Source organism: Eubalaena glacialis, chromosome 6, assembly GCF_028564815.1.
Source record: "Eubalaena glacialis isolate mEubGla1 chromosome 6, mEubGla1.1.hap2.+ XY, whole genome shotgun sequence".
Classification (NCBI taxonomy): Eukaryota; Metazoa; Chordata; class Mammalia; order Artiodactyla; family Balaenidae; genus Eubalaena; species Eubalaena glacialis.
Window position 1 is genome coordinate 10,612,412 of NC_083721.1, and position 127,054 is coordinate 10,739,465.

General features: G+C 45.3%; 1 protein-coding gene across 3 annotated transcripts; it reads left to right on the forward strand.

Annotated features, from left to right (window-relative positions):
• Window positions 1–24,831: 24,831 nt before the first annotated feature.
• RCAN1 (regulator of calcineurin 1) lies at window positions 24,832–119,262 on the forward strand. Of its 3 annotated transcripts, none has more exons than XM_061193957.1 (4): window positions 24,832–25,180; window positions 113,360–113,533; window positions 115,110–115,269; window positions 117,486–119,262. In XM_061193957.1, the coding sequence occupies exons 1-4, from the start codon at window positions 24,947–24,949 to the stop codon at window positions 117,656–117,658; spliced, it is 741 nt and encodes a 246-aa protein (XP_061049940.1). In that variant the 5' UTR covers window positions 24,832–24,946; the 3' UTR covers window positions 117,659–119,262. The 3 variants fall into 3 exon arrangements, with proteins under 3 accessions (XP_061049940.1, XP_061049942.1, XP_061049941.1); XM_061193959.1 differs by lacking the exon at window positions 24,832–25,180 and adding an exon at window positions 110,324–110,624; XM_061193958.1 differs by lacking the exon at window positions 24,832–25,180 and adding an exon at window positions 111,778–112,244.
• The last annotated feature ends 7,792 nt before the right edge of the window (window positions 119,263–127,054 follow it).

Sequence of the window (127,054 nt, forward strand, 5' to 3'; positions counted from 1 at the left end):
GGTGCCAGCCACCGTCCAGTGCATGCATGCCCTAAGACCTGCTGGTGTGCCTGTCACTGTGCCGGGCACGGGGATACAGGGGTGACAAAGGCACATGGCCTTTGCCCTAAAGGAGCCACACTCCTGGGAGGCCTCAAACAATTAGCCAAGCAATTACAACACGGGGACAGCAAATGTTCTGTTAGGAGAGGGCCGCCTGCTAGGAACACATAGGAGCAGCGCCCTGCCCTGATATGGGGCTGGATAGATGTGGAGTGAGTCTTGGTCAGGTCTAAGGAACACCTGAAAAAAGAATAGAAGTTTGGCTGGCAAAAAGGAAAGGAAAGAAAAGGAGAGAAAAAAAAAAAGAAAAAAGGTGGGAGATAGCGTTCAGCAGAGGAAAGGGCATGGGAAGATCCCAGGGCAAGAACTATGTCAGGAAAAAATTGTCTCAGGGACGATGGAGCAAAGCGTGGACGGACACAGGGAGGCGGGCTGTAAAGGGGGATCGCCCTTAAGATGCAGGCAAAGACCAAGCGTAGAAGAACCCCATGAGCCAGTCAGAAAGTCTGGGCTGTCTGAAGAGCACTGGGGCTCCCCAAAGGGTTGTCCACTGAGGGGTGATAAGAACTGATATGCATCTGGAGCAAGCACTTGCAGGAGGTGAGTCAGGAGGACGTGGCTGTGGTCCAGGAGAGGGCACTGGCCACCACTCTCGCAGATCTCATGCAACTGCTTCCTGGAAAGTGGAGGCTCCAGCCTCGAAGGATAGGACGGTTGCACTGGGCTCCATAACAAAGGGTAGCGGGGTAGGGGTGTCTGGAAAGGAACAACCCAATTGTGGGGCTGACTTTCCACCAGTAGTTCTCAACTGAGGGGGACATTTGGTCAAATCTGGAGGCATTTTTGGTTGTCCCAGCTTGGGGGAGTACCACTGGCATCTAGTGGGTAGAGACCAGGGATGCTGCTAAACATCCTACAAGGAACAGGAGCCCCTACATCAAAGACTGATCCAGCCCCAAATGCCAGTACTGCTCACGATGAGAAACCATGTGCTAAACAGATGACCCAAACAAAGCAACTTGTGAACAATTCACAACAAGTGTGCCGTGGGACGAAGATGGAGGAATATTGCTCTCTGAAGTGGCTACGTTCAAAAAGCAAAAGAAATAAAACAATGCTTTAAAGAACTTCCAAGCAGAAAAATAAGCAATATAAAATAAGTTAGCATGTCCCTGTGCTGGACTCTAAGTCCTGGTTTCAGCTTCCTGACTCCCTGGAGTAGGTCTGCACGGGGGTCGCACCCTGGTCCAGCCTGTGGAGGCTGCATGACACAGCACCCACCTGGGAGCCTCGTCTGGTAAGTGAGACACTAATCCCTGGATCCAGGATTAAAATGAGTTGATAATGTGCTGACTCATGATAGACTGTCAATCAACATAAGCCCTCTCCCCCCTTCTTCCTCCTCCCTGTGAGTCTGGAACAGAGAGATGAAGGCGCGTCTCACCATCCCCCCACCTCCGGGGTCAAGGGGTCCCAAAGAGGGTGGGGTGTCCACACCCTAGAGGCGAAGGAAGTAAATACAAGCACGTATTGAGACTTTTTTTGGCTATTAACGCTCTTCCGGCTTGCAGGGATCTTAGTTCCCTGACCAGGGATTGAACCTGAGCCTTCCAAAATGAAAGCCCCAAGTCCTAACCACTGAACTGCCAGGGAATTCCCTTAATGCTCTTAATACCTGCTTTTTTGTGTATGTTTTATAATGTAACATTCTGTAACTAATATATAAAATCTATGAATAAAATAAATATGCAAATATGTGGTTAAAATTTTAAATTAATATATTTACATAAATTAGGGTATCCGGAGTACAGGCTCAAAAAATTCTTTTTGTGCTAATAGGGGCTGTTCCATCAAAAACCGTTGGCTTTGGTGATAGACCATTTGTTAGCCTGAGCTCTGAAACGGGATGATTTGGAAGGTTGCTTTTTTTTCTTCCGATGCATTACAATTTTTTTTAGACCAAAGGTTTCTACCCTCCCCAAATTGAACTTCTTCCCTTAGGAACTTTTTCAGCAAATGTGCACTTGAAGCAAGTGTACAAACGAGGTTGGTTTTCAACAGTTGGCCTGGGTCTGGCTCCACGGGGGTCCCAGGGCCTCCCTCTGCTCTGCCTGGAGGCTCTGCTCTGCACTTAATTAAGGGGAGCCCTCTGCCCCCTCAGCGGGAAAGGAGCCCAGATTAAAGGTGCCGCCTCCTGGCCAGAGATGCAAAGGATTGTCTGTTTATCAGGCCCTTCTCTTCTTTCCTTTCCCACATTCCCAGGGCTGGCTGTAGTCTCAAGGCAGGAAAAATAACAATATATAGTTACTAGGGGAGGGAGTGAGGGTGGGAGTGAGTCGTTTCTCTGAATACTTTCTTAGTATGGCTTTGACTATTGATTCCTCTGCATTCAATTTATTATGTTTAAAACTGATAATATTAAAAATTATTGTTGCCACTTCAAAACTAATATTTAATTAATTTTTTAAAAAAGAGGTTAGCAATTCAGATTTCCAAATTTCTATCCTTTCTGAACTTTATTTGCAAAGGCTGGATTTTTCTGATGACCTTTCTTCTTAATAAATCGGTGGCATCTTTCTCAAAACATCATACGGGCTGTTATTCCCTTCCTGTGAAATTTACACAGCAGATGCGCACCCTATTTCTTTGAAAAGGCTCAACCTTCCCTTTAATCTTTCCTGAAGCCAAACAGTGGTCTGGTTTCAGTGAATCTTGTTTTGTTCCAGAACTGACCTGCGTTTATTTCTACAGGGAAGCTTTTGAATGACTCGATCACCTGATCCCTCCCTGGTACCCACAGGCTCTGAGAGCTCAAGCTTCCTGTTTTCTTCCACTGCTGCCACCCCATCCCTTCACAAGCCTTTTTAGAGGCCACCGGCTCATGAAGAAGGTGGATCATGTATCTGAGGTGTGCAAGCCCTCCTTTCGGGACACGTTCACTTGTAAGGGGATTTTTGGCAGGTGATCAATCTCCAAAGGATTTGAAGCCTCGACTTGCTACCAAAAGCCCCAGATCATGGGGCCCAAGTTCCCCAAATTAGGGGGTCAGCCCATGAAATTTATGACGCAGCTGTCTGTTATCAGACAGGCTGGCATGCCTCCACCACGCCCCGATAAATGGAATCAAAACCCTTCCCACATTTCCAGGGGCTGGACCTCGGCTGGTTTTCTTTGGAGGTGTTGTGAGGCAAAGAGGATCCAGAGTCCTGGCTGGACCCATGGGAGTAAACAAAAAGTGGACTTGATGCAGAAGGAGATTCAACGTCCAGTGCAAGAGGGAGTTTCCCTTTTCTAGAAGACCTGAGGGACATGTAATGCCATCAGGGGATACTCTAACACCAGAATCCTTCCCCCTGCAGACAGCATGAACTTTTTTCATTGAAATAATTTCAAAGTGCGATAGTTTTAATGATGCTGAAATAGACAGCCATCAATACTGGAAATAGGGCATTAGGGTACCTTTGTAAGTGCCTAATCACTAAGTAGCCAAATTGGCTTGTTTTCATGCTTAATAAAGACACCAATTCACAGACACATTGAATAGAACCTGGAATGGGAACTAAAAGCTTAGTTCTGTCAATGTAATTTTTTTCTTAAGTGGGTGTGAGATAATAGGGAAAAAAATACCTGTATATATACATACTGGTCTCCTGGCTCAGAGCTCCTGAAACCCTTGTCATTTCCTGGGTGATAGGAATGTCTTGTTCTAAGGAAGCAACTATAGGTGGGCTCCTGGACAGCTCCTGGATGGGAGCTGGCCACCACAAAGAACAAGCCATGATGAGACGCTTGGAATTTTCAGCCCCACCTTCCATTCTCTTCAGAAGGGAGAAGGGCTGAAAATGGAGTTAATGCTTAATCATGCCCACATGATGAAGCCTCCATAAAATCCCAGCAGTGAGGGGTTCGGAGAGCTTCCAAGCTGGCGAGCGTGTGGAGGTGCTGGGGAGAGGAGTGGAAGCTCTGCGCCCCTCCCCCCGACACCTGGCCTTACACATCTCTTCCCTCTGGATGCTCATCTGTGTCCTTTATCATATCCTTTTATAATAAATCAGTAAACATAAGTAAACTGGTTTCCTGAGTTCTGCGAGCTGCTCTAACAAATTAATTGAACCCAAGGAGGTGGTCGTGGGAACCTCTGATTCATAGCCGATAGGTCAGTAGCGCAGGTGACAGCGTGGTCTTGCTATTGGCATCTGAAGTGGGTGGAGGGGAGTTTGTGGGACTGAGCCCCTAATCTGTGGGGTGTGACACTCTCTCCAGTAGTGTCAGGACTGAGTTCAATTGTAGGACACAGCTGGCATCGCAGAAATGCTTGGTGTGGGAGAAAAAACCCACATACTTGGTGACCAGAAGTGTCAGAAGTGATGTGTTCTGTGTGAAAGTAAAGGAGACACATTGGGGGGGAAGGGGGCAGGGCAGGGAGGAGATGGGTTGTTTTGTTTTTCTAACTCAGTGGGACACTTTGACAATAAGTTCAACATAGAGCTTCAACATGGTTTAACAGCACGAGAGAGAGAGATATAAAACCATGTGATTCAAATGGTCTAACTCTACAGAGGAGGATTTGGCATTACCTAGCAAATTTATATACGCAAATATATATATGCATATATATGCCCAGCAATCCCACTTCTAGGGATCTTTCCCAAAGGTATACTGACAAAATGCAACTGAGATACATGCACAGAGCCATTCACAGAAGCATTGCTTTTAAGAGCAAAAGGCTGGAAACAACCCGAATGTCCATCAATAGGGAAGTGGTTGAATAAGTTAGAAACTGGTTGAATAAACTGGGACCCAGGTACACGATGTGGAAATGAAAGAGGAATAGTTCCTATACCACTATGGAATGATTTCCAGAAGATCATATTAAATGAAAAAAGCAAGAGGGAGAAAATAATAAAATACACTCATATTTATTAATAGATGACACCTGTTCCTCACGCTGGGCGAGACCTGCAAGTGAGGAGAGGACTTCTAGGATTCCCCAAGAGATTCCTCTTTTCCTAGTCTATTTCTAGACCCCTGAATTTTTCAGTGGTAGTGTGCTTTGACCATTATCTCTGGATTCCAACCCCTTGGGCAACCATCTAGTTATTGATATCACGGTAACATGATGCTTTCATTTGAGTATTATTAAACTATCACAGGAAGAGCTCTTCAGAGGAAAGGGTATGAGAGGCTGATTTGTCCTATCAACCAGCTTTGTTTGCTTGGGACATTTTATAAGATCCTACACGGAAATGGTCTTCGAGGATAAATAAATGAATGTATGCACAATTCTTTTGTAGTAGCATTTGCAACCTAAAATGGACCTGAACCCCCTGTCTTGCATCTGAAGGGAAGTCCAGTGTGCTCACCAACATCTCAATAAATTCCCAGGGGTAACAGTCAGGCTATGGTTATGGTGGCCTCCAGTCCAAGGCAGAGTCTCATTCATCTAAGCTGGTCATGGTGGTCCCATCCCCCCATTAAAGTTGAATTCCGGAACTCAAGCACCAAAGATTAGTTCAGCGGTGGACCCATTAGACCCATTGAAAGAAGGTTTGCCGGGGGAGCGGGGGTGCCTCTGGGGAAATCCCTTTGCTCTTAGAGAAAAACCACGGGAGGAAACACTCTTCTGGTCCTCCGAATGCTGTTGTGCCTGGAGGTGAGACCTAGAACATGGCATCCATCTCACAGAAGGGCAGAACCAAGAGAACCATGGGACACGGAGGTCTGACTTGCAGTTAGGTGAGCCAGTAAATAAGCCACTTGTCTAAGCCAGTCTGAGTTGAGCTTTCTGTTATTTACGGCCAACAGCATCCTGACACAGGGCACTCTGCTTCCTATTCCTGTCCCCCCTGAAGTCTTGAAATCATCCATGTGTCACCATTGGTGGCTCTTCTTTTCCACTGACCCGTGCGGGGCAGGCACAGAACACACCTCCCACATCTGACACCCCGGACAAGTGAGCGCCCAGGGGCCGAAGGTTTGGGTGTGCCCGGCCAGGTATATGCTGGGACGATCAGCAAAAAGCCTAAAAGGGGACTTCCCTGGTGGCGCAGTGGTTGAGAATCTGCCTGCTAATGCAGGGGACAGGGGTTCGAGCCCTGGTCTGGGAGGATCCCACATGCCGCGGAGCAACTGGGCCCGTGAGCCACAACTACTGAGCCTGCGCGTCTGGAGCCCGTGCTCCACAACAAGAGAGGCCGCGATAGTGAGAGGCCCGTGCACCGCGATGAAGAGTGGCCCCCGCTTGCCGCAACTAGGGAAAGCCCTCGCACAGAAACGAAGACCCAACACAGCCAAAAAAAAAAAGCCTAAAAGGAAGTCATCCTTTTCCTAGGATGTCCTTCAGCTACACATGCCCCCACCTTCCTCCATGCTGTCCGGTCCCCACCCCTTGTCTATGCCTTGTGAATAGAGGTCACCTCTGGGGTAGGAGGTGGGTATACACAGAAGGGTGCCCTGGAGCTTCTAAGTTCCTGGTAGCTTGGGTGGTAGCTACATGGATATTTGTTTGATTACTCATGAATCCAGACATAGATATTTTATACTCTCTCATGTCTAAGATGCATCTCACAACAAAACAAATTCAAGAGGCAGCTGGGAGATGAGATGGGGAAGAAACAACCACAGCAGAGACCACGGTTCAGAGCTGGGGGAGCCACACTCAGCGCCGCCCCCTCAGAGACTTGCCCAGCTCCTCTCTGAGCCTGCAGAAGGAAATCCAAAGCCCTCAACCTCAGGCCTCCTCTTGTCCATCCACCTGCCTTTCCAGGCCTTCATCTTCCATTGCTGGAGTTTTTTCTGAAACTCCTCACTCACCATGGCCTTCAGCCTCCCCCGACTCCCCGCTGCCACTGCAGATCCCTGGCCAGAATGGGCCTGAGGGGTCTGGGCTCTCCGGACTACGGTTGGGGTGTCATTGCACCATTTGTGTTTCCTCATGCAGCCAGCCACGTCCATTTCCTGCAGCACAGGTGGTGGGCTCTACGCCAGGGCTCCCTCCCAGCTGGGGACCAACCAGGGGGTCGGTAAGTTTGAGGACCGCTCTGGGTTGCCCAGGAAACTGCACTCACAGGCAAGGTGAGCAGGCAGCCGCAGCTGAGGGAAGACGGGGGTAAGGGGGTGAGGGCAGGGAAAGACCCAAGGCCAGTGGCTCTAGTGACTGCCTCTTACTCCCAGGACTTGCAACAGAGACAGAAAGATCATTGATTCTGTGACTTTAATACCTAGTTCAGCTCTGTGGGTCTTTGGGTTCAATCCCAGTTCAGGCCGAGGCTTGGAGACCCTTGGACTTTGTGAGGAATCAGGACCAGATGCAGGGCAAGTGGGGACTCGAGTCATGCATCCAGGGAAATATCGCCATGTGGGTGATACTGTGGCTGAGCAGGCAGGTGGCTGATGGCTTTGGGGTCACATCAACGAGCTCTGCCCATCGTGGGTAGGGACCACGCCCTGCTGCAAGTCCCACATCTGCTCTCCAGCCCTCGGAGTGCCTTTTTATCTCGAATCATCATCTCAGCAATGGACTTTTGTAGCAGCATCCTGGGACACTCCAGGCTACCATCCAAGGCACCGCTTTTCTTCCATCCAGGTACTTGGGGTGCTGACTAGGAATCAGCAGGTTGCTTGGTGAACATGGACCAGAGCACAGACAGGCATTTATCACGGGTCGTGAGGGACTTCTGATGACATGGCATTGGCTGCACAGCCCTGGGTGCCGAGACGCTTGCACCTTCCAATTCCTGACCACCTCCCTTTTTTCCCCTAGACTCCTTACTGGTCACAGTCTCTTTCTATGGCCGTTTTAAATACTACACAGCTTTCTCTTAAATTCTGAAGCCCGAAGGTTTACACAGGTCTCAAGAGGGAAGTGATCCTGTCCCTGTAGAGGACCTACAGACAGCCCCCTCATCTGTTACGTGGTGAGTTTACAATGTAGACCCCCAAGAGTGCATTGTCACCCCCAGCATCCAGGCTACCTATGGTAACCACCTTACACAGACTTAAATAATGAGTGCTCTCAGTGGGAAGGAATCAGACAAAGGAAGGATTGGCAGGACAGAGCAATGGATTGGATGTGACAGTCAAGGATTTGGGATTAACAGGTACAGACTACTGTATATAAAATAGATAAACAACAAAGACCTACTGTATAGCACAGGGAACTATATTTAGTATCTTGTAATAACTGATCATGGAAAAGAATATATATGTATGTATATATAACTGAATCACTTTGCTGTACACCTGAAACATTGTAAATCAACTATACTTCAATAAAACAAATTTTTTTTAAGTGATGGAGAATTTGAGTCCTTGTGATGGTTAGTCTTATGTGTGGGTAGACTCGCCATGGGCTGCCCAGATTAAGTGTTATTTCTGGGTGTGTCTGTGAGGGGGTTTCCAGATGATTAGCGTTTGAATTGGTGGACCCGGTAAAGAAAATGGCTCTCCCCGGTGTGGGCGGATGTGTCCCAATCCACTGAGGGCCTGAACAGAACAGAAGGCGGAGGAAGAAGGAATCGTGCCTGGTTGCTTCAGCTGGAAATATTGTGTGATTCCACTTATATGAGGTGTCTAGAATAGTCAAGTTCACAGAGACAGGAAGGACAATAGCAGTTATCAGGGGCTGGGGGAAGAGGGAGAGAGAGATTTATTGTTTAATGGATACAGAGTTTACGTTGGGGATGAGGGAAAAGACTTAGGTGTAGACGATGGTGATGATTGTGCAAGCACTTACTGCCAGTGGACTGTATACTTACCCATGGTTAAAATGATAAATATTAGGTATATGTGGCTGCTGTTAAAAAAACACAGAAATTTATTCTCTCAGAATTCTGGAGCTAGAAATCCAAAATGAAGGTACTGGGAGAAAAAAGAAGGAAAGAAAAGTAAGTCAGAGATTTTATTCTTTTTAAATGAAGTTTATACAATCTACTGTGATAAACCCAACATCTTAAATCCCATTGGAATAAGGTGGGGTATAAGTACATGCATATGTACTTCCCCTAAGATCTCTGATAGCGTAAGATGTACTGTTGCTCGGGGACGGGTGTGTGGCTATAAGGACCCATGTGCTTCCTGTCCTACACAGCTGACCCACTGGAGACCCTGGAGGAAACAGTTAGTTAAGACTGCCCGGGCCCATTCCATCATTCCTCAGATCCCTTGGAAAACAGCTTGAGACAGGTATTAAAATATCTGGTCATTGTATTATTCTGATGACCGGAATGCCTAAGACTGGTGACTTCCAGATTTTAGTATGATTCAAATCATCTTAGATTCTTATAAATGTATATCCCCAGAAATTCCAACTCAGTAAGTCTGGTTAAGCCCAGGAGTCAGAGTGTATAGCATGTATGTCCAGTAAGTCAGGCATATGTGGTCACTGGATCCAATTCAATAAGTCCTGTCTTAGGTACTCATTTTCTGATGGGGAGAAATTGGGCTTTGTCAAAAGCTATTACTTCATTTTTTTCAAACTTGCATCACAACACCAGTTTCATCAACGTTAACGCTATGATCACCATAGTCTTGGAAATCTCATGGTGGCCCCAGTAACTCAATGGAGTGTTGTAGGAGGTTACCTTCACCAATCACTGATGTACCATAACCGGGGTCATCTCCCTTCTCACACTCAGGGTCATTTGAGTTCTGTTGCAGCTGCAACTGAGGTTTCTGGCCTAGGGCCATCAGAGGGTGACAAAACTCCTGAGCTTCCCCATCAAGGGAAGCGTCAAGTACACCTGCCCTCAGGTGTTGTGACCTATTACATCAGCTCCCAGTTGGTGCCGGTGGTTTGAATGTTCTGCTTCAGAATCCATTCTCTATGTCCTTGAACCTGCAGGTAGAGCACCGTGAATTCTTCCAAGGTCTGGGTAGGGGTCGGTGCTCTTCAGCCCACAACTGCAGGCCTCTGGGAATTTCCAAGCTGTGTGTCTCTGAAAGAGGGCTGCCAGGCCCCAGATTCCAGCAAGATCATACCACTCCCACCCACCAGCTCCTGGGGAAACTCAGAAACACAAAAAAACTTTGCATCAGTATTCCAACTGAAAGCCAGAGCAAATGTCACCAGGCCTCTCACCAAAACCCAAGGCCTCTGCCTGTCCCAGAGGGACGCTTCATTCCAAGCCCTGGTGCCTGTGACACTGCAAGCCCTCACGTTCCATCCCTACTAAGTCAGCTTGCTAACCTGAAAGGCCCTGTGGTCACTTATCCTCTGAAGGTTTCTCATCCCCATGCTGTTGTCTTCCCTTCACTGACTTATCCTCCCGTCTACTGTGTCTTCAGGGACCACAGCACTGTGTAAACATGCTCCCCTACACTGTCCTGCCTCTTCTTCACTGGGGTCATACCTGGGTTCAGACACCAGGGGAGGCCCTTACAACCTCTAAGCCTTGGATAGCTGTTCATCTTTCCAGATCTCACCTGTGCAAGGGGTGTGAGTGTTCCCATCTCTTTCAGCATCCCCTTGCAGCTGTAGGAACCAGTCTAGTTATTTTAAGCAGAAATAGATTTAATATCAGATTTATGTGCTTACAAAACCTTCAGAAGGGCCGGAGAAGCAGGCGGCAGGTGAGGCTCCCAGGAATGACTCAGAGAACTAAACCGCCAGGGGAGCTGCCTCTTCTACATCCAGCAGGAAGCTCTGGAATCAGGAGGCTGCACAGCCCGGGAACCTCTGCCTGCAGCGACAGAACACCTGAAGTGGTCCCTCCTCACCTATTAGATCTGCAAGGGCAAATAAATAGATAAATAAATAGATGCCCCCGACTGTGCTTCTCTGTGCATTTAATCCCATTCCAAATTCAAGTCTCTCCTGGCTGCAGCTCATCTGCAGCTCCTGAATCATGTCTGGAGCCTTGTTCGCAAGGCAGGCTGGCAAATTCAGTTTTAGCCTCTCCAGCCTCCGCAGAATAGGAAAACCCAGTGGAAGCAGGTTGGAATAGACAAATGAGATCTATCACAACAGCCACACAACCTCATAGAGGTGTTAGGAGGAATCTTGCCAGCATCTTCTGACATCCTCATCATTTCATTCACTCATTCACTCATTCATTCATTCATTCAGTAAGTAAGTACATCAGTCAGTATTTATTGTCATTTATTGTACCAGGAGCTCAGTGATGAATGAGGCACAGTCCCAGCCCTCAAAAAGCTTACAGTCTATGCTATGGACTGAACTGTGTCCCACCCCAAAATTCATATATTGAAGCCCTTACCCGTAAGTTGACTGCGTTTGAAGATAGGTCTTTTAGGAGATAATTAAAGTAAAACGAGGTCATAAGAGTAGAGTCGTAATCTTCTAGAGTCAGATAGGGTGACCCAGCCTTCTCTTTTTTCCCCAGACTGAGGGGGATAACCATTCTGGTTATCAATGATGTATCAGGAAAGCTATCGAACAGGCTGCAGACAAGCAGACTTCCAACAGCTGGCCCTTAATTGGGGCAGAAACAGCCGAGCAGAGATCCCCCTTAACTAAAAGGAGCCCAAAGTCACAGACACACCAAACCAAATGCAGCTCTGGCACAAAGGGAAAGGATGTCATTCCTGGCGGATTATTCCATAAAGCAACTCAGGCAGGGTGTTGTGGGTGACCCCCCCCCCACAAAAAAAAAGCATGTTGAAGTCCTAACTCTCAGTCCCTGTGAATGTGACCCTATTTGGAAACAGGGTCTTTGCAGATGTAATCAAGTTAAGGTGAGGGAGTATTGGATTAGGGGTCCCTAATCCAATGACTGGTGTTTTCGTAGGAGAGGGAGATTTAGAGACAGACACACACAGAAGAGAAGACCATGTAAAGATGGAGACGGAGATTGGAGTGATGCAGCCACAAGCCAAGGAATGCCTGGAGTCACCAGAAGCTGGAAGAGGCAAGGAAGAATGTTCCCCTAGAGCTTTCAGAAGGAGCGTGGCCCTGCTGACCCCTTGATTTCTGGCCTCCAGAACTGTGAGAAAGCACATCTGTGACTTGGTAAGCATACCAGTGTGTGGTATCTTATTTCAGCAGCCCTCGGAAGCTGATATACGGGATAATCTGGGAAAGAGCAACAGAGGCTGAAACACTGCTTGGAGTCCCTTCATAATAGGAAGTTTCCTCCATTACAGCCAAGCGGCCTAGAATGGGCCACCCATTCACCAGGGGCTGCTGACTCTGCTGTCACTGCAGCCTGAAGCAAAGTCAGGGCGTGGCTAACTCTTGTCCTCGCAGCCTCCCTGCTTCTTACCCTGCGGGTCTCTCCTGCACCTGGTAATTGGCGTCCCTCTACACTTTCTCTCAGCCAGGAGCCCTGGGGTCCCCTCCTCCAGCTCCAGAACCTCCCACCAAAGTCTCCATTCCTGCTCCCCTTTTAAAGTCAAAGGGAAACATCTCTTGGTACCCAGGAAGGAGGGCTAGAAGGCTGCCTATTTCCAGATGACATGGGAAGTCTCTGGGTATAACATACCCCCAAGCGCCCACAGGCGTGCCTGGCGCAGAATAGGTGCTCACTAGAGACCCACTGAATGAAGGGTAGCCGTGCCTTTTGGCTGTGCCTTTTGCATCCAGTGGGAATCAACATCAATAGGAGCATACGGGCAGTATTACGTGGCAGAGATGTTTTTAAGCAAACAGATTCTGCAGTGCCTTTGCAATCACTCTTCTCTGTGTAGGAGCCTTCTGGGTTCTCCAGATCTGATCCTTCTGCCAATGTCGGTCTGTTTGATGGAAAATGCTAGGGACCTGACCACGTGGGCATCCCAGCCCTCCTTCTCCTTCTCATTTTCTTTCACCCTTCTCTCATTTCTTCTCTCTCCCAGATTTTATAAAAGGATGTGGGCCCTTTCCCAGTGTTAGTGATAACATCACAGAGTCTGACCAGTGCAAAGCCATAATCCAAGTTTTTGAAAGTCTGTATTCTAGCACTAGGTGGCAGTGTTTCCACGGCTTGCTGCCCCTCCCTTATCCTGCAACTTGCTAGGAGCGGCCCCCGTAGACAGAGGAATTTGTTCTCTCACTGTTTAAGGAGGGAGAAACGCCCTCACCATTAGCTACTCTAAAACCGAATCATTCCTTTGACGTATGTTCTCCAATATTATCCCAGAGAGGTACAATTTGCAACTTGTGTTCTGTCAAGTTTACTTGGCTTTCTTGCTTTAAATCAGGTGTTTTGTGGCCATAGTATTAGGCATTTTTTTAATTAATATTTTATCAGATGAGTTTTAGGTTTACAGAAAAGTTGAGCGGAAACTACAGACAGTTCCCTTTTATCACTTCATCACCCCACCCCCTCCAACAGCACAGTTTCCCCTCTTGCTAACATCTTGTGCTGGTGAGGTACATTTGTTACTATTGATGAGTCAATATTGATACATTATTATTAACTAAAGTTAATATTACTTTAATCATATGGCATGACGATTCAGCAGAAGAGTGGACAGGACTTGGTGATTGGTGGTCTGGAGTGGGGGACGGGTCAGTTGGGGGTGTGTGTGTGTGTGTGTGTGTGTGTGTGTGTGTAAGGCAGAGGGAGCAGTCTGCGGGATTCCTGGTTTCTTCCCTGGTGACCGGGCAGACTGCAGGGTACAAATTAAAAGAGAGTAGGGTAGGATAAGCAGGTTCGTTGAGAAAGGTGAGGACTTCCATTTTGGCCTTTTGAATTTGAAGTGTTCTTTGGATACTAGCCTGTGTTTCTGACCCCAGTGATGAGCTGGGAGGGTGAAGGGGGCAGAACTCAGGAAAGCCCAGTAAGCCCCATGGTCAAAAGTCACAATCCTGGGTCAAAGAGAGAGAGTCCAGGTGGAGGGAGCTGTCCTTGGTGAGTCTTGTCCATTTCTGTTTATTTGCCCTACTGGTTCAAGGCACTCACTGGGGTGCGTGAAGAATATTAAGACTTCCGTTTTATTGGTTTCTATCAAGAAAGAAAGAGAGGAAGGAAGGAAGGAAGGAAAAGAGAAGGGAAGGGAAGGAAGGAAGGAAGGAAAAGAGAAGGGAAGGGAAGGAATGAAGGAAAGAAGGAAAAGAGAAGGGAAGGGAAGGAAGGAAGGAAAAGAGAAGGGAAGGGAAGGAAGGAAAAAGGAAGGAAGGAAGGAAAAGAGAAGGGAAGGAAGGAAGGAAATTATGGTCTGTCAATCTGCTATGTGGGTTGACCTAGGCGCTTGCTCTCACTGCAAGAGCCAGACTGGCAGGTGTCACGGGGGTGCACCAGGCACCCCGATGGGACATCTGGGGCTCCAGGTGGCATGGGTTGATGCCACTCCTCACACCTTCCTTGTTCCAGAATTTTGCTGTTATTGAAGATCCCAAATTCCCATTAAGAGAATTTGCAGATTATCTCATCTAGTTTTTAACTAAACGAATCCTCATGAAAATGGACAAAGATGCCCGCTACACAATGGCATGAAGATGTTTCTAAGGAAATAAGCAGAGGTGGACCAGATGGGTGTGGGCTGGCACTTCTGCACTCCAGGTATGAGCAACCACCAGCCGATTTATGAAGCCTGAGCCTTGGCGGGAGTTTTAAATAAATAAATCAACAAACTTAACCTGCACCTTCAAGGTCAAGGCAACAACTAACAATGAGTGAGAAAGTAACCACGGCCAGGGACGTGTGCTAGGGAGAGAACATTTTGAAAACAGAAGTTTGGAAAGGTTTCTATCATTAAGTGACTTTATTGCCAACAAATGATGTGTGAATCCATAAAAGCTCTCATGGCTCACATTTTAAAACTTGGAAACACCATTTTCTAACCCGTTAAAAATCTTCCAAGGGATTCTCTGGGGTTTAAAACCCATTTGTGAAACATATAAAAACAAATAACTTCCAATTAATTTGCAGGAACCACTCTCTGACATCAAGGAGCATGGAAATGTACTAACTGCACCTCAACAATAATAATAATAACTTATAATAAACTTTTGCATATTTGGCAGATGGGACTGAAAAATAAGTATTCTGATTTAATAAGCAGAGCACACAATACCCACTATGATTTTTCCAAAAGGATGAAACAAGTTCAATCACATCACTCTCACTAAGACATTGTTAAAAGTAATTGAGAGTAACAGAAGATTTTTGAGAAAACAGAATGTTTTTGATTGTTGATAAAGACTTTGCCTTCATTGATCTTCCAAGCTAGAGGAGATGAAGATAAAAACACAGTTGAATGGGGAAATTGGGATTGACATATAAACACTACTATGTATAAAACAGATAACTAAAGAGGACCTGCTGTATAGCGCAGGGAACTCTACATAGTGCTCTGGGGTGACCTAAATGGGAAGGAAATCCAAAAAAGAGGGGATATATGTATACACATGGCTGATTCACTTTGCTGTACAGTAGAAACTAACACAACATTGTAAGACAACTATACCCCAATAGAAAAATTAAAAAATAAAAAAAAATTTAAACACACAATAAACATTTAAATTTGTGTTTATTTCTCTTTCCTTACACTTTAAAATATTCTATTTCTGTGTATGTTTTATAATATGCATCACATGTATTCTGAATAGAGCTGGGGAGACAGATAACTCACAAATAAATGTTTTAATTGTACATAATATACACAGCTTACTAATGTGCTATTACCTACATTATCTGCATGTATTTCTTTTTTTTTTTTTTTTTTTTTTTTTTTTTTGCATGTATTTCTATATGCACATATGATGGATGAACATATATTCATATACCATATTAAATTCATATATATTAGATACTATTGATTATAATTATTTTGAAGTGTGTGTTATATTATACATATATATAAATATTGTATTTGTTTACACCTATTAATATATATGTATATATTATATTATAATTATATACATGCATTTACATATTGTGATTTACATATGTTATACTACATTTGTGTGTATATGTAATCCTACATTTTCCTAGTCCATTCACCATTCACTCTCCCGCATTCTTGGAGGACTTCTTCCCATTTTCTTAACATGCCTTAAACTCTCAATGCCCTGCTCCTCATCCTCACCCTCAGCTGACAGCGTTGTTTCCTATTTCACTGAGGAGATCGAAGCAGCCACAGGCAACTGTCACTATCCCCGCCCTGCTATCTCATCACCCAGCCACCAGCACCTGTGCTGAACTTGCTACCTTCTTTCCACGACAGTGAATGGATGCCAGTCTTCTACCTGGGGCCTGCCTCTCCACTCATGTACCAGGTGCCCTCCCCTCCTATCTGCAAAGAGATGGCTCCAGAAATCCCCCCCACCCCACCCAGTCATCAGGCTTTCCCTCTCTAACTGGGTCATCCTCATCAGCGTACAAACCTGGGGTTTCTTCTCCCGTCTGTAAACACCAAAAAAAAAAAAAAAAAACCCTACAAAACTCTTCCCTTCCTCCCACTTCTTCCAGCTACTGTCCCATTTCTCTGTGCCCCTGTACAGCACAACTTCTTCAGTCACTTCAAGTCATCGTCTCCAATTCTTCTTATCCCAGTGGCGCATTCACCTCCCACTATTTCTACAAAATTTCTCTTGCCGAGGTCAGTAATGACTTCCAAACTGTGAAATACAAAACTCACTTTCCAGTGGTCCTCAAAGCCAGCCTTTCAGCAGCATTGGACACAGAGGACCTTTCTCTCTTCCGTGAAGCCCTCTCTGGCTTGGTTTCTAGGACACCCCACCTGCGAGTGGTTCCCAGCCTCTCTGACCCACCTCCCCAGGCACCTGCTGACTCAGCTTACACGCCTCACCTCACTCCAAGCGAATCCCTCTCGACAGCCTCATGCCTTTAAATCCCACCTAGAGCTGCATCCCCCAATGCGTGATCCCAGCCTTCTTCCCTGAACTCCAGATTCACTATCCAATGGCCTCCTTGACAACTCCCCTTTCAGGTCTAAGTGGTCTCTCAAGGCTAAGTTGCCCCTCTGTGAGCTCCTGATAAATGCTCCCTCCCCACGTGCTCCTCTCCAAGGTTAGAGGCAGCTTCTTCCTGGCAGCTGCACAGATCACAAGCCTTGTAGTTAACCTTGACCCCCATCTTTCTCTTAGTGTGACATATATAATAACGGTCCCCCCAGAAGATTCCCACATGCAAAAACCCGGAACCTGTGACTATGCTACCTTTCAGGCAACAGGACTTTGTCGATGTGATTAAGGTAAGAATCTGGAGAATTGGGAGAGGATCTAGACCATCCAGGTGGACAGCACAATGTAATCACAAGGGTCCTTATCAGAGAGAGACAAAAGGGTCAAGGTCAGAGCAGGAGATGTGATGGTGGATTCAGAGGTTGGAGTGATACACAGGAGCACAGCTCCGCTGACCCATTTTAGACGTCTGACCTCCGGAACAATAAAATCATCTGGGGGTGTTGTTTTAACCACTAAATTTGTGGTGTTTTGTTGCAGCATCAATAGGAAAAGAATACACTAAGAAAATCCTGTTGGCTGACCTTCAAAATATAGGGAGACTCTTACCACTTTCTCACCACTTCAGGTCTTCCATCCTGATCTGAATCCCCATCACTTCTCACCTGGATTATTGCAGTAGCCTCCTGACTGGTCCCCAGCTTCCACCCTTGTCCCCATGCAGAGAACTGGGCACATAGCTCCTGAGCGAGCCCTCCTGATAGTCATAGAAAGTCAGAGCATGTTAGTTGTTTTCTGTTCAAACCTTCCATTGGCTCCCCGTCTCAATGGGGGTGAAAGCTAAAGTGTTCACTGCGCCCTACAAAGCCCTTTAAGATCAGATCCTACCAACTCTCTGACCTCAACGTTACTCATGCCCTGATCACTCACCCCAGCCATGCTGGCCTTCAAATGATCCCTTCAAGAGACTAAGCAGCTGCTGCCTCAGGGCCTTTGCACTTGCTCCTCTGCCTGGAATGCTCTTTCCTAGAAGGGGGCATGGTACCCTCTCCCTTCCTCAGGTCTTTACTCATGGTCTTCCCTGGCTGACCTAGCTGACATCCCTCTCCCACCCCACACACAATTTCCAATCACTCTTCCCTGCTTTATTTTTTGCTCCTCAGTACTTACTAATGTACATCTACATGTCATATTTATTTATAACCAACAACTACACGTTGTCTTTATTTATCTTCTTTATTGCCCCCCACCCGTCCACCCCCAGCAATCACCCAAGTACATTTCATGAGGGCAGGGGTTTTTGTCTGTTTTGTGTACCACCATATCCCTAGTATTCCAATGAGAATGGGAGTCCCCAGATTCAGAGTCAGGGTGGGTTTGGGCTTGAATGTGGCTGGCTTGGTGTTGTCACTTTAGCCCTACTCCTGGTGAGTTCTCCAGCACCAAGTCGCATTATGCAAAACACCAGGAGCTGTTAGGTGTCACAGGCAAATAACATGTGGCTCCTACACTATAGGGTAAAATCAAAGAAGGAACCCATCGCAGTGGTTAAAACCATCCCTGAGGAAGGGCAATGGGAGAGGCACCAATGATGTCCTACCCTGACCCCTAAAACGAATAATGATGACATCAGCTAGATCTCAGGACAGGCTCACCCAGCACACACAGGTGGCTTCCAAGGACAGACTGTCAATAGACTGGGTGTGAAGTAGGACAAATCATTAATGTACCATCCATCTCACAGTCTAAAGAAGAACTCATAACAATCACAATAACTAACTGGTCCCTAGACCCAGCCCCTGCCCTGGTTTCATTCCCTAGAAGCTGGCCAGAGGGGAAGATTGATTTACCTGTTATTCCTATGTTAAAAGACTTTAACATAGAGGAGAAGGGGGTCCAAGTGGAAGACCATGGGTATAATTCCAATCCTTCCATTCTGAGCCTCTCCTCTGTGCCAGGAAGCGGCTGGACAAGGTATCTAACCCCGGCAACACTTCTGAAAGGAAGCTATATTTCCATCACCTATCTGTACGAGAGCATCTGGAGACTCCGACAGGTCAAGTGTTCCCCAAGGCCACAGAGATAATAAATAAAGGACAGAACTGGAATTTAGACCAGATCTACCTGGCTTCTGGAGCTATACAGGAGATTGCGTGATACTATTACAGGAGTGATCATTTTATGTCAAAACAAAGGGAGACATTTTGAACCATAAGCGCTCACTGAAAATGCACGGGCTACGAACTTTCAGAAATGGACACCCATTTGCATATGCACCCATCCCCCATCTCCAATGGCCTCAAGATGCTCCAAATGACAGCCTGGCTTCTGGACAGCCATTGAGGTCTGGTTTCTAGGACCTTCCCAAGGCCTGGCTGCATTCCTGCCTTTGGCTACCATGAGATGCCCGACATCTTTAATTTAAACCAGCTCCAGGGGTTTTGGTTACTTGCAACCAGAAGACTCCTAACTCAAGTAAAAGCCACACAAGTGTCACCAATTTTGAAAGAGAACTTAGAGTAATGTAAAAGTCAGTGAATTTTCTTTCTAAACTTGGAAAGGCAAAGTAACCGAATTCCAATATTTCCCCCCAAACCTAATTTATAACTCTGGCTTTCTGATTTAAAAAGCACCAGAAGACCATTAAAAATAACAGGGATTTTTAGGGGATTGAGAGGTACAAACTCTTCTGTATAAAATAAGCTACAAGGATATATTGTACAACCCAAGGTATATAACCAATAATTTAAAAAATTACAGGGATTTTTTAAGAGGGGATTTTAAGAATGAACCTTGAGTAGGGAAAAACATTCCTTTCTCTAAAACAAACGAAAACAGCAACAACATAGGACATATTTTCATTCATTTGACAGGAGGTAATAAAATGGAAATTTTCAGTTGGGTTATTTAAAGGGTTTACTGGTTTGAGCAGTCTTTGGAAAAGTTTATTCTTTGTAAAAGCAAACACTCAAAGGCAGCTATTTGCCTTCTATCTTAAGTTTTTAAATGTCTATAATTTCCCGGAATGTGCAGAAATGCCTTTGGTTCATTTAATAAGCATTCAGCGGGTGCCTCCTGCACACAGCCCCCTTCCATTTCCAGAACAAAATAGGAAGAGATTGAAAGTGTCCTACAGTGAAACTTTCCCACCTGGCAAATGAATAGACTGGTTTATCTTCGCACAGGCATGTTTGCATAACTGGGCTGCGTTAGATGCAAGAGACAGGTGCTGAGAACAGAAATAACCAAATGTGGCTTTCTCAGCACCTCTTCGCCTTCTGCATTCTGTAATTGTGATGGCTGACGCGAAGGAAGTGTGAGGGGAGGAATGTGAATGGGAGGTGGTAGTAGGATACACTAATTGAAATGTGCATCCCTTCCCCCATTTCAAAAAAAAAAAAAAGAATCACTGAGAGCAGCTCTTTACCCATGTTGGGTTCCCTTCTTTTCTGGGTATCTAATGATGTGGATCAAATCTGCTCCTTCAAGCCAATGAGGAGGAAAGGCTCGCTGGTTAGAGGCCAAAGCAGGAAGCAAGGACAAATCTTAGATTCCACTGCCACCGTTAGAAGAAGAGGGACAGCTAAGAATTCCCAGAGGATGCTTCAGGAATTTTGTATCAGTGTTATGGTGAAATAGCTCTTAAAAGATTACCCTCTCAAGTTTAATTGATTTCATCTTTAAAAATGTCTGCACTTGGGAATTCCCTGGCGGACCAGTGGTTAAGACTCCGAGCTCCCATTGCAGGGGGCGCAGGTTTGATCCCTGGTTGGGGAACTAAGATCCCCGCACGCCAAGAGGTGTGGCCAAAAAGAAAAAACCTAAAAGAAAAAAAAGAAATGTCTACACTCATACTTAAGTAGCATGTTTTGCTTCGTTTCTGCCTGTGCTGTTGACAGCTCATATTTTCTGTTTTTTCCTCCTTGGGAGAGACCACTGATTGCTGATGTTAATTGTTAGAGTCAGTGGGTGAAGGCATAAGACACAGCGTCTGCCTTTCTTAAAGACAGAAGTTACTATACAATTTTATTTTCTAGATGGAAAGGAGAATCTGACATTTTATTACTAAAGATGTCTTCTGCGGTAGGGCAAGAACCTTGGGCACCCAGATGTGGAAGGCATCATGCTAATCCTATTTATTGAGAGTGTCAGCGGAAAAATGTTGCCTGTCTTATCAGTAAACAAAGAATGTTGCAGCCATCAAGCCATCCCATTACAGCCTCCCCAAAGGTGAGCCCTGAGGGAACGCATAATAGAAACAGGATGCCCACCATCAAGCCATCAGGCTGCAGCCACCCCCAACAGTGTCCCCTGAGGAGACTCAGGATGAGAAAGCACAGTATGCTGGCCCCAGATAGTTAAGGTGCATATCAAAGGAATGATTGCACTGAGCCCAGATTCTTGCATCTTCCCATACAGAGAAAAGTGATCAATTCTTTAACTTGACATGTCTGGTTTTCTTGATTTAAGAGTAATCTTTTGATGTTCCAACTACCTGGTCTTTTTTGCAAAGACTCCTTTATATCCTGGATCCTCCCTTACCTCTTTGGAACTGTCCCTCAGAGCAAATCCTTGGCTTAAGTCCTCAGTATGTCCACCGAATAAAACACAATTCTCAACTTTTAGGTTGTACATTATTTTTTCAGTAGACAAGAGCTTCCATCATTTCGCTCTGATATTTTGAGAGCTCTCTCTGTCTCAAACAGCCCACCCAGCACTGGCCCTGCATGCGTGAGGGTGGGCCCTGCCTGGCCGGCTCTTCCTGGCATCATCACTTTGAACTGCCTGCACCTCTTACTTTCTGCTCTCAATCCCCTTACCTCTCCCTTTCCCCTTCTTTGTCTCTGCTTCATTTTTCCCTCTCCTCCACCATTTTGCTTTGGTTCCTTCCCCTTTTCTGTTTCCTATACTCCCAAAGGGCGGAGGCAGTGCTGGGATGAGAGAAAGAAAGCTGGTGTCCTGCTTTGCCATTTGCTGTGTGTTTGCTTATGGGGAGGTCACTCCATTTCTTGGAGCCTCAGTTCTAAGAATCTGGAGTAATATTAACTGTTTGTGAGAATGAGGTGAGCTAGTTTAGGTGTACCCCCATTAACCATTTAAGAGCTACCCAGATAAAAGTGATGTTATTACTGCAGACATACAAACAACTACACAATGATACCCTCTTTACTTGGCTGCCTGCGGAGGGAGCGGAGAGAGAAAAGTGGGACTCCGAAGTCACTGAAGCAATGTGTGCACATTTTGTGTCTTAGTGATGACTCACAGCATTCCAAAGCCAATTACAGGTAACTTTGCCTTCGTCACTTGCCTGAAGTGGAACTTGCTCTTTCCTCTCTTAGCTCAGTTTCTTTCCTCTGTACTTTCTGTCCACCAGGCCCAGTCCGCTTGCATCCGTGGTCTAGGGAAAGCCGGGGTTGAAAGAGCTTGCTGTCCTAAGGGTGATGACAACACAGACCAACCCGGCCATGGCTTGGCTGGGTGTTACTTTTCAAAAGTGGTGCCTCATCCTCTTTGTTAGCTTTTTCAGAATGTCTGGCTGAGCTTTCAGAGAGTTTTATATTCTGTGATGTCACCCACTCTGCCACACTTCATCTAACTCCTGATGGCCTTTATTACATTCTCTTTTCCGTAAATATCAGTTTTATTGAGATACAGTTCACATACCATAAAATTCCGCCTTTAAAGTGCAATTCAGTGACAGGTAGTATATTCATGGAGTTGTACACACATCACCACAATCCAAGTTAAGTAATTTAGTGCTTTTCTATGTATGGGAAGATGCAAGAGTCTGGGCTCACTGAAATCTTTCCTTTGACATGCACCTCATCCTATCTGGGGCCAGTATCCTCTGTTTTCACATCCTGAGTTTCCTCAGGGCTCACCGTAGGGAGTGGCTGCACTCTGATGGCTGTCAGATGGCAGGTATTCTTTCCTTGCTGAGTTTCCTCAGGGTTTACCAGCTCACGTTGGAGATCTGCAATCGCTGATGACTGTGCCATCCTTTGTTTACTGATATGGCAGGAAATATCCCATTTCTCACTCCCCCTTCTTTATTCCCCCAGTCCCTGGCAACCACTACCTACTTCCTGTCTCTATGAATTTGCCTACTCTGGACATTTCATATTCATGGAAACATACAATAGGTGGCCTTTTGTGACTGGCTTCTTTCACTTACCATCATTTTCAGCATTCGTTCATGTTGTAGCATGTATCAGTACTTCATTCCTTTTTATGGTTGAATAATATTCCATTGTATGGATCTATATCTGGTTTATCCATTCATCAGTTGATGAACTTTTGGGTTATTTCTACTTTTTTGGCTACTGTGAATAATAGGGCTACGAACCTTCCTACATAGACTTTTGTGTGGACATATGCTTTCATTTCTCTTGGGTAGATACCCAGGAGAGGAATTGCTGGGCCATGCGACAACTCTCTATGTTTAACTTTTTGAGGAATGGCCAAACTGTTTTTCTGAAGTGGCTGCACAGTTTTACATTCTCACCAGCAACATGTGATGGTTCCAATTTCTCAAGATCCTCGTAGTACATTCTCTTTCGTGAGTTATCTCTGTATGCATACCACTACTCGCCTTGGATTTAAACTCCTGAAGTGCATGAACTGCACCGAGATTGTCAGAATAGCAATCACAGCACACGGCAGGTTCTGAGTAAATCTCAGCTGTTAGTTGGATAAACTTTTTATTATAATCACTACAGTTCCTAACTAGAGGCCTACTTCAGGAGAAAATACAGGTCTAATTTCACATCTTCCAAAGACACCTACACATAAACAGTACTGCCATTTATTGGGCCCTTACTGTATTCTTACCATATATGACCTCATTTTTCAGATGAGGAAACTGAGATTCAGCTTACTTGTCCAAGTAATTAACAGCAAAGCTGAAATTTAGACTCAGATTTTCACTGAACCACATTGCACTTCACAGTGAAGGAATTCTATTTTGCAGGAAAGGTGGGAGGAGGAGAGGGAGAGGGAGAGACACTTATTTGAGGACCGCCGTTTTCTATCTATAAACTCCCCAAAGGAAAGGACCAAGCTTTTACTTCTTTTGTTAGCTCATATTGTACACAGTACATAGTAGTAACTCAAAAAAAGTATTTCTGATTATATAAATTTTGAACAATGATATAATGACTAATAAGCTAAAATCTAAAAGTAAGGTATTGTCGCAGGGGGGTGGGATGAATTGGGAGATTGGGATTGACATATATACACTACTATATATAAAATAGATAACTAATGAGAACCTACTGTATAGCACAGGGAACTTTACTCAATACTCCGTAATGACCTACATGGGAAAAGAATCTAAAAAAGAGTGGATATATGTATACGTATAACTGATTCACTTTGCTATACAGCAGAAACGAACACAACATTGTAAAGCAACTATACTCCAATAAAAATTAATTAAAAAAATAAATTAAAAAAAGTAAGCTATTGTTAATCACGGTCTAGTTCAATTCCATATTGCGGCTATATCTGACAATATACGGTAAGAATCTAACCACTTGCCAAAGGCCATAGCCAGGACCATATCTCGTTTAAATCCCCCAAAGTTGGCCTATGTGCCTCAAAAACGTCACCCATGGGAACCACAGAAGCGCTGCCTCTCCAGCTATTAACCCTGCGCCCAAGACACTGCCTGGCGCCTTCAGCTGGCATCGGATGTCAGAAAAGCGGAACTGGCTAAAGACACCTTTGCCCCTAACCAACATGGCCGCTCTGAGGCTTCAGGCTGAGGGCGGCAGAATGAGGATCACGTGAGAAGAATCCCGATCCTCTATTCGCTTTCTCTCCCGGACGGCGGGGGAAAATGACCCACGTGGGCCGGCCTTAAAGGGCCCACGGCTAAATCCGTCGGAGCTCCGCCCTCGTTGCCGGGTGGGCCGGGCGCGGAGCGGAACGGCGGCGGGCGGGGCCGGCACTCCGAGGCCGCGTCTCCGGGAGCCGTGGTGACCGCAGCCCGCTGCGACGCAAGCCCGAGGAGGTTAACCGCCCGGTCGGCGGACGGGAGAGCGCGAGGATCCCGCGCGAGCCCGGCACAGCCGGCGGGGGCGCACGGCCGCGGGGATGGAGGACGGCTTGGCCGGGCCCCGGCTCGGGGCGGCGGCCGAGGCGCGAGCGCAGCCCGGGATGACGCTGAGGCCCTTCGCGCCGTTCTCGGGGGCTGCCGAGGCAGACGAGGGCGGCGGCGACTGGAGCTTCATCGACTGCGAGATGGAGGAGGTGGACCTGCAGGACCTGCCCAGCGCCACCATCGCCTGCCACCTGGACCCGCGCGTGTTCGTGGACGGCCTGTGCCGGGTGAGGGCCGGGCGGGGCGGCCGTCGGGCGGAGGGCGGACACTTGTTGCCGGGAGAAGGCTGCGCCGAGGTCCGGGCCGGCCCGGGGCAGCCTCTCCAGCCGGGCCGCCGGCGGGGCGGGAGGCCACCCTCGGGGACACGGCGACGTCCCCGGCCGCCCTGCCGCGGTCCCCTCTGTCCCGGCTGGGGTGGGGGCGCGCTCCCCGAGGTCCCGGGTCCCGAGCACCTGCCGGGCCGCGCGCTGCGCGCCCAGGGGCTAGCCTTTCACCTGGGCCGGTAATCTCCTCCTAGCGACGCTCCTGACCCCGGGTGTTAACTCGGGTGGGGAGGGGGGCGACGTAGTAGGAGACAATCGGAGGATGAATTAGCTCCCCGAGCGGCCGGGGAGCTTGAATCGTCACCTTGGGGCTTGGACCGTGCCGGGCACTTACTCCTTTGAGGAGGGGGTCGCCTCATTCATGGGGAGGAGAAAACAGACGTTGAGCGGCGACGTGACTCACTGTTACAAACAGGACGGCGTCTCGGCATTCTCAATCTGCACGCCTGGAAGGAAAGCCAATGTTTGGGTGAGGATCTGCGGTTGCTCATTATCCTGCGCTTGGCCAGTTTTGGTGGAATGGTGTTGGGGGGAAGGGGCCCATTTTCTAGGCCTTTAGGATATTTCGTCTGGAATCTTGCTCCCTGAAGGGGTGACAGGAGACACTCAGTACAGGGAGAGTTGGAATTTTTTTTTTTTTTTTTTCCTCCAAATCCCCAGGGTTTAGACACGTTGGAGGGTGAGGGGGCAGGTATGAGTAACCAAGGGTGGTGGGGAGGAGGCATTTGTTTGGAATCTGCAATTAGTGTGCAGAATAAAATTTGGACAACGTAGGCGTTGCAGAATAAAGCCTGTCTTTGAGAGAGATGCCCCATTAGGAGAGCAGCTGTCAAAGAAAGTGCTGCTTTCAGTGCTTGGCTCTGAGTCTGCATTTACTGTCAATGAACTGTAGTCAAGGCGGCTGCCAAGAGGAACACCACTGTGGAACGGAGAATGGTGTGCTTAAGACCCATTTATTTATAATGTATAGGCTCATCTACTCTCAGGATTTACAGGGGCTGTGTGCTTAGATAAGGTTCCATGCATGCTTTGTAAAGGAACTCTTGGCACAAATACAGGGTCTCACTCATTTTACTCTCCAACCTTTTCTCTTCTTGAGGCTAAGATCTACCAGCATATCAAGTCTCTTTCTTAAGGGTCCTAGGCTCTCATGCTAAAGGAACAAGATCAGATCATGTAAGATGCTGCTTGTTGGCCTAGCAATTCATAGTTTTACGGTCTTCCCAGTGTTGGGGACCATCCTGAAATTGCTTTGTTTGAAATGTTGCCCCATTTGGTAGCTCTTCATTTTAACAAATGTGTGTTGAGATTCTGATGTGAGCCGGGCACTGTTCTAGGCTCTGAGGGCACAGCAGTGAATAAAATAGCATTCCTGCTTTCAGGGCTGGCATTTTTGTTGGGGGAAACAGCCAGTAAACAAATACATATCAAATTTGTCAAGAGGTGTTGGTGCTATAGGAAAAAGTTGGCCTTGGAAGATGGGGGGGAGGGGAGGATTGCTGTTTTACATAAAATGATCAGGAAGAGGCTTACTCACAAGGTGCTGTTTTGAGCAGAGACAATGGGCTAGCGTTCATTCATTCACTCATTCATTTATTCTTTTGCTGTTTATCGAATGCTTACTATGTTCCAGGTACTGTTTTAGGCCCAGTGGATAGAGTGGTGAACACAGTGAGCTTCCTGCTTACGTACTAGCGGTTGAGGAAGAGATAGACAGTCAAAAAAAGTAAGTGAACAAGGTGATTTCAGATGGTGGTCAGTGCAATGCAGAACATACCCAGGATGATGTGATCGGGAGTGACCAAGGAGAGGAGAGGGACTGGGTAGTATCAGTCAGGGCCTAACAGGGACCCTATGGTGGTTCAAGAGGTTTTGATGAAGAACTGGTTAATTGGGGCAGGACTGAGGGAGTCAGAGGGAGTGTTGGGAGGAGGTCGTATTGCTGGAACCCTAGGAGAGGAGCCTCCTGGCAGGAGCTACAGACGTGCAGGGATGGAATTGAGATGCTGAAGCCGCGAGTTGCAGGTAAGAAATACCCCAGCTTGCCCCAGCTTTCTGATCTCGTTGGCAGAGCCCAGCTGGCAGCCAGGAGGCCAGGGAGTTCCAACCAATGCAGTCCATAGGTGGGGTCAGCCTTCCAGGGCCCAGAGAAGGGTGGAGAGAGTAGAGAATGGCTCTGGGATCAGTGCAGGTAAAGAGGACGTGCGGAGAGGGTCAGCGTGCGGCCGCTTTAGGCTGAGTGGCCCCAGAAGGCCACTCTGCACGGCTTGGACTTGGCTGGCAGGAAGAAGCTCCTCATGTAGGTTTTGTGTGGCTGGCGTCCAGGCAGAGGGAATAGTGAATGCAGAAGTTCCAGTGCAGGGTTGAACGAGTGTGTGCAGAGGGCCCAGTGAGGGCAGTGGTGGTGGCTGAGGTTGGCGCAGCCGGGGAACGGTTCCACGGGAGCCTGGAGGCCCTGGGAGGGATTCGGATCCTGTTCTAATTGCAAAGCTAGGTGGAGAATGTCTTTTGGGGCAGGAGGTTGGGTGGGCAGGAGAGGAAGCAAAGAGGCCCCTTAGGAGGCTCTTGACTTTGGTTGTCAGGGGAGCTGTGAAGGTGTCTGGACTAGGGTGGAGACGTGGGAGACAGTGCCTCTCCTCTCCATTCAGGGGTCAGGAGCCTCAGAATGCGGGCAGGGGGAGCTCTGTGCCTTGGTTGCCCATCTGCAGGGTCCTGCAGAGACCGTTGGTAAGCCTTCCAGTAGATAGATAAATTTCTCATTTAGCTAAAACCACTCCTCCAGGTGGGAAGATGTGGCTTCTGAGATTTCAGTCTGACGGCCTTATTATTTTGAAGGCCATTCTTATTAAAGCTGGAGTGTCCCCTTTGGGTGGTGTAATGAAAACATGATTCTACTTCAGGTCAGTGGTATCTGACCCTTGAGTAGGCGGACCATTGACTGCATTGCCAACAAAAGTCCGTGTGCTGGTGGTGTGGCCATACCCTCTCTTTAACCAGTCTGTTGGAGGATCATCTGGGTGAGTGATGGTGTCTTAACCTGTTAGGGCTACTGTAACAAAATGCCACAGATTGGGTGGCTTATAAACAATAGAAATTTATTTCTCACAGTTCTGGTGGCCAGCATGGCTGGGTGAGGGCCCTCTTCTGGGTTGCAGACTTCTCGCTGTGTCCTGCCGTGGTGGAAGGGATGAGAGAGCTCTGTGGGGTCTCTTTTATAAGTGCACTAATCCCATCATGAGGGCTTCATCCTTATGATCCCTAATCACCTCCCAACAGCTAATACCATCACCTTTGGGGGTGAGGACATCAATATATGAACTTGGGGGAAACACAAACATCCAGATGGTGGCAGATGGTGTGAAGGAAAAAGGCTACGTCAGTGTTCTTTTTGTGTGTTCATATCAGTCTCTAACCTTAATTTTAAAGTAAAGAAAGAAATTGACCTGAACTGCCAATTCATTCGGGAATTTATATTGCAAGCCCGTTTTCTAACTATAACAGTTGGATCTGATATGTAAAATTTGTTTTTGTTAACTGGATCATCAAATTATTATAAATAATTTATAATTAACATGTTCATTAAATGTTTATCCAAAAATAACTGAAACTGTATCGTCATTCATTTCAAGCAATATTATTAGAGAGGTTCACACCATTACAAATGAATGAAAACTTTTATTAAAATAAGATTATTTTTTGTTGTACAGATATTTGCTTAGCATATTCCATTACTGTCCTTTTTGGGAACCTTTTTTCTTTTTACTGAGAAAGCAAAGCAGTGCTTTGAACCGGTAATTACATGTGCTTTGGATTGTTGGCAGTGGTTCGTTGGTTCCCTAGAATAAAGGTTCATTCAGTTGTCACCAAGCTAACCAGAAATTTAGAGTTCTCAAATAATATTGTTAGTTTCCAGGCAGTAGATATAATTTCATAGAGTAATGGAAGCAAATGCCATTTTTCTGTTGTCTGAGACGTGAATGTATATTTGATTGACAGAGCTCTGCCTGTGACTAGCTCTGCTAGTGACTCACCTTTCTTAAAACAAATGCCCACATAAGATTTATGATACTGGCGTGACTTCTTTTCAAAACATGAAATATTCTGATAAGGCATGAAAGGTGGTTGAGGGGTGTCCTTAAATTCTTTGTATCAGTGAAGACCCCTGAGAAACTCCCATGCCCAGGCTTCTGCAGACCAATTCCAGTCTCAGGGGCTGGGAACCACCTGGAAAGCTCCCCAAGGTGATTTCTGATTGGGAGCCAAGGTTGCAGACCATCGTCTAGCCAGAAGGGGTCTAGCCTGACCAGAGTCATTGTTGTATCGTGAAAAGATTATTGAATAATTGATCATTGGTTCCACTTTCAGCCAGATCTGTGCCTTGATTTCCTCTAGTCCAAAATAGGAGTCAGGCCCCTAGTTGGGAGCCTCCCTTCTCCTAAGCGCCGTTTGACCTTGTGGCTGGAAAGCAGAATGACTGGCTGTCAGCCTGAGAGCCCAGCCTTTGGGCGGGTGACGCATGAGATAAGAACACCGACCTGAACGTGGGGTTGCCTCGTGGCCTTTGTACACATCCTCTCGTGCTGCCGCTTGCTCTCCACCAGACGTCAGATCCCGGACTCGTCCTCCCAAAGCTTGTATTTCGGTAGACAAGATATCACTCAGTAGTAATTTGATGACTGAAATGTTTGAAGCTCCAAGGTGGCACAGCTGAGATGCATAGTTTCCGCCCGTGTGGTTGTATATGCTTGGCCGTGTATCTGCTTGTTCCCATCACACTGTGTTGTAAAATGTGACATTCCAGCAGGATAGTAACAGTTGGGGGTTCTATTACGGTGTAACATCCCCGCCTTCCTAGGCCATTTTCACTTTTCATCCTAGTGTCACAGGCATGTGGTTTCTGAGACTTAAATTAAGCATAAAATGCCCCCTTAAACCTCCTCAAGTGTGGAGAGATATTAAACCCAATATGGTATGGTTTCATTTATTTGGGAAAGTTCAGAATGTTGTAAGTTTAAAAAAACAAAAACCTGCATATTATATATGTGCAAAGTTTACTTTAGAAGTTATCCACTATTTCCCTAATTTTAGAATTTCTGACTCTTAAATAAATCTATCTATCTATCTACATATGTATATATGTATTTTTAACGTCCGTGAGGGTCTTTTGATCTCTCCTCTCCACTTCCCTCCCTAACAAGGGTTTGGTCCCCTTTTCAGCACCATCCGTTGCTCAAAGCATTTCTTCTTTAGTAGCAAAAGCTTTCAACGTTACTGCCAGCAACTCCCAAGACAATTACATAAGGGAGCCAAAAAAAGAAAAAGAAAAAAAAAAATAGTCTTTGTGATAGAATAGCTAAAGCAGAGGCTGTTTGATTCCAGTGTTTATATTTCAGGCTCTATTCTTTCCTTCTTTCCTTTCTAAAAATGTCATCAGATGACACAGTCTACTCTTTTGCATACATGCCACTGAGGGGCCTGTTTGCCCTGTTCTGTGAATGCGTCACTCCCGTTACAGTGATGGCAGTTGTGCACGCATCAGTGTGTGTGCTGGGGGTAGGAGCGGGGAAGGGCCTCCTCCGTGTGCATTTTCTGTGCACAATTGTTAGGACCCATTTCAGGGGCCGAGGGGGAGTGCCAGTCGTTTGAAATACAATTCAGTTGTGACAGAATTTTTTCCTTTGTAAATATGAATCACTGTGCAAACATGGGGACGCTGACAGTTAATGAGACAGTAAGTGACTCTGCTCTGTTCTCTGAGCAGTGATGGGCTATACCATGGCCGTAGGAAGTAAAAATAGCTCTTCTACCCTTCTTGGGCAGAACAGAAACATTTTCAAAATTGAACATCAGGAAAATATTAACGCCCTTAATTCAAACTTTGATGTGGAAGAAAGGGTTGGCTTCATGTTATGTAGATTTCAGTCACTGTAGAAATCCTTTATTTGATTTAGTTGGTGTAGAGTGTTTTTGTTTATATTTTTAACCTCTGAAGATTTCATTGGGTTTAATATGCTCACATGCCCCTTTGAAGTGTGTCCGTGAGGAGGCAATGCAGCATGATAGTTAAGGGTATGAATCTGAAGCATACCTTTACCGCTAACACCAGTGTGACCCTGGGGAAGCTATTTACCCTACCATGCCTTCACTTCCCTACCTGTAAAATGGAGGTGCCAGTAGTACTAACACCTTATGATGTACATAAAATGCTTGTCCCAGGGACTAGGACATAGTAAACACATAATGTAAGTTGTGTATTATCTACTGCTGTGTAACAAACTAACTCAAGACTTAGTAGTTCAAAACAGTAAATATTTATTATCTCACAGTTTCTGTGGGTCACGAATCCAGGGATGGCTTATCTTGGTGCTTCTGCCTCAACATCTGCAATAAAGTACCAGCTGCAGTCTCATCTGACGGCTCAACTGAAGGAGCGTCTGCTCCTAGATTCACTCACGTGGTCTTTGGCAGGATTGCATTTCCGGTGGGTTGTTGGACTGAGAGCCCCAGTTCCTCAGGGGCTGTTGGCTAGAGACCCCCCTCAATTCATAGCCACACAGGCCTCTTTGTAAGGCAGCTTACAACGTGGCTACTGGCTTCCATCAGAGCAAGGGAGAAAGGGCATGCAAGATGGAATGCAATTCACAGTCTTCTTGTGACCTAATAATCTCAGAGTGATATCCCACCACTTTTACTGGATTCTCTTCATTAGAAGTGAGTCAGTAAGTGCAGCTCCCACTCAGCGGGGTGGGGGGCTTACACCAGGGCGTGAGTCCTGGTAAGTGGAGATTGCTGAGCCCATCTTACAGGCTGCTGACCACAGTTGCTATTTATTAGTACATTTTCTTCCTTGTAAACTTTTTTGACTTCTTGGAGCAGTTAATGTTCAGAAATGTTTAGGAAGGTATTTCCTCATCTGATTGTTTTAGCTTCAGCTCTATAAAGAATACAGTTTTAGACTCTACTACTTAACATAAAATACCTCATTGATAGGTTTATAGCTAGGTTCATAGCGAAAGCTGTCAGCCACTACACTTCTGAACCAAGAGCTCAGGAAACTAAAGCTTTTTTATGTTGAGAAGGTTCAGTACTTTTCCTTTCATTACTAATTTCAGCAGGTGCAATGTGAAGTTCCCACGTGTAATCATAATTAACACCATAGGAGGAGGTGTTTGAGGTTGGCCTGAATTCAGAATTAAAAGAAAAAATGTTATTTGATTCAGAAAGCTAATTTTGGATTTTTTTCATGCGACAACAATAGCTTGTTTTACTTTATTACCTTTATAATTCTTGTTAATTTTTCTGCTTTACTTTACAGATAATAAAATAGTTTCTATTCATTAATGTGAAGTGCTTTATGTGTAATATATATCATTTCATCTTTTTATAAGAACTCTATGAAATAGGTACTGTTATTCCCATTCTGTGGACATGGAAACTGAGGCCAGAGGAGGCCAAGTAACCTGTCCCAGATCACATAGCCAGTAAGTGCTGGCCTTATGATTCAAACCTGGTTTTAGCCAACTACAAAACCTGTGCTGGAATCATCTTGTATGCAGTAATGCACATGAATTTTTCATATTTTTCACATCTTATTTAAACCCTAGGATATCTCTATGAAGAAAGTTCTTTTATCCACAGGAAACTGAGGTTCATAAGAGTTATAACTCTCTTATTCTCTAAGCCATTTATTTATATTTAACAGATCTATTTGAGTGCTTTTTGTACATCAGTGGCAGCCCTGATGATATTCTTGTATTCAAGCGGAAGGCAGTGCCTGGGCACTGGAGTCAGGCAGACCCGGATTTGAATCCTAGCTCCATCACTTCACTCATTCATTCATTCATTCATTCAACAAGTATTTCTGAGGGCCTCCTGTGTTCTGAGCACTGTGCTGGTTGCAAGGCCAGCTGTGGGACCCCAGGTGAGTCAGTCAACCTCCCCAGGCTTGGTCTCCCCCGTCGCAGAAGGAGGGCAGTAACCCCTCCCCCACAGTCACGGTGAGGTCAGGGTGAGGGGGCCGCAGCCCTTGGTGAATGACAGACACCGTCTCTCCCTTTGTGAGGCTCACAGGCCAGCAGGGAGGACACACACTTTTTAAATTGTGTGTGTTATGTAAATATAACCAAAGAGCTTAAGAGATCCATAACAAACCACACGTCCTTGGGCAAGATATTCACCCAGACCTCAGTTGCTTCATCTATGAAGTGACCGGGTTGAGCTGGGTCATCTCAGTGAGGTCATTTCCAGCTCTTCTGTCAGGGGAGCGCTTGCTCCCCTACAGACCTTTCCCAGTAGGAATTGAATCAAGAAGAGAATTTCTCCTAGTGTGACTCTAGTTCTCTTCCATCCAGCTTCCCAGCCTTCTACCTGCAGGGGAGACAGAACTTTACCTCTGTCCATTCTAGGTTTTCAGCTGTGGCTCTTTAACAAGAGAAAAACAGAAGTCATTAATGCGTGCAGCATATGTCAGGTGGGAGAACCCTCATCGTGACGTGGAGGCTTAGAACTTGGCTTATGTAGCCTCTTCAGCAAAGAATAAATTGATAGAGAAATGGCAGGAGGGAGGAAAGCAGTTTCAGGCTTCCACGTGGCAGCACACTGCGGGGAAGTAAATACGTGGGAGGAAACTGATGGGTACGTTTGCAGATTCCTCTGTAAGAGTCTGGAGTCATCTCCATTAAAAGGGGCATTTATATCCCACCTATAAGCAGAAAAGAGGGACAAGATAGAGCTTTCTTGCATATGTGCCTCATAATTGCGTTCAGCTCCAAATACCTTTTATGTCAGAGAGGCATATTTGGGGGGTGACATTGTGGTTTCCTCCATCCCCACTCTCGTGCCTTATCCTGCACTGGTCCGTGGGAGGCCTGTCTGCTGGTTTGTGGGAGAGAGGAGGTAAATTCCAGTCACTTACACTTGTGTCTGCAATTGGTCTTGGAAATTTCACCGATCCGAGAGGAACCTGTGTCAGAGACGATCTAACTGACGCCAGCACCGATTCTGTCCAGTTGCCATTTGAGGGTTTGCCAAATATATGACCTCACAAAGCCAGAACAACTGAGTGAAATTTTTTTTTTTTTTTTAAGTTTTTCCGTTATTGGGAACTTTTCCCAATCGCCCGACAGCTATTTCTTATTGATACAGTGACAGTATGTCCCAGTTTGTGCATCTGGTTCATGCCTGTTGTCCCGGGAAGGTTACTAGTAGTCCCCTCCTTCACTCTTAAGTTTGGGTGATCAATTATATATGTAGTTAGTAAGTAAACAATTCAGGGACTTCCCTGGTGGCGCAGTGGTTAAGAATCCGCCTGCCAATGCAGGGGACATGGGTTCGAGCCCTGGTCAGGGAAGATCCCCACATGCCGTGGAGCAACTAAGCCCGTGCGCCACAACTACTGAGCCTGCACTCTAGAGCCCGGGAGGCACAACTACTGAGCCCGCGTGCCACCACTACTGAAGCCCGTGCGCCTAGAGCCCGTGCTCCGCAACAAGAGAAGCTATCGCAATGAGAAGCCCGTGCACCGCAAGGAAGAGTAGCCCCCACTCGCCACAACTAGAGAAAGCCCGCGCGCAGCAACGAAGACCCAAGGCAGCCAAAAATTAATTAATTAATTAATTAATTAAAAAAAAACAATTCATGAGAAGCACCCTGTTTACTTAGCACATACTGTTCGCCAAATATTTTATGTACATCGTTTCATTTCATCCTTCTTTCAACCTTCCAAGATAAATACTATATTTGCCCATTTTATAGATGTGGAAGGCTTCTGCTCCCTTTGCAAAACTAATCAGCACACAGAATCCCATAGCAGCTGGGCGTCAGACTCTGGGCGCAGCTACAGAACTGTGGCAGAGAGGACCTCAGGCTCAAGCCTTCAACTTCTCCAAGGAGGAATCTCAGAGCAGTGGTCACATTTCCTCAGGGGAGCTCACTAGATATTGGCAGAACTAGAATTTTCTTCCGGCCCGCTGGTTACACTGCTCATCTAATTTCCTGTGAAATGATGTCCTCACCTGCCGCACGTCCCACCCCATGCAAAGAATCCGGAGCATGAGACAATGAGGAGGACAGCTAGAGTCCCGTCAGCTGAAACAGGCAGCACTGTCTCCTGTGCCACCGTTAGGGGGCTGCTGAGGAGCAGGGTACCTATGGTCCTTCCTGGTGGGAGGGCAGAGGAGGCTGTGCGAGAGCTAGTCCGGGGCTGTTCAAACACCAGCGCCTGCCACCAGGGGGAGGTCCCCTCACATAAGTTCTGCGATGGAGTCTGGTGGTTGCCTTCGCCTTTATTTCAGGCATCAAAGACAGAGCGTGCGTTTTTGGAGGGAGAAGTCACTCCCTGTGCTGCAGAAGAAGCTATTATAATGATGAGTGTGTAGCTGGAACTTTAAACTGGAGAGACACCCCCTCTCTTCCATTCTCCCAGCAGAAAGCCAAGGGAGGGGACTCTCCCTGCTGCTGGGCAGTGGGACCCCCTTTGGTTAGAACAGGAAACAGGGATGCTGTGCTCGCCTCAAAGAGTGACCCTTTTTCACTGTGCCTAGTACACATCTGTGACATTCTCTGCCCCGTGCTCTGATTTTTTGTGACTTATTCGGACTGTGACTCAAATGATCAGCATAAAGAAATATAAAGAGGGAATTCCCTGGCAGTCCAGTGGTTAGGAGCCAGTGCTTCTCCTGCCGGGGGGCCCGGGTTCAATCCCTGGTCGGGGAACTAAGATCCCATAAGCCAAGAGGTGTGGGAAAGAAAGAGAGAAAGGAAGAAAGAGAGAGAGCTCACTCAGATGAAACAAACACTTCATTTCAGAGACAAGGGGAATTTTCTGAGCTGTCTTCAGCTATTAGGTTGCTATGGAGATTACTTTTAAAAGGCAAAGCTTGTGCTGGTACATAGGTTGTCAGCCCCGTGTGGTGGACCCCTGTCCTCGAATGAATTACCTACTGCCCAAGCCACGTAGTGACAGTATTCTTCTGGGCTGGAGTCAGGATTTGGGGGGATTCGTGTAGATCTCAGCTCTGCTCTCAGAACCACCTTTGCGCCTAAGCTGCAGATCTTGGATGATGATGGAGAACCCTCAGGTCTGGGTCAGCAGTCTATAAACTACTAAAAACAGACCACTCATCAGCAAAACTCACTGCGTTACAAACAGTTCATGAATTGGCCTGGAGACCCTGGCAAACGTTTGGCAACATCAGGGTTGGTTTGTATCTATATCTCTCTTTCTGGAACAGCCCAGTCTAAGATATATCTTTCAAACTCAACCACCTGTTTGACCCTGACACAGCATTTCCAGAGTGGTTTTCATTTTCAAAATCAGTTCTGAATTTGTGTATTTCTTCAAAGTGATTCATAAATTCTCAGGGGGCACTTTGACCCTAATGTGCTCTGTTATTCAGTTATCTCCTTGACATATATTTGGGAAATACCATTAATGGATCTTCAGATACTTTGTAACCTCCACATTCGGAGTATTTTAGTTATTTACAACATGTTCAGGATAATATTTGCATATAACCTATGCTGACCTGGTCCTCAGCACCATGAGCCTGCCTGAGACGGCGGCACAGGTGAGGTGGGTGGGGATAGAGAGGTTGTATGCTGAGGGGATGACTTCCTGCATTTATTGGGAGGTAGTTGTGCAGAGGACAGAATGGAGACTTGTGCTTCAACCCGTGGCCTGGAATGAAGCAGTAGCAGCTGGGCCATGGCTGAGATTCTGAGCACATTCTTTATCTTATATCATAAAACAAGGGCTGGGTGGTCCTTCACCTTACTAGGATGCCTGTGACAAATAAATACAGCAGGACAGTGTTTGTGATAGAAGCTGAGGCAGGAGATGCCCTGAAATGATTTATTTAGTCTTTATCAAGGACTTCGTTTTAATGTCATTGACTATATGGCTAGAGATTTTATATTGAGTAGCCATTTAATTTTTGTTTGTTCATTTCCTTTTCATTTCCTTTCTTTTCCTCCTTTGTTTTCTCTGCACAGGGACTACATTGGCAAGATCACCTACTTGTAGGTTTTCTTCTTGCTTGCTACTTATTTTTATGGCTTAGCTGAGAGTGAAAATGTATAAGAGAATATGCACATATTACCTGTGAGTGCCCACCTTCTCTGTGGACAAATACCTACCTTTCTTTGGAGTTGTGCATGTTAAAAAGGCAGTAAGATGCAGTAGTTAGGAGGGTGGACCCCTGAGCCAAGTCAGTCTGAATTCAAATCCCAGCTCTGCCAGCAACTAGCTGTGTGAACTTAACTTCTCTGTGTTTCAGTCTCTTTGTAAAATGGGGTAATAAAAGTACCTACCTCATGGGGTTGTGAAGATGAAAAGAGAGCATATAAATAAAGGGCTAAGAATAATACCAGGCTTGTAGTAAGTGTTTTGTAGCTGTTAGCAATTTTATTTAAATGATTATTAAAATGCAAGGACTACGGTATCTGTATTGCTTACAGCTATAATCCTGTGCCTAGGACAGTGCCTGCCACATAGTAGGCACTTAAATATTTGTGCAGCAGTGGAAGTAAAACACTAACATAAAAATAAAAGTCTTGCTCTTTTAAGTTCATTAAATATTAAGCCTTATTTTCCCAGCAGTGGTTTTAGGCACTTCCAGAAGTTGCATAAATTATCTCAGGCCAGAAGGCTCTGCAGCTTTAAAATCATGGCAGTGATTGTGTGTGTGTATGTGTGTGTGTATGTGTGTGCACGCGTGTGTGCACACACGTGTGTATGATATTAACAGGCTGAGATGTTGCTGAACATTTAGAATGCATTTAGAGCTGTATTATACCAGAAGACTAGCATGGCTTGTTATCACCTGTAATGCTTAGAAAATCATGTTTTAACATGAATGAGCGTTGCTACAAAGTTGAAAACAAATTAAAAACCTAAACCCTTTAAAACATAAATCTCGGGCTTCCCTGTGGCGCAGTGGTTAAGAACCGCCTGCCAATGCAGGGAACACGGGTTCGAGCCCTGGTCCGGGAAGATCCCACATGCCGCGGAGCAACTAAGCCCGTGCGCCACAACTACTGAGCCTGCGCTCTAGAGCCCGCGAGCCACAACTACTGAGCCCGTGTGCCTAGAGCCCATGCTCCGCAACAAGAGAAGCCACCGCGATGAGAAGCCCGCGCGCCGCAACGAAGAGTAGCCGCCGCTCGCCGCAACTAGAGAAAGCCCGTGCGCAGCAACGAAGACCCAAAGCAGCCAAGAATAAATAAATAAAATAAATAAATTTTAAAAAATAAAAATAAATCTCAATGAGATAATGGTTTTTACATAAAGTTTCTCAGAAGCATAAAATCGTTATTTATGGCGGTAAGAAATCCCAAGCTTCCCAAGCACAATTTTTTAAAAAACATCTGTAATTGAGAAATAAATGTCATGTTTGCTGGTGAGGTTTTCCCCTCCCTGCCTCCCTATTCTCTCTCTCTCTTTGCTTTCCCTCTTTCCATTCTCTCTTGTTGTTCTTAGAATGCCTTTTAGGGAATACACAGATCTTTTCAGAAATTCATTGTCATCTGCTAAATCCCATCTACCAGCCAGCCTCTAGCACCCTTGATAGAAGGAGGCTGGTCATTCTTTGCCAAATCTCGTCCTAAGAGGGCAAAATCAACCTGTGATCTTCTTATCTCTGAATGCTGCCCTGTTTTCCACTACGTTGTACCAGGAGAGGTGACCTTCCTGGATGAAATGCATGCTGTCTGCTTAGTGCTCAGCGGCCTGCTGTGCTTTTAATTAAATGAACCAATCTTTAAAAACTCGAGTCTTATCCCCAAAGCAGCATGGCACTCACAGTCTGTCCCCAGGTCAGACATTCCAGATGGTTACATCATAGGGTGGCACCAGTGGGGACTGAAGATTGGATCAAGGGGCTTTAGCATGGTGTGATCTGGGCTCATAGTTCTTGGAGCCATTTCTCTGTGCTTTTGGTCCAGGATAACTCAGCCCTTATCCAGCCTTCTAGCCAGAGAGTACAGCCATGACATGCTGACTTCAGCAAGAAGTTACCCACCATTGTATTACGTCTACACTGTGCTGGGGTAAGGGTATATTATGTCACTGGGGAAAACTTTCTGAAGATCACAACTTATAATGAGTATTATTTGCTGAGTACCAACTATGGGTTATTACATTTGTCTAGATTGCTGTGTGCTTTGAAGAGCAATTCATTATAAAATTTATATTTGATTGTTAAAGTGTTAACTAAAAATTCCTCATCCTTTTCTCTCAACCTCTTTCTCAGAAATAACCTCTAAGTTTTATGTGTACTCTTCCACACATATTCTGTGTATGCCATGTGTATATATTTATAAATATCATATTACATATACTCTTTTGCTACTTGCCTTCTTAAAATATTGTGGACATCTTCTAACAGACTCAATGGAATCTGTTCTTTTGATGACTGCCTGGCATTTCATTATAAGAATGTAACATAATTTAACCAGCAATTCCTACTGATAGACATTTAGTTTGTTTCTAGGTTGTTGTTGTCTTTTTCCTATTGTAAACAATGTCACAAGCAGCATCCCTATACACGCCTCCCCGGCTATCCATGGGGGAGCAGTTCCATGACCTGTGGATACCAAAATCTGCAGATGCTCAAGTCCCTTATAGTAAATGACATAATATTTGCATATAACCTATGCAATGTAAATCTCTGTAAATAGCTGTAAATGCTATGTAAATAGTTGCTGGAGAACAGCAAATTCAAGTCTTGCTTTTCAGAACTTGCTGGAATTTTTTTCTTCCAAATGTTTTTGATCCATTGTTAGTTGAATCTGCAGGTGTGGAACCCAAGGATCCAGAGGGCCCACTCTACATATATCTTTGTTTACTTGTGTAAAAATGCTTGCAAGATACATTTCTAGAAGTGAAATATCTGAGTCAAGGGTATGGCTGTTTTGCATTTTGATAGATACTGTGAATTTGCTCTCCTGAATGTTTATACCAATTTATATTACCACCTGCACTGCATGACAGTTCCTCTTTCCCCACATTCTTGCCAATACAGGGGATCATAAATCATTTGGGATCATTGCCACAATCTTTGATAAGTGAAAAATAGTATCTCTTTGTTTTAATTTGCTTAAGGTTGACCATCTTTTATTCATATTGGTCATTTGTTGTTGTTTTTTCTGTAAATTGATTGTTTATATCTTTTGCTATTTTTGTGGTAAGTTTTCATCTGTATTTGTGAATTTTTCAGAGTTGTGTTGTATATTAAGGAAATTGTTACTTAATCGCATATATTACCAATATTTCCTCCAGTTTGCCATTTGACTATGGTGTTTTTACCCCACAGACATTTTTATCCTTTTTATTTGTAGTTCTGATGTAGAAATTTTGCCTTCCTGTTTTCTGGGCTCTTAGACCTAGAGAGTCCTTTGGGCCAAGATGTGTAGGCATATGTTTTCTTCCAGTACTTTTACATTTTTATTTGTGATGTTTGCCTTTAATTCCCTGGATATTTTGGTGTAAGGAGTAAATTCAGTTTCTGATTTGCTTTTTTGCATGTTACTTGCAGGTTCCAAATCCTGCAGATTTGACATACCACCTAAATGGTCAAGTGTTCTTGAATCAGGGCTCTTCTGTTCATCTTTTTGTCCATTTCTGAGCCAGTTTCATATTGTTTACAATGGGGCTGATTCTCCCCCATTCTCTCTTTCAGAATTTATTTTCCTGGCCAGTTTCCTTTCCTTATCTCCTTCGCAAACTTTAAGAATCATTCTGTCATTTCTAAGTATCCTCTACCCCCCACAAAGAACGAAAACAAAATGCAACAACCAAACCTGTTGGTATTTTGAGTGAGATTGCTTCGGGTTTATAGTTACTTCAGGGGAATTGACATCTTTAAATATTATGTTCTTATAATGTTGTTCTACTTATTTAAGCCATCTTTTATGCCATCTGTACAGGTTTGACGCTTTCCATATACATATATATATATTCTTCACATAGATCGCCTATATATTTTAGTTTGTTTTAGATATTTCAGTATAAGTATTTTTATGTAAGCTTAAGAAGTGTATTAAAATATGAGCTCTCTTTTCCATTATACTTACTTTTACTTTCATATAAGGGAAATTGTTTCCTGCATATTAACTTTGTAACCATCTGCCATACTAAAGCCTCTTACTGTTTCTAATAATGTTACAGTTCATTCTTCTGCATTTTGCAGGTATTAAATCATATCGTCTGCAAAGAGTGACGATTTTGCCATCTTCTTTACAATACCTGTTTTATTCTCTAATCCACGTGGCACTTTGACAGTAGATCATAGCGTTGGCATATGGCATCCTTGTTTTATACCCAGCTTTTAAGGGAAATGTGCTAGTGTTCTACCATTCACCTTAACCTTGGCGTGGCAGTGTGGCATTTTAACTCACCTTCCTTCCGGTGTCTTTGACAAATACTTTCCTGTCCTAGACCTGGTTACACACAACAGACACATCCAGCTCTCTCATTGCTTTTTTGTAGGCTCTTACCTAGCACTCAATTCTCCTTTGAAAGAAGTGACTTCAGCCTTTCGGCCAGAACTGTCATCTTCCGGTAATTCATCAAACTGACCAACACAAAGGGAAAGAGGAGAGGCACCTGCTTTAGGTTCTCTAGGCCTCCTAGAAAACATGGAGCTGTTCCTTTGGCCACATACATGCGAATCTACAAGAAAGGTGATATTGTAGACATCAAGGGAATGGGCACTGTTCAAAGTGGAATGCGCCCCCAGTGTTCCCATGGCAAGACTGGAAGAGTCTACAGTGTGACCTGGCATGCTGTTGGCATTGTCGTAAACAAACAAGTTAAGGGCATGATCCTTGCCAAGACAATTAATGTCCACATTGAGCATATTAAGCACTCTAAGAGCCAAGATAGCTTCCTGAAACTCGGGAAGGAAAATGATCCGAAAAAGAAGGAAGCCAAAGAGAAAGGTACTTGGGTTCAACTGAAGCGCCAGCCTGTTCCATCCAGAGAAACATACTTCGTATAACAGAAACCAAGGGAAAGGAGCCTGAGCTGCTGGAACCCATTCCCTGTGAATTCATGGCATGATAGGTGTAAAAAAAATAAAAGACCTCTGGACTATAAAAAAACAAAGAAAAAGAAGTGACTTCAAGAACACGAAAACAATGTTTTAATTGAAGTATAGTTGATGTACAGTATTATTATACGTTACAGGTGTACAATGTAGTGATGCACAATTTTTAAAGGTTATACTCCAGTTATAGTTATTATAAAATATTGGCTGTATTCCCCGTGTTGTACAATATATCCTTGTAGCTTATGTATTTTATACATAATAGTTTGTACCTCTTAATCCCCTACACTTTCTTGCTCCTGCCCCTTTTCCCTCTCCCCACTGGTAAGCATTAGTTTGTCCTCTATATCTGCGATGTTTCCTTTCTGTTATATTCACTCATTTGTTGTAACTTTTAGGTTCCACATATAAGTGATATCATACAGTATTTCTCCGTCTGACTTATTTCACTTAGCATCATGCCCTCCAGGTCCCTCCATGTTGTTGCAAATGGCAAAATTTCATTCTTTTTTATGGCTGAGTAGTATTCCATTGTGAAGCAGAATTTTAAATTTTATTTCACTTTAATTAATTTAAATCTTGACCAGCTATTGAGCACTTAAAATGCGGCTAGTGCTACTGAGGAACTGAGTTTTTAATTTTGTGTAAGTTTAATTTAATTGAAATAGCCACACGTGACTATTAGCTCCAGAATCAGGCAGCACCAGTTCCTCAATCATATCAATAAAGGATAGGACGTGAGCATAGAAAGGACCTACACAGTGGCTGTTCACTGTGCCCAGAGAGGTTGAGATTGGCCCCAGATCACACAGCAAGCTCATGATTAAACTGAAGTAAGAAGCCAGGCGTCTTGTTCTTGTCTCGGACTCTTCCCACGTTCCTTCTTTAAATGACAACCAAAGTCCAGGTGTGTACGGACCTATACACCTTCAGTAAACATGTCTCACCCCACTGCCTTCTCCACCGTGTCTGGGTTGACCCCTGGGCTGGTTCAGATGTAGAGTTTTCAGCTGCGTCTTCTCACTCTGCAGGGCAAAGGCTCGCTCACGAGAAGGGCAGGTGCAGCGGGCCTGGGAGGCCAAGCCCCACGGCTGTTGGTCCAGGTTCTGCGTCTGGCCTCTCTGCTGGTGGGATTAAAGCATCGTTAGGCACCGTATTCCAGCATCCTCAGGAATATTAGTTCTGTGCCCTTTCAGTTCAAATGTATTTTCTAGTCTTTTTCTTCAAAGATTGCAAGCATCCGTGCTTCCAGCAAGACAGTGGGGGTGTTGCTGCTCGGCCCCGTGACGAATCTAAACCTTAAGAGAATGCATGTCCAGCGAGTTAGGGAGTCAGAGAGGAGGATAAAGAAACGAGAGCCTCTGAGAAGGCCCTCAGACGGGGGCCGCAGTGGAGAAGGAGGGCCTCTCAGTAACGAAGCACCCACGGCCTTGCTCTCGAGGCATTTAGAATCTTCCTGCCTCCGCCAGCCCTTTCTTTTCCTCGGGGGGTCCCTGGTCAGTCACTCAGGGTCACTGCTGGTGTCCTCCTTAGCTGTCCCTTCCAGCCACTAGTTCAAGGGAAGCAGGAGTGACCCATCCTGGAGGGAACTCTTCCCGTTTTCCGGCCAATAGGAAGACCCTACCTTCGCGTCTGAAGGTCATTGGTCAGCGCTTAGCGGCGAAGATCGCTGGACGCCCCGGGGTCCAGCCCGGCTCTGCTGCCCCTTCCACGTGGCTGCGCGACTCACCATCCACTCTGTGCCTCAGCTTGCCTGCCTGGAAGTTGGGGGGGTCATAATCACGCCCCCCGCCCAGGGCTCCGGTGAAGAGTACGTGAGTCCATAGGTGGAGAGTGCCCAGAGGGCTCTGCTCGCCAGGACGCCCTCCACAGAGGGTCATTCTTCTTCACGCGGGAGAGGTGATGGCTCTCCCCGCCCTAAGGGCCGGTGACCTCCAGGCTCGATCTCCCTCTGCCCCTCCGTGGGAACTCTCGATGCAGGCGGATTTGGGGAGCCCTGCCTGGGGGTGTGCGGATGGCTATATCCATGGCCCCAGAGAGTCCCTTTTCCTGGCTGCACCCCACGAATGTCCTGGCTCGGCAGAGTGGCAGCTCTGGTGTATCTGACAACAGGGTCCCAGGCCCCTTGGGGCAGCTGGTCCAGCCCCAGGGACCCCGTTGGAGCTGTCGGGATGCTGGCTCGAGGCTCATCAGGTAGCATGCTGGTGTTGTCAGCCATGCCAGTGAAACGGCCAGCGGAGGCGCACGCGTGTCTGAACCTGTTTGCCAGTGAGGAAGTCACCTCCACAGGTGGACGGAGGACCCGCCTCCCGGGAGCGTGATCACAGCCCCCGTGTTTCTCTTTCTCAGCCCGGGCTCCCACGATGGCTCCGACGACAGCACCCACCTGCAGAGCCTGGCCCCCGGATGCTGGAATTTGTGATGAATACGTGGGTTGTGTAATTTGCTAAAAGGTCAAACTCGGCTTCATCAGAACACAGCATTTCTAGGATTCTATTCCTTCTTGCCGGTGTTGCTCCAGTTTCTTTTTTCATGGTCAGGGGAAAGTCTTGGAGAACTTTCTTTAAAACTGGGTAATTTTTCCTCCCTCTCTGATGATCCTCTTTCCCTGTCTCCCAGCACACCCAGAGAAGGGAAATGGCTATGGTGACTTTCCCCCAGCACTTACTATGTGCCGGTCCCCAGGGCACGGGGCTCATGTGCATGAGTGAAGTAAACGCTTGTGTGGTGTTTGTTCTGTGCCAGGCGCTTTTGTATGTGCTTAGGAACGTGGATGGATTCAATCCTCACGCGAACCCTGGGAGGGAGAGGCTGCTATTGTCCCCATTTGATGGCTGGAGTAACTGAGGCAAAGGGACCTGCTCATTGTTGCACAGCTGAGTTGTGGGAGCAGGATGTGAACCCAGGCTGTCTTATCCCAGAGTCCGTGTTCTTAACCACTCACCGCCGCCACCCCACTGTCTCTCCACTCTGGTCCCTCACTTTGTTTGAAGCCAGCATCCCTGGGAGGTACACACTTGTTGCATGAAGACGCGGAGGCCTGGAGAGTTCGTGGCCTGTAGCCTGCCTGGGGTTCAGATACCACACCCGAGGCCCTGACTCCAAACCCTGCTCCTCCCCAGGTGCCTGGCAGCCTATCTGGCATTAGCATCCCAGCCCCTGGACTTTGCCTCACCGCCTGTCCCTCCCATTGCCTGTCAAGTACAACCAACTGACTTCAGGGGGCTCCAGGCTCCCCTAAAGGGGGCACCTCTCTGCTCCTCCTCTATGGAACATTCTCGTATTCTTTTTTTTTCTGCTGTGTCTCTGACTACAAAATTGTTCTGCCTTCCCACATGCGTGTTGACTGATTCTGTTTCCTCTAGCTTATTTCCTCTGGACAGTTCATATCCTTTGCCTGTTCAGCTGCTGGACTGTTTATTTTAGGCAGCTCCACTGTCCAGCTCAAGGGTCAGGACAGAAATTCCTCTGAGTTCATCAGTCGATATATAACATCTTTGTCCCTCTTCTGTCCTGCGACAACTCTGAAAATAATCACATGCCCCTAATGGTGAATAAGGGAATGAGAATGTAGACCTTGTTCATCCCCCGGCTCTCCATCCAGCCTCACAATAAAAACCAAGTGTAGGAGCTTCCCTGGTGGCTCGGTGGTTAAGAATCCGCCTGCCAATGCAGGGGACACAGGTTCGAGCCCTGGTCCGGGAAGATCCCACATGCTGTGGAGCAACTAAGCCCGTGCACCACAACTACTGAGCCTGCGCTCTAGAGCCCGTGAGCCACAACTACCGAGCCCACGTGCCACAACTACTGAAGCCCGTGCACCTAAAGCCCATGCTCCACAACAAGAGAAGCCACCGCAATGAGAAGCCCACGCACGCAACGAAGAGTAGCCCCCGCTCGCCGCAACTAGAGAAAGCCTGCGCGCAGCAACGAAGACCCAACGCAGCCAAAAATAAAATAAATTAGTTAATTAATGAAAAATAAAATAAACCAAGTATAAACTGGCAGTTTTTTCCCTGCATATGTTATAGACGCATATGTCTGTCTGGGGCAGTGGTCGCCCAGGACACAAGCCAGTCCTCTAATCTGTACACCCATTCCTTGAGGGCGGGGCTGTGCCTACTTCACCCTGCACCCCAACCTGGGGCCTGAAGTGCAGGAAACTTCCACAAGTGTCTGTCAAAAGGAATGACTGTGGGCAGCTCACATGTATTCAATGGGAAGACTCAGGAAAACAGAAGCTGGCCCAGAACTTCCCATGCCCACAGCAGTTTTCTTCTCAGTTTTCCAGACATTTCCCCATATGTGTATTTCCTGAACCTATTTCCTGATCTGAAAACCATGCATACCTTTTCTCCATGTACCAGTTGGCTCCACAGCCAGAGGGCCCCTTAGCCCATCATATAACTCACTGAGGCCCTGTTCCCCAATCTCTGGGAGGCTCTGTGCCCATGTCTATAAAACCCACACAGTTACTCCAATTCAGGCCGCCTCTCGCTCCCCTCCCCTGCCTAAGAGAGAAACTGAGTGGGTTCATGCATGGGAATGCTTCATATTCTTAGTAAATCCAAGAGACAAGACAGCAGAAATACTAGCTAACTTAGCATCCCTTCGTAACTTCCCTAAAAGGAAGCTTGTGATTCGGGGTGGGGTGAGCTTGTGACCTCAGCCCATGTCACAAGCCAAATCTAATTCATAACAGTTTAATTATTTTACAATTTGTGATGATACATCTGGGGATCGGCCCAGCAAGGCTGAGCTTTGCATGTGGTAAAAATAGGCTGTGCCTTGTCCAACGGCGATAGGCACTCTGTAAGTACCTGGTTGTTGGGTGGGAGGGCTGATTAGTATTATATCGAAACACATGAAATTACCAAGATCTGAGCATTTTTGACTTAAAAATATTGGCACTTCACTCTTAGGCCTCCCTCTGTGATCAGGTTTCTCGTATAAGACCATCTCACAGTGAACTTCTCCACAACTAGAGCAGGATTGAGGTCATCATATGAAGTCCCAGTCTATATACACTCAGGTTAAGTTTTATTGTAATCTAGGTGAAGGAAGATTTAGCTCATTTTGGGGAGAAGGCCAACCAACATGTGTTTGGGATCCTGTCCAGCGCTGGCGCGTGACTGGGCTCGTGGGCCCTCGGTGTATCGAAGCCCCCGTGACTGCTTAGAGCCCAGGGCCCGATCCTGTCTTCATGCTCCCAGATGCGCTTAAAATCATCAGCACCGTGTCCCCTTCCCAGGTCCTCCTGGCTCTCCAAATTAAGTCAGGCCATTGAGGTTTTCCTGTGATTGTAGTTTGATGTCTCCTATAAATCACTAAGTGAGTAGAAGTCATAGGAAAATCTGGTCAGGGACAAGATGACCTGAGCCAAGAAATGTTTCTTCTTGGAATCAGAAATCACAAGGAACAGACGACTGGGTCCTGTTTGCTTTTGTAGGCCACACAAATCAACGTGGTCCTTGATACGTGGTTGTGCCCCTGTCGGCTGTGGGTCCCGGTGTAGAACAATGACACGCCCCTCGATGGCCCCAGAAAGGTGGCTCGGATAGAAAAGGAGGTCTGGGCTTTGATGGGTGTGTGTGGGAACAAACTGTCCCATTGAGTTGACTTGCCAGCTAATCCTGGTGCTGGGAAAATGGGACTCCCCCTCTCCCACTCCGAACTTTAATCACCTGACGGGTGTTGTATTCAGAGCAGCAGCCTAAATACTGATCCTTGGGTTTTATCAAATCTTTTTTTAGCCAGTCAATCACGGACAGTGCCAGCTGGGTGTGGCCATGTGCTTGGGTGCTGTCACCCTGAAATAATGAAGGCAGGGCTATTTGGGGAGTAGGCCCCAGCCCGGCAGGGGGGTCCTGGCTCCTCTTGACCCTCAAGTGTGCTGCGAGGCTGGGCGTTCCCCGCTTCCCCCCGCCACAAGGAGACCTTCTCTCCAGAATGAAAGTTCAGATATTTGGGTGAATTCGGTTTGTTTTCTCAGGTTTTTTGGCTCCCCGTCATTGTTTTTCATCTATCTAGAAAGGAAGATTTGGTACAGACGGTGGGCTCTGAAAGCCTAGCAGGGTGCGGGGGGGGGGGAGAACACCACTTTTCACCACTTTTGATGGCATTTTTACAGCTCAAATCCTGGTCTTGCTGCAGCTTGCTATGTAAGCAGCTGTGTTGTACTGGAGGTGGGGAGAGGGGATGGGTTGGATTAGATGACGGCTCTTCCGGCCACCTCGTGTAAACTGATGGCCCTTCGGGTATTAGCCTGACAATCATAAGATCCAGCTTGTGGGGATCGCGAACCTTTAGGTAGATCAATTAACCGAATTGGGATTCAGTGGCATCTAAATGACTTAAACTCTGTTTAGTCTCAAAGTAGTTGTGTTTGAAGCTCAGCTTTAATTTCCATCACTTTATTCATACCCTCCAGGGTTTCCCTTGTCCCCGGAGTCCAGCGGCGTCCCTGCAGTGGCCGGTCCCTCTCCACTGCCTCCATGTGTCCCCAGGCCTTTGTGCTTGCCCTTCCCTCCTCCTGGAGTAGTTTTCTTCCAGAAAGCCATAGCTGGCTCTCTCACCTCCTCTGGATCTTGGCTCAAATGTCATCATCTCAGGGAGCAGGTCCCTGGCCATCCTATTTCAACTGTACCCCCTTCCCCTGCACCTTCTGTCCACCCCCCGCTTTGTTTTCCTTTGTGCCACTTCTCCCCACATGACATGCCACTTGTCTTACTTATTTTTAATTTATTTTACTTATTTATTTTTGGCTGCATTGGGTCTTCACTGCTGCACGCGGGCTTTCTCTAGTTGAGGCGAGCGGGGGCTACTCTTCGTTGCGGTGAGCGGGCTTGTCATTGCGGTGGCTTCTCTTGTTGCGGAGCACGGGCTCTAGGCACGCGGGCTTCAGTAGTTGTGGCACGTGGGCTCAGTAGTTGTGGCTCGCGGGCTCTAAAGCACAGGCTCAGTAGTTGTGGTGCACAGGCTTATGCTTCGCGGCATGTGGGATCTTCCCGGACCAGGGATCGAACCTGTGTCCCCTGCATTGGCAGGCGGATTCTTAGCCACTGTGCCACCGGGGAAGTCCCTGTCTTACTTATTATTTATCGTCCACCTCTTCCTACCTGCCTGTGAACTGCGCATGGGCGGGGGTTTGTTTCATTTTGTTCACTGCTATGTCTACATCCCCAGCTCCTAGAGTTGCACCTGGTACACAGTAGGTGCCTGATTAAATACATATCAAATGAGGGAAGGAATCCTCCCAACAGATTTCCCCTGGTGTCGGCTGGGCGGCGTCCTGGAGGTGAGCACTGGGCCCGGTTCTCTCTTGATTCTCTGCTCTTCCTAGGGAAGTAGCTTTTTTTTTTTCTCTCTAATTTTTTTTTTTACAACTTTTAAATTTTATTTATTTATTTATTTATTTATTTATTTATTTATTTATTTATGGCTGTGTTGGGTCTTCGTTTCTGTGCGAGGGCTTTCTCTAGTTGCGGCAAGTGGGGGCCACTCTTCATCGCGGTGCGCTGGCCTCTCACTCTCGCGGCCTCTCTTGTTGTGGAGCACAGGCTCCAGATGCGCAGGCTCAGTAGTTGTGGCTCACGGGCCTAGTTGCTCCGCGGCATGTGGGATCTTCCCAGACCAGGGCTCGAACCCTTGTCCCCTGCATTGGCAGGCAGATTCTCAACCACTGCGCCACCAGCGAAGCCCGGGAAGTAGCTTTTGCGTGCCCTGGTTTCTTCTTCTGAGCACGGCACAGGTATCACCTGGACACACATTATAACGGTGCAGCTTGATGGGTTTTTACTAAATAAACAAATCCTTATCATCGCCTCCCAGATCAGAACAGAATATTATTGTGTCCAGAAATTTCTGGACCATCCAAATCCAATCATTCTGATCACTTTATCATACAGCTGTAATTGGCTAGATAGACTTTATGTTTTAACAAGGACACAGTTTTTCTCATCCAGGAGACTTCTAGCTTCTCAAGTGTGGGAAAAGTGTGTTCTAGTCCTTTTGTAACGTTCCTCTGCGTCCTTGCACACAGGGACAGATCAGCCCTTGGCTAAAATCACGTGGCCTGGACTCTTGGAACCCTGTAGGGTGCTAGGTGCCGATCAGTTGCCGAGAGGGAGGAGGTTCGTTAACCTGAAAAAATGTGTGTCAGGATAATGCGGAGAAAAGACTCAGTTGCAGAATGCAATTTAGAAAGGGAATTCAGAACGTTTTTCCTTAGGTTTCCGTTCTCATCCCCTTTTAGATCAGAGTCCTGAGGTTGATATCCTGTGAGGCGTGTTCATCAGACATTCATTTATTCATTCACTTGTTCGTCCAACCAATATTTACTGATCTCTTCTGGCAATGTCCTGAGACCCAGGGGAAAACCGAGCCATGCCTTTGCCATCAGGGAATGTACATTTTCATGGCAGAGACAGATACTTTTTTAAAATAGATTACGATGACTGCTACAAGTAAAGCAAATGGGGAGCTGTGAGGAACAGCAACAGGAGGGATTTCATGGGGCCCCGGAAGCTTCTCTGAGGAGGTGACATTTCAACTGAGGTCTGAGGGGTGCAAAGAGGCAGGTAAGGTCCAGGCAGGGGGATGGCTGGTGCGGAGGCCTCAGCAGAAAGAGTGCGGGGCATTCACACAAGAAGCCAGTGTGAGCAGGAAGTAGGGAACAAAGGGAAAATGGGTTAAGTATTGAAAAGTGTTTGCTGGACTTCTGTATATTAGTCAGCGTTCTCCAGAGAAGCGGAACTCAGAAGAGAGATCTGTATCTACAGGCAGACCTCAGACACAGTGTGGGTCCAGTTCCAGAGCCCACTCTAAAGCAAATGATCACAATAAAGCAAGTCACACGAATTTTTTGGTTTCCCAGAGCACATAAAAGTAATGTTCACACTACACTGTAGTCCATTAAGTGTGCAATAGCATTGTGTCTAAAAAAACAACGTACATACCTTAATTAAAGAATACTTTATTGCTAAAAAATGCTAATCATCATCTGAGCCTTCAGTGAGTCATAGCTGTTACATCAAAGATCACCAATCACAGATACCGTAACAAATGTAATCATAATGAAAATGTTGCCACAAACCTTCGATTCGTGAAAAAACGCAGCATCTTCGAAGTGCAATCAAACAAGGTCTGCCTGTACCTGTATGTATCTATGTGCCTATATACGTATAGAAGCGAAGCTAATTTGCATATTTATAGATATCGGTATAGATAGCCTTACTCAGATGTCAGTTCCTCAGAGAGCTTCCTTGAATCTCTAGCTAAAGCACCGCGCTGTCCCCCTATCCCTTCCCATCTGTCCTCACGGTTGTCTTCAAACAACTATATAAAACTTTAAACCATTGCCCCTTCAGCTTGCGGAACTGGTATCCACTAAAAGCATATCAAAGCATGACCCTCAGATAACAGATAATTCTTGCCTTTAGTACCTAATGTCACACATTTACATGAGGCTGGAGGGAGTAGTGCTTAGTGTGCATTTAATTTTTGTCATTTGCATTCAGGATGCTCTTATGAATCCTCTGGTGAAAGTCAGACTTAGAAAACATAGAGGTTTCTTTTCAAAGAGACTATCCCCAGGCAAGCAGTTACCTGCTTCTACAGTGGTTTGAAGAAGTCTGGCCTGTGAGCATTTTTTAAAATTTGTAAGCACATGATCCAAAGTTAAAAACAACTTAGGATCTTCTCAGTATTTACCTCCTTCGGAGTGATGTCCTCTGCATCCTTCGTAATTTTCCCCCTGGCTGTCCCTAATTATGCCAGCTCACCTAGCAATTTGATGAAAATCTTAGTAGGTGTTAATATCAACAGGATTATATTTCGTAGGGGAATGTAATTTTCCACTGCAGTCAGCGATGAAAGAAGAGGAGTTCGGTAAAAGAAAACCTTTTGCAAGAAGGATGTATTTGAGGAGTTTTTCACAAGAACACACTATAATTATGAAGTTTTATTTTTACCGAGTCCAATTTTTTTTTTTTTCACCATGGTAATGTCTGTTTTCTTAGATTTGGTAGAAACACTAGGAAAGAGAAATACTTTTGATGTTGGAAGGCTTGTTTTTCATCATTATTTTGCTGTGAGGTTGTTTGGTGCATTCATCCTGAATGAGAGAGACATTTTGGAGATTTCGGGCTAACTGAGTTTCTGATTTCCCTCGGGTTCTTAATGTCCTCTGAGGGCTGGGATGGGATATGAATAGAGATTTCTTGAAATAGGTGTGACTTTTCTGCATCTAGAATTCAGGCAAAGGTGAAACTCAACAAATTGTTGCCTGATGGCGGGCAGTGGGCTGGGCATCCCAGAGGGCTCTTGTAAGCTGTCTCTGGCCAGCCCTGTCCTTGGGAATCCATACAGGAGCCGGAGCCACTGTGCCCTTCAGCAGGAAGTTCAAAGAAAAGTTGTTCTAAGGTAATTGGGAATAAACAGGTAGCTCTTGGTTAGACTCTTAATCTGTTTAACTTTGCGTGCCTGTGCGTGTGTGTGTGTGTGTGTGTGTGTAGTTTGGTTTTTTAATGGTCAGCCTTCAGGTCTCTGCAGTGGCTGATCTGGTCACGGGATCTCTATAAAGTGTGGTTAAGTCTATCAACCTACAGATATTCAAAACAACATAGAGGCTCTTGGTATTAATTTGCCAGGGCTGCCACATCCAAGTACCACAGACTGGGCAGCTTAAACAACATACATTTATTTTCTCACAGTTCTGGAGGCTGTAAGTCCAAGATCAAGGTGTCGGCAGGTGTGGTTTCTCCTGAGGCTTTTCTCCTTGGCCTTGTAGACGGCTGCTTCTTGCTGTGCCTTTCCCCTGTGCATGTCTGTGTCCTAATTTCCTTTTCTTGTAAGGACACCAGTCAGATTGGATTAGGGCCCACCCCAAAGGCCTCATTTTACCGTAATCACCTCTTTAAAGGCCCTATCTCCAAATATAGTCATACTCTGAGGTACTGGGGGTTAGGGTTTCAACATATGAATTTTGGGGGGTGCGTCGCAATTCAGCCCACGACACTGTTAGTGTAATCTTAGCTCTCCAGCTGAAACAGAGTGTAGAATGGTGGTTATCAGGACTTGGGGGATGTGGGGGAAATGGGGAGATGTTGGTCAACGTCTTATCAGTTATAAGTTGGTCTTATAACTTATGGCAGTTACAAGATGTAGAAGTTCTGGGGACCTAGTGTACAGCACAGTGGCTGTACTTGATACTCCTGTACTGTATACTTGAAACATGCTAAGAAAGTAGATCTCACCACACCCACGAAAAAAGGGGGTAACTATGTGAAGTGATGGATGTGTTAATTAGCTTAATCACAGTAATCATTTCACATTGTATGTGTATATCAGTTCATCACGTTGTACACCTTAAATATATACAATTTTTATTGTCAATCAGACCTCAATAAAGCTGGAGAAAAGAAAAGTATCCGCAGGAATTTATTAGCACTGTTATTCCTAAAACAAGCAGTAGGTGTTCTGTCTTTGATCCTTAGCTGCTTTCCCCACACCTAACATCCAGCCCAGGTGCAAGGTCTTTGGGTGTCTCGTCAGAAGATGTTCTGAGTTCACCAACTTTTCAACTCCACCTCCCTCTCCCCCATCTAAGCCAGCATCATGGATTGCCTGGATTACTGCAATGGCCTCCTAATCCTCGCCTCCACCCTTGCCCCTGCTGGAACTCTGGCTCTCCACGTAGCAGCCAGTGGTGTTTTTAAAACAGAAATCAAATCCGGTCACGCTCTTGCTCAGAATTCTCCAGCTGCATCCCAGCACATTTAGTGCAAACTCCAGAATGCTTTCCTGGACCTATAAAGTTGTCCATGAACTGGCCCCTGTCTGCCTCTCCTCCTGGTCTCTGCTTCGGTCATGCACCCACCACACTGGCGTGTTATTTCTCCAGTGCGCCAAGTGTGGTCCCTGCCCCAGAGGCCTGGAATCCTGGAATGTTCTTCCCAATCTGCACACATGGTTTACTTCCTCTCTTCTAAGTCTCTGCCCAGGTGTAACCTCCTCCGAGATCTTCCTTGAGCCCGCGGCTAAACTAGCACACTGTCCCGTAGCCCTCCCGTCTGTCCTCTCAGTTGTCTTCAGAACCCTAGTGGCTCCCCGTCCCCCCACTGCCGCCACATCTGGGTACATAATGGCTTATTTCCTGTCTGTGCTGGACTGTAAACCTCCCGGAGGCTTCCATCCTGTTGACCCCTAGATCCCAGCACCCAGAACAGCGCCTGCTAATGAATGGGCGGGAAACCACAACTGAAATTCTGGGGCTCACGGGAAACTTTGGTCAAAGGCCGAGAAGGCAGAGTGCCTTTGCCCGTGAGCAGGCCACCCTTCTGGTCCAAAGTGGTCACAGGGAGAAACCTTCCACCCAGACTCCACCGGGCCTGGGCTAATTCGTTGAGAAATTACCTGCAAGAGTAATGACTCCTCTGGCTTGAAGGAGAGCAGACCTGTTGGCATTTTGATAACAAATTCAGAGCTGGGAGGTCACAGACAGTCTGGTCCCTAATTCTGGGGCTCAGTGGAGAGGCACCTGCTTTGCAGGAATGAAGCAAGACCCCCCGGGAGCCACCCAGAACGCACGCTCAGCTGGCATGCAAGCCACTTCCCCATCTTCCTAACTTTTTTTTTTTTTTTATTAATACCCTATTGGAACTGTCATGCAAGGTATTCTGATTGGGTTTAAATTTTTTAGGTCCTGTAAGCAATAGGGACTTTTCATTTTCAGTGAGTTTTGTCACAGATGATGGGATTGCCATCTGGGAATAACCGCTCTTTTTCTTTGGGGCTCTTGGCTTCCAGGATCAGAATTTAGCAAGTGGCGCCAGGAGAGTTGGGGGCTTGCAGGGGAGGGAATTTCCTGAATTTCCTCTTCCTCCTCCTCCCCCTTCTTCCTCTTATTTTTCTTCTTCTGTTCAAGGGAACTTTTCATGTAAGAGGAAAGAGGGGGTATGAATAAGACTTTCTCAGATTGAGAAGATCATTAAGGGGCGATATCAATTCATCTTTTGACTCTTGGAGGTATTCATTTTTGTTCTGTTCTGTGTTTAAGAAGACTTTACACCTCGCCTTCCTTGCTCTGCCTAGTTCCGAGCTATCTGAGCAGAGGCAGTCAGGCCCCTAGAAACAGCGTCTTGATTTGACTGGGATGTTAGAAACGGCATCTTTCAATTCTAAGACACCCTGACAAAATGATGAGGGAGGCTCAAACACATTGGTTACCTAAACTCTCCAGCTTGGAGGCATGTCCGGTTGCGCTTTCCCACAGAGACAAAGACAAATCTGGGGCGACTCTGGGCCCGGCTCTAGAAGGGCCTAGAACCCCAGACTCACTGCTCAGTGCTTTTGTTTTTTGTGGTTCTTCTTGTGCTTGTATAAAGGCCATATTTGGGGAGGGTGGGATGAATTGGGAGATTGGGATTGGTATATATACACTACGATGTAGAAAATAGATAACTAATGAGGACCTACTGTATAGCACAGGGAACTCGCCTCAATACTCTGTGGTGACCTAAAGGAGAAGGAAATCCAAACAAGAGGGGATATATGTATACATATAGCTGATTCACTTTGCTGTACAGTAGAAACTAACACAACATTGTAAAGCAACTCCAATAAAAATTTTTTAAAAATAAAGGCCATATTTGAAGTTTTGGCCTAATACCCCGCTCTGTCCTCCTTACCTGTCCTGTTCCCAAGCATCCCCTGTGTCGCTGGCCTTTCTCTGCTTTGCCTTGACTTACAATGATCTTTTATACCCACGTGAATGGGACACAAGCAGAGTGGTGGGAAGCTCCCAGGTCTCAGGCTTCAGACCCAAAGGGCCCGGGCTTGGCATCCCTGCTCTGTGCAACATCAGTTAAGTCCTTTAATCTCTGTGGGGTTGGATTCCATCATCCATAGAGTAGGGCGAATACTGCACACCTCTTAGGATCACGATGAGGCTCCCACCAACGCGAGCGGCCTTGGAGAAGCTTCCAGAGCCCTGCCGGGCACTTGGGAGGTGAGGAGCACAGGCGGCCACCCCCCCCCACCCCCGCCCCATCACCTCCCCACCTCGGTTGTCAGGAGCCCATCCCCCTCCTGCTTTTGCAAGTGCTGTCCCTCCAGCTGCCTCGAGTCACAGCCCATAATTCCTGCAGCCCCAAAGGACGTGCCTGGATGATAGCCTGTCAAGTGAGCTGCACTGATATTTGAACACGGGCCCCGATCTGATTATTCTTCAGTCATTCAACCCCAGGCAAGAATGGATTCATACTTTCCACTGCTGCCTGCGCCAGCCGGTTTCCATATCAGCTGGAGCCTCAAGAAGATGCAAGGACACACTGTCATTCTTTCCACCCCTGCTGACCCTGCTTGCTATCGGGGTGAATGCCAGCACGTTTGGCCAAAGGAAGTTGCAACTGCTGACCGGGCCATGCAGACCGGCCTCCCTTTCCAGCACACTTGGGGAGAGATAAGCTGCCTCTCGTTGTTCTAAAGCTGGACTCGCCTTGCCTGCGAAAGCAAAACGAATTCTCCTTGGGAATTCTTGGTCGGGTTCTCTTATTTTGAGCTGTCGACGTAATTGCAGTGCCGACGCTTTGAGTCTGAAAGTAATGCAATATGACATTCTCCCCTGTGTTCCCTGGTGTTAGTTGTAAAGAGTGAGATTGATAGCAAATTCCATATGGATTCTTCCCAAGAGCCCTGGGAGACAGATTGGAGGTTGTTATTTCTATTTTACAGAGTAGAAAGGCAATTTAAAAAAAAGAAAGAAAGAAAGAAAAATTCTTCTGCTCGGCTGTCATCACTGCAAACCAGTGGCCCAAGTGGAATTAGAGTTCACGGCACTGGACCCGCCAACCCTGCACCTCCCTCCTCTGAGCTCAGGGACGTTGGTTGCTGATTCTGTTTCAGTTTTAGAAAATTTATTCAAGGGAAATGAGAGACGGGTCTATTTTAGGACCCCTGACTAATTTCGTTTTATTCTGTTTTCTGTAAAGCAAAGAGTTATTCATCAGCAAGCATAAGTGATGTCTGAGTGATGCAAGCACACAGTTTTAGGTTTGGGGTCACGGTTATTGAATTGGTCGTGAGCATTTATTAAATACATGCATTGAATCATATGGTGTAAGAGCTGGGAGGAACTTAGTAATCATTTAACCCAGTGGCTCCCAAATTGGGCTGTTTATCAGAATCACCTAGAGAGCTTATCTAAAATACAGGTGCCCCAGAACTACTTCAGGCCCCGGGTCAATGACCTGGCCTCTGTCTTTAGCATTGCATTTCTAACGAGCTCCCCAAGTGGTTCCTAAATAGCCAACCTAAAAGTCTCTAAAGGACCCACATTTGAGAATCACTAAATATAAATCTTTTTTTTTCTCATCTGCTTGTTTTTTTATTTGTTTGTTTGCTTATTGCTTTTGTTGTTCTTGGGGTGAGGAACCCAGGGCCCAAAGGCTCAGTGACCTTGCCTGGGGTCACACGACTAGTCAAGTGTCAGAGTTGGGTCTGGAAACCCAGTTCTGCTCTTCCCAGGGCATCAGTGTGAACATAGCTTGACAGCGTGGCCAGCAGAGGCTGGTGGCCAAGACGCTGTCTGCACTCCTGGTGACGTGTGCCCAGGCTCCTGCAAAGCCACTCTGGCCGGGATGGACCTCTCAGAGGACCTACTAAGTTCAGGAGATTCTACCCCGACACTTTGGAAGCATTGCTCGTGGGACTGTCTAGAAAGCCTTCTCCCTCTCTGCGCAAACCCACCTCCCCAGGGCACAGATTGGACCCACCAAGACCAGAGCAGGTGCCAGGGCTCGGCCCTGGAGTAGAGGTGGTCTGTCCAATCTACCTTCTGCCCTGTGACAGCAACCTGCCTGGGAATCCTGCTGTTACACAACCGGTTCAGTTGTTGTAGACAATGAACTTCACTTGTCAGTGTCTTCAGTTATATGGCCCATTTAATTTTATTAAAAACTTTTATTCTAAAAAAGAAAAAAAACCCAAACCACTTTTTTCCCCAGTTTTGTTGAGATATAATTGACATACAGCACTGTCTAAGTTTCAGGTGTACAGCATAATGATTTGACTTACATACATCATGAAATGATCACCACAGGAAGTTTAGTGACCATCCATCTTCTCATATAGACACAAAATCAAAGAAAAAGAATTTTTTCCTTGTGATGAGAACTCCTAGGATTTACTCTCTTAATAACTTTCATAGATAACATACAGCAGTGTTAATTATGTTAATCATGTTGTACATTACATCCCTAGTACTTGAAATAGCCCATTTAAAAATGACTGTCCAATAGGCTTCAGACGGGGCACCGGCTATCTAATTACTTATTTGGCTCAGTGGAGAGGTGATAAGAGTATGTAGTTTGGTCTGTCTCAGATTTCCAGGGGGTCTGGCTAATTGCTACTCAGAGCAGGAGACCTCCTAACCTATGATGTAATACATTTCTTAATTTCCTCCTGCAAGATAATCCTGATGTTTTTTTTCCATCCCTCCCCCTTCCTGGAGTTTCTCAATCTAATATTCTAACTTATTTCTGGATCAAATAGGTAGAAATTTTCCATATTGTACCCACCCTTGGTACTCATTTAACATGGATTCCAGTATGATGTCCTCATTGGCTTACCTAAATTATGCATATTGGTGTGTGTCAGGGGATCATGAGGTAAGTAAGTAATCAGAGAGATACAGGGGCAAGGGCAATGTAAAATCATCTATTTCCACTGCACACGTCTTTGTGTGTGTGTGTGTGTGTGTGTATGTGTGTCTCTATTTCTTTATTCCCATTCAGATATAAATACAAACTTTTCTGTTCAGTTAAGAGCAAACATGTCAGTCTATGTTAATAACTAAAGACTCCAAGGTCTAGGAACCATGTGACCTGAATTCCATCCTTACCATGGTGTGAACTTAACTGCCGACTCTGAGCTAGCCTCTGCCCCTGCCTCTCTGGATCTTATATTCTCCATCCGCAGAACAAACGGCTGACTGAATAGCTGCTAAGGTTTCCTCCTACTCTAACATTTGAGAGTTGCATCTCTCTAATGATGCAAACAACCCTACCAAAAAACCACACTTTTAACTCCCATTCGATTGTAAAAACATTGCCCATTCAAGTAATAAGAGTAGGAAATCAAAAGCAGAGAAATGTGTTTACAGTTGTCTTTTAGAAATTGCAAATTCAAATGTCTACAGGTGACAGGCTTGCATACAAACGGGTGAAGCCAACCATGAGCACGTATTTTGGGAACCAAGGAGCACGTGCCCCATCTACAGAGGGCAGCAACTTGTCAGCTCCAGTCTACTGTCGCCATGCAGGAATGCAAGTCACCATATCATCAAGAGAAGTCAGACCCCCAGCCTTTTCTGTTACATTTCCTGATAGTTAAATCTCCACCACGCACGTCTTACCCTTTTGCCTTTTTGAATCATCACCTCCACGTTGGCTTGTCCTCAGGACTCTAACCTTAGCTGCCTCAGCCTCCTCCTCCTCTTTACCACTCCCGGTAGTCTGCTGACTGACACATCCGGACCCCTCTGCAGGGCTGTGGATCCAGCTAGCCACCTTCCTAGGGGACCCTCCACTCGGATGCTGGCAGGCGTTTCAAGCTCTGTGTGCCCGAACCCTGGCCGTTGTCTTTACTCCTGAGCTTGCCGTCCCTCTTTTGTTCCCTCCCATCCACTCAGTTGTTTGTGCCAGAAACAGGGAAAATGCTGCCACCTTCTCTCTCATCCTCATTTAATCAGCCAAAAGTTTTGTAGATTTCACATCTGAACATGCTTTCCATCTGTTTCCACTTTCCCACCCTCTCTGTCACTGCCTCAGTCCTCACAATACCTCTTGCCTTAGTTACTGCATCAGCCTCCTACCTCGCCCTCCCGTTCTGGTCCGGTGACCTCCAGGCCACCTCTAGCCTGCTCCTAAGGGATCTTCCCTCATCACTACGCTGCTTTGAACAACTCTTCCACACTTACCCCTGGTCTCTAAGGTGAAGTTCAAAACCCTTACTTTGCAAATACGGCCTTTTGTCTGCTCCTGCTTGTGTCTCTGCCCTGTTCTTGCAGTTCCCTAACACATCTCATCAAGGCAGGGGTGCAGAACCACTAGGGGTCCCCAGAACACAGCGTGCTGTGTGATGGAAACTGACGTTGACTCCGCCTGGGATGCCTCACTCCCCTTCCGCATCGAGCAGACGCTTTCCAGTCCTTCTGATAGCCTTTAATTAAAAAAAAAAAAAAAAAGAAATAGACTTTCTGTTTTAGAACAGTTTTATGTTCACAGCAAAATTGAGTGGAAGGTAGAGGGGTTTCCCATGTACCCCATCTCCACACGTGCATAAGCTCCCCCATTATCAGCATCCCGCACCAGCATGGTGCATTTCTTATACCCGATGAACCGACATTGACACATCATAATCACCCAGAGTCCACAGTTCACATTAGGGTTCACTCTCTTTTTTTTAATTTTTATTTTATATTGGAGTATAGTTGATCTACAGTGCTGTGTTAGTTTCAGGTGTACAGCAAAGTGCTTCAGTTATACATATATCTATTCCTTTTCAGATTCTATTTCCCATATAGGTTATTACAGAGTATGGAGTAGGGTTCCCTGTTCTGTACAATAGGTCCTTGTTGATTATCTATTTTATATATAGTCATGTGTGTTAATCCCAACCTCCTAATTTATCCCTCCCCCGCACCTTTCCCCTTTGGTAACCATGAGTTTGTTTTCTAAGTCTGTGAGTCCATTTCTATTTTGTGAATTAGTTCATTTGTATCCTTTTTTTAGATTTCACATAGAAGAGATATCATGGGATATTTGTCTTTCTCTGTCTGACTTAAGGGTTCACTCTTGGTGTTGTACATTCTATAAGTTTGGACAAATGGATGAGGACATGTATCCACCATGATAGTATCATACAAAGTAGTTTCACTGCCCTAAGAAACCTCTGTGCTCTGCCTATTCCTCCCAAGGAGCCTTTCTCCTCCTAATTAACCTCTGATCTTCTCAAATGAAGAAACAAAGAAACTGTCTAGTATTGCCAGCGCCTAGCACAGTTGCTTGCCGTGTCGTATATTATTAACAAGTGTTTGGTGAATGAATGAATGAGTTAGCAAGTCATTTAAAAACCAAGTCACAGAACTGACCCAAAGGGGAAAGCATAATTCATTAAGTATCTTTGCATCTTCTCCCACCTGCTCCCTCATGTGTATGATAAAATTCATCTGACTGCAGTAGATTTCCTGCCGAGCAGCAATTAGACCCGCTGGAAATCTGCCCAGTTTAAACTTTAAAACATTCACACGCATTTACCAAAATGTGGAGATTTCTCCAGTGTGTGTGCATTATTCTCAACCCGCTGTAATTCGTTTCTTCTAAAGACGATACTTGCTGGCTGGTTTGGGTTTTGTTTTTAATAAAATTCATCATTCTTCCTTAAAAAGGAAGGCTGAGTTTAAGAGCACACAGGACAATCAGGGAGTGATTTAAAGTAAAAAGGCTGAACCCCTAACAGCTGCCCACCCGCTGCTCGCTTGTTCTGAGTTGGATGGTGGCCCAGGGGCTCTCGTCTCCTTGTCACAGACTTGTCTGGAAGGCGGCCAGAGCCCTGCCCTTGGAGAGGCCGCAGTTCTCATTGCTGGAAAGAACGGGTCAGGGAGCGGTCTCGGCTGAGGCTGGGGGTGCAGGTGTGAGGCTGTGGAGCTCGTGGACTTGGTCGTTGTCCTGCTCTGACAAAGACGGTGCAGAGCGATCCTGGGGTGGGCAACGGAAGGAAGAACCTGGGGGCCACGTATATTGATAGAATCATGGAGTTTTGTCTTTGAGTGGTTCCCAGAGACCATCTACGTTGCTGAGTTGTTGGATGCAAATCAAAATCTTCCTCAAGCTTCCCCACACGTTGTCTTTTTTTCTCCTCTAGTCGTCCCCGAGGGGATGCAGCATTTTGGAAACATCTGGAGGGCCCTGGTCCACTCACTCACGCACTCTCTCACTCACTCAGAGTAAGCGAGACTTAACCATCCCAGACAGTGTGGTGGAAAGAACCCCGGCTCTGGTGCTGTACAGGCCTGGTTGGGGCCTACTCAAGTCCTTTGAGTTTGTTTCCTCATCAGTAAAATATACCTCAGAGTTGTCCCAGGGATTAATGAGCTGGTGTGTTTTTGTTTTTGTTAAAATTTATTTATTAATCTATTTAGTTTTGGCTGCGTTGGGTCTTCATTGCAGTGCGCGGGCTTCTCATTGCAGGGGCTTCTCTTGTTGCAGAGCACGGGCTCTAGGTGAGTGGGCTTCAGTAGCTGTGGCTTACGGGCTCAGTAGTTGTGGCACGCGGGCTCAGCAGTTGTGGCACACGGGCTTAGTTGCTCCACGGCATGTGGGATCTTCCCGGACCAGGGCTCGAACCCATGTCCCCTGCATTGGCAGGCGGATTCTTAACCACTGTGCCATCAGGGAAGCCCTGAGCTGGTGTGTTTGAGGGTCACAAAGTGGCTGCCATTTCATCGACTCTTCTGGGTTTCAGCTGGTGAATTTTTATGCATGTCCTTGGTTAGTGGAATTATGCTTAGGAAGTCCTAACACTGCTCTTTCTATGCTAAATGCCTTTTAGAAAATACTTCTACTTTACATCTTCCTCTCTGTCACCTCCAGGCATAGAGTCTTCAGGCTCTAGGTGTGACCTTATTTAAGATGAACTCACCTTGAGAGCAAGACCATCTCAGCCACAATGTTTGGCAGACAAAAGAAGCTCCATGATCAGAGAGGAGAAGGGGAGGGAGGGAGAGGAGGGAAAAGGAGGGAAGAAGGGAAGTATGTCACTAGCAAGTTGAGTGGGTGGTTCCAGGCAGGGACGAGGTGCAGAGCTCGTGTTTGCTTTCCTGTGGAGTATTGCCATCCGTGCTGAGGTGGGCCTAGGCCATTTGGAGCCACCCAGGCATGGTGGCAATGAGGGGCCAGGTACGTGTTACAGAGAGTGGCTCACACTGACCGCATCTCTGCAAAGCCCCACCACCGATTTTGGTAACAAGTGATCCATGCTACTGTTGGAAAACTCATTTGATAGAAATTGGCCAGTTTTAGCAGATTCCCTCAAATTCTGGAATCACGAGTTTCCACCTTCCTTTTCCCATGATTTCTTCTCAGTTCTCTCTGCCTGTCTATTTCCACCTTCTAGCAGTCATACTTTTACTTTTAGGTGGTTAACATTTGCCCGTGTTTTAGTCATAACTTGATTCTAAAACCTGTATATCAGTAAGTAGGGTTTACGCTATTATAGCTATAAAAATATTCTTCAGTGCTGGGCCCAGCAGTTGGTTAGGGTTACATTTCCTTCTAAGCAGGTCCAACTTCATGACCCGGAGGCACTTGAACAGAATGTATTTAGTGTCAAAGTCAAATGCAAACTCCTTTTATACACGCAAAAAGCTGCCAATTTAAAATCATGTCATGCTATGCTTTACTTCATATTTGGACCTGACTTTCTTGATAGACTTTTATTTTTCTTAGAATTTCTGTTATGTTTGTTTGTTCGTTTTTAAGTGTCACGGTGCTTTATCACAGTCTTGAGTTTGCAAGAGTCTTGCGTTTGCATCTGCACAATGATGACAAACATTCTGTTTTTCTCGTTTTGCCTTCTGGACTGACTCTTCTCAAGATCTGAGGTTTACCTGCCACCCCCAGGGAGTTTTCTTCACTCCTTCCCTGCTTTCTCTTGTGTGGTTTATGCCTTCATTTTGCTGGACTTCAGTCACATTAACTTCTCCCCTTCCCTAAAGAGACAGTAAAAAGTAAGTTGTCTGATATCTTGAACATATCTTGAAATATGTGTATTTTTTTTAAACAGTGCACCTGACTGCTAGTTTCTCTGCGTGTAGAATTCTTTAGTGAACATTGTTTTCTCCAGAACTTTTAGGGAAAGTTCAGTGTCTCCTAGGGTCTAGTTTGGCTGATGTCACTCTGACTTGTACACCTTTGTAGGTAACTGCTTTCTTTTTTCTCTTCAAACATCTCTCTTCGTCTTTGATACTCTGGTACTCACTCTGATACTCATGTTTCCGTGTGTAGGTCTTTGTTCGTGGTAGTCTTCATTTGGTGAGTTCTTTCCATCTGAAGACTCATCTCCTTGAGACCTGAGGAATTTTTAAGCATTCCTCATCTCTTCCCCTTCATTTATTTCTCTTCTTTCTGGAATCCTAGGAATTGAAATGTTGGGTCTCCTAAATTGTTCATCTATATCTCATAATTTCTGTCTTTGTGTTTTTACGACACGGGTAATTCTGGCATTTTTCTGCTAATTAGAGAAGCTCGTATATTGTATAATGTATATTGTAACAGCAACAACAAAAATTACACGTACGAGTGATTACAAGATGGAGTCAGGCCTTGGGGGAGGCAGGAGGGAGCAGAATTGAGGGAGCAAATGAAAGCTTTATCGTTGGGAAGGAGGAGGGATGCTTCTTGCTGACAAGATAGGCAAGGAGCCAAGTTAAGATACGGAAAATTGTTATAGTACAGAGGGGAGACGTTGACTCAAGTTTCGTGGCCTTGATAATCTCATAAAGTAGAAGTTGAGGTCATCTACTTAGACTGAAGACTGGAGGGTATGAAAAGGGATGAAACATCGGCTGAAGCAACAGATAGTGAAAGGAAGTTTGACCCAGAAGCCCTGAAGACCCATCTGACATACACAAGATGTATTTGTAGTGGGACCGGTTGGCCAGGTTTTGTAATGTCCAATATTTAGGGGCTGTGAGCAGGAGGGGGATTGAAATTTGGTGGCAAGCATGGTAACAGGACACAGATGAGAGGACTCAACCGAGGCAAAATATTTTCATCAGTGATGTTAATACGAGAGATGAGCTCAATAACCTTGACTTTATCCAAGTCGGTGACTCAGTGTTCTCTGTGTCCTTCCCCTCTCCCTTGATCACTGTCACCATGCCAAAGGGTGTCCCAGGAAGAACTGAGACCAAGAGGAAGCTGGGAACTTTCGGTCCCCAAATTTGAGGGTCTCTGCTACAATCTTTCCGTTTACATCAAGTCCGTGTCCAAACATTATCCTTGGATCACCATCATAAAACCAGTCATTTCTGCTTGCTCACAGAATTTCCAGCTTGGATCTAGGGGTGCAGTTCAGATAAGCCAAATTCACCCACTTTCATGGACTTTAGAATGTTGAAGCTGTTTAGAGGTCCAGCTCAGTGGTTTTGAAATGGTCTCATTTTGGGGTGGTGGTGTTGTTAATGAAATGCCTTTTTTAAATGAACTCTTCCATGGGACCCAACCCATAGAGAGAAGTGCAGCTGCCCCCTTGTGGAGCAGGGGTCTGCCCTGCACCATCACCACAGACCCACAGGATTTCCCCTTACTTTATAATCCATGAAACTGAGCCCAAAAGAGGGCAGGAGAGGTCAGAACTGCACCCAGGCCCCCTGTGTTCTGTTCTCTTGTGCTGTCTCCCTGCCACCGAGAAGCAGTGGGTTCTGGACCTGAAAGAGCTGTGGATAAATCCAGACCTTTGACATTCTAGCCTCGTCGGGATGAAAGGGGATATCTCAGGAGAGTTTTAATCTGAGGCTTTTTTGCCTTAGACTCTTATGAAATCTCTTGGTCATAGGGGAGTTAACTGCTCGTGTTCTGGTCCCACAGATGCGTATGTGCTCTTCAGATAAACTGCAAGTTCATTATGAAGATTTTCCAGCCTACTGTCCTTAGCGCTGCTGGGTACCATGTTTCCTTCATGATAAATAGGCTCTTCCTGCAATATGGTGATCGTTCTCTGCCTTTTCCTGGTCACCAATTATGTTAGTGATCATTAAATTAGGAATGGTCTTTGACAGGCATGCAAGTAAAAGCAGTTTGTTGTAATTTACCAAATTAAATAAAGTGTCTTAATAATTAATTGTAAAATCATTTTAAAATTGTATCTGTATCCTCTGTATAGTTTTAATTTAAAATGAATTGATTGGCATTATTAGGGAAATGTGATTTCATTAATTAAAAGTGCATTTGTGTTTTGGCATAATACTTATTTTTAAGAGGTAGATATTAGCTTAATTTTTAAGTGGTGATTTTTTTTTTTTTCAGGAGAATTTTGTCAGAAAATCAAACTATGTTTTGGCATATTTAAACATGTTCCAGTCATATAGAAAGCAACTTCCCTCTGAGAACTCTTCAAAATCATGATTAGTTTTTGTGGGTCTTTGTTAAAGTTTGCAACGTGCTTGAGTCTGTGATTGGGGAAAGGGTTTTTGAAAATATATATATTTTTATACAAAATCATGTAAATCTCCAAAAACGAGCGTTTTCTTGCGCTGTACTGAAAGTAATTTGTAGGTCTTCTTTTCAAATTGTGTTTGGAGCAAGTTCACTAAGTACCTGAGAAAATTAGATGGGGGTTATGATCACATGCTATTTTTGGCTTATAATAGTGTTACTAGGTTGACAATGTACTTCATGTACCAAAATTTTGGTTTCCAGTTTTCAAAAAAAAATAAAAAGGAAAGAAAGAAAAGAAACCAGATCCGCCATCATCAAAGGACAGAGATGTATCATCAGAAAGATGTGCTATAGATAATACAGAAAATGTGTTATAGGTGATATAGGCAATATGGAACGTGACTTCCAAAAGACTTTTGAGCCACGAAGCACGAAGTACTTGGACAACATGCTTTATATATGTCAGTGGTGGAGTGCTAATTCAAGACTCCAGCCAGGCTGCTCTATAGCCTAAACTCTTATTGTTACCAAGCCCAAGCTCCCTCAGCTCGCCTCACGACAGGCCGGTAAATCGGAGACGGAGGTGTTGAGGCAGGGAGTACGAGTTTGTTCGGAAAGCCAACCGGCAGACCGAGAAGATGGCAGACTAATGCCTCCAAAAAACATCTTCTCGGGGTTTGGGTGCCAGTTTCTTTTATAGCACAGAGAGGGGGAGGAGATGAGGAAGTAAAGTAAAAAGGCCATAAGATTTGTAAATGTCCCCTGAGGATTTGTTAATTTCTTCTTTCTTGCAGCCATCCACAGGTGGACAGGGTCAGGATGTTTCCCTGAACAAAGGCACTTTGGTGTAACATTCAGGCAGAGGGGCAGGGTTCCCTGAGGCAAGCCATCTTGTATAGACAGTATCCTTTTAGTGTACAGACAGTATCCTTTCGGTGAACAAAAGCAACGGGAAGCAAAGGTTAAAGTAAAAGAAACAGATCCAACATGTAGTCAGATTTGGCTCTTCCCTGTTACCTTCTTGCCTAAGAAGTTGTCATTTACATCCTGTTCCTGGGATTTTTTTCCATATTCAGGAGGCCTCTTACACCACTGGTACTTAAATTAATGGAAGTTAAATGCAGAAGCAGGGCTTCCCTGGTGGCGCAGTGGTTGAGAATCTGCCTGCCAATGCAGGGGACACGGGTTCGAGCCCTGGTCTGGGAGGATCCCACATGCTGCGGAGCAACTAGGCCCGCAAACCACAACTACTGAGCCTGCGCGCGGAGCCTGTGCTCCGCAACAAGAGAGGCCGCGATAGTGAGAGGCCCGCGCACCGCGATGAAGAGTGGCCCCCGCCCGCCGCAACTAGAGAAAGCCCTTGCACAGAAACGAAGACCCAACACAGCCAAAAATAAATAAATTTAAAAAAAAAAAAAATGCAGAAGCAAATCAGCTCGTCTTCTGGAGAACTCTTGAGGCAAAAAAGCTTGCTCTATTTCCTTCCCTCCCTCCCCCACCTCTTTCTTTCCTCCTTTCTTCTTTTTTTCTTTCTTCTTTCCTCTTTCTTGTTTCTTTTTTCAGTTATTATTCATTTACTTGATTTGTTCTTTTTTATTTTCTCCAGAGCATATTTTACCTATACCAATTTTTTTTTTTTTAAACTCTTCATTTTTAGAAAGGAAAAGGCCTTTTTCATTGTCTGGGATCTTCTAGATTGATGGGTTTTCTTTACAATCTCTACAGGCAGCATACTTACTGAAGACTCAGTTCATACGAGGGCCTGGGGTTCTCATGCGGGGCCTGGCAGCTGTAGTCACAGGCCCTCCCCTTCCCTGTCCCCTGTTCCTCAGCTTCAGTCTGTGGTTGGACAATGTCGCAGGCTTCCAGAAGAAACAATGGGAACGCCCCCCCTTCCCCCCTGCTGCCTCCCGCCTCCTCCAAGGCCTCTCCCCTCCCTTAGATAACTTGCCCTGAGCCCAGTGATCTTTGGCTCCAGAAAGGAATTAACTGATGAACTCAGACAAGGCCTTAACCTCTTTGAGATTGCTTCCTCCTCTGTAAATGGAAATAACACGTATCAAGATGAGAAATTTTAAAAGATAATATATACGAGCACCTACGCACAGTTGCTGGCACGTAGGATGTGCTTAAATTGTTAGTTGCTTTCCCTTCCTTTTCTCTCCTTTTCTCTCCAGCTATCCCTCCACTTCCACCCCCTCACTTGTTCCATCCTAGAAGCTCTGCCTTGGGACAGCACCCCCAGCCCAAGCAGTGCCCGGAGGGCTCACACAGCAGGAAGCGCTCCACTTCTCAGGGTGGAGGGAAGGAGAGGCACCTGCCTTCTGTCTGCACCTCTGAAGTTCTTTCCCACCAGATCATAGTCAGGTTGGGTTTCTAGTCTAAGATATGCCAACGTGCAAAGAATCACCACAAAATAAAGGTAGCATTCGTTTTTTAGTATTTGTATTAAATTATTTTAAACTGACTGAAGGGAAATGGGCTCTTTTTTGAGTTTCAGTCTTTCAGGATTTATGGCAATTCCTATACAGCAATTCTCCCAACTTCAAAAAAGAAGTTATTTATTTGTTTATTTGGCTGTACCGGGTCTTAGTTACGGCATGCGGGATCTAGTTCCCCGACCAGGAATCGAACCTGGGCCCCCTGCATTGGGAGCGCAGAGTTTTAACACTGGATCACCAAGGAAGTCCCCCAAAATAAGTTTTATTTCAAAAACTTCTCTTGAGAATCTGCCATTTGGGACTTGGAAGGCATTTTCCCATGTGCCCCTGGAAAGGCAGGTCCAAACATGTCTATTCCGTGGGTTCCACCTCAGCAGTCCATGAGCACAGCAACTTAGAGAAGCAAAGCTCCCTTCTGCTTAGAGCCTCTCACCCTTAAGCAGTCAACATGGGATTCCTCCCACTGATGTAAGAAGCCCCATGTACTGTAGACGTCAAGGTACTAAGGTGGCACCAACACACCTTCGATCCCTGGCATCGCTGCCATTCCCCACCAGCAAATGCACATTTTAGACTCAGTTGCAACTTCACATCATTGTGAAGATGGAAAACAGAATTCTCAAAGTTAATCGAAAAGTTAAAACATACTCTACTCAAGGTCAAGCTCTTAACAGCCAATCTGATTATGTTAAAAAGGTCTTTCGATGGATTTGGTGAGGGAGGAATTGCATCAGATATAGAGTGCCTTTATTCGCCCTTTCTCCTGCCTAATGGGAGCACAGGATGGAATTCTGACTTCGGAGGTGGAGGGCGATGAGGCCGTTAGCTAAGCGTCAGCAGCCAGCGGAAGTGCTGAAGTAAGAGTCAGCTTTCAGTGTGCATATCAAACTTCCGTTAATGGGACCATGGTGTGCTTTCAACGCTGGACCTCAGGTCCTGAGTGGAAGGCTCACGTCCCCGTGGACGCTGCTTTAAGTGCATTGCCACACAGATCTGCCAACACCTCCCCCATTCTCAGGGCTAAGACGCTTTTAGGCAATTATCCATCATGTGGAATTTGGTCCTGATCCTGAGAACCACCCAAATGCACAAGAGACATTGGACAGTATCTATTTCACCCTGATTATCTTCTGTCCACGAAGCAGACAGAACTCTGGAATATAAATGGCAAGAGAGAGAGACACATGCTTCCTCCCCCCTTTTTCCTGTTATGTTACTATTTCATTACACCAGCAACAGCAAGAAGTAGGAAATTCCAATGAAGACTGTACTTGCGAGAGATGTCTTTGTTGTAGGTTTAAACCTCACAAAGATTTCCCTAAATATTTTCCTTGTCAGTAACTGGGCTGAGGTTTTCAGTTTCAGAGTTGATTTGAGATTAGTCTGAATGGCTGGTTACCTTTATCTAACAGAGGGATACTCTTAGAGCTTGTGTTCTCAGTCTTTTAAGTATTCAGGGTTTTCTTTTACTTGAAAGCATTTGGTTTGTGGCTACACCGCCTCAAATTGTAGAAACACGCAGAATCGTAATGGTGTTTGGGGGCGGCGTGGGGTGGGAGGAAGGCAAAGCGATACCATCTATCAGATTTGTAGTTTAAAGCCTTCAGGTCAAAGAACGCTCAAGTGAGGGTGCTTGGCGTGATTCTGACCTCTCCTTGGCCCCCTCTCCAGGTGAGGATGAGGCTCACTGGCCCTGTGCGTCGGAGGCCCTGTGCGTCGGAGGCCCTGTGCGTCGGAGGCCCTGTGTGTCGGAGGCGCTCTGACCCCATCCTGCTCCACCCGGGGAGCAGTGATTGGTCCAGACCTGCGTGCGTGCGCTCATGCGCGTGCGCACCCGGGATGCGCACGTGTGCAGGTGTCCGTGTGTGCCCTGTGCACATGTGTGCGCGCATTGGGAAGGGAGAAAGGAAAAGGATCAGGGAAGAAGAGGCAAGGAGAGTTTGTTTCCTTGTAACCGAGAAGCTAGAGGACAAAGGAACTGTGTACTTTTGGGGGTGGGGCGGGGAGGGAACCTGGCGGTTCTTGTCTTGTAATCAGGAGCTCAGTAGACCCTGGCAATGGGCACCGGCCCAGGACCCAGTGCTTCCCCACAGTAGCCCTCCTGTGTCCACACCCGCATGGCCCCAAGGAGACATGTCACTCAGACCCTGCACCCCTCCATTAACGCCACATTCAGGGTACAGGACCCTGCAGTTCCCTCCCCAAATGACCCAAATCCACTTCCAAGGTCTGTATGGACCTGTTCCCCAGACCTGAGTCCTCGCCATCCCAACCACCATGTAAATGGTGCAGCAGCCCAGATTTGGGGGCGGGGGCTAAGAGGCACTGCTAGCGGCCAATTGGAGCAGGCAGCCCTGTGTGGACCGGGCCAGCCTCTGAGAGCCCCCAGCTGTGCAGTGTGTTTCAATCAGCATTTCTCAAACTATCTGCGAGGATGACCTGCTTTGTTTCAATTTCCAGTCTCTTGCCAACTGATAAATACAATATAATAAAAATAAATTACTAGAAGAATGAAGTGGAACAGGAAGACATACAAAACACAAGCCTTAACGTTTTATTATTAGACGCAACAGACATGCAATTTTTCTGATAAACTGCTTTGAAAGTTTCTAAACACTCCCAGTTTCTGTTCTGACCTCATTGCAGACTGGCCGCTGTCCACAGACCACACTCGGGTAGCATTACCCTGAATGACAGTAGGGGTCAAAACTTGGACATAAAATTATAAATATGTATATGTATCATTGCAAGGTTTTCATAAACTTTCTAGAAAAAAGAAAATCAATGAACATCATATTCAATTTGCATTACTTTAAAATTCATGTTTAAATCTTTTCCAGTGAACAAACACACATGTTACATAGTTGTAATCCTTAACTGGGTGTTTATTCTGCTTTTTTATTTTGAAATATTTATTTATTTATTTAGGCTGCACAGGGTCTTAGTTGCAGCGTGCGGGACCTAGCTCCCTGACCAGGGATCGAACCCGGGCCCCCTGCATTGGGAGTTCGGAGTCTTAACCACTGGACCACCAGGGAGGTCCCTATTCTGCTTTTGTTCACTGGCCCTTTTCTCAGGTGTGTACCCCCGGCGCCACTGCCTGGGTCCTAGCCCTCCTCACCTCCCGCCTGGTCACTGCTCCAACCTCCACACTGTTCTCCCCTCTCCCCTCTGTTCTGCGTTCAAGTCAAGCTCTACAAGGTGCCCAGAGCGGTCTTCCCAAGTCGCAAACCCCATCTCGTTCCTTCCAGTGGGCTCACAGTTCTCATAGTATGGTGCCGACATCCTTCTAAGGTCTGATCTGGACCCTGCTTGCCTCTCCGACTTCATTTCTTATTTCCCACGCTACCATCCTTCCCACCACACCACGTGTGCTCAGCCATGCTGAGTTCCTGGAAGGTCCCTGCCTTTTCACACTTCCCGGGCTGTGGCCCTAATAAACCAGCTCTCTGCACCCAGCGCTCAGTGAATGCTAGCGGTTAGTTCTTGCAGATAACAAGCTTCCCGTTTTGCTGCATTTCCCCAGATATTTTTCTATCATAAACAGCACTGACTTAAACATCTTTAGACTATTTGTCTTTTTTTTGATATAGGAATTAATTCTCCCAAATGGAATCATAGAGTCCAAGATTATGGACCTTATAAACATGGTTGCATGTTGCCGACTTGTTTTCCAGAAAGGCTGAGCCCCTTTCCAGTGTCAACAGCAATAAATCATGAATTTCAACTCAGAAATATGGTGCCAGTATTGGCTCCAAGATAAGTTTTACACTAGAGCGTACAGTGAGTTCTTAGGTTTGTAACAGCTAATGTCAAACGAATTGGCTTTCTGCTTTGGATGTTAGTTCTGCAAAGGCAAGGGCCTGTCTTCCAACGTTCTTTTTCCCTGAAAACAGTGGACACCTAATGAGTACATGATGGCGACGGTGGTGATGACACCCAGCCTGACGCTGAGGTGAGTAGAAGTTAAGATAAAAGGTTTGTTGAAGGAAGATGTCCCTCCTGATGTGCCCAGCAAAGGTGGAGCTAAAGAGTAACAAGGATAGCCAGGCACGCTGGTGGCAGAAGGTTGACGCGGATGTGCCATCAACAGCATCTTTGATTATCTGGGGTAAGGATGTCTAATTAACACATGTGCTTGTTTTAATAGGTCCAGCATTGTGAGCACTTTACACATTTCCTGTTGAATCCCCTCGACAACTGTATGAGCTAATACCCGGGTGTTCTTATCCCTTTTTAAGGATGAGAAACTAAAGCCCACAGAGATGAGATAACTTGCCCGAAGTGGCGAGTACACAGTGCACAGAGTGAAGCTGGTGTTCAGTCCTGGGTGGCCCGGAGCCCTGACACCACCCTGTGACAGCACCGTGCTGAACTTCTGCATTTGCCTCACTTATAGTTCTCTTTTTGCGGTGGTTGGTATAGAAAAGTCGCAAGTTCAATACAAGTAACTTTTTTTCTGAGCCATTTGAAAGTAGTTGCCAACCATGCCCACCACCCCTGAATACAGTAGCACATCCCCTAAAACAAGGACACGCTGCCGAATAATCACAATACAACTATCGGGATCAGGACATAAGCACTGATACGTTATGGCCGTGTAATCCTGAGACTTCATTCAGAGTTCTCCATTTGTCCCAGTGGCATCCTTTGGAGTAAAAGGATCCCTTTGAGGCTCATGAGTGGCGAGTGGCTGCCTGATCCCTTGGGTATCCTTCCATTTAGTACAGCTCTTCTGTCTTCCCTGAACTCTCAGGACCCGGACACTTTTGAAGGGTACCAGACCTGTCATTTCATAGAATGGCCATCAGTCTGGGTTTTGCGGATGTTTCCTCGTGATTAGATTCAGTTCTCGTATCTTTGGGTTTTTTTTTTTTTTTTTTTTTAAGTACAGTTCAGCAGTGTTAAGTATATTGACGCTGCTGTCCTAGACATTTCAGGTATAAGAAGGCAGTGGGAGGATGCCGGCTCCCTGGCACCGCCTCCCCTCCCTCCTGTTCTCCCACTGGTGTAATTCCTCTGCCCTTTGCGGGGCCTCCCCAGGGCATTGCCACGTGCCTTTCTTCCTGTGCCGCCCATGTGTCTGACCCCCCCCACCCCCCAGAAAATACGCTTTCCTGGGAGTGCCTGGCACGTAGTAGGTATTCAACCAGTGATGACCAAATATTCAGAATATTTGGGGATCATTATGGAATATAGAGTAATTTGATTTTTCAGGAGCATGAGAATATGTTCCCAAACTGATCGCTGCAGATGAAATCAGGGCTTCAGGAAGTCTTTATTGATTTACAGCCAAAATGTGACCTTCGGAGATTACCCCTGAGGGAAATAGAGCAAGATGATTATTTTATGTGCCCTCATAATGGAATTCACAGAGCACCCGGTCAGATTTTCTTGAAGCGCTTGTTCTGCCTGACATCACAGAAAATATGAGGCCGATTTGGGAGTGGCCCGCTTTAGTTAATGCAGTCACATCTGAGAGAACGTAATGGAGTGTAACACTGGTGCACTGGCGTCGTCATGCACGACGTGGAATTTTCTGGGTAGTTCCCTGAATTGGAAAAGATAGGATCTTGAGCCTTTGAAGGAGCCAAATCCCGAATCCTATGCACCTGTGGAAAATTCGGTGGGCCAGGAGCCAGCCCAGGGTGCATCAGCTATTTGAACAGCAGGATCATTGCGGTGCCCTGACATGGGCCAATATTGACAGAACAGTTCTGAGTTAAAATTCAGGTTTTATTGCTGTTGACACCGTGTATGAATTCCTTTTTAGCTTCTTTTCATAAACAGATGACTCAGGTAACTAACTTTTATGTAATCTAATCCAGAAAGAGGTAAACATTTTCCAGAGAGAGCTTGTTCTTGCAGTTCTGCTGTCAAATATTCAAACAAGCCAAGCAGAACTAACAACAATATTTTTAACTCTTGGAGGAAAAGAAAACTATTCAAATGTATTTTTGTTTACATAGGGAGCATCAGAATGGTATTTAAAGTAAATAGGATATGCAGGCAGGTCACTATTTTCTTTTCCTATTTTTTTTTTTTTTTTTTTTTACTTTTTGTTGTTGTTGTCGATTTTTTTTTTGGCCGGGTGGCATGTGGGATCTTAGTTCCCCCGCCAGGGATCGAACCCTCTCCCCCCTGCAGTGGAAGTGCAGAGTCTTAACCACTGGACTGCCAGGGCACTCCCTAGATCACTATTTTCAAACATCAAAAATCGTCCAACCACGGCTTACAAATATACTTTGGGGAGTTTTTTTGTACTAAAAATAAAGGTTTTAAAGTAACCACTTAACAAAAAGTTTTTTGGTGCATAGAAAGTGGCGTAGATTGGGAACTTTTATCTTGTGTTTACACTGATCATGATTTCAGCACAGCACTAGTTTTGAAGTATTCTCAGAGAGTCTTTGCTGGATATTACTCTTTTTTTGTTTCTTTATTTCGCCATTAATTCTCCATGTAGCTTCCCCCAGGCTCTCATTGTGCTCCTTAAGCAGATGTATCATTCTCCTGATGTCTTTGTGAAATCATGTCAATGTTTACAATTTTTGACACTCTGTTTTTGTTGTCACTTCAACCAAATTTTCTTCTGGTACATTTCAAATTATCGTATTAAGTATTAAAATTATTAAAGAATTGCAAAATAGTTTCCATTATAAAACCCTATTTTCATTATTTAAAATTGTATAACAACCCTCCTTTTGGAAAGATATTTTCCAGTAAATGGCTGCCCCACAAAAAACCAACAACCTTGAGATGAATATCAATATGGACCTTCATTGTCTGCGGCTGTTCTTTTTCAGCAGTTTTTATTCTTATGCTATTACCTGTCTCTTCTAAGTGTAAAAGATGGAAAAATAGTAAAGGAAGATCCTGTTTGTTAAGTTCTTACAGAAGTCTAGGTTGATATTCTTATATGGAGCAATTCACAGAGGAGTTTTTAAAAGATTTTTATTCACAGAGGAGTTTTTAAAAGAAATATCATTGACTTACAGTATTGTGTAGTTTCCGGTATACAGCAAAGTGATTCATATATATATATATACACACACACACACACACACACACACACACATATATATATTATATATATATATAATATATATTTATATGTTCTTTTTTAGATTCTTTTCCATTATAGGTTATTACAAGATACTGAGTATAGTTCCCTGTGCTATACAGTAGGTCCTTGTTGGTTATCTTTTTTTTTAATTTTTATTTTATACTGGAGTATAGTTGATTAACAATGTTGTGTTAGTTTCGGGTGTACAGCAAAGTGATTCAGTTATACATATACATGTATCCATTCTTTTTCCATTTAGGTTATTACAGAGTATTGAGTAGAGTTCCCTGTGCTGCACAGTAGGTCCTTGTTGGTTATCTATTTTATATATAGTAGTGTGTATATTTTAATCACAAACTCCTAATTTATCCCTTCCCCCCCTTTCCCCTTTGGTAACCATAAGTTTGTTTTCTATGTCTGTGAGTCAATTTCTGTTTTGTAAATAAGTTCATTTGTATCATTTTTTAAGATTCCAAGTATAAGTGATAACATATGATATTTGTCTTTGTCTGACTTACCTCACTTAGTATGATAATCTCTAGGTCCGTCTTTGTTGCTGCAAATGGCATTATTTCATTCTTTTTTATGGCCGAGTAATATTCCATTGTATATATGTACCACATCTTCTTTATCCATTCCTCTGTTGATGGACATTTAGGTTGTTTCCATATCCTGGCTATTGTAAATAGTGCTGCTATGAACGTTGGGGTGAATTTATCTCTTCGAATTAGAGTTTTCTCCAGGTATATGCCCAGGAGTGGGATCACTGGATCATATGGTAACACTATTTTTAGTTTTTTTAAGGAACCTCCATACTGTTCTCCATAGAGGCTGCACCAATTTACATTCCCACCAGCAGCGTAGGAGGGTTCCTTTTTCTCCACACCCTCTCCAGCATTTATTATTTGTAGACTTTCTGATGATAGCCATTCTGACCAGTGTGAGGTTATACCTCATTGTAGTTTTGATTTGCATTTCTCCACAGAGGAGTTCTAAAACTAGGCTTCTCGCAGAAACTTCCAGCCCCTTCCAGTGTGGGTGCTTCCTTCCTAGCCCCTTCATGGGTTGCTTGCATCTGTGCCAGCATGTGCCTTTGATCAGCCCACACCTTCAGACTAAAGCATGCTTGTCAGAGTCATAAATCACGCACCTCTGTTAATAGTTTAGGCAGATTTGGGGTTTGTGCTACAGTGCTCAAGAATGCCTAGAACCTTACTTCTTGGATTAAAAGATAAATTGGGGGAAAAAAATTTGTACTGGTCAGTTAACCCTATCTCAGTTCAGAGCCTAAGACATGAATGAGCTCACAAATCAACGTTCCCTTTAAGTCATGTTTACTGACTCACCACAGAAATATGAGGGCATGTGCGTATACCTCAACTATGCCTTTTTTGGTACTGTCTTAAGGATTTAAAAGAAGGTGTATTTGGGTACAGCCATTCTGGGTAATAAACAGTCAGAGGGCATGAACATGCATGTAGATGTTGCCAGTAGGAGCTACATGACCTTGGGCAAGTGATCTGAGCTCACCGAGCCTCATTTCTGCAAAGGTAAGGATAAGAATGCCTTCCCTACCTATATCCTCCAGAGAATTTCCGGAAACTCAAATGAGTTAGTACATGTGAAAAGACTTGTAAACTGCAAAGTGTAGGTTGAATGTAACTTAAAAATATTATTATTCAGAGCCTGCATAATAAACTGGAAAATGGGAGGTACATTCTCAGAAGATCGTCAGTACCTTCTATGGGACCCGGTTCTGGATATTTTGACTGACTTAATCCATGGAACAAGGGGATATTTGAGAGCACGGCATCTAAAGCATTAGGCTGATTAGACCATTGCCAGCAGGACGTTTGTTCACCTTACAAACAAGTTCTTTATCTTCTTCCTTGCCTATGAAAGTTATAGAAACGCCTACATAATAGGATTCTTCATGGAGCTTAGTAACTTGAACTTGTCTGAACTCATCATTCACAAGCATACCAGCCACTATCCAGAACAAACAGGGTTAGATAAGAGTTCTTACAGAAAGCATCCTGTGCTGTGAATCAAACACAGATTATATTAAACTTCCTGACACTACTTAATTTTTCAGGCAAGTTTTCTTTCTTTTTTTCCCCCCCTTATCCTGACCTTGTATGAATTTTCCAACGATTCCTGGAATAAGTAGGCTACATTTATCCATCTTTGCATTCTCACAATTTCCAGTGATTCTAATAGAAATTTCATGCAGCTAGGATGACAGTAATTTATGGTTTTTTTAAAAAAATTATTATGATTACTCGGAAGCCTATTTTTAGTGTTCAGGTGAAATGGGTTTATAGTGCTCCGTTAGCATAGATATTAATAAACGAGTGTTAATATCTCTGCCTTGCTTTCCCACAATTTGTTCCATTATATAAGCTGAATTATGTTATAGGTGAGTATGATCTTTCTTGTCCCTGCTATCATCCTTTTGGAGCTCCTTTACCATTGATTTTGCAACAGATGAGACAGATCCAGGGAGGTGAAATGTTCAGCCCAGTACAGCACAACTTGTTTTTGCCAAAGCTGGGGCTAAAAGCCAAAACTGACTCCTGGACCAGTGTCCTAAGATGCCACAGCTCCTTGGGAAACCAGAGTAAAACCTCTGCTCTTCAAAATCCTTAGATAGCCAGGTTTTCTGTAGAAAAAGGATATAATGTTCTGATCATTAGAAGTTTAATGTTTAACTATTTGGGGATCAGTGTCTAAAATGGACAGTCCAACCCTGCCTTAATCTTAAATAGGGCTGAAAGGATTTTTCTTGAGAATTTCCTTTCTTGGTAATTCTTGATAATGCCTTTCCTAGACGATTCCAGCTCATCAGTCAATCTGAGCCTCAGTCACTGTGTTTTGCTGTAAGTGGAGGTGGTGTGGTATACAAGGTAAAGAACAGGGCCTGAGCCTGAGGCCTGCTTTCTTGCAGAAGGTCGCTGGCCTTGCAAACCTTTTGATCTTTGTCTTTCTCAAGCGTGTTCCTTTGTTCGCCTGTCAGTGCAGGATGCCCGCATGGGGTAGCATCTTCCCTGGAGTGACCAAATGTCTCGTGAACTGTCAGCAGCATTAAGAGAATTAAGCTTGGGGCTTCCCTGGTGGCGCAGTGGTTAAGAATCTGCCTGCTAATGCAGGGGACATGGGTTCGAGCCCTGGTCTGGGAAGATCCCACATGCCGCGGAGCAACTAGGCCCGTGAGCCACAACTACTGAGCCTGCGCGTCTGGAGCCTGTGCTCCGCAACAAGAGAGGCTGCGATAGTGAGAGGCCCACGCACCGCGATGAAGAGTGGCCCCCACTTGCCACAACTAGAGAAAAGCCCTCGCACAGAAACGGAGACCCAACACAGCCAAAAATAAATAAATAAATAAATAATAAAGAAATGTTCTAGGACTAAAAAAAAAGGAAGGATATAATCTCAGAATATAAGGTATTCCTTTTAAAAAAAAAAGAGAGAGAATTAAGCTTTTTCCATTAGTAGTTCATGGGACCACAGGCATCTCCTTGACGGCTTGATCTTGTCGACATAGTTGGCCACCAGGTATGATGGATCATTCTTCACCATTTTAAGAATTTGTGTTCGGCCGGGTACAGTTTCATTGTCACTTTGCTTCAGATTCTGATTCCAAGTCAAACATCCAAGAGAATTCGGCATGACGTGTAGCCTAATTCAGTTAGCCTAATTCGCAGACAGTTCCTCATCTGTGAAAAAGCAATAGCGCCTCTCTCACAGAGAAGTTTGAGGAGGAAGAGAGAGAACAGATGCCGAGTACCCGCCCCCGAACCTGGTAGGTGCCAATTTGAGAGCTACTGCTTCCCCTCCTCTTCATCGTTACCATTGTTGGCTGCCAAGGCTATTAACGTCATCGTCTCCTGTGAAAAATGGACACCACCTTTCTCATCTTCTAAGTGGGTTCAATGTGAAAGTTGTTGTAATGTTTCTTCTTTTAAAAAATTATCTGGAAATTTAAAAACCCACCACCTGGTATGTGATAATATGCATCTTAATATGTCACTCAGTTCAGCGTCTTCCCCAGGCTTGGAACAAAGTAGATCGTGATGGTTAACACTACATGCTGGGCTTTCCAAGTGTTGGGTTGGGTTTTATTTCCGGCCCTCCTCTTGAGTCTTTCTCTGACTTGGGCGATCATGTGATCTGCATCAGTCTTTTCATAGATGAAATAGAAACAGACAATTGCCACCTCCACACCTCACTGGATTGTCGTGGGAGTTATGAGTTAGTGCCTCTGCAATGGGTGGCTGGAGTGAGCCATGCGGGCTTGAGGTGTCCCCGTGGCGTATCCAGTCGAGTGGACATTACCCTTACCCATGGCTCCGGTGTGGTCCTCACAGCTTTAAAGTACCATAAAACATCCAGTGTTTCATCAACCGTGTAGTTAGAGCACCCTTCTCAGCATGGTCCTTAGACCTTAGTCATGTGACTGACCTGACCCAGGTCTGTTACACAGTAAGAAACAAAAACTTTGATACTACTGGGTCCTCATCTGAAAGGTGGGCTGAGATGTTTCTTTGTACCTATTTTCCAGCATTTTGAAAATTGTTCTAAATATTTTCCCTGTTGTCTGTATGACAATACTTGCAAAAAAATAAGCCATATAAGCCAAAAATAAGTCCAAGAGAGTTCTGTTGTATACTTTGTGTCAGAGTATGAAACTTTTCATCAGAGACCTTGCTCTCTTGAAAAATTGCTAAAACTTAAAAATTACGTACTTTCAGCTTGTGTGAATTATACATTTTATTAGGAAAGCCATCTTGTACCATGTCTGTTTAACATTAGTACAGGTAGTGCTGACCTTGTCTTAACTCCCCTATCAATTCTTCACTACTTTTTAAAAATAACTTTTATTTACGGAGGTTTTCAAACACTTAGAAAAGTAGAGTGAATAGTCTAATGAAACCCATGGACTCAACTCATCACCCAGTTTCAGCATTGATTACCACATGGAATTTCCCCTTCCCATCCTCACACCATGGGGTAATTTTAACCATACCCCCCAGACATCATATCATTTCAAAGGTATGCATCTCTAACAGATAAGGACTCTTTTCTTTAAAAAAAAGAGATAAAAGTACTTTCTTAATATCAAATATCAATTCTGTGTTCCAATTTCCAAAATTGACTTATGAATCTATTTTTGTACTTAGCATGTTTGGATCAGAGTTCAAATAAGATGCACCAATTGCACTTGGTTGACATATCTCTTCTGTCTGTTAATATCTGGGTTCCCCATCCATAGTCATTTGTATTTGAAGACTGGGTCATTTGTCTGGTAGAAAGTCCCTTTTTAGACATTTTCTGGCAATTGCACCCTGTTAGCACATTCCTTTATCCCTCTATTTATTGTAAACTCATAGGTCTGGGAAAGTGGTCAAATCAGTGTGTTTCGTTAGTTTTGTTTTTGTTTACGTGAGATGTCGTGTTACTGCTGTCCATCGAGAGGTGCATAATGTCTGGTTGTCTCCCCTTTTGTGTGTCAGATCAGTCCATCTCTGAGTTGAACTGTGGTCAATCTGATCCAGCTTATAAAATTCCCCATCTGCTTTTCACCTGATGGTTTTAGTTGCCATTCTTGACCCTGGCCTCCGGAATCATCATTTCATTAGGGTTTCAGCACCCAATGCATAACTCATTTTGAAAGATTTTCCAGAAATGTTCCTTAGTGGGTATTAGAAATGCTGAGTGATTCTGATAAAATAATGATTGCATGATTCAAAATGCTTTCACATTTTTATTATATCGAAACACATACTTTTCAGGATGTTAACTAGAAAAATAAAAATAATTCTAAGTCTCAAAGATAGAAGATGAGTATGAGAAATAATTAGTAAAGAGTTGGCTTGTTTACTCTTTTCCCAGAAACTCTGACTAAAGAGTTGAAATGTGCATTGTTTCTAAGGGATTTTTTTTTTAGAGAACAAAAGTAATTTTAAAGCATTTATCTTTCTTAAAACACGGGCAAATCAAGGCAATTTAAAGTACTCCATGTTAAAAGAATAAAAAATAAAATAAAGTACTCCATGCTCCTTTTGATAATAATGTAAAAAAATTGGGGATGAAATAGTGAAATGTTCTTTTAAATAAAGCATGATGATGAGCCCATCTTATAAAACAGAAGGGTCTATACTGCTTCTAATCCCTTTTGCTTCCTCATCGTACTTCATCCTGACTTCAGACCTCTTTTTGGTCTGAAAATATTTTTGCTTTATAGCCTATTTGTTTCATTAAAAGTAGATCTGATTCTGAATTGAATTCAGTAATTTTGATCGTGAGCCCAGTACTGTGTTATAGCCTCATCTACTGGAGTGTGTGATGTCCTTGTGAAACCCAGAAACATGGGTCCATCTGATGAATTTATGACAAAAGTTTATTTGGGACTTAGAGTTAAGACTTTAAAATTGTACCTAGGTTTCTGGATTTTATATATCATTCCACTTTTTATGTGGAATAACCTTCATCAGAATCATTTCAGGAAATGAGAAAAGTAGGATATGGTTATGAGTCAGCCTTGGAAACCTACAGCATGGAATGAATTAGTCAGAAGAAGGGTTTCAGTGGCCAACATGAGCTGTGCGCTATCAGGAAGTGGTGTGACTTTCCATGATTTTATGTACTGCAAATCATGTGGCATAATGCTCCAGACACCTGGAGTCTTTTTTTTTTTTCAATCATAAGTTTTGAGATAAAATTGAAAAGTACCATGGAGTGAAAGCACAGCCCTTTCAGTACTTGTGCATCCCTGCTGTCAACTCGAATGCATTTCCACTCCACTCCCACTCCATGGGGGATACAGACATTCACCCAAAAGCCCATTGAGGCTGCTAGGTCAAGTCGGAAAAGCAGCTGGTCTTGACAGAGGTGCTGCTGCAAAGTGGTGACATCTGTCCTTTTGTTTCTAATACCTTTTTTCATACTCCTGGTGTTGCTTCTTGTAAAGCAATGTCATTTACAGTCTGCAAGAGAGTTGCTTCTCCCTGTGTTGTGCTGTGTTTTAGAAGGGTGCTCTGAAGTTCAGAAGGAGGCAGTGTGATCTGGCCTTCTATCATCCTGTTAAAGAGAAAAGAGAACCTTGGGGAAATGGAGTGGATTAAAAGTTTGGATCATATAAGTTTCCTAAAGCTACATCGCTAGAGGAAAATGTTGAAAATATAATCAACCACTAAAACTAAACATGGAGGGAAATAAGTTTGTTGTTTTATTGGCAATAGAAGTCAGTTAAAGATAATCAAGTACTCAAGTCACCTCTTCCCTGTCTGTTAGGCTTGATAGGTACGCATAGCATTCACTAATTACAGCTTGGGAGATGGATGTATATAGAGATATATACATATAGATATATAGAGAGACAGAGATATATGTATAGAAATATAGCATGTATATTTTAACCAGCATATCTAATGGAACAATTCAATTAAGAATGAAGCCTGCATGTGAATTCCCAACTTCCCATTGAACATCACTGAAAGTCCAGTTGACTCTGATGCCCTTGGCAACCTGGTAAACATCCCTCTGGAAGAATCCTGCCAACCAGGTTTGCCTTGTTTGCCACGTGTGGCCTTCTGGCAAGGTGTAGAGAATCATCTGTCCCCAAGTTAACCCAGGATGGTTTCATGTCCTTGTCACATGGTATCACTGAGCAATCAGATGGTAACAATGGGCACAGTCTTCTTCCCCTTCCAGCCTAGACCTCACTGTATGCCACAGATGAATGCTGGTCTCTCCTGAAATTCACACATTAAAATCCTAACCCCCAATGTGATGATATTAGGAGGTGGGGCCTTTGGGAGGTGATTAGGTCAGACAGCAGAGCCCTCACGAATGGGATTAGTGCCCTTATAAAAGAGACCCCAGAGAGGTCGCTGCCCCTTCTGCCATGTGAAGACACCACAAGAAGTTAGCCCTCTATGAACCAAGAATTGGGCCCTCACCAGACACCAAACCTGCTGGCACCTTGATCTTGGACTTCCCAGCCCCCAGAACCATCAGAAATAAACATCTGTTGTTTATAAGCTGCCCAGTCTTAGTCTGTTGTAGCACCCGAACAGACTGATAGCATGTGTGGGCATCACCTGGGAATCGTGTGAAAATGCAGACTCTGCTTCGGTGGATCTCAGGTGGGGCCCGATGTTCTGCGTTTCTCACGAGTTCACAGGTGAGGCCAGGACTACTGGCTCAGGGCTGCCCTGTGAGTATCTAGACCGTCCAGGCCAGCGCTGCATAAACAAACTATATCTGCAGAGTTAGCAAAAATCCCAACCCTAAAGGGTGTCACCACCTGATGCTAATACCTGCAGAGCTCTGTGTGTCCACAACCTCGAGTCTCTTTACATGACATTCATACCTCTCCCCAGCAGGACTGGGAAACACCCCGGGGTGGAGGGACCCTCACAGGCACCGGGCAGTTGTCCCCTGCTGGCCTCTTCACCTAGCATCTCTTACTGTACTTCATGCTCTGAGCACGTGCACAGTTGTCTGTCCCGGACTCCGCCTTGTCGGGATCTGATAATTCCGTCCTTTTCTCCGCTGACTGGACTGTTTCGTAGTATGAAGAAAATTTCTAGAACTGTTGGTCATCTAAGTCTTCTCGTGGGACCCACGAGCCCTACTCTTTTTTTTTTTTTTTGATTCAACTCTGCTTAATTTTAAGCACTATTGTTTTCTTTTTTTGTTTGCTTTTTTTTTTAAACATCTTTATTGAAGTATAATTGCTTTACAATGGTGTGTTAGTTTCTGCTTTATAACAAAGTGAATCAGTTATACATATACATATGTTCCCATATCTCTTCCCTCTTGCGTCTCCCTCCCTCCCACCCTCCCTATCCCACCCCTCTAGGTGGTCACAAAGCACCGAGCTGATCTCCCTGTGCTATGCGGCTGCTTCCCACTAGCTATCTATTTTACATTTGGTAGTGTATATATGTCCATGACACTCTCTCACCCTGTCACATCTCACCCCTCCCCCTCCCCATATCCTCAAGTCCATTCTCTAGTAGGTCTGTGTCTTTATTCCCGTCTTGCCATTAGGTTCTTCATGACCTTTTTTTTTTTTCCTTAGATTCCATGTATATGTGTTAGCATACTGTATTTCTTTTTCTCTTTCTGACTTACTTCACTCTGTATGACAGACTCTAACTCCATCCACCTCATTACAAATACCTCCATTTCATTTCTTTTTATGGCTGAGTAATATTCCATTGTATATATGTGCCACATCTTCTTTATCCATTCATCCGATGATGGACACCTAGGTTGCTTCCATGTCCTGGCTATTGTAAACAGAACGAGCCCTACTCTTAATCTTCATTCTAAGATTTTTATCACAGCCCACTTGTCCTCAACCTCCCATGTGCTGGGCTCAGAAAGTTCAGAAGGACAAGAAAGGGTTTCAACTTTAGTGGCCAAATGCTAGAAGTTCTACAAGTGAAGATTTGAGAGGTTTAAGAATTCCTTAAGGCTGATTTAATGAAAGAAAGAGGAAAGAATGGTCTTCAGGGAGGATCCCAGCCTAGGCACTTCCAGCAATTGCTGTATTTCAGAACCACCCATTGTCAGAACGTGGGTTTTGGACTTGCCGAAAAATCGTTAAGCCAAAGTGTCAGAGCTGCTTTCTGCCGCCTCCTTTTCCCTTGACTGCTCCGATGGAAATAGGTTAAATCTTTAATTGGCTATTTTATTTTATTACCATGGAATTTTCAAATAAACCAGCAAATCAACATCATTATTTTAAGATCCTAGGAAATATGATTCAGGGCTTGTCATTATTTTTTCCAAGGAAGAAACAGTTATAGATATTTTCTGCAAGGGTAAATTTCTGTGACTTTTCCAGTTAGAAGCCAGCCAGCAACCTTTCACACAGCCCGTTTGAAAAGAAACAGTGTTCAGAATGTAGGATGCACTCTTGGCATGCATGCATCCTCGTGGATGGCTTCCCTTGGTGTAATGGGTGCCTTTGAAAGCCTTTCTGCTATTTTCCTTGGGTCTTTGTTTAGTTAAAAAAAAAAAAAAGCTCCATTCCAAATGATTGCCAAAAACGTGGCGTTTGCAAAGGAGAGTTTAATCATTGTCATAGAGTTGCCTGTCTTACTTTATCAACATCAGAGAGTTCTGTGGTTTTGCATACATGAATGACTGACTTACAGCTTGGTACTGGATAATGGCAGGATGTGAATTCCATCAGATACATGGCAAAGCTCTGCGCGCGCCACTAATTGTGTCTGGGGGTAGCTGCGTGCGCGTTCCAGTGGTGACATCTCTGTCTAATTGTTTGCTTCCAGACACTTTTCCTTGAAAACATTCAGGCAAACCATAGATAGGAATTCGTGCTTCTGCAGAGACCTTATACGAGGATTTTTAGTAAGAGTGGTAGTTCAAGATGGGCATCGTTTATATGGTTATATACTCTTAAGTTGGAGGTCGTATTAGTTTGCTAGGCTATAGCTGCTGTAACAAAATACCACAAACTGCGTGGCTTGTCCAACAGAAATTCATTTTCTTACAGCTCTGGAGGCTGGAAGTCCAAGATCAAGGTGTCAGCAGGGTTGATTTTTTCCGAGGCCTCTCACTTTGGCTTACTGGTGGCTGCTTTCTCACTTTGTTCTCACATGGTCCTTCCTCTGTCTTGTGCACCCTGGTGTCCCACTGTGTGTCCACATTTCCTCTTCTTATAAGGATACAGTCTTATAGGATGAGAGCCCACCCTAACAGCCTTATTTAACCTTCATCACCTCTCTGAAGGCCCCATCTCCAAATACAGTCACATTCTGAGGTTCTAGGGGGTTTAGGGCTTCAACATAGGAATTTGGGAGGGGATGCAGTTCAGCCCATAACTAAGGTCATAGAAACCACTTTGAAATTGCAGAATTATTTCTTAGGCTTGGATTATTTTGCAGTCCTTCCATTTCTTTTCAAGAATGGTTCTGTCACCGTCTTAGCAGAGAGATGGCAGATCTGGAATTTTACTGTGGAAGTAAGAATCGCAATGGCAACATCATTCTCTAAGTGGTATTTCCGGCCACTGGAGAGGCTTTCACTCTGGGAGAAGACAGATTTGGGAAGACAACCAGGATACTCTAAAGGTAACAGAGTGGACCCCTGCCACTTGGGAGTCTTGACCATGCTTCTCCTGTTCTCACTTGCCGACCTCGCCACTCAGGGGCAGTCCTGTACCTGCAGGGCATCTGGGGGCAGGCCCTCAGAAATACACCTGGATTCTGTGTTCCGTAGCTCCTGGGGTCAGTTTGGGTGGCCAGGTCTGCCCTGTGGGCCTCCTGGCTCCTCAAGGAACCACAGTAGAGTCATATCTGGGCCCCAGCACCTGGCCTAGGCCATGCCTGGCCTATGGTAGATATTCAACGAATGGATGAATTTCAGAAGCATGTCAGCCATCAAGGCTACTGACCTCCAGTCCCCTGTCATTTTCTCCACCCTGTGTAGCCCCTTTAGGGGCTGCTGCTATAGATCCCACTAGTAAAGTTAACCCTCATCTTTTTGCTCTTAGGTATATTGGAAGCAAGGCGGTATTGTGCAGTGAGGGTTTAACCTGGACCGGAGGGGCACCAACACCACCTTGGCCGGGAGAGAGTATTAATTTTCCAAGTTTACCTCCATAATTGGTCCTTTTGGGGTCTTAGGTGCCCACCACTAATACTGATTTTGAGCAACCACAGCACGTCATGTAGTAGCTGCATCTTCAAACTCACCTAACCCACCAGGTGCAAAAATGACCACTGCTATGAAGAAATAAAAATAATAATTATACAGAGTTATAGGCTGTCCTAGAAAGTGCCTTCGGGCAGATTTCGCCTTTTTGAACGCAGGCTGCCGTAACCATGGCTGCTGGCCATCTGACTCTCGACTTTCCCCCACCCCCCGGTACCTTTGAGAGCCACCGACAGCCTGAGTCAGAAGACGCCAGGACCCAAACAGAGCAGGCATGGACACGGCGCCTTAGTCATTGGCCAGAGACACACGGCTTCCTTTCATCATGTAGGAGGAAGACAGGAAAGAGCCTGGGCAGCAGAAGGCACGTGAAGGGGAGCTTCAGACATGACTATTTGGTCACATCCCGGCATCCGGCAAACGAAATCTCACAGCCCCTCTCCTGGTTGTTGACCACAAAGCAGTTTGTTGGCAGCGCAAGTCTGCAAAATCATGGAACTTACACAAAATAAGAAACAAGCATACAGAATAGGCGCAGAGAGGAAAAGCATGCCTTTCTTTGTAATTGCTTTGTACCGTGATAGTCTTTTGCTTGAATTTACAATATAAACTTGGAAGAAAGTTTTCTTTAGGTGGCACCAAAACAGAATTTAACATTCTTCTGCCAGCCCATTTTGCACTAGACATGAGTAGATTTACTGAGAGATGTAGACATTCATAACAGCCTTTTAAATTATCATAAATAATGTTTTTCAGTTAAAACATTATTTCTCATGATGTTAAGCAAAATATCAGTTTTATCACAATATAAAGACAAAGATATAAAAAATACCGTAATGGTGGGCTGCCCTGGTGATGCAGTGGTTAAGAATCCGCCTGCCAGTGCAGGGGACACGGGTTCGATCTCTGGTACGGGAAGATCCCACATGCCGCAGAGCAACTAAGCCCGTGCGCCACAACAACTGAGCCTGCGTGCCTGCCTAGAGCCCGTGCTCTGCAACAAGAGAAGCTACGACAATGAGAAGCCTGTGCACCTCAATGAAGAGTAGCCCCCGCTCGCTGAAACTAGAGAAAGCCCACGCGCAGCAACGAAGACCCAACACAGCCAAAAATTTTAAAAAACAAATAAATAAATTAAAAAGAAAATACCGTAATGATATTTAAATTATATCTCCATAAAGCTATTTAAAAAGTACTATGCTCAACTCGCTGATATAGAGAACAAACGAGTGGTTACCAGTGGGGAGAGGGAAGGGGGGAGGGGCAACATAGGGGTAGGGGATTAAAAGGTACAAACTATTAGTATAAAATAAGCTATAAGGATATATTGTAAAACACAGGGAATACAACCAATATTTTATAATAACTATAAATGGAGTATAATCTTTAAAATTGTGAATCACTATATATACACCTGTAACTTATATAATATTTTATAGCAACTATACTTCAATTTTTTAAAAAAAGTTCTATGCTCATATTTCACACATTTCAATATTGCAGAGAATTTAAATCCTGAGCAGGTACTGACTTAACCTTTTTGATCACTTTTACCCTTTTGAAACCTGCACTTTCCCAAGTTTAAATTTGAAAACTCAGCTTTTCCAGTTTAAGAGGTCATTGAAGAGCTTTTGCAGAAATCAGAGAGATGTCATTTTATTAAGAAAACTGATTCGACTGTTGTATGGTAGTTTCAGAAACCTGAATCATCCAGCACATATCTAACCATGCAAAACAAATTTCATATATAGCTTTGAAAGCAAATAGCACCCTGTAATTAAAACACATTGAATGTCTTAATTCAGTGTTTCTCACAAAGTGATAAGGTGCAGTTCTTAAGAACATGAGCTTAGAATCCATAGACTTTGGTTCGCAATCCTGTTCCAAAGCTAAGTGATAGTGAGTCTTCTTAGTTCGGGCTGCTGTAATGAAATTCCATAGTCTGGGTGGCTTGAACAATAGACATGTATTTCTCACAGTTCTGGACTCTGGAACGTCTGGGATCAGGTACACGCACGACACAGGTTCTGGTGAGAACTCTCTTCACCTTGCTGGTGAGGCTTGAAGATGGCTATCTTCTTGCTGTGTGTCCTCATGTGGCAAAGAGAGAGTGAACTCTGGTCTTTCTCCCTCTTCTTGTGAGGATCCTAGTCCCATCGTGGAGTCTCTACCCTCATGACCTCATCTAAACCTAATCACCCCCTGAAGGCCCCACTTCCTAGTACCATCACTTTGGGAGTTTGGGCTTCAACATATGAACTTGGGGGGACACAATTCAATCCATAGCAGTGGGAGAGGTACTTAGTTTCTCTCATTCTCCTGGCCCCTTCATGACAGGTTTTTACTTTTTCGGCTGGGACCATTGTTTCCAAATTTTCTATCTCCTAGAGGGTATTTGCCTACATGGCAGGGAGCAGGTGAGGAGAGAAGTGTGGAGATAATAGATCACCCATGAAAGCTCTTCTCTTGGCTCCACTGGAAATACCCCGATCTCTCAGGTGTGCTGGGAGAGTCCCCATGCCTGGGCTCAGGTCCTGAGATGCCCGGGTGCTGGGGACCCTAGTCCTTCCCTGACACCACTGCCCCTTGGTTCTGGGGGTGGCATGGCTGCAGCCTGGTGGAAATCTTTCCGTGACCCTTTGGGTTCCAAACAAAACACTGCCACCAAAATCCACTGTCTTGCTCACTACGTAAACTTTTCAAAAGCAAGGATCCCAATATAGAGGTTGTGGGAAATGTTCATTCATGCAGGTATGTCCCTGTTATCCAGAAAGTCATTTTTAACAAGTCATGCACTTATGACTAATCATTTCTCCACCTTTTAAATTTTCCAGATAGGACATAGTAATGGGACAAGCTACTTATACCCTTCCTGTTTCCTCTTTTAGTGGGAAAAACACACTGTTTCCATATCTAAAATGGAATTGAACATTTCTTGTAAAATATACATCTCAGGGAAAAACCCATTGCTATTTTGAACATGCTTCCTCCTATTCTTCAGTTCCTGGTACGGTGAATGTTGCTTATGCCCTCCGACTTCTACTTTCTGAGCTGGAGAGTTATAATAACTTAGTATTTGAGAACACTGTATTTATCTTCAAACTACAAAGACAGTTTTAAGCTACGGCGATTTTTCTTTCATGTTCATATGTGTAGCACCTTCTTTGTATCTGCTTCTAAAATAAATAGTAGTTGCACACCTGTTGACAATATAATAGCAGCATTATTGGGATTTTTCAAATAATTTAATGCTCAATTATCCCAGTAAATGATTTTAAGTTAAAGCTTACTTAGTTTGAAACAAAGAAAATGTTTTTTTACATTTAAAACAAAACAAAACCTAACGGAAAGGAAGAAACTGTGAACAAGTAATCGAGTCAGTATTTTTATGTCATTTCCTCTTAGAGCCAAAATTTAGGAAGTTCTCAGCCTGCTGGCAAATGTTTGGAGCGGGAGGTTGTTATCAGGCAGAGTTTGGGGTTGTTTTAATGGAAAAAGTGAACTTTTGCCTGATGTGATTTCTAGGCATTTTCTGAGTCACCAAAATGTTCGTTATCCATTTTATTTCTGTAAATCACTTTCTTTTACCATCCTTCTAATGATCAAAGAGCATGTCATATCTCTGAGGGATTTCATCTTATTCAAGATGCACTGAAATCTCCCAACATTTTTCCATGTCTTCAACTGAGCAGTTGAGACTCGGACAATATCTCCTTTGGACCCAGTTGAAATGACACGTTTCAAAGGAGCTCTATATTAAAAGAGGTCATTCCTTCCTGTTGAACAAGACATTAAGTGAATGTGTTTGGCGCGCTGGGGCTGTTCTTAGGACGTTAGAACAAACCTGCTTGATTTTAGATCCCAGAGTTCTAAAATCCTCCTCCCAGGGACGTTTGCAGATCCATGGGTGATGCTGGGGTTGCAGCAGCGACTGGGGGAGAGCTGCTGGCATCTGGGAGGGGGTCACTGAAACAGTCTAGAATGCAAAGGACAGGACCCCACAGGAAAATCCGTTTTGTCTAAAATGTCGTGAGTGTAAGCGTTGAGAAACGCTGAGACAAGCCATAGGCTCACAGACTCTTAGGACATAAAGGATCTTCCCATTCATTCATCTCCCCTGTTCTTCACAGGGACAGGCTGAGCGAACTCATCTCTTTTCTCAATGGTCTTTCACCCGTGTCCCACATTGCAGCAGCTTTCATCAGAAACCACAAGGAGCCCAAGATACACTTCCTCATTTCCAAAATGACCTTCTTAGTCATGGGTCAGATCAGTTTTCGGTGGGGATCCACCCTACGTCACTGGTACAAACTTTTGTTGGAAAATGTCAAGCCCGGGTTCAGATTGTCCTCCGGCCGGGTTTTGGAAGGGTGAGTGGCACGTGCTGACCAGCCCACACTGCCTGTTGTGTGATGCTGAGTCTCCCGACCAGAGCAAGAAGCAAACTTGAAGTGACATGACATGGAAACAAGGCCGGGGTACAGGGGGACTGCTCTTGTGACTCTGCTTTGCTCTCGCCTCCTGGTTTTGCTCACATCCCACTGAGAAGTCGCCGGGGCTGCTGACCCAGACGGCCAGTCAGCCCACCCCCAACTGCAGCACAGAGCACCGGAAAGGTGGTCCCAGTGGCTCTCACACGGCTGACAGCGCCGGAGAAGCTTTGTCCACACATCAAATGCCTCCATCTATCGAACTGCCCACTGGCCTTCAGGGATGGATCTTGGAGTTCGTGTAGCACAGCCTTACGAGGCTTCCCGACCTGCACCCAGTGGTACCCTGGGCTCCCTTTCTTCCTCACGCATCACTCATACTGCTGTTTGCTAAGACTTAAAGGATAGTTCCGAGTACCAGCCTTTTACTCTGACCTAAAGTGGGTGCTTCCCGAGAGCAAGGCGGTGCTCCTTCACCTGCCCTGTCTCGGAGACCAGCTTGGCTCCTCGGACAGGGAAGATGCTCAGAAAGATGCTTGTTGAATGACTAAGGAAAGGAATCCCCAAATCAGATTTTCCCTCACTCACTCATTTACAAGTCTTCAAAGCTACCAAGGACTTCCCTAGTGGCGCAGTGGCTGGGAGTCCGCCTGCCGGTGCAGGGGACACGGGTTCGAGCCCTGGTCCGGGAGGATCCCACATGCCGCGGAGCAGCGGGGCCCGTGCGCCACAACTACTGGACCTGCGCTCTGGAGCCCGCGAGCCACAACTGCTGGAGCCCGTGTGCCGCGGCCGCCGAGGCCCGCGCGCCTGGAACCCGTGCTCCGCCGCAAGAGGGCCCACCGCGCGGGTTAGTGGGGAGTGGCCCCCCGCTCGCTGCGATTGGAGGGAGCCCGCGCACAACCCGCGCGCAGTGGGAAGACCCAACGCAGCCCAAAATAAATAAAATTAAAAAAAAAAAGCGCTACCAGATATCTTTTTCTTTTTTCTTTTTTTTTCTAAATTCCTCTTTTTAGATCAGTATTTTGGAGTTGACAGAGAGCGTGGTCATTAATTCATTCGGTCACTCAGTCAACAGAGAGTCGCTGAGCCGGGACCCGGGCAAGATGTGGCAGTGTGGCCGGCAGCAGGAAGGTCATTTTCCAGTCCTAAACCCCAGACCAATTCCCGTTGTCATATGTGCCAGGAAGGAAAAGGAGTACTTAACAGAGGGCTTCCCCGCGTCTGGGGGGCCAGGGACAGCTTCTCTGAGGAGTGATGTTTATATTGTTATTCAAGTAGGACTCAGCCCAGAGCAGATGCGGGAGATGCCCCAGGCAGACAGCAGCCCGGATAAAGGTTCTGAGACCTGAAGACCGGCCTGGGCAGCATCGATGAACCAGGACCGTGGCCGGAGCTGGACTGTGTCGAGGGCGGGACCTGCACCAAGAGGCAGCAAGAGCCACTCGTGGTCATGATGCCGGGTTTTCTCCTGAAAGCAAATGGAGGCCATAGAAGGGCTGACGGAGAGAAGGACAGGCCATTTCTAACACCCAAGTTGGGGACGTCTCAGAGAAGAGGGCGTGGCAGTGCGTTTTCTGAGGCTCACTTGCCAGCATCCTTCCCAAGACGCGTCCTCCTCCCTGTGCTCCAGGTCCTGTCTGTGGACCATCCTGCAGAGAATTGGGCGGAGCTTCCAGCCACGCCTTCAGATAAACAGGCTGCCCTAAGCTCACGCAAAAGCGTCCTTGGCCATCCACACATGTTACCTTGCACCAGGACCCTCAGGAGAGCCCACTGTGAAGGAGTCCTCACAGGAGTGGAGGGGGTGGGGAGAGGGGGATGACTCAGGAACCAACCAGAGAGATGGAAAGAATGATGCAGGGTAAGAAACGGGCAAGGATTTTAAAAGGAGTGAGAAATCATAACAAATATGTCAGATACGAATCCAGCTAAATCAGTAAGCACTTTGAACGTCAATAGTCAAATGCACCAATTAAAAGACAGAGATTGTGACAGTGGATCAAAAAACAAGGCCAACCATATATTGTCCATAAGAAACCCACTTTATAAAGGTACATATAGATTAAAAATAAGTGGGTGGAAAAAATAAACCATGCTAACACTAATCAAAAAAAGAGTCAAAAAAAAAAAAAAGCTGGGAGAAGTGAGAAGGATGCAGAAGGATGAAATGGAGGAAGATGATAAAGGGGACAAAGGCAGGACCAGTTTCCCCGACTCCCCATCCCTGTGCCAGGCCCTGTGCTGAGTCCCGGGCATGGCTTTACAGCCTCATAACCACCCAAGGAGGTAGGTCTTGCTTTTATAGTTTCAGAGACTCTGGTCAACCTGCCCCTGCTTGCAGCTTCTCAGTAGATGGGATGTGGTCCTGCCTTCCCTGGCCCACTTCTTTTAGAACTTTCCTTCTGCCGCTGCTTTATGGCTATTAGCTCCAGCTGCCCTGGACTCTTAGGTTGAAGGGGAAAAGGGAAGTTTGCATGGACCCCTTGTCTGGTGTTTGCAGAATGTCCAGGGATCAGTCTGATCTTACACCTGAAAAGGGCACATCTGGAAGATTTTGTGCTTTCATGCTTTTTAAAACTTTTTCAAATGCAACAAAGGAGCGGAAAGATCTTTAGAATATATGATAGGACAACCGCAGCTGCTGCACACCCCACCTAATGGCGCCAGGCTCGGCTGTGTGGGCCCTTTATGGACACCAGAGGTGCTCAAACTTGAGCGTGCCTCCCAGTCACCTGGAGGGCTTGTTAAAACACAGAGCTTCTGATTCAGTAAATAAATTCTTAGCTGCATAATGAAATACCACAAATTGAGTGGCTTAACACAACGCCCGCTTAGTAGCTATTAGCCGACAGGTCTGTAGTCAGGAGTCAGGGTGTGGTGTGGTTGGCTTCTCTGCTCTAGGTCATACAAGGCTAGAATCGAGCCATAGGCTGGGCTGCCTTCCTTTCCGGAGGTCTGGGGAAGAATCTGCTTCTGGGAACAGATCCCTGTTTCCTTCCGGGGCTACCCTCCCTCCGAGAGGGAGGCCACTCACATCCTTGCCACTTGGCCCCCTCCTCCTTCAAGCCAGCGACAAGGGATCTTTCCTCTCACACGTCAAATCTCTGCCTTCAGAAGGAGCCTGGTAGCTTTTAAGGGCTCAGCCTAGCTAATCTCCCTTTCACAAACTGTTCTGTGTGGGACTTCCCTGGCGGTCCAGTGGTTAAGGCTCCTTGCTCCCAATGCAGGGGGCATGGGTTCGATCCCTGGTCGGGGAACAAAGATCCCACACGATGCAGCCGCCCCCCCACAAAAAAGTTAAAAAACAAAACAAAACACTGTGCTGTGTAACATAACCTAATCATGGGTAAAATCCGTCATGGCCATGGTCCTGCCTGCCGTGTCCCCCAGGGAAGGGGGGGAATGGGCCATTTTAGAATTCTACCATCTACAGTAGGTGAGGCAAAATTTTGCACTTCTAACACATTCCCAGGTAATGAGATGCTGCTGCTTTGGAAATCACATTGTGAGAACTACTTACCTACGCTAATTCCACCACCTTTGACTTAGATTGCGCCTAATTTACAGAAAAAGAAACTCAAGAGTTTTAAGTCTAGAGGTAATATTTGAAATTCATAGCAACTAGTAGCTTGTGGGCACCAACCAATCAGAAGGGATGTCAAGCCAATCAGGCCAGATTCTGGCTGTGTATAACCACTGTGGTCTTGCTGGCTGGCACCCATTGATGGATGATCCCCAGCAAGCAAGGGCTGGAGTCAGTGCTCATACCAGAGCCGGGGCTTCAGCTACTCCACAAGCTAAGATTAAAGAGAAAATGTCCCACCAATGCTAAGTCAGGAACAAGGAATAAAGAGATGTTTTATTGATTCCAAAACCCATCTTCTTTTCATTCTATCTGCTCCATGTTCTATAAAGCCACCTTCCTCAAGGTTAAAATCTGGATTAGTTTCCTATTGCTGCTGTAGCAAAGTACCACAGATTTAGTGCCTGAAACCACAAAGGTTTATTATCTTACAGTGCTGGAAGTCAGAACTCCAAAATCAGTCTCAGTGGGCTAAAATCAAGAATCTGTTTCCTTGCCTTTTTCCAGGTTCTAGAGGCTACAGCGTTGGTTCACATCACCATGATCTCTGCTTCCAACATCATGTGTGGGTCCAACCCTGATGACCCTCCTGCCTCCTTCTTATAAGGACCTGCCCCCAGACAATCCAGGATCATCTCCCATCTCAGGGTCCTTAAGGACCCTGTGCCTGCAAAGTCCCCTCTGCCATGTGAGGTCACGTGTTCAAAGTTCCAGGGATTAGGACGTGGATGTCTTTGAGAGGCCGTTCTTCACCCCACCTCACTATGTAAGGCCGTTCTTCAGCCCACATTTCTGCAGATCACAACAACAGCAGACACTTTCCTAGAACTTCCTCTGTGCCAAGCCCTTTTTAGACATTAGGTCATTAATGTCACAACCACTCTATGACGTAGGTTCTGTTACTGTGATCCTCCTTTTACAGACAAAGAAACTGAAGCACGTGGGAGTTAAGAACCTTGCCCAAGGTCACACAGCTAAGAAATGGCAATGCCAGGGCTCCAACCCAGACAGGCTGGCTCCAGAGTCTACACTCTTCCCCACGATGTTATGTACCTCTCGTCGATGGACAGGTGAAAAGCAGGCCACTTTATATAAATGGCAAGAAGCCAAAGTCACCATCCCAGCCTCAACCCCTCACCTACCCTTCCTCTAACTCCCACTCTGCCTGTTAAGGATCCTACTCTGGGTGGGAAAGCAGTCAGTCACTTTGGTCTTTCCTTCCTTGCTTTCCAAGTCTAATCAGTTACAAAGGCCTTGTCACTTCTGCCATCTCTGAAATGTTGTTCCAGTTACTATTGCTGGGAAACAAACCACCCAGAACTTAAAGGTTTAAAACAGCAACAATCCTTTATTTTGGTCATGAATCTGCAGTTCGTGCGGAGATGGGTCTTCCCTCCTCCATGTGGCGTCTGCTGGGTTTGCTTAGCTGGACGCCAGGGAACCCACTCTCAAGATGTCACACTCACATGGCTGGCAAGTTGTGCCAGCTGTCGGTTGGGAGCTCAGCCAGGGCTCTGGGCCAGGGGCCTCAGTTCCTCTCCACGTGGGCCCCTCCACGGGCTGCCTGGGCTTCCCACAAACATGGTGACCAGGTTCCAAGAGAACAAGGCGGAAGTGCGTGGCTTTTTATGACCTAGCCTCGGAAGTCATATAGTGTCGTTTCCACCATACAGTGTCTGTTGAGACACTCACAAATGCCCTCCCACATTCAAGGGTGGAAGATACACACCCCTCCCCTTGATGCGGGAATGGCAAGGTTCTACAAGAGCATGTGGGATGGGAGGTTTGTGGCAGCTGTCTTCAGAAAATGCCATCTGCCAGAATTGCCTTTAGAGTAGCTCCCTGCATCCTCCTCTGCCCGCACACTGATGGATACATTATTCCCCAAGCCCCAGTTTGGCTATGTGAGCTAACAGAAGAGTTTTGTCTAATATGTTCATTTATTTTAATATTTTTACCAAAATATTAAAAATGTAGCCACGTGTATTGCGCGAATCGTTTGTATTTTAGGAATAAATCAAAGTAGCAAAAGTAGGATTTCCCAAGAAATCCAGGACATGAGATTAACAAACACCAGCACTTAACCAGTGCCGCGCCAAAATGCAGGCACTCAGAGAAATTTGTTCAAAATGAACAAACTGTATATGTCTTTTAACGAAAGCAGCTCCTTATTTGATTCTGCACGGTAGTGAATGAAGAAAATGTTAACTTTCCTAATACCTTTTATGCAAGTAGTAATGAGAAAATACAGGGATATATCCTTTCCCCACCTATTTAAAATCTAACCCTATTCTCAAGGCCTTAACCCACAGGACTTTCTGTAACTGGACTAATGGGGTATTGAGATAGGATCATCACTGATCACCACCCTCCACCTCCAATATCCTGAGCTCTTACTGCCTGCAACACAGATGGGATTCATGCATGTTATCACGTCACTGGAGTGGCAGTCTTATCTCCCAAGCTTCAATCTTAAGCCCCTGTAAGGTCAGGCACTGTGACTTAGGCTTTTGAACCCCCTCGTAGAGTACTGGACACCTGGTAATGGCTTAGTAAGAATTTCACGATTGACTTGACTCAGTTCTTGAAGGAAGAGTCATGCCCTACTCTTCTCTGTGTCTGCAGTGAAGAGTCAGGTACTTAGCTGCATGCTTTATTCAACAAATATTTATGGAGGGTCCCAAGTGTTCCAGGGTCCATGACTTGGTCTGCCCTTAGTTTAGTGGAGGAAACCAGTTAAAATATGATAAATACTAAGAACTAGAGGTCCCCAGTGTTATGAGAATATGTAATAGGTATAATTTGACCCAGTGGTGGAGTTCGAGGAGGCACGGAGTAGATCCTTGTTAAATGGTGGTTGAACAAGAAACAAATGAGTGATTTTCTTTAGGCGTGGAAGTCTGTTCTTAACTCCAAACAGCCCAGACAAGAATCTGCTCGATGTAGATGCTCGAAAAAATGTGTGTCTCATCTCCAGGTAGGCAACACCCGGCCCCAGAAGAGCCCACCTGTCCAAGGAATTTTTCCCTATAACTGACCTGCTGCGTGGAACTTGCCCCTTAGTGATGCCTTCCTTTGGGGCTGAGACTTTGATCTCCAGAAATTGCTGGTTAAATACAAATTCTCTGGGAGGTCTTATACTTTAAATAGTTGTCATCATTAACGCAGTCATGGTAAAAAGTTCATTAGGTACGTTCCAGTCTTGTTAGAAGGGAGATGCAGAGGGCAGGACTGTGCCAGGGAGAAAAAAAAAAATACCTGGATGTGATTCTGGGACAGAAGAACAGAGGAAAAAAACACAGATGAGGAAGCAGTAGATGTGGTGACATGGCAGTGACAGGAAAGAACTTGATAGTTTTGCTCTGAGAAGGCGTCACCCTTGGGAACATTTGAAAGACCCGGATGGGAGATTTTCCCCCCAAGATCAGATATTCTCTGATGACCACACTCTGGAGCCTGCAGAATGTGCTTTGTGAGGTCTGCTTACACTAAGGCAGTGCTCAGCCTAGCGACCCACACTGTGGAGTCGGACAGAATCACAGGACCCTGTGCTGGCCAGTGCACGACCTCGACTCCGTGGAGACTGGTTCAGCCCATACAGCTGAGGAGTTGGGCGTTTCACCAGATAAAGATGGCTGCCAGGAGAGCTTATCAAAGAAAAGCAAAATAAATATTTTCTGGTGAAATCCCTGTCTTTAAAGGTATTTAAGTAAGACATGGGATTCTTCCAACAGTTGGCACTCCAAAATATTAATGAGTTAAAAATACCAGGTTTGGGAATGGTGCATAACAAATTAAAATTCATGACACCAGACTGCTATGCAAAGAAAGGAGTAGATTTCCTCTCTGACTAACCTTCCACCTTACTTAGTGTATCTGTTAACCATGGTTTCCTTGACCATTGATATAGAACATATAGTAGGGGGAGGGGAAAGAGAAAAGCCGTTTTGTTATTGCAAAAGTAATAAATATGCATTGTAGAAATTCTAGTAAGTCCAAAGAAGCAAAAAAGGAAAACACTGCAATCTTCTTTAATACTAACATGCATGTTTTTTCTTTTCACCAAAATGGAGTCACAACAGTAAACACTGCTTTGAAACCTGCTTTTTTTTTCTTAACAGCAGGTTGTGAACATCTTTTTATGTTGTTAAGTACTTTTCACTTCCTTCCTGTGAGGTGTGAGTGGCTTTATAGTCTATTGATTCAGCATATTTATTAGCTGGTCACTGATAGGATGGTTAGCTTGTTCTTATGTGTTATTTGCATAAAGAACGTTGCAGGGAATGTATTTGCATCTGAATCTTTGCCCACAGCCCTGAGGATTTCCTTAGAATAGACTCCTAGGAGGGAAACAGAAGTTGAGTCAATATTGAGTCAATATTCAAGGTTTTAGTTGACCTGGTTTACACTGAAAGTTTAAACTATCGAGTGTACCACAGTTCACTACCATATTCCTTTAGAAGTTCCTTACCTGGGGAGATGAGCTAATGATTTGGAGTGGAATCAGTCGTATTTTCATGGTGTCCAGTTTAAAGTCTGACATATTTGTGAGAAATTTCAGATGATTAACTTAGGGTGCAGATCTTTGAATTTGGGTCTTGTTGGTTCGTTGATTTTGGGTCTGTTTCATTGGTTCATTGGTTGGTTGGTTGAGGGACACAGTGACACACCCAGGTCCCTTCAAGAATAATGGATTTGTCCCCCAGCTGCCCTGTCACTTGCCCCCTTTGGGGATGACTTCAGCTGAGAGCCACCCCCCTAAGTCCCCTCCTTCTCAAGGTACCGCCCCATCCCAGAGCTGACCAATGTGGGGTCTCAAGGCCCAGCCCGTCTGCTCCAACGAGGGTCATCCCGTCTTCAGAACACCCCACAGGACCAGCGAGGCTGCCAGTGGGACCGCATGGTAGCCCTACTGTCCCTCTGCCCAGCCTCTTTTTCTCCCCTCCCCTCCCTCCCCTCCGCTTTCCTCTCCTTCCCTGGGTGTTGATCCCAGAAGAACCCCCTAATAAACCTCATGCACAAGAAGCTCTGTCTCAGAGGATAACTGTTGGGTTTTTGGTTGGTTGGGGGGTTTACAAGAGCAGAAGTGGGGCTCAGCAGACCCTGGCAGTTGATCACTGTATGTGCCACGTAATTTCTCCTCCACAGGGCCAGTAGTGCCACCACGACCTCCCTCGGGATGGAAGCGCCAGGGCAGCTCAGACTCAGGGATGAAGTCAGCCTCCGTCTTCCTGAGAGTTAGTTCAACATAAGAAGATTGATCAGACTGTATCCTAGAATCTTACAAGAGCAGTTTAAAATGCTGTCTTCTCAAAATGATCTTTTGAAAAGCTATCTTAAAAGCCACACCCTGAGAATACCTGGATCTCAGTCTACTTTTAGATCATCTTTCCAACCATGTCATTGAATATCGGTCGTAACAAAACCCTTCTGTCTTCATTCATCGTAAGCCAGTTCTGTAGAAATCCATAAGTTCTGATTCTCAGTCGTGCTGTGTGCCTCCCTGGTATGGCCCAATCATGTCGCCCTAACGATTGCTAAAGAAACCAACTGTGGTTTGTAAACGTTTGAGCGGAATCTAGGTCAGCCCTTTAATAACGTCCCCACCATTCACTTGCATGAGAGTATGATTTCAGGAGTAGAGAGAACGTCCTGCAAATGCCCGGGTAGTCACCCGTAGAAATGTGTTGAGCCAGAAAAAAAAATAAAGAATTGCTGTGTAAGGAGCGAGGGACACACTCTCTCAATGTATTATTCGGAGTAGATTATTTGACACAGAACATTTTGAGCCACGGGGATATGGATGAGTTAGCTGCTTTGTGCGTATCCCTACCTCTCAGTATCTGGCTCAAAGCAGGTGACTAATCTATTTTCGATGACTTACTAAATTAAGCCAGAGGCCAAAAACTCAGATGCTTTTGGGGTCGGGAGCGACGGGGCCATTGGTATTCGAAAAGCAGGGGCTTAGCCAAGGGTTCAACCGTTGCGAATGGGCCTCTGGGCCCATTATTGTCACATCTTCCTTTTTTTTTTTTAATCCCAGAGAAACCAGAAATTCTATTTCTATGTGAAACCTCCCAATTTTTAAATGTTGACAACTAATATTTTTATTTGGGGGAAGGGGGGCTGCCAGTTCACAGGCAGTAAACTAACCTGGCCATTCTAGACTTGATGGAAAGGAGGCAGCTCTCACTTCTCAGACGCTCTGGTGCAAAGATGGGTGTGCACATTTTAAGTCACTTGCCATAAACACCCCAATTTTCCTAATGAACAAAGTTGGCATGATCGTTCTTGCTTTTCATGGTGACTGTTAATATCCAAGTTGTGGTGGTGCCTTGTTTGTCCTGTGTTTATAGTTTATTGTTTGTTAAGTATGTTTTGAATCACTGTGTTACCCGCATGGGGTGACAGGAGATAGTTCCTCAGGCGACTTATCAGACTTTTAAATAATCCTCAAAGAAGGCAATGTCAGTGTGAAAAGACAGCATACGCAGTGGTGCCGGTCGGTAACTTCCCAACAACGGACACGGAAATGGGGCCTGGGGGTGGTAATGGAAAGAGTAGGTAAGAACACATAATACTTTTCTCTTCTCCCAAACTTGGCAAGACAATGATTTCTGAGCCGAGATCCTGAGATTGAAAACTGCATGTGGATACAAACTCTTCGTAGCCAAGTTATTGAAAACTGGGTTTCATATCTGGTGCTAAAGATTTACAGAGTTCGGTTTGACCTCATTCTTTTCCCCTTCCTCTTTTTTGACCTTCGACTCTGGTTTGGCCAGTCACTCACCTGGTATTGAGGGAGTGTCTGCGTGCCCCCAGCGCTGTGCCAGGTTCCCTGGGAGAAACTACCAGAACCAGAACGGGATCCGGGCCTGCCTCAAGGCAGCACACGTGCCAGCCAGGGTTTTAGTTGTGTCAGTTCTTCTGAGATGAGTATGGAACCTAGAATGAGAGGAACAGGGCTTTTCCGGCAGCGTTCACACAGCAGCGTCGAACTCATCCTTTGAATGTAAAGGGATTTACTGGCAGGAATGAATCAGTCTGGGGTTGTGAAAGCTCTTTGGAGCTGGAATGGAAGGTAACCAGGTCCTGGTGATTGACGAACACAAGAGCAGCCTGTCACCAGCCCACCCCTGTGCGAGTGTTCTTTTTTTTTTTAAAGTTGAGTTTTATTAGACCATGGTCTCCCCCAACATTCTGTTTCTTTAGCATTACTGTGGTTTTTTTTTTCTTTTTCTTTTTTAAATTTATTTATTTTACTTATTTATTTTTGACTGCGTTGGGTCTTCGTTGCTGTGTGCAGGCTTTCTCTAGTTGCAGCGAGCGGGGGCTGCTCTTCGTTGCTGTGAGCAGGCTTCTCATTGCAGGGGCTTCTCTTGTTGCGGAGCACAAGCTCTAGGCGTACGGGCTTCAGTAGTTGTGGCACGCGGGCTCAGTAGTTGTGGCTCGCGGGCTCAGTAGTTGTGGCTCGCAGGCTCTAGAGCGTAGGCTCAGTAGTTGTGGCGCATGGGCTTAGTTGCTCTGCAGCATGTGAGATCTTCCCGGACCAGGGCTCAAACCCGTGTCCCCTGCACTGGCAGGCAGATTCTTAACCATTGCGCCACCAGGGAAACCCCTGCACCAGTGTTCTTGTCCAGGTTTTTGTCACTGCAGGATTGTGCCCTGGCTTCAGAACAGCTTCAAAGCAGAAGTGAAAATCAATCATTAAAGCAAAGTGGGTCTGGAAAGGAACAGAGTAAAAAGAACAATTGAGGAAGGATTATTAGGGGGGCTTTGGCCCCAGCTGTCTTTAAATAAATGTTACCTCCCTTAATCCGCGGCTGCTGGTCTCCAAGTCATTAAGTATAGCTTTGATTGGCCTATGGCTATTTCTCCATCTTAAGCATCGCAAATAGTGTGTTTCCAAGAAGTGACAGAGGGGGGATTAACTTCACGTACTAGGGAAAGATTGAGGTAATAAGGAAAAAAGAGTTAATGGGATTTCAGGTGCACATGGAATTTAACAAGCAAGATGAAATCTTGGATGAACTGTGACCTCTCTTTTAAGGTATTGATTTGAACATGCTTTTCTCCCTACTTTTCCCCAATCAGTTGGTTATTTTATTTTACTTTATGTCTTTTCTTCTTTCTCTTTTTTTTTTTTGAGGGTGATTGCATTTTTCCTTCATTTCCACCATAAGCTTTAACAGAGCATGATTGCCATTCTGCGAAAACATGCGTTTAGCATTTTCACCACTGCCTCCATCATTTGTGGCACTGGTGTCGATAAGCCACTTTTTAAAAAAATTAAGTAATAGGAAGTTCTGCGTTATCTCAGAAATACAAATTATTTGTATAGTATCTTGTACTAATCTGTGTAAAGTATCAAATGATATTTCAGGCTTTTCCATTTTTTTCCCAAAGTATCAAAAATGACCCAGGCTGAAGTTTATTATTAATATCATTGCCTCTGAGTTATCCTACAGATTCAGAAGATTAATGGTTATTAAACATAAAGGTGATTTTCATTAAAGATGGTTTTCTCAGCTCAGATTTAGAATTCATAGGCATCACCCTCTGTAGTGGGAGACAAGGGCACTCTCTTGTCTAAGGACTTCTGGTTAGAACCTTCCAAGTCCCACAAAAAACGGTTATCAGCTTTGTTTTACATTTTCTTTCATACAAGGCCCCTCCCTGTGGCCAAGCAGATCTTACCAGTAATAAAGCAATTCTATGAACAGTAAATTCCTGAGCCCACATCTGGCTCTGCCCCGCTCCCCAGCCCATTCCCTGATGACCCTTCAGAGAGAACAAAAATGGAAACGCCTTTAGAAATCAGAAAGAAGAATATTTTCCGGTTCTCTTTCTTACACGTGATCGTCACAAAGAAGCAGAAAATTGGGAATTTAATCACCCTACTGCTGAGACAATAGGCCTTCAAACACTTTTGATCATGAACCTCATGGATGAAAGATTTTTGGTACATCTGCCAATAAAAGCATTTTATTTGTAACTTCTATACAAATTCTACTCTCTACTGTGCACCTTATAAAACACATCCTAAAAAATAGGCATTTAAAAAAGACAAGTGAACATATATTAAATTGAACACGTTCTGCCCAAACGACAAAGGGCTGTCGAGACCCCGGCCGTAGACCCCCTAAGGAGAGTCACAAGGCCTCTGGGAGTGTCCGGGGGGTGGGGCCTCAGAGTCTGGAGCTGGTGGTGCAGTCCCGTGCCTGGACATCCTGCGAGCCACCATGCAGCAAGGACAGAGGAAGTGCACCCTGGAATGTGACCAGCACCCGCTGAGCAAACTTGTACCTTTACCACCCCCTGCAACGAAAAGGAGGTCTTTGTTCAAACCAAAGACACTGGAAACCCTCCAGGTAGGAACACAGATGGCCTTGGCCCTCTGATGGCTGCTGGATGCTGGCTCTTTGCCCGTCTCAGATGGACCCTCCCTGGTGTAGTCCCTGAACTTCACAAGCATTTATCCGCATCTCCAGGGAGTGGCAGGATGAGCAGTGGTGCCCTCAAGCAGCTCTCACTGTAGTAGGGAGATTGCCAGGTAAGAACATAACTAGGATGCCAGGCAGACTGCACTGAGAGCTGGGGGGTGGGGGGTGGGGTGGGTGGGGGGAGGTCACAGGGGTTAAAGGAGGGAGAGAACATAAAGTCCAGAGGGGTGCCTCCTGGAGAACGGATGTTTGGTGATGGGCTTTGAAGGATGAATAGAAGTTTGGCAGGCAGAAAGAGACTAGGCAGGAGCTGGCTGACGGAACTGAAGAAAGCAGGCAGAGCTGAGGGCTGCCTAGAGGAGTCATGGGCTCCGTAGTCAGAGAAGATCTTGTGCCTTAGGGGTGCCTTGCCCCCAGCCTGTCCCTTCCCTCTTTTCTGAACCCAGACACTGGAGTGGTTCTGTTGCATGGAAGTTAATTCATGCCTCTCCTCTGCTCAAAACCCTCTGATATCAGCATGCAAGCCAGAGACCTTCCAATGGCTAAAGGTCTCACGTGGCCCTGCTCCCAACCACTTTCTCCACGTCCTTCCTCTACAGCCATCCTGAGCCTCCTGCTGGGCCTGGAACATGCCAGGGGCCTTTGTGCCTTCTGTTCCCTGGCCTGAAATGCTGTTCCGAGCATCTCACAGTTTACTCCGCCACTTCCTTCAGGTCTTGATGTACCCACCTGTCATCTTCTCAGGGACGCCTTCCCTGGCTAGTCTTCCTTCCTCCCTTCCTTCCTTCCTTCATCTTCTCAGGGATGCCTTCCCTGGCTAGTCTTCCTTCCTCCCTTCCTTCCTTCCTTTTTCTTTCTTTCTCTCTCTCTGTCTTTCTTTCTCTCTTTCTTTCTCCTTTTCCCAGCTTTTCCTATCCCTCATCTCTGCCTTATTCCCAGCACTTACCACTATCTAAACACACTATATATTTTACCCATTTATCTCATTTCTTTTCTTTTTCTTTTTTCCCATCTAGAATGTAAGCTCCATGAGGGCAGAGAGTTTTGTCTGTCTTCATCTCTGAACCCCCAACACCTGGAACTGTGCTTGGGTGAAAGAGCAAATGGGTAGATAGAGGCATGGATTGACAAATGGATGAATACCAAGTGAAAATCTTCCCCTTTAACCTACAGAGCAATGGGAAGTCACTGAAATCTTTACAGTAGGAGAGGAACGTGATCAAGCTCAGCTTCGGGAAGTTTCATGTTGTGGGAATTACGCACTGTTTTGGAGCAGTAAGAAACTGGCCACAGCGAGGCCACTTAGAAAGGTACTGTGGCTGCCTGAAATGCTGTGCAGGAGTGCCTGGTGGAGGATGCTACAGAGAACCTAGAGACCCCTCCATTGACCAGTGGGGCACGTAGGAGGGGAAGCCATCCAGGATGCCAGAGGGACTGAGAGAATGGAGATGGGGAAGTACCAAAGGGTACTGCTGCGAGGCAAGCATAGTTCCATGGAATCTGCAAGCAAAGGATCAGGGTGAGTCCCGACTCTCCTCAACACAGTGAGACCCCCTGAACCTCAGTATCCTTACCGATGAAATGGGAACTAGAAACACAACTCACATGCATCAACCACTGATTGTGTTTCAAGCACTATACTGGGCGCTCCGCCTATGTCAGATTGTTCAATCTTCACTGCAACTCGGAAGTTGATATTAACCTGGTTTCCAAGTGAGGGCAAGAACTGTCCCCTCGGTTAATAACACCTTTTAGACTGGGAAGTGATAAAGATGACTCAGAGGCCCCTGTGTTTTTCCTGTGTGCAGTCACTTAGGTTGGGGGAACAATGCTCCACATTATAAAGGGAAGGGTTACGAATATTAAGTAACAGTAAAGCTATCCCATTATCTCAGAAGCTAAAAGCGCCATTAAAACGCAAGTTTAATTGGCATTCAAGAGAAACTCTCTGATACCTTTGATCTCAATCAGGTGTGCCATTTTCCCTCCCAGGAGATCTTTTGCAGATTTCTTCTTCGCTCAGCTCTGATTTGCACAGCAAAGTCAGAACTCGGTTTCTCTCTGTAGTCCTTCTGTAGAAGGCTTCACTGGTGCCACATTCTTGGCGTAGTTGTAAACTCCTTGGGGTTTATAATGGGCGCGCTGAGGTCATCCTCACTATGCTTTAAGAGTGCTGTAATGGGAATGATGGATTTCGACATAAACTACAATTGTTCCTCACTGAAAATAGAAACTTCTTAATGAAAATATGCTCTCACTGCTTGGAGCCAGAGGAGGCAAATGCCGGTTGAAGAGATTCATTTAAGATTTTTAATGGCGCGAATGGAAGAAATGCAAAACACCTAAAGCTTTCAGCGGACTAAAGCATTTCATTTCTTCTCTAACTTCTGCTTTCTGTTTTACTATTTTAAGTGCAATTTTTAGTATGCTTTTCAAGAGTTCTAATGAGACGTTGCTGTGGGCCCTGCTTTCTTCAAATCACTTACATCCAGCTTGCAAACAAGAATCAAAAAGGTACTTGCCTTTCAAACCACAAGGGACAGACAAATACCATAGGACGTTTAGAAGTGCAAGTTCATGTCTAATAGACGTGCAGTCGAAGAGTGGACATTCCTAGCAAGAACTGTCAGGTGAGCCGATAAAGGGAAAGCCCTCTGGGTTCAGGGACAGGTGTCTGTCCCCTTGGCCAGCCAGGGCTTTGAAGCACCATGAAGGGTCCATGCTCTGTACCTCTCACGCCGTGGGAAGCCTGTGTTATTGGACCCTAGGTGCCATCTCTCTCGGGTATACTTTGTGACCCAGTGGTTTTTGCCAGCCTCCAATCCAGCCTCCCTACAGGCGGCCACCACTTTGAGCCCCTTTCTCTGATCTAGAAATGGAAGCACTCAAGTTCCCTAAATATGATTCAGATGGAGCTTACCATCAATTCAAAGGCAGGTACAGAACTGCATGTTTTGGGAGGCTTTCTGGACAGCCTAATGAAAGATCTATCATTTATCATTTATTTCTAGGAGCAAAGAGAGTTCAACCATCTTCAAATACCTCACTATTCCTTTTTTTTTTTTTTTTATCCCATCCGTATTAATGAAACCACAATTGTAAATTTGGGTGAGTCCAGTGCTGTTGTCTCAGATGAACAGAAATGTTCCAGATTTGCCCACACGACTGAGTTGGAGGTTCATGTCATGAGTTTTAATAGGAGGAGGAAAGGGAGGAGGAGATGGTGAAATTAACTTCCTCTTCCTCCTCTGATCTCCTTTTAACCCTTATTCGCCAAGGTGGACTCCAGGAGAAAGAGAAAAGGAGGGACAGCCGCTTCGGAGGAGTGGAATGCACTTCTGTGACTTCTACCTCCCGTGCCTTCCCCCTTGGCCTCCCATACTCCCACTGTCACCCCCAGGCCACCACCAAAGCCTGCATGTGCCTCCAGGGTACGCTGCAGGCTCTGCACCGAAATGCAGCCAATCCCAGGGCACAGTTCCCGGAACCAAGCACCACCCAGTGGACCATTTCCTCTTGGCGTTTGATGCATGCCATACTATTTCACAGTTCGAAACTCTTCTAGAACATATGCACTTAGATCTCTTGGGTTGGCAGTTACGGGTAATTTGGCAAAGCAAACGCCATAACTGGTCTCTTGCATAACCCTACAGCTGGCAGCAGGGCACCATGCATGGAGATTAAGCAGTGCTCACTCATCCAAGAAGACTTCGCATTTCCTTTTATGGAGGGATAAATGCTCTGGTTTGTTCTTTCGCATTGCATATATTCTTTTTATTATTGGCTGACTTTAATGATTCTTTGAAGTTAATTTTTAAATGTGAATAGCAGGATTCCACTTAACTTTTGGAAGCTTAAGAGGTGTCTGCCTCTAGACTAGAGAATGCTTTTATAAATAATGAGACTGCATTTAGGTGATAATGTGTAGGAAGGACCTAGGACTCTGCCATAGGGACCTAAACTGGCAAAGTACTTGGAAGTTCAAAGAGTTGCAGCCTTTTAATGGGATTAATAAATACATACAACTATATATAAGAGAGATAACCGACAAAGACCTACTGTTTAGCACAGGGAACTATAGTCAGTATCTTGTAATAACCAATAAGGGAAAAGAATCTGAAAAAGAATAGATATAGATATGTATAACTGAATCACTTTGCTGTACACCTGAAACTAACACAACACTGTAAATCAACTATACTTCAATTTAAAAAGTAATAAAATAAAAAGTTGGAAAAAAAGAGTTGCAGTCTTTTCAAAGAACTGGCATCCTGACATCCAGTGTGCTTCTCCAAGACCAGACATCTTACCTGAAAAAAGGCCAACTGAACTAACTTTTCAATTGTAGTGTACATTCTTTCTATTTCTTCTTCCTTTCCTAATTAAAGCAAAAACAAAAACTTTCAGTCTATGAGTCTCTAAGCAGACAACCTCTGAATGTTTCTTTTCTCAGCTTCAGAGGCTAGATCCTCTAAAATATTTTTGTATCTTTTCCCGAATTTAGCAGCTGTTAGAAAATGATCAAAGTGCTGCATATTCCTGGTTCTCAAATTACAATAATAAAGTTTTCCAATGAAAATCCTAGGATCTCTTCTCACATTCTCACTGTGAAATACAAGTGGGAATTAGGACATTCCTCCAATAAAGTTTAATCAGAAAAAAAAAAAGGCCGTATTTCAAAATGAAGTCCACTTTTTCTTTAAAAGCAGAGTTCATTGACCAAGACCGATTTCAAAATGTTTTCTCTAATACCCCAGCATATGAAACTTTGATTTAAGTGTTCAGGAAATTACAGGGATCAAACAACTCGCCAAGACTTCAGTTTCCAGGTTTCTCCAAGCCTTGAGAGTTCCCTGGAGGCTAATTACTGTTTACTGCTGTAGACCTTCCTCCTGTTCTTCTGTAACATTTTCCATCTTAAGAAGGGTCGTCCCATTCAGCCGAGGAGCCTGGTGACTGAGTGGCTGAATGGAATTACTACCAGTGGAAACTATGCTGCAAGAGGGGTAGATAAAGCAGCTGCAAAGCAAACCTCGGCAGTTTTTTCCATCCTCCCCAAGCAAAGTTAATTAGCATAGGGAAAATGACTAAGGTGTTGACGTCACCTCTTTCCAGTAGAAACTTACACTCTGTCACTGCCTGCCTGTGAGCAAGTAGGACTTGACTCAGGAATTTGGTGTCCAAACAGGATGCTCTGGAAGCGGTGCTTTTTTTTCCCGGTGGGGGCCGGACCTCGGTGCTTTATAAGTGAGGGCTCGAGAAAGAACCTACAGCCTCTGGTAAAGGAATCTTACTTGGGGCTTGACCGCAGGAATTGCTGTAGCTTTCACTGTAAGAAAGCAAGATGCACTTCAGAAACTTTAACTACAGTTTTAGCTCCCTGATTGCCTGTGTGGCAAACAGTGAGATCTTCAGCGAAAGTGAAACCAAGGTAAGGCTTCTGATATAATGTGATTTTTGAGAATTTTCAAACTATTATGTTAATTGGGACTATTAGCTGAAATACTTGGTGGGGTATGTGGCTCTCTTGTGTGTTTGGGGGTTTTGAAATACATCCAGAATGCTTTGAGCCTTAAAAATCAAAAGGTGTTGCCTGAGGAATTAACTGTGAAGGAATTTTTAAAGCTCTCAATATTTAAAAACGTCTGCGTCCCTTGACCAGTTAGTAAGGGAGGGTTTGGTGTGGTGTTTTTTCATTCTGTGTGGGTTGTATCAATAAGTAAACTTTTGGAGGGAGGACTTTTCTGACAGTGAACAGAATGTTTCACTTTGACATTTAGAGTTCAGGATACTTTGATTTTTATCTCAGGAAATCAATATTGGAAAGATATTTGAATGTTTGCAGTAATTACAAGGGCCTGTCTTCAAGTTTCCAGATTTCTCTAGCTGGAGAAAATGCAGCCATAGCAAATAAATAATAAAACTGGATACATAACTTAAGTGTGGGATGAGTATAGCTCCTGGGAAGCAGCTCTCATTGATGGTTATTAATATAATTAGTAATTTTAATTACTATGCTTTTCTTCTTCATTTGATTAAAATGTAAGATTTTCATCAGTAGCTACGAAGCTATCTAATTGATCTTTAACAATATTATATATGATTGAATTCTGTATGTTCTGTTTGGGGGGCGGTGATCATGTTATACCTTTATACCCAAAGCCCTGCTGAGACATCGGAAGGTTTCTTTTTTTTATTTTTAAATCAAATTTAACTCCATAACTGTGTACAATGCTTGCAGGCTGGGACTGTAGTTTTTGAACTAGATATTAGAGCATGTTCTATGTGTAAAAGTACTACAAAGTCTATGTATTTAATGTTAGCCTTATATGAGTAAAATCACTGATTTACTAAATTAAGTAGAGATGCCATCCACTAACTATAATCACTAGGTATCGGTTATTAGAACAAATAAGATTATTTTATAAGAGAATACTAATAGCATAATAGCAATACGAAATTAACAAGATAGTGTGGGTTCTCTTGGGTTCTGGTCCTAAGTCCTGACTTGTATTCTAAAAATATTCAGCAAAGTCATCTCTCTTAAATTATGAATGATAACTTTAAAACTAAGCAGTTGGTCACAGTGCCTATGGATGAGGTCGTGTGAAATTCCAGATCTGCGCAGACACCCTTATGCCCCAGACTTGCCCGTGCTCGGGACGGGTGGAGAACAAGTCACGTGCAGCCAAGATGAAATCGCAGCTTAAACATCTGCCGTGCATTCTTTCTCATTCTTTGCCTCTGCAACACCCCTCGTAGGAAAGTCACAGACATTTCCATCAACTAAAGAGAAGCCGGGGAATTTGAAGAGAGAACGTTTGTGAGCTGTTCCCCACTCCCCCTGAGCCACCTGCCCCGTGGAGACACCAGCCAGAAGGGAATGCGGGACCTGCCCACAGCCCTGCCCTGTGGACCAGGCACTGAGCGACAGGGAGGCCCATCCCCTCCCCGGCTTTCTAGCACTGAATATCCTCGAAGATGTTCTCCCTTCTTGCTGGGAACCCTCTCTCCCTCTGCGGAAGCACCGTGCTCTGCATGGGTCTCCAGGGTACTTGTGGGCTCCAGGGCCTTCTCTTCTCACCAGTCACCTGGGTGGAGGGCACGCTGCCCCATCTGGGCTCTCACCATCTGCCATCCCACCACCATCTGCCTCTCACCCCCATCTGCCTCTCACCATCCTCACAGTTTAGTCTGAAAAAGGATTCAGAAAGCTCGGTGACTAAAAGTCCCTGCATAATCTTCCTGGAAGTTTCACGACTGTCCATCACCTCCCTCTCTTGTCAGAAAGGTTGCAGTGGCCTCTCAGGTCCCCACAAGGGCACCACCACTCAGGACCCGGCCCGGGGTTGCTCCCTAGAGCTTTTCCCAGGAGCTGATGAACGCTGTCCTGAATCTAGGCTTTTAGTCCTTGAACTTGGGCGTTTCAATTCTAAGAACTCATGCTGTTTCATAGTGTTCACTAGTTCTTTTAACACTAGAGCTGGATCTGTACATGTATAAAAGCCAGCGTGCAGAAATGGGTTCATTGGCAGAATGTTAATTTTTGAAACCAGTACTATTTTAGAGAGTTAAAGAGTAACAGATTGAATGGGAACATAATAATGGGAATTTTTAAAAAACTGCTTCCTTTACATTAAGAAATGCAAGGCTTTTCATTAACTTCATTGGTTACCAATTCAATAATAATTTTTTTTTTTTTGAAATTAGCTCCAGTGCTTTTAAGTCCAAAAGCCATATTTGATGGACAAAGCAATGCCCTGAGCTGAGTGGTAGGATTGGAGTTCACTAGAGTGGGGAAGGTCACAGGACAATAGGGTCTGGCAGGCCAGAAGGGTGACAAATGACCAAACGAAAATGTTCCTTCTACTTTAAAAAGAATGTTTCCGTGACTGTAAGAAGTGTTGAAGTATTGGTAATTGTTCAGCTGATTAAACGAATTTAGTAAATAGTACATTCTTACTTTTGTATAAAATCACGTATATTAGATTAGAAGGGCAGAATCTCCCCGGAGGAGAAAGGTGGGTTCTCTGTCTTCTCTAAGAAAAAAGTTGGAAGTTCTTGACATGATTAATAATTTGGTTCCTCCATAAGAAATGTAATGAAGTCATCCAGTCAAAGGTCATATGCAGGTAAATTTCAACTCCTTTTATTTTTATTTTTCAGGCCAAATTTGAATCCCTCTTTAGGACATATGACAAAGATATCACCTTTCAGTATTTTAAGAGCTTCAAACGAGTCAGAATAAACTTCAGCAACCCATTATCTGCAGCAGATGCCAGACTCCAGCTACATAAGACTGAATTTCTTGGAAAGGAAATGAAATTATATTTTGCTCAGGTGAATCGAGTTCATTGATACCCATCCTTCTCCCTCCTCCCTCCCATCCTTAAAAGTAGCTTAGACATCCATTACGTATAGCTTGATTTAAAACTCCAAGAAATCATCTTGAGAAGGGCAAAATTCATACTCGAAATTTTTCATGTCACCTATTTTAAGAAGACATCGGGGTGTATTTGAAAGTGCCCTCAGAGATGACCTTCTTGGGTTGAGTGATGAGGGGAGAAAGAGAGCCTTTCCTGACTCAGGAAGGTGGAGGACCGCAGGGTCGTGGGCGTGGCTACCCTTGACCCCCCGAACCAGAGGGGTTCGGCTCTGCGCTGGGTCCCCACAGCCCGCTCACTCCTGGCGAGCTGGTATCTGCAAGCCGGTCCTGCACATCAGCAGGTAGTAAGTGCTAAGAAATACTCGTGGTAAGCTGGGGTCCCGGCCCCAGGGCACTCCCGGGAACTGTGCGGCGGGTTTGCTTTTTCTCCTGCATCACCCTTCCTGCCTCCCCCAGCAACTGCCTTCTAGGCAGCTCACAAAGTTCCATTTGATGATGTTACCGGAGTCTAACAGCTTGGCAGGGGGAGGGGCAGGGGCTCTTCGGATGCTGCTCCCTGGTGAAAGAGACCCCCCACTGGGGCCCTGAGTTCCCCTTGCCAGTACGGGAGCAGATCCTGTAGAGGGGCTTCCTGACCTTGCGGGAAGGTGAACTTGCCCTTCCAGGGTAAATGAGAGCCGGGATGCCCTGCCCCCTGGTGGTAAGTGCGAGGCGCAGGCTTCAACCTTGGATCCTTAGGAGCAAATTCCCTTCTACGTTTGGTGGGGTTCCATATAAGTAATTACTTGGTCTCTCCACGACTTTTTCTGGTTTATTAAAGTAAATGCATGTTCATTGTGAATTTTTTTGGGGGGGGGAATACTAAAGAACAAAGAAAATCCAAACTGGTAAGATTTTGATGTAAGATCTCTCCAAACAGCCCTCTAATCACTGGTATAATTTTTAAGCCCAAACTAGGATCTTGGTCATTGTTTCTTATCATTATTGTTTTAAATATGTATCCTGGAAGGTAGATGTATTTTTCCTTCCTCACTTTTGGCGTCTGATTCAGAGCCCCAGAGGGAGGGAAGCCTGAGAGCGTGGTGGGCAGGAGTCCTGGGTCATCTTAGAGATGTCGCTTAGCCTTTGGAGCTTCTGTGATAGGATGTGATGCCACCGTAATATGAGGAGCTGGAAGCAATTGATGCTGAGATCCCTCCTGACCTCAGGGACAGTGCTTTACTTTTCCCGTGTATACTAAAATTATCTCTGTATATTTTCTATCAGTCTAGTTCAAGCATAATTACTTGCAGCCCCGGTGCCTGTGAGTCCCCGTCCTGCGAGAGACCTCTAATCATGTTTGCACCATAATCCAAGTTCCCTCCCCCCCCCTTAGAAACCATATTGTGATTCATCCTTGGGCTGCACCTGTTCAGCTGTCTGGACATGGGTTTGTCCTTCACACCTGTCTTCCGTAGGCTGCCATTAAGTGCTATTGCTGCTTCAGTTCTTCCCCCGAGAACAACCACCTGCGTTTATCTCTCTCCTCAGACTTTACACATAGGAAGTTCACACCTGGCTCCACCAAACCCAGACAAGCAGTTTCTGATCTCTCCTCCTGCCTCGCCGCCGGTCGGTTGGAAACAAGTGGAAGACGCTACTCCCGTCATAAATTATGACCTTTTATATGCTATCTCCAAGCTGGGGCCAGGTAAGCAGTGCCCTTGGGTGGAGAGGGGGCAAGGAGACGTGGAGAGATTGTGGTCAAGGCACAGAGACTCGCCTGCAGCAGGAGTGGCCACGACCCCATTGCTCTTTCCACTTCTCACGTGATCAGTGCCAGTGTGTGTTGTGAATTGTCTCTATTTGCTTTCTTCTGAATCGAAGTAACCCATGCCCCGGGGTGGGAGCGTGCACGCCTGCCTCTGACTTCATCCCTTAGGAAAGCGCGCAAGCTGGTCCAGGGGACCAAGTACCATGACCCCTCTGGGCCGCATCACGTGACTCCATCCCCTCACCCACTGAGCACAGCCGGTGTGAGGGACTCAAGACCTGGCCTCACGTCCTGTTGCTCCAAGTGGAGATGAGTGATTGGATTTGGAAAGGGAAAACAGGCTTTCCCCACTTTTAGACATTTCATTTTTAGTCAAGGTAATTTCATCTATTGATCTGATTCTCCCCTGACCTTTTGAATGTGTGAGGGAACAGAGACCCACAGATCATAGTGGAGAAAGAGCCCCAGTCACAAAGCCCAGTAGGGAGGGGTGCTCCCCTACTGAGCTTGCCAGGGAAAGAAGAGGTTCCGGTCCTCAGAAGGGGCAAAGGTGTGAGCATTTAGGAAGAAAGGTACTCTGGCCTCAGGCTTCTCATCCAGAAAATGGGTATTACCGGGTAGAGTAGTAAATGAGATCATCGTGTAAAAAGAACTTCATATAGTGCCTAGCTTATCGGCAGTGCTCAAAACATGTTTTCTGGAAACAGTAAAATGTTGGAGTTTCCTGTCCTATCGGATAGGGTTTGGGTGAGCTGGCAGGTGCAAGCGGGGGTCTTGGGGTAAAGAGGTTTGAGCCCCCCTTCTGCCCTATTCGTGGAGCAAATGCAATAAACGCTGAGGCCATCAGCTTTCTCCTTGACCAGCAATCTGATGTTCCTCTGAGGGGACAGTTTTATTTTCTTGGACCATCAGCAGTTTCACATGGAAAAGATTACATCTCTGTTAACATCGCTCTGACGGAAATTCCCCCTGTGGTAGAAAGCAAGAATCATATTACTTACTGCTCACCGTGGCATGAAGGTCAAGGTGGAAGTGGCCAGTGCTCCTCCTGGCAGCTCCAGGCCAAGGTGTATTAGGGAGCAGAGGGTTGGAACCTTCTGGAATGTTAGAGAAGGGAGGAAGGGGGTGTCCACCTGGGGAGAGGCGTCAGACTGCTCCAGAGGCGGGAAATGCTGCTAGTGAACATTCTTCACACTCTAGAACCTACCACTTCTTTACAGACGGCTTATTGGAGAAACCCTTCTGGAAAATAGCCATAATAAGATCAATTTGCCCTTAGTTTACTTAGGGCTTATGACCTTGAATAGTCTTTCTTTCAACAGTTGAAAGATTGCAAAGATTTTGCCCATATGATCCTGTCCCCATGCTTTCTGGATTGTGACTCCTCGGCAGGTAGGTAGGGATTTGTAAAGGGGATCGTGACCAACATTTTGAGCGATCTCTCTGACCCTCCACCTTAATTGCCCCCTACCCCGAGAATGCTGAGGCTCTTTCCCCCTTGCAGACGCAGTTACAATAGCATTCCAGTCTCACGTGTGGGGTAGAAAAGAGGCAACACCTTTTTTATGAGTATAAGCGTCTTGACTGAACCTGATAAAATTCAGGCTGACATAGAACAGCAGGACACGCCTGGTTCAAGGGGTTGATAGTTGTGTGAAAAAGGATATGGTGTGGTCAAAAATGTTTTTAGAGCACCTGTTTCAACCAGCACACCGGTGTCTTTGTGCAGGGCCTCCCCGTGCTTCCTGCCCCTATTGTGGGCTAGCAGGAGGCTCAAGAGGTCCTTTCCTAACGCCTTTATTCATGCACCGTCTTTTCCTGAACGGGCGCTCCTTGCACCACACCGGGGAAGTCCTCTGGGGAGCCTAGAGGGCCTGGTGAACATGCTAACTGTAATTAAAAAATACACTCCTTCCATACCTTCCATATGCCTGGACTCAGAGGGTTTGATTGAAAGCTGAGTCATTTACGGTGGTGAGATATAGAATGAGCCACCAAAGAAACACCAATCCAGAGTGTGGCTGCCTGTGGCCCTCAGTCCCCTTTGGGTGCCCACAGAAGCTTGGCCGAGCGGACCCCTACGTGCGCATCCGTTTGCTCTTTGACCCTCGGGTCCTTGCCTGAGTTACCCTGCACTTATTTTCTTTCCCTAGGGGAAAAGTATGAATTGCACGCAGCGACCGACACCACTCCCAGCGTGGTAGTCCACGTGTGTGAGAGCGATCAGGAGAACGAGGAAGAAGACGAGATGGAAAGAATGAAGAGACCCAAACCCAAAATTATCCAGACCAGGAGGCCGGAGTACTCGCCCGTCCACTTAAGCTGAACCGGCACCCGGACGAAGAAGTGTTCTGAATCATACTCACGAGAAGGAATTTTTTACTGTGGAAGTGGCCAGTCACAACTTTGGAGGTGGCAGCCTGTGATCGCTGTGGCAGAAATTCCATGTTGCTCAGAAGAGAATCGAGGCTTTGTCTTCTGGTTCTAACAACGCTGCGCATCAGTCAATGTTCATGGCTCCTGGGAATGTCCTGAGCCAATCACTGAGTTTGGGGTGATCGCACAAGGACTTCTGGGAACGTCTCGAGAAAACCAATAACGATAGTGTTTTGTACTTGTTCTTTTCTGGTAGGTTCTGTTTTTGCCAGGGGTAGATTGATCAGTGGGTCCAGGGAGAGCCTTCTGTTTCTAACCAACCTACAAGGTAGACTCTCTCTCCCAGTAGGAAAAGGCACCACGTGAAGCCATAAGGTGTCTGGTGCAGAAAGGTTGTGAAGACAACAATGCAATGCAGAAATTGTAGTGTCTCATTTTTCCCCCTCACGTTCTAATGTTTGTGCATGTGTATTACTGATTTTCAGAACTAACCTTTGGTCGTATATAGAGTTACGCCATTGTTGTTTTCCATCTTTGGGGAAGATAGGAAAGCATTTGCAAAATCTGTCACCGTTCCAGATTCAATGACTGTCTTTGCAACAGCACACACAGTGGGGGATTCTACCGGTAATACACCCACTCAGCATCCTATTTGATGCAACCTAGAACTTGTGCTTTTGCAAAAGAAGTCGATCTGAAATTCCTACGTAGCGTTTCGCTTATAAAACTCAGAAAACAGCAGTTTCACTGCCAACTTTTAGTGGGTGAGAAATTTTAGTTTAGATGTTTTAGGTCAGACAATAAATGGGTTTCATTTATTTCTTTTACGTGGTGGTTTATATACATGAATCATAGCCAAAATCCTTTTTTGGGGGAACTGTCAGTTGAGATCATTGATTTTTTTTTTAACCCCACTGAAACATCAAGATAAACTTGTAAATAAAGCTGATAGCATATATACATACCTGTTGTGCCCTTGGGTGAGAAATACGGCCGTGGAAGACTAGTGTAAGATGTATTAACCTCCCTGTGAATTGTATGTTATAGAAAACGCCTTTCAACCATTTGACAGGACCTGAATTCAAAGCATGTGAAGTGGACAGTAGATGTGTGGTGGTATGAGAAGGATGCAGTGCCTTTCCCCATTCATTCCTGACGGAATTGTCACACTAGGTTAAATGTTTGTAATTTTTTTCTAGTTGTCATGTGTGTGTCTGGTCAATAGGTATTCTATTTTGGCCTTACAATACCATAACAAGGTTTGTCCTTTTGAGATACCTAATGCCAAGTAACAATGCATGCTTTGGAAATGTGGAAGATGGTTTTCTTTAAGAAGCAAAGGTATGTGGCTGTCCATATCAAGACATTGACTGAATGTTCTCAAAACCCTGTTTACAGTACTTGGTGGGGGGTCGGGGCAGATGAGGGAGAGACCATTGCATAGCTGTTCAAGTGTCCCTAGTTAAGTGCTTTTAAACTGGAGGGGCTAACCTCAAGATATTTTTTTTAACTGCATTCTATAATAAATCGACACAATATGCTCTTTACGGAAAAGTTACCTGTTTGTCATTTTATTTCTAATTGTCAACCTGTGCGACCTTTGAATTCTGCAGTCTCAGAAGGACGCATCCCTTCATCAGTTTGAGTTTGGAAACTCCCAGATCCTTGCTGCGATTCACAGAGGGTCATCCACACTAATGGTGCATCACCTAGGAAAGGGGAAAATGGAGAAAACTGAAACCAGAAGTCTGAGTATTTCTTTTGTCCAGGGAGAGGATACTCTGATGAAAACCCTTTTCGCCAGCAGATCCACTAAACGACAATCTTTCTGATTCTTAACTTAAGGAGTTTTCTTTCCTGTTAGAAAACATGCCCATGGAAGATACTAAGTTACAAAGGCCAGTTATGTTCAGAAAATCTGTCTGTAAGCCTCCTCTTTGAATCTCACCTGGAACTCTTATTACAAATGGTGGTGAGCTCCTGGCCAGCCCTCAAAGGCCTAAACAACCCCATGTTTATTTGCCAAACTAGAGCAAATGGTGTTCATCTTCATCGAGATGAGCATCAGGCATTTTTCCATGAAAATTCACTTGCTCCTCTGCTTTCCTTGTACAAGCAGCCTCATTCTGTCATTCCCCAACAGCATTTGCATATTTTAAATTCATATACGTTTGAGGTTTAAACATGTTGGAAAATCCACATTTCCACCAGATTGGTTGAATCTGATTGTTGAGGAGATTCACTAATTAACCACGGGGGTGCGGAGAAGGGCTGTTATTTGTCATCATGTTGAATAACTAGGAGCCCCTGCAGAGCAGAACTGAATTGGGAAGTGTGCTGGTCCAGGATCCTGTTTCATAAATAACCCTGGAGGGAGTTTCCTGGCGGCCTAGTGGTTAGGATTCCGGGCTTTCACTGCCGGGGTCCAGGTTCAATCCCTGGTGGGGGAACTGAGATCCCACAAGCCACGCGATGCGGCAAAACAAAGCATAACATTAATAACCCTGGAATAAAGTCAAATTGTGTTGTCAGTTAATGCAGATTTCCAACAGTTCCCCTTACACAACTGGGGAAATACAGGTGGCTGGTCCCACTGCCCGGGAAGCCGTCAGACCCTAGAGTAGAAATCACAAGTCAACAAACAGCTTCACTCCTGATGGACAATATCTGATAAGTGGTTCTGTGGCAGGTACAGCCTCACCTGAAATTCCAAAGCCAATAATGCTCACAGTCTGGTTACCTGGCAGATGATTATGAAGGGCTCCAAATCACGCACGTGCCCAGGGCTCAAGCATCTCTCTAGCCCTGCTAGTGAGAGGGCTCAGTAAAATGCGAAACGACAGACAAAAAACAGGCAGAATCACGCGGGATGCATCCTTTGCCATTGATTGGATGTGTTCCTTAAAGAGATTTTCATAGAATATATTTCTCATCTGATGATAAGTAGCTTGGAGCCATCCAACCAAGAAAAGAAAATCAGCCCCTCAGTGTATGCTAAATCCAAGCAAAGGGCGGTAAATGATGAGAGAAGTATAACATTTTGTGCGGCTGTTAATACTCGGGCTATAAACATTGACTTGCAGTCAGCAAGCAATTAGAATTCTTCATGTCCAGAACCTTGTGAGAATTAATGCCCGCAGGAGATTTGGGTTTTTGGAGAGCTTGTGAAGTTGTACAGAACTCACTACCAACTAAATAGATTTTCTCAAATATTCATTGCAAAAGATTAAATATACTATACAGACATGTTATGACCAAAACTGAATCGGCAGTTGGGGTATGTCATATTTTACAGCATTTAAAGAATCCTGTGGAATATTTGCATTAAGTGCCTATCAAGTAAAGTTCATCTAAAGGTCAACAATTCAGATGGAAATTACATAAATAATTTACCTTAAAATTATCTGAGAAGAAGTTAGAATATAATAAGAAATACATTTTTTTCTTCTCCAATTCTCGTGTCTTCTGATTCTAAAGTAGGGCATGTAGGGAATTTTTTTTCAAGTATGCCGCCACACTTGGCAATCTTTAATTCACATCTGAAATTCTCACTCTCGTGACTCACCAAAAGTTACATGGCAATCAGGTAGATGGATTTTATTCTCACATACCTCACTTACTTCAGCACTCCCTCCCGCTGTTCGTGAAAGGTCATTTTAATCATGACTACGTTTATGAAAGCCAGAGAAGATTATTTGGAAGTGACTGAGATGCAGTGGCTACATGTACCGTTTCTCCTTCTTTCAAGATTCTGATTAGGGATCCAATGACCATTCTATACAGCGATTGACAGCCAAGCTGCTCACAGCTTGCTGTAGCCCCTGCTCACGGTTGTATCTTTCAAGGCTATCAAGAACGCCCCTCCTGGCTGACATTCATACTCTGGCCATGTGGAATTTGCAGTGTTTCTAACTCACTCTGTTCTCTCTTCCCTGTGCTCCATTGAGCATGTTCCCTAAAACATTATCCCACTGCCCCAGCCCCGCCTGGGCTAACTCCACAGTGATGTGTATACCGTGAGAACCGTCCCATGTCTGCCCTACTCACCTCTGTCTGAATCACTAGCAGCTACCACTGTGCCCAGCCTGCAGTGCTCAATAAATATTCCAGAAATAATTAGCCGACTCATTGATATTTGTCCTATGTCTCCATCATTAATGTCTCTTCCCCTGAGAATCCCTCCCAGCTACTCCTGCTGTGTCACCCATTGTGTCCCATACTTCCCTGTTGTAGTATGTATTGCCTTTTTAGCATAATTGTTAAGTTGTCTGTCTTCCCTGTTAGAACATAAATCAAGTGGAGATGGGATTCCCGGTGGCCTTTGGCTCAGAGCAGACATTCAACAAAAGTTGGAAAAAAAAAAAAAATGGATGGATGGACAGTTGGGTGGGTGAATTGGTAGATGAATGGAATGGATGTATGGATGGATGGATGGAAGGATGGATGAATAGGTGGGTGGTGAATGGATGGACGAATGGATGGATGGATGGACAGATGGATGGATGGATGGATGGATGTGTGGGCGAATGGGTGGATGGATGGATGGATGGAAGAACGGACGGGTGTGTGGGTGAATGGGTGGATGGATGGATAGATGGATGGATGGATGGATGGATGGATGGATGGATGGATGGATGGATAGGTGGGTTGGTGGGTGGATGGATGGATGGATGGGTGAATGGGTGGATGGATGGATAGATGGATGGATGGATGGATGGATGGATAGGTGGGTTGCTGGGTGGATGGATGGATGGACGGATGGATGAATAGGTGGGTGCGTTGGTGGGTGGATGGATGGATGGTTGGATGGATAGGTGGGTGGGGGGGATGGATGGATGGATGCAGATTTCAGAGGATGAAGAGTGAAAAGTTCACTGAGAAAAAATAGAAAAATAATAAGGCATGTTTCTCTCTCCTTAGTCAGTAGAGCCAATAATCAGCTCAGTGCTTTAATTCAACAAAATGCCAGGCTGCTAGAGCAACAAGAATGAAAGAAAAAGAAAAGGAGACATAATTGTGTTGGAGTAAAGCAATAGATGAGAAAAGAAAAAAACTTTGCTTTTAAAATTTTCTTTTCAGAACAGAATGATTGGCTAGAGGATGAGTAACTGGAAAGGAGCATCATGGAACTTTTCAGAATGATGGAAATGTTCTATATCTTGACAGAGCAACACAGTAAGAACAGCAGTAACAACAACACAGCAGTAGTAAAACAAGTTTATACATTTGTCCAAAACTGATCAATCTGCATACTTAAAATGTGTGCATTTTGTTTTATGTAAAGTATGCCTCAATAAAGTTAATTTATTTTTAAAATCAGGACAAAGGAAAAGAATTTAAATCTTAGACAATGGACAAAAGTTGGGGGAAGGTCTTAATTTTCACTCTATCCTTGTAAAAACATTTTTCAAGTGTATAATGCTTTCATAACATTCTTAGAACACAGTATTATACACCAAGGCAAAGCAGCTTCCCAAATTAGAGTGTGAGCATTCTGATTAAGCTCTTCTAGAAGACCTTGATATGTCCATGACAATCTGTTAACTTTAAAAAATAACTTGGGTCATATTTCTTTCCCTAAAGTTTAATATATGACTAATTTTTCATATGCTCAGAACCAACTAATTACTACTTCAAGAATATATTCATCTATGGGACTTTGCTGGGGGCACAGTGGTTAAGAATCCACCTGCCAATGCAGGGGACACGGGTTCAAGCCCTGGTCCAGGAAGGTCCCACATGCCGTGGAGCAACTAAGCCCATGTGCCACAACTACTGAGCCTGTGCTCTAGAGCCTGTGAGCCACAACTACTGAGCCCATGTGCCACAACTACTGGAGCCCGTGTGCCTAGAGCCCGTGCTCCACAACAAGAGAAGCCACTGCAATGAGAAGCCCACGCGCCGCAATGAAGAGTAGCCCCCGCTCGCCACAACTAGAGAAAGCCCACACGCAGCAACGAAGACCCAACACAGCCAAAAATAAATAAATAAATAAATAAAAAAGAATATATACATCCATATGTAATCAGTAGTAAACGAAATTCATTTTATCACCTCTTTAATGTCAATCCACACTCTCATCAGACCTCGGGCAGCAGTGACATACTATGCCAGGAAAATACATCTGCAATGATGCATTTGAAATTAATGAATTATTAGAAAAAGGAAAAAAGAAACAAACAAAACCGCACTACGTTTCTGCAAGGTCAATTTTATTTCTGAAGCTTCTAAAACATTTTTCCTGCAAATTATACAAAATGTGCATCATTCTTTTTCTTACAGAAATAAAAGTTTAAGCACCATGAATACTGGGGAAATAACTTATAGAAGCTATAGAAGATCCTCAACAACCATTATAAATAGTGGCTTATATCATATCTGCATGTTTATGCCTTCCAAATCTAATATTTGTATGTGGTTTTATTATAGGATAAGTTGCCAAATAACTTCTTTTAACTGAGTTAACTTGAATTCATGCTTTTTATAAGGTAAAATAAGTCCCAGCTTTAGTTTTTGGTATTTGTGGCAGATCTTTGGTGAGTAGAGGTACTAATAAGTAGGTATGTAGCAGATTACACACAGTCCTGCCAGATCCAGGAGACAGACAGGAAAAAGGGGCTTAAAAACCACAACAAGATGTGACCTCTTTTCATTTGGTATCTGGCTGCCAATCTACTGTTTCCCTAAACCTAACTGTGCAATGTTCAGCCCCCGAGCTGCTTCCACTTCAAATCAGTTACTTCAAGTTTTCTCTGCTGAATTTCATAAATGATTTGTCTTCCTGTTTTGTTGAGAGCTGCTCTGTTCCAGATTCTTGATGGATTTAACCCTCACAGTGCTTGTGGCTTCACCAAAACAGGTGTCACTCTTCTCCCTGAAGTTACTCAATATCTCTGACTGAGTCTACTGTCATAACCTATTGAGAAGTTATCCTCTGCACCGATGTTTTTCTTTTCTTTTTTCCTATTTTTACCCCTGTAGGCTCATCAGGAAAACAATGGGAAGAGTTTCCCCTTCCAAAGTGTTGAACCAGGGTACTGTACTTCTAAGACTGGGCTTCATTAGCCTCCCGAGGAGGTCAGCAAGATCTCCTTGGATCCTGGTGTCTGGGGCTCCCCTCTCTGAAAGATCAAGGTCTTCCTGGTGGGTAGTCAAGCTTCCAATGTCTAAGAAAAGAGACAGAGTGAAGAATCTGTGCTCAGAGCTGGGAGGTTCGGGTTGGGGTGGGAGAAACAGAAGGCGGGGCTATAAAAGGAGAGAGCTGACCTTGGAAGAGATTGACTCATCCTTGTGAGGGTTTCAGGACCAAGTGTGAAGCCAAACTTGGCATGGCTCGAGTCAATGGCATCTCCCACTAAGGATCCTCTTCTTGGCCTGGGTCTTGCAGGCCTGAGCAAGGACCAGAGGCAGCCCCCGTCAATCAAGGACCAGGCCCTCCATGGTGGGGGGCTCAGGAGGCAGAGCCCCAGGCTCCCTGTGTTCATAGAAAGAGCCCCCTCCATTGACCTCCACCGAACTGCCGGCCAATCTCAGGAGGTGAGTTCCTGAGCAAATTTCATTTTATCCTGTGCTCGGGATGTTTGGTTTTTTGTTTGTTTTTATTTTCCTTTTCATTTAGACAAAATGTGCCCAAGTCCAAAATCTCTTTCTTATCTTAATTTCCACACAGGACCCTTAGGCCTGTCCCTCCTCCCATGTTGCTTGTTCCCATCACTGGCAACACCATTCACCCAGCTCAACCGAGAAACCTTTTGTCTCACTCTCATCTCCAACCCATTAGCAAATGTTCTCACCTCTGTCTTCAAAATACATTCAGAATCTCCCTCCTTCAGGTCACCTGGTCCTCCGAGGTCTCTGCCCTGGCGTGCTGCAGAGCTTCCTGTGTGGTCACCGGCTCTGCTACCGGTGACCAGTTCTGTCCACAGAGCCAGAGGGACCCTTGTTACAGTACATCAGATCCCGCCACGCCCTTGCTCACTGCCCCCTCTCCTCCGCACCATGACTTTCTGTGTGATGGGCTGGATGGTGGACCCCAAAGATATCCAGGTTCTAATCCCTGGGACCTGTGGATGTGACCTTACAGGGCAGCAGGAACTTTGCAGGTGTGATGAAGATAAAGATTTCGAGATGGGGAGATTATCCTGGTGGGCCCCACGTGTAATCACAAGAGTCCTTATAAGAGAGAAGCAGAGACAGATTTGATGACAGAAAAGAGATGTGAAGATGCTACACTGTTGGCTTTGAAGATGGAGGAAGGGACCATGAGCCAAGGGATGCAAGAAATACAGCTCTTGAAGCTGGAATAGGCAAGAAAAAGTATTCTCCCCCAGAGCCTCCGGGGCCACATGGCTCTGCCCACACCTTGGCTTCAGCCCAGTGAAACTGATTTTTGATCTCGGCCCCCAGAACTTAAGGAGAGTAAACGCTATATTAAGCTACAGTGTGTGTGGTAATTGGTTATAGCAGGAGTAGAAAGCTAATACATCCCCCCGCTCCCCGACTTGGAATTTTAAATCCTTCCCGGGCTTTGAGGCCCTCTTCCCCCAGGCCTTTGTCCTTATTCTCCGACCTCCCTGTCTACACGCTCTCCCTGGCTCAGCACTGGCTAGTTACACCAACATGCTAAGCACAGTCCCCTGTATTCAAGTTTGCCAAAGATACTAATTCCCATGAAGTTCCCAGGACAAGACTGAAAGGAGCGTGGATGGTGATTCTCAGGCCTTTGCCTTGGGCCCCGAATACCAGAAACTACTGGATTTCCTATCCGGAAGAAAATTACACCCTAGACCAATGTTGCCTGGCACCCAGGGCAGGAGATGACCCATACTGCCCCCGCCTGGTTGTGCCACATGGGCTAGGCAGCAGGTGGGCCCCCGAGCCAGCGATGGAAATCACGAATTACCAAAAATTCAGAGTACTTTCTGGAAATGAAGTTTCCTCCCCAGGAAGCAAGGTGTTTGGATCTTGACTGGGATACACTATTGGCATGCTCCAAGGATGGTGGTCGCAGGAAGGTACTGACCGACAGATGTCCTTAAGGGCTCAGGCTTAAGGGGACATTAATGGGGACATTCCCAGTCTAAATGCCCAGTCTTGGGTGATTGCAGCAAAGATCTCAAGGCCTCCAAAGTAAGGGTTTGGGCGGCCAAGAACAGGAGCTGTACAAGGCCATATATGGTGATGGGCTGCCCCCCTGATCCCGAGGGTCCTAGACTCAGGCCACATGGCGAGGGCACCTTGAGGGACGAGCTTTGTTCTGAGCCCAGCCCAAGTGAGTCTGAGCCCCACTCACAGCCTCTTCCAACTGCAGAAGCGGATGCAGGCCTGGAGGAGGGAAAGGGAAGGG

Coding starts and splice junctions, on each gene's coding strand:
- RCAN1 (XM_061193957.1), top strand. CDS start 24,947: ATGGAGGACGGCTTGGCCGGGCCCCGGCTCGGGGCGGCGGCCGAGGCG. Junction 25,181..113,359: donor TCGTGGACGGCCTGTGCCGG/GTGAGGGCCGGG, acceptor TTTATTTTTCAG/GCCAAATTTGAATCCCTCTT. Junction 115,270..117,485: donor TATCTCCAAGCTGGGGCCAG/GTAAGCAGTGCC, acceptor TTCTTTCCCTAG/GGGAAAAGTATGAATTGCAC.